The sequence below is a fragment of the Hippopotamus amphibius genome, chromosome 1, assembly GCF_030028045.1.
Source record: "Hippopotamus amphibius kiboko isolate mHipAmp2 chromosome 1, mHipAmp2.hap2, whole genome shotgun sequence".
Classification (NCBI taxonomy): domain Eukaryota; kingdom Metazoa; phylum Chordata; class Mammalia; order Artiodactyla; family Hippopotamidae; genus Hippopotamus; species Hippopotamus amphibius.
In genome coordinates, this window is record NC_080186.1 from 38,256,187 (window position 1) to 38,399,686 (window position 143,500).

Consider the following 143,500-nt stretch of genomic DNA (forward strand, 5'->3'; position numbering starts at 1 on the left):
GTTTCAGAGCAGAGATATAACATAATGAGAACACTGTCTCAGGAAGATCACATGGGCACCCATGAAAAGGATGCAAAAGGAACCACACTACCAGATTACTATGGGATCTTCGTAAGTATGTGCTGGAATCCAACAGCTACTGTTCACAGAGCTTCTCACTGCCTGGGTTCAGCTTCATGCAATCTGAGTTTAAGAGATGCTCCCTTGCCAGGCCCTTTAACTGTCAAAATCTGCTAGCATAACAGGCCTCCCAGACAAAGTCAAGAACCCAATTAACCCTATGGATCACAGAAAGGGAAGAGCTGATGTAGGAGAAGTTGGGGAGGGAGCACCAAAGTCTCCAGCTGGCCCAAGCTCCACATAAAAAACCAACCCTGGACTTCCTCTTTACATTATGCTGGGCACATGGGCACTGGTCAATAAGCACTGATCCAACCTGTAAGGTCAGTGCCACCTATAAATCCCACTGAGGCTTCAAGACCTAGGTCACCTTAACTCTTCCCCCAAAGCCTCTCTAAAGCACCCCAGTCCAAAACGACCTAATTCCTAGAAATCACACCCATTTCATACACCAAATATTCAGCACCCAATTCATGACAGTTGCCGTACTAGGTGACTCATGTAATCTCATTCAACCTTCACAATGACCCTCCAATGCTCTTTTAATACAGGAGAAACTAAAACTCTGAGAGGGGAAATGACTTGCCCGAGGACACACAGCTAGGAAGTGGCAGAGGTGAGATCTGAACCCCGGACTGCCTGACCCAAATTCAAGCACTTCCAACACTTCGATCCTGTCACCAGCGCTGGCCTCTGATCTGCTACTGACCATCTGACAGGTAGCCTGGAAACTCCCTAAGGAGGGAGACTGTACTTGACAGTATTCTCTCTTCTCACAGTACAGCGACCCACATACGTCAGGAGCTTTTAAATGAAAACAGTTAACTTTAAAATAATGGAGTACACAGATATGATAAATTCCTCACATGAAAAACCATTCATGACGCTGGACTGCCTGAGCCTTGAGCCCAGCCATATAGCTTGATAGGGACTGAGTCTCAAACTAGCTCCAGGCTGAGCTCGGACCCCGGACACCTGCCACAACCCAAGTCCCGACCCTAGGCACAGGCTGAACCCGGACCGGAGACACACGCCGCTCCCAGACCTCGTCCCAGAAGGGACCCTGCCAGGTCCCAGACGGAGCCCTAAGGAGAGTCCTAAAGAAGCGTCCCCTTCGGCTGTCCCCCGCGCAGCAGAATCTGGTCGTGACCTCGGGACGTTCTGAAAGCCCCGACTGTTCCGTCCCGGGCACAGGATTCATTCACAGACCGCCCCCTCCCCCGACCCATTTCACTGGCAGGGAAACCTCGCTGTCTGCGTTTTACCTCCGCTGACTCCCGGCGGGGCCCGTTGCGCGTACCCCAACAGCAGGTCACTCCGCCGAGAACGCGGAAGAGGCGGTACTAGCCCGGAGGGGCTGGCCCGACTTAAGAGAGGTGTGGGGGGCGGAGCTGCGCCTGCGCCCTGGTCGCTAAGCGCGACGAGAAGGTGGGGCCGAGCTAAGTAAACTGCGCAGGCGTGACGGGAGAGGGGCGGGGCGGTTGCTGGGGTAGGGGGCGGGGCTTAGCTCCTCTGTCAATGTGTTTTCGGAGTGGAGGTCCGGAAGCCTGGGAAGCGACAAGAGGGAGGCCAGGCAGCAGCAGGTATAATTATATTTACCGAGCGCTTCTGCATGCCGGGAAGGAATTTGTAAAATGTCTTTTACGTATGGGGAAATGCTGCCAGTCTTTTTAAAAATGAAAATGAATTCTGTAAAATTTCTTAAAAGCTTTGGGTACCTGTAATTTCACCATGAGAGTTTCTCCTTGAGTAAAACATTACCCCCAGTAGTTTCAAATAAAATACTTTAAAAGTTCATTTCTTGCAGAAAATCACCTGAAAATAAATTAATATTTCAGCCAGCCCCTGTCCCTCCCCCAGGCTGCAAGTGTGACGGAGGAGTGAGAGTGCTGAGTTGGGGTTGTCAGGTCCTAACTGCATGTGTTTCCTCCGCTGTGAAATGAAAGTAAGCATCCCTTCCCTGCCTGTCTCAGGATTGCTGTGAGGGTCTGGCAAGCAATGCTTCCTTCCCATCATCCACCCAACAAACGTTTGTTCCCTTTCCCCTTCTGGGCTCAGTCTTCTCATCTGTATGATGGAAGGAGGTCTGGAGGTCTGGAACATTGGGGGACATTCAAGGCTTTGCTAGATTTCCCAGTCTGGGTGACAGCTGGAGGGAGGCAGGTCCTCCCAAGCTTCTGTATTAAGTCACTTCCAGATTCTCTCAGTTCAGCCTGAAGTCCCCTGTATAAGTTGACCTCTTCTACCATCTCCTTCCAGGCCCATCCAAGCTTCAAGTCCTCAGAGGTCATGCTGGCCTGTTCCCATCTCTGTTTCCTGAATGTCTCAATAGCCAGGTGATCTTGAGTCACCCAGTCCTATGTTCCAATCCAGATTCTCAAAATTGCTATGTCCCCGACGTGGCAACCAAGTTCAGTTAATAGCAGAGATGAGGGCTCTGGGGGGATGAGAGGAGGAAGGCCTTAAGGAAGGGCTCCCCAAATCAGATGGAGCTCCAGCCATGCCTGTGGCTGCCTTCACCACCACATACTCCACACAGGTCCCGGTGGTGGGGCCGTGGGAGTGGCAGCAGGAAACCTCCAAGAGGCTGCAGTGTTCACGGGCGCCAAGGGTAGCGGGACAGCCTTTACTCAGCAGGTGGATGCTTTGCTCCAAGGTGGGGAAAATGGCTCGCCGCCTCATTCCCTGCCCCAAATATTTTTATGGATCTTGAGCCAACAGGAAAACAAAGCCTTCTGCAGACTGGCTGCCCAACCAAACTCTCCCTCTCCCTTCAATACATTGCCTTTCCCAGGTCCTCTCCTGCCAGATTTGCCCTATGGGGGGCTCTTTTGTCTGTGTAGCTGAGACCCCAGCTCTCTATTTTATCTTCTCCTTTCTCTGTCTAGTCTTCTCCAAGCATCCCTCTCTCAATTTCTCCAAGTAGTTTTGTGAGGGCTTCCTGATATAGTCAGACATTCTCCAGTAAGGTGCAGGCCTTGGCCACCCAGTTCTGAGGTAAATCTATTCTCATGTGGTGTATTCCAGAACAACTATGATCCCAGAGCCTGAAGTTTCTAAGAGTCTAAGCTGTCCAGTAATTGAGGAAGTAGTGAGTGACCTGTCATAGGAGGTGTGCAAGCAGAGCCACCTTTTAGAAGGTGGCCTCCTCTGGTAAGCCCGAAGAAGGGGCTGCAGAGTGGAGGGCCTTACAGATCCTACAGCAATGAAAGGAGGGATACTGGGCACCAGGAAGGGAGCCTGGCAACTAGCCAAAGACAGACGATTCAACAAGCTATTATAGGTCAAGCATCTAGAGCTGTACCTAACACGTAGTATTAGTTATTATTGTTATTATTGTGAATGACCCACAGCTTGTGAGTAATGAAGGAGCTTAGAGATCAGTAAGTCCCCCACTCCCACACCTGATCATGAAGTAGACAGGGGAAACTGAGGTCCAGAGGAGAAAGGAACATACCAGAGTACCTTGGGGGCGGGGCTGGGACTGGAACCCAGGTCTCTGCCTCCCAGGAGAGCCACTGCACAAAGCCAGGCTGTCTTCTTCTCAGGTAGAAGGAAGAGCTCTAGGTGGGCCTTGCTGACTCTTAAGAACCAAGCTGTTTTTCAGCTCTTGTCTGGGCAGTTGAGGGTAGGGGGCAGTGGAATGACAGCAGGACCTGAGCTAAGCGCCTCAGGTGTCTCCTGGGGAATAAGCTCAGGAGTCGGCCCCATGCCTTCCCCCCCACTCTTGGAACTCTAGCCAGCACCCAACAAACAGCCTTCTCTTGAGAAGGGTTTCCTCTGCTGTGATTAGGGTTAGGACTGTATTTCTGCCCTGTCCCTTAACCCATGATCTCCAATAAACCATCCAGATTAAGGGTGTGGGGTAAGACTAGCCAGTGCCAGGTGACCTGAGCTGAAACAAGGAGAGACTCTCCCAAGAGACTGCATTCCCTGAAGGTAAGGGCCAGCCCTCCCCACTCTGGGGTTTCCAGCCTAGCCCAGGAATTCTGGCTTCAGAATTCTCAGAGCCCTGGGAAAACCTTGGTGTCTCCACCCTGGAGAGCTGGGCCAGACATGACCACACCAGCCAGCCCTCCACACGGCCCAGGATCTCAGGACAAAAAGTCCTCCCTGCCCCATTCTGGCCCAATTCCTTCCACAGGCTGCCCAGGAGCCATGTGGCACCCAGACCACAGCTTCCCACCAGGACCTTTAGTTTGCCTCCTTTATTTTACCAAAAATAACAACAATAAAATTTCCCTGTTTCACAAAAAATAGAATCCCCCCCCGCCCCCATCCCACCTCCCCTCTGTAATCAGCACTGGCCATAGCCTAGACTCCATCATCCAATGCACAGTCCTCCTTGGCAGAATCTTTGACACCGCCCCCCCCCCCCCCCACCACCACCCCCGCCCTTCACATCAGAGCTTCTGGCAAAGCTGCTGGGCCAGTGCTTCCCTCGGGAACTTCTCTGGAGGCAGCTGTCCCAGGTCCAGCTGGCTGGCCCCAGGAGCACCATCTGCTTCCCCAGAGATCTGGCAGCTGCGGGGCCATGAAGAGGGGCATGCTTTTGGAGGCTTGGCTCAGCAGACAACCCCAGCAGACCACAGGGTGCTGGGGCACTCTGGCATCAGGCTAGAAATCCAGGAACAGTTGTATCTGGGAGAGTGGCTGTCAAACCCTCCTTTGGAGTGCATCTCATCTTCCTGTGTAGCAATCCACAGGCCTGGGGTGGGAGTCAGAATCCCTGCTTTCTACTCCAGCTTTACAAAAGCTTTGCTGGGAGGCCTTGGACAGTTTCTCCCGCCTATCCTCTGGCTTCAGTTTCCTCCTATGTAGGTGGATGATTCTGTGAGTGAGACTGGATGATCCTCAGATTCCTTCTAGCTCTCCACCCTGGCCCAGAGCCCGGAGTCCCCAGGAGAGGAGGGCCTGGTCCCTACCTCAGTTTCCCCACCTGTGAGTCTGGGTGCAGGGCTGGACATGGAGGTGCTGAGTAATAAGTACTGAATGAACATGCCAGTTTCTCTGTGGATAGCTATGCTCTGAGATCCAACCAGCTGGAATGTCTCAGGGATTGCTGGGGAGAGGCAGGTATTTACAGGCTGGGGGCTCTCATCCAAGCCTGGAAGAGTCCATTCACAGCTATGTGGTCCTCAATGTCCCAGATGGGAGCTAAGGCTCCGGAGTTTCCCAATTCAAGTTCCCTAGCTCTGTGGGTTTGAGGATTATCTTGTGCTGGGCTTCAGATCCTCACAACCACATCTGGAGATTTGGGAAGCTAGACTGGAGTGTATGATTCCTGGCTTAAGGACTGGGGACCTTTGTGGACATGAGGAGTCACCCCCGACACCCAGGAGGCTGTCTATAATCAGGCCTTCCTGAAGGCAGAGGAATGTGGGAAATGACAGCTCGTGGGCATCTCTAGCTGAATAAATAAGAACCTGTGTCTATGATGCACCAGGATTTTAGGTACTCAGGGCAGGGCTCTCCTTCCTACCTCTGCCCAGCTCCTCAGAACTCATGCTGATGGAAGATGGTAGCCTGGAAGGTTCAAACATGGAGCTACACCTACAACCACAGTTTGTGCACTTACACACATGGTCAGACACACCAAATGGGGAGACTGACTTGTCATCACTCCTAAGTGGTCATGGTCTGATGGCCCTAATCCATCCTCCCTCCCTCCCTCCCTCCCTCCCTCCCTCCCTCCCTCCCTTCCTTCCTTCCTTCCTTCCTTCCTTCCTTCCTTCCTTCCTTCCTTCCTTCCTTCCATCCATCCATCAGTTTACCTAACATTTATGGAGGGCCTACTGTGTGCCAGGAAGGGTCTAAGGCAGCTAGCTCTCACAGACACACTCCAGTCAAAATCACACACATACACACAGATGCATGCATATCATAGTGTCCACTCACACACAGGCTGCTCACGCTCTTGCTTCTTTCTTGCCGTCACCTCAGTCACATCCACATTCCCCAAACAGGCTTGGTAACCACCGTGGAAGGGTCAAGTGTCAGAGCAGAAACCCTCTAGACTTCATGCTGGGGGTTTAGCTCCTCCTTTCCTCCTGTCTGCTCATCTTTAAGCTCTTCCCTACTCCACTCACAAGCAGTCAGGGGGACATCTGGGCAGACTCCTAGGAACCAGAAGTCCAGGGGCTTTGGGTGTGTGGAGGGGCCCTAGGGCCTTCCGGTTCCCCTGCCACCAGACTTCTGAGGGTCCCCTCCCTGGCCACTCTGTGTTCAGATGGTCCATCTGACAGGCAACAAGGTCCAGCTCTGGGGTCAGTGACAGATCCGCTCTGTCATTTCCCTCTGCAGAGACACAAGGTGGGGAGGGGTCAGTCGGAGCTTAACCTGCCAGGCAGCCCCTTCCCAAACAACAGGGCCCAACTACTCTTCTGCTTGAGCCTGGCCCCTTCCTTCCACCCCGCCCCCCCAATTCCAGGTTGCAGATCTGTGTTTGTAAACTGATACTTGAATGGATTCACCATTAAGGTACAAAATCCATTGTTAAATGAATTGTGGGCCCCTAACATATCCACTTGGGTATTGGATTTTCTTAAAGCAGGTAGCCTTTGGGTCTGAAAACTCAGAGGCTAGCCCTGGTTGGGGAAGGCAGTGGGGGCTTGGCCTCACCAGTGGCTCCAGCTCCCGCTGGTCCACCAGGCTGAACTCGCGGATGAAGTAGTAGAAGTGCTTGTAGCAGGTGTTGACGTGCGCCTCGGCCCCCATGCTGAGGATGCTGTCGAAGTGGTGGATGTAGACGTGCACAAAGACGCGGAAGAGGCGGGTCAGGATCTTGGTGCAGACCTGCTGGAAGTTCTTGGGGAAGGGAACTCCTAGGGGGCGGGATGGGCAGATATGGGGCATCAGCAACCAGATATGGGCCCAACCTGCCCTCCCCCACACAGGTGGCCTTTGCCCAGGATGGCCTCTTCCCTAGCACGCTTCCCTGTGGGAAACGGAGATTGAGATTTGCTTTCTCCCATACTTCCCTTTTTAATAAAGCACCGTGCCTCTCCTCTGCTGAAATATAAATCATCTTCTGATTTTCCCATCATCCTGAACAGGACTCTGCAACCTTGTTGGGTTACTGACCAACCCTCCTTAGACTGTGATGGAAGTTATGTCAAAACTCTGCCCAGAAACATGTACATCTGTAGGTGCTAGCACACGACACCCTTGGATGCAATTCCAAGGGGAGTTCATCAACATCTTGGGTCCATTTTTAAAAACATGGGCCTTCAGGATTGAGTCCTAACTCAGCATGGCGCCTGCTCAAGGCCTTTCACGATTTGATGCTGACTTGCCTCTCCAGCCCCACTTGACTTCTTCCCCTCTGCAACATTCACACAGCAGGCCCCAGACCCCAATCCTGAGAATTACTAAATCTTCAAGAACGGGTTCATATATCTCTCAGTCCTTCAAATAGTCAATAACACAAGAAACTTCCATCTGTGCGCCAGGCCCTGTGCTGGGTCCTCTGCACCTTTAGCCTGGCACCATGATGGGTATGGCGGCTGTGCTACGAGGGTGAGTCAAAAATTATCCGCACTCCACTTACATTAAAACTTCTGTTGGCCACATTGTCTTATCAGCTCTTTCCGTCCAAGGCTGCTGTCTCCCCAGTCACTGCTGTGCAGGTGTGAATGTGTTACATCGTTCATTTGTAACTGCGGTGTGAGAAAAAATGGATGCCCCACTTGTGATTTGCATGAAAGAAAAGTAGTGTGCAGTGATTCGTTTTTTGTGCTCCGAGGGTGTGCACGTCTGCACATTTCTGCCCACACTGTCAACACTCTGCAAAAACTTCATTTTGAGGTGTTAAAACATCCTCCCTATAGTCTTCATCTTGTTCTATCAAAATTTCACCTGTTTGGCCCCCTGAAAGCAGCAGCCCTATGAGGGCGAAGATTCACTTCTGATGAAGAAGTGAAGACAGTGGTGCACTCGTGGCTCGCAGATCAGCCTAAAACATTTTTTAATGAGGGAACATGAAAGCTTGTTGACAGGTGGATAAAGTGTATTGAAAAGCAAGGAGCGGGGCTTCCTAGGTGGCACAGTGGTTGAGAATCTGCCTGTCAATGCAGGGGACATGGGTTCGATCCCTGCTCCAGGAAGATCCCACATGCCGGGGAGCAACTAAGCCCATGCGCCACAGTTATTGAGCCTGCGCTTTAGAGCCTGTGAGCCACAACTATTGAGCCCATGTGCTGCAACTACTGAAGCCCACATGCCTAGAGCCCGTGCTCTGCAACAAGAGAAGCCATGGCAATGAGGAGCCCGCGCACCACAAGGAAGAGTAGCCCCCACTCACCGCAACTAAAAAGAAAGCCTGCGCACAGCAAAAAAGACTGAACACAGCCAATAAAATAAATAAATAAATTTATAAAAAAAAAAAGAAAAGAAAAGCAAGGGGGCTTCCCTGGTAGTGCAGTGGTTAAGAATCTACCTGCCAATGCAGCGGACATGGGTTCGAGCCCTGGTCCCGGAAGATCCCACATGCTGCAGAAAACTAAGCGCGTGCGCCACAACTACTGAGCCTGCACTCTAGAGCCTGCGAGCCACAACTACTGAACCTATGTGCTGCAACTACTGAAGCCTGTGCGCCTAGAGCACGTGCTCTGCAACAAGAGAAGCCACCGCAATAAGAACCCCGAGCACTGAAATGAAGAGTAGCCCCCACTCTCTGCAACTACAGAAAGCCCGCGTGCAGCAATGAAGATCCAGTGCAGCCAATAAATATAAATAAATAAATAAATAAAATTTAAAAAGCAAAGAGATTATGTCGAAAAATGATGTATTTGTCTTTTCTAAAAGTTAATTAAAATAAATTCTACAGCCAGCGTGTGGATAATTTTTGACTCACCCTCGTAGATATGATAAAACAGAGGCGCATAAATGTGGAACCAGTTGCCCAAGACCACGTAACTTATTAATTAGTACAGACTGGAGGCAGGATTCAAGCCCTCTTTGTACCGCACTGCAGCACCCTCAGAGATAAATGCCACAGACCCTACCAGAGAGAAGGTTCAGGACCTGTGAGAAAGGCACAGTTTCTGCACAGTCCCCCATGCTCACAGTGGAGATCTTGGTGGCTACACCCTCTTCTCCGCTGTGGCACAGCCATCCCAGGATTAAGGCACAGGCGCCTGGGATCTCACAGGCCTAGGGGTGAAGGCTAGAAGGGAACGAGAGCTCAGACGCCGGCCCCCACTGACTCACCCCACTCCATGGGGCCCTTCCCCTTTCTCACTGCTCTCGGCTGGGGCTGAGCCCTGGCTCCCTGTGAGCCCTTCCCGGCCCAGCCCAGGTTCCTCAGACTTGTTCTGCCCATCTAGACTTGGGGCCCTGGGTCCCAGGAGACCTGAGCTGGTTCTGAGTCCCTCCTGATTCAGCGCACTGTACCTCTCTCAGCCTGTTTCCTCCCGTGTGAAATGAAGATCCCCATGTTGGGCATGACAGTGCAGGACACTGGGGAGGGGCGTGGGCACTGATATGTGACTCAAGGCCCTCAGTATTCAGACTTCTCACCTCTGGGCCTGACCACCCTGCCCCACCCATCTCTGATTCCCATTGCCTTAACGCAGATGAACAGGAGGCCAGGTGGGGCGGGGCTGCTGTGATGAACACAGGGTCATACCTGCTCAGCTCCTGAGCCAACACCATCTCCTGCTGCCCTTGGGTGGGGAAGCAGGGCCAGGATGACATCACTCATCTCCCCTTCCCACCCTCACCTGCCCAGGCTGCCCAGCTGAGAGAAGAAAAGGCCCCATGGGTTGGGCCTGACAAGGGAACATTCTGCCCTCAGAGCCCACGGAGGTAGAGATACTGTCTGGCCCCCAATCCCCACACCCTTCCCTTTCCTGGGGCCAGGAGTCAGGGGGGAATCCGAGGCGGCTGCAAGTCAGATCAGCCCAAGCAGGGAGACCTGCTAGGAGCTCCTTGAGGCACCTGTTTTGGAAGCTTTTGAGAATCACAGCCGTCTTGCCAGGGTGGTCCCCAACTCAAGCTTCAGCCAAAAAGAGGCCCCGAACTGGGAGTCAGGCAGCCCTAGCTCAAGATGCCTGATCTTGAGCAGACACTTGATCTCTCTGAGCCTCCTTTCGTCTTCTACAGCATGGCTGTATCAAACTAAATGCCCCACCGGCACAACGGGCTCCGCGGGCTCCCTCCCTCCCTGGGCAGGCCTGCCCTGCCTGCCAGGCGGCACTCACCCACGCGCGTGGGAAAGACATCCTCGTCGTTGATGAGGCCCTCAATCCAGTCCATGAGCAGCGCCATGTAGCGCGGCGCCGAGAGCTTGGCCGGCCGCCGGTACTGGCGCTCGTCCTGCCAGCGGTACTCGTAGCGGGGCCCGCCGGCCATGACCGGACAGCTGGTCTCGCTGCAGCGCTCGGCCATGGTGCCGTAGATGAGGTTGATGCGGTTGAAGAAGTCCACCACGTGCACGGCGATCCAGTCGTCGATGTTCTCGCCCGGCGGCAGCCTCACCACGCTGCGCAGGTCCAGGCCCGACTTGAGCGACGCCTGCGCCTTCTTGTACAGCTCAAAGCGCTGTGTGCCGGGCTCGAAGCGCTTCCGCGGCCTGAACGTCTTGTCCTTGGCGAACACCTGCTTCAGGCACAGCGCCATGGTCAGGCTGAGTCGAGGGCCGGGGTCCAGGGGCAGGACCTGCGGATGCCCTGCCAGGGCCAAGGGCGTGGGGGAGCACGGTGGTCAGGTCCTTACCAAATGGGCTTGACTTCCCAGCACATCATTTCCCTCTCACCTCTGGGCTTTGGCCTGGAATTCTTTGCCTGGAATCTAAATCCTCCTCATCCCCTCAGTCCAGCATCCCGCCCTGTTTCTAGCTACCCGAGCTACCCCTGCCAAGCGGCCACAGCCCTCCCAGCTTGTTTTGTTTCCTCCCCCTCCTTGGGCTCCAACAGGTGCTCCTCAGACCTGCTGTAAACCATGAGACAGCTGGCAGAGGCCCCTGCGGCAGGCAGGGGCCTGGACGAGATGACCTTGTCCCATGGGCTAGCTGGCGCAGCGTGGGAGAGCCTGCCTGCACTGTGCTGGGGGCAGGGGAGAGCCCCCACCCTCGGCTTCCTCCGGGATATCCCGTAGTCCATCCGGCCACCGGGGATTCCCAGGGAGCAGGAGGGACTTTTCTACCAAAAATGTCCTTTCCTTTTATTGCCCTGAAAGGAAAGAGCTCTCATATGGCCAGCTGGGTGGCCTCTGAGTGTGGCTGCAGGCACTGGAGGAAGGGGGTTGCGGGTGGGTGCGTGACAGGTTTAGGAGGGCACCACTTCCTCCAACAGCGGCTGGAGATTCTTCCTCCCAAGCCAGCCTCCTCTAGCCTGAAACCCAAACCAGAACAAGCCACGGGCCCCTCCCACTGCACCTGACATTCAGTAGACATTCCTAGAGCACCTACTATGTGCCTGGCACTGGGAGGTAGGAAAATGCAGTCAAACCGCCCAGCTGGGCCCATCCAGAATTCAGAAGAATTTGGTTTGCCTCTTAGAATTGAAGGATCTCAGACTCAGAATAGACTTTGGGGACAGCGATAAGAGCCCCAGGCTTTGAGGCAGGAGACTTGAGTTCTAGTCTCATCCACCACTGCTGGGTGACCCCTGCAGCAGGCATGGATTTGGACCATGCAACTTCCTGAGTCACTCACAGGCCAAGTTCCTGGGACCTAGGGTAGTTACCTCATCCCCCTGTGAGTGTGTGAGCTCTTGGGAAACTCAGAGCCAGGCATCCACTGGCATTTAGCCACATAAGCACTGACCCCAGACTGAGCACTAAGGCTGAGTGTAGGCTAAGCACTGAGCTTTGGCTCCAGGCTGAACTCTGACCTGGCCCTGACCCTGGTTAATTTGAGTCCTGGACTCTAACCCTAGACTGAGGCTTGAATACTGCCACAAAGCCTGGCTTTGACCTCAGAGCTGACACTGGAGTATTTTCCTTTCTCACATCTCTAGTAATACTGGGACAGGTTTGGGGAAGGGAAGGTGGGAACAAGGTGACAATTGGGTGTAACCAAAGGCACATGTGGGTTGTCACATCAGACAAGTCAAGCTAGTGGAAAAGTCTGAAACAGGGATTCTTCTTTGTACACACAACACACAGGCCAAGAGGGGGAAGTCAAGTAAAATGAGGAGTTTGGAGAGTAGGGGTGGGTCTCCCAGCAGGATCCTGTCCTCTTGAAAAAACCTCAAAGATGTGACAGGTCATCCATCTCCTACCTCTCAACTTCTCACCCAAAGAAATCCCCAGTGTGGGATCTGAGCTTCCGGATCCAAGAGGAGATTTCCACACATAACTTGCCACCTGCATTCTAAACTCTGCTTGGGGCAGGAGCTTCCAAAATCACGCTGCAATTAGGTTGGGTCCCTAGGCTCTCACTTTTGCACAGCCTCCTCAGTGACAGCTACCAGCAGACCCTCACCCTGACGTTCAACACCTCACCCTAGCTTTCCTGCCTCACTTCCCTACAGCAACAACCCCGGGCTTCTTCCTGATCCCTGAACACACTCCCAACTGCTGCTTCTGTGTGTTTTCTTACACTGGTCCCTTGGCTTGACTCACACTGTCCCGTTGAATGCTACCTCCTCCCACAGCCCCCTCTACTGAACCCAGATCTCTTTGTCCTTGGGTGGAGGCTACTCTTTGGCCATTTGGTCCCCCACCAGCCCCACACCCCAGACTAGGTCAGGGCCTGGCACATAGTGGATGCTCAGGCATTAAGGAAAGCTCAAGATCAAGAATCACAGGGTTGAGGGACTTCCTAGGTGGCACAGTGGTTAAGAATCCGCCTGCCAATTCAGGGGACACGGCTTTGATCCCTGGCCTGGGAAGATCCCACATGCCACAGAGCAACTAAGCCTGTGTTCCACAACTACTGAGCCTGCGCTCTAGAGCCTGTGAGCCACAAATATTGAGCCTGTGTGCCGCAATCACTGAGGCCCGCACGCCTAGAGCTCGTGCTCGGCAACAAGAGAAGCCACTGCAATGAGGAGCCAGCGCACCACAATGAAGAGGAGCCCTCGCTCCCCACAACTAGGGAAAAACCGTGTACAGCAAGGAAGACCCAACACAGCCAATAAATAAATAAAGTAAAAAAAAAAAAAGAATCATAGGGTTAAACTAGCCCTGAGAAATCAACTGGCCCAGCCCACTTCTTGTATGGATAGGGAAACTGAGGCCCAGTAAGGGGACTTGAGGAGCCTGTGTTCACACAGCAAGATACAGGCAGGGGATCTCCAATGGCAGAACTGGACACTGGGAAAGGTGTGGCATGACAACTAGTAAAGGGCCATTTTCCTGAGCTGGCTGGTCACTGGTCTGGTGGAGATAAGGGGAAAGGAGGGGAGTGGGGGGAAAGGAGGGGAGTGGAGGGAAAGGGGAAGCATCTTCCCACCCACTAAACCAACCTAACTCCTGTTCCCCCAGCACACCGAAGACCCCCCACACCCCACCCCACAGCAATTTGGGAGTCTGACCAGTGAGCTAGAGTCCCTCCTTCCTGCTGCAGAAGTTCAAGGCCTGGGTTCTTTCCCCAGGAAAATGAACGTTTGGGGTGGGGGAACGGATAGATGCCCTTGTACCCACGTCACTTGTATGTCTTCGCTTCCCACTCCCATCCATTTACTGAGTTTTTGCCTCTCCCAGAATCTCTGGCCCCTCCCTGAACTCCCGAGCCCTGGCCATTCCCCCTCTTGGCCCCAGTTTCCTAACTCTGGATGTCTTTTCACTCCTCAAGTGGCCACTGATGGCTCGCTCCCTGGTTGAGGATCTGGGTTCTCCAAATGAAGACCACAGAGGGGACCTGCCTGCTTCTGACACTCAGCCCCCTGTCAGGGCCACACCTGCTACCCCCCCAGGGCTGACCCAGGATCTTGGCCCCAGTCTGAAACCAGAATCCAGCCTAGAGTAGGGCGATGTGCGTGTGCGTGTGTTGGGGATGAGGGCGGGAGGGAGGACTGCGGGCAGAGATACAAGAGAAAAGTAGAGGCAAGAACTCCCCGCTCTTCCCCGCGGCGCTTGCCCACCCACGACCACTCCTCGGCCTCTCCCAGGACCCCCGACGCCCCTCTCTCCCCAGCCCCAGCTGCCAGGACAGACCGGTCGTAGGACCCAGAGGAGCAGGCCTGAAATTTCCGCCTCCGAAGACACGCCCTCTCCAACCTACGCGCCCCCACCCCAACCCTGACTTTCCAGCTCCGAGCCCGGGACCCCGGAGCGAGGGCTCTGGCCAGCCTGCTCCGGGCGCAGGTGGCCTCGCGACGGTGCCACGCGGGGACGGCCGAAGAAATGAAAGTGGAAGCGAGGCTGGGCCGTGTGCGCGGCGGGGCGCTGGGGGCGCTCACTCACGGGCTCCGCTGGGTGGGCTCGCGCGACTCCTTTCTGGCCGCGGGGTCACATCCCCAGCGCGTGGTTCCCTCCTTCTGCCGTCCCCGGCCGTGCCGGTCCTCTCGCCTGTCTGCCTGCCGGCCCGCCTGCCCGGCCGAGCCCGCGATCGCCCTCCCGCCCCCAGGCGACGCCAACTCCGCCCTGACCCTCCCTGCCCCGCAACGCTGCGGCCAAGGGGCGGGGAAGGGGCGGGGAGAGGGGACCCCCCTCCCAATACCCCCGCCTTTCCGGAAAGTCCTTAGCGCTCCCCCAGCTTCCCCGGGGCAAAGGACTAACTAAGAGTTGGCCCTCTCAGGAGCGCCTAGGAGGCAGGCTCAGCTTCCTTGACTGTAAAATGGGGACGATCCCAGCTTCTGTCTGGAGCTGGATAATGGTGGTTTCCTTGACTTCCTAGAATCTCCTGTGCCTCACTTGTCCCTGAACTCAATAAGAGAGCAGATCTGCCCTCTGCACTCCCATACCCTCTGCTCCTGGCACAGTGCCTGGCACACAGCAGGCATTTAATACCCGTTTGCTGATTGAATGAATGAACCCCTTGGGAACCACGAGCTGAGTCCCTCATCCCAGCACTGAAAGGACTGGCCCCCAAGAGTGCTCAAATCAGGGACTTTCACCTCCCCTGCCAGGGCTCAGGCTGGGCAGATTCTCCTCACTCCTGGGCAGAAGTCACCCCATTTCCCCCTACCACATTTTTGTTCCAGCTGTTCCAACTTTGAAATATCTTCTTTCCTTCCTTTCTTCCAACCAAATCCAAACCCTTCAAGACCTGATTTGCTTTCCCTACTTTTCTACTGTGATTCTTTCCCTGAGAGCAGACAGATATCCTGCAGCAGCACAAAATGCACACTGTGGGCCCCAGGCCCAGGGACCAGTTGGCTGGCTCTGCCCTGGGATGGGAGGGAAGGTCTGAGGCCTTCTAGGATGGGAGGGCCAAGGCAGACAGATGGGCTGCAGAAGTCACCCTGGAGGGGTGCAGGAGGTGAGTAGGTGGGGATAGGTGAGAGCTGGAGGCAGGAGGTGGGCATTTACAGGGCACAGAAGCCCCACTGGGCTCCCCTTGTGTCTGGATCTTTTGCTTGCTGGGTGGCATGAGAACACATTGGATCCTTAGAAATCTTAGCTCACAGAACTGAAGATTCATTCTTTTGTTGAATTCATATTTTTGCCCCAGTCTAAAACTCTCTTAACTCAACCTCAGATCCTCTATAAGCCAACATTTGCATTCTCTAGCGTATGCAGAAGGAATTCAGACCTAGTCCTTCATTTGTTTGATGTGCTAATTAATACCTTTAGTTGAGCAGGACTCTGTGTGTTGAAAGCAGGGGATCAGGTGACAGAGCTGGCCCAGTTGCTGACCTTAGGTGCTGACAGGTCAGCTGGGGGGACAACACATAGAGATAACGCAGGGTCAGAGCTCAGTCATCCAGATGTGAAACATGGTTATGGACTGACAGCCAGCACTTGGTAAGAGCGGGGTTATCGGTGGGAAGCATATGGAATACCCAAAGTGGGTGCTTTGAGGAGAATTTAAAGAAGGCAGTATTTAGCAGTATAGTCAGGGTGTAGGGAAACTACAGGGTTAGCGTATCACCAAAGGACTAGCAGCCTTTTGCTGTCTACCCTAGGCTGGAGGGAGGGGTAAAAGTGGGAGCCATGAGGATGGCACTACTGACCAGAGCTATGGCCTGAGCTCCAGGGGCATAGCCAGCCCACAGCAATCATATCTCAAAGGACTGGGAGTAAAAAGGGGCCTCACTTCCCCCCATCTGGTTTCTGGCAAGGTTTCCCCATTGGCCAAATCCTACTGTAAGCCAAGGACAAGGGAACCAGTTGATGCAGCCCCTAGAGGTCGGCCTCCTGGGCCTAGAGCTGGGAGGAGGAGGGTGAGGAGTGCATCTGGAGGGGGAACGGAGGATACTCGGCACGTGGGGCCAGGGACTTTGACTTCACAAAGGAAGTAGAAACTGCTTGTGCTTTCCTTATCACTCAGTTTGAAATATTTCATAATTTCATTGTCATTTCCTCTTTAACCCATGGATGATTTAGAAGTGTGTTTTTTAGTTTCTCAACCTATGGGGGGTTTATACTTTTCTTGTTGACTTCTAATTATATTTCATTGTGGTCAGAGATCATGGTCTGTAAGATTCTTTGGAATGTGATGTGACTCCCACTGTGGCTTTGTACATGGTCATTTGCTGTGCCTCTGAGCTGGGTTTTATAAGATAGGCAGGAGTTTGCTTGGTGAAGAGTGAAAAGCACAGAATCTTACGTTGTGGAAAATTTAGATGATCCATTTTGAAGAAACTTCAGAAGTTCCCAGCTTATTCACAGAGCCCCCGGGTGTCTGCCTCAATACAAGCTGGCAGGTTGGCATGTGGGATGGGAGGCAGAGTGGAAGGGTTGGGAGAAGCCAGAGTACCCCCTTCCTGTGGCAGTCAGTCTGGGCTAGAGCGACCGTGTTCTTCCGGGAGGCTCTGTTGGGGCTGAGAAGACCCAGACCTTGGAGAACAAGGACCTGGCTTTACCACGCACTAGCTGTGTATCCATGGGTTACTCCTGCCCTCTCTGATAATAACACCACAGCACTGCATACCTGTGCAGGACAGGCACTGTTCCCTGGCACTGTGTCCTGAGTATAAGTGCTCACAGACGGCCATCTCTGAAGTTTGGCAGGAGTCATCAAGGACCTAGTTGAAGATGTACCCTCTTCCACTGTGCAGCCAGGCTGCTCAATGGGAGAGCCAAGTGGCAGTGGAGTGGTGTCCAGACCTGGGCTCCTGCCCTGCTGTGTGTCTCTGGGAAAAGCCTCTGCCACTCTCTGGGCCTCAGCTTTCCCCATCTGTACCACAGAAGCATTTTCCAGCCATACCATTCCAAGTGCCTTATCAAGACCAGCTTCCTGCTTCTGCCTCTGTGGGCCTGCACCCAGTGACTCCGCTGATACAGAGTGACCCCTCCCTGGGAACTCCCCAGCCCTTCCTATGCCAGGAAAGGCCTCCCAATCCCAGACTCCCCCCAGAATGAGCAAAAGTACCCCCAGATCACCCCACCAGGCATCTGGCTGCTCCTGTAGCCTGATGGGGCCCACCTTCTCCTCGCTCGCCCAAGAAAAGCTTTCTATTTCAGTTTGTGCCCCTCCCTGCCCAGATGGCAGGTTCTCCCGTCCTGGGTCTTCCATCTTGGCACATTGAGGAAAAAGCAAAGGATACGCTCATGGCAGTAAGAGGAATTAAGGTTGGACATCCTTTAGCTCGAAGAAGACAAGTTTTGTAAAGCAATTATGCTTCAATAAAAATCTAAAGAAAAAAAAAAGACAAGTTTCAAGGGAATGTGACAGGGGAAGACAAGGTTGAGAAGCATGTACATCAACATTCTGTGGGACCTCTCTGAGCCTATTTCCCCTTCTGTAGTATAGAAACAACAACAACTGGGACTTCCCCGGTGGTCCAGTGGTTAAGACTCGTGCTTCCACTGCAGGGGGCGTGGGTTCAATCTCTGGTTGGGGAACTAAGTAAGATCCTGCGTGCTGTGTGGCATGGCGAAAGAAAGAAAGAAAGAAAGAAAGAGAGAGAGAGAGGGAGAGGGAGGGAGGGAGGGAGGGAGGGAGGAAGGAAGGAAGGAAGGAAGGAAGGAAGGAAGAAAGAAAAAGAAAAAGAAAGAAAGAAAGAAAGAAAGAAAGAAAGAAAGAAAGAAAGAAAGAAAGAAAGAAAGAAAGAAAGAAACAATAATGGTAGTAATAAGCCTCCTCCCACCCTGCCCTCATGGAAGATCTGGAGGATCAGATGTGCTAGTCTTAGTAAACAGCGAAAGGCTGCAGCCAGTCTTTCTAAGGGTGCTGCCTTCAAGCGCACTTCAGCCTTTTGTGTAGAAGAGGGATTGCATTTGTTTCTGTGGTCTTGGAGGGCAGGGGCCAGAGACCAGGATAATACTAGGAGAGACCTGGCACACCTGAGATGTCCAACCATGCAGCCTGGGTGGCTACACTCACTTCTCTGGAGGGAAGTGTGCAAGCGAAAATGGCCCAGCCCCCCTGTGACACTGTGACACAGGCTTCAGAGGGTTTTAGCCCTTTGAAGAGCAGGAGGGCCCTCTTGACCTTGAGAAACTTGCCCCGTGAGCCAAGGTCCTCCTCCCTCTAGGCTTCCCATCTGCCTCCTGAATTGGAGGCAAGGAGACCTCCAGAAGCTGTGGTGGAGTCCTGGGGTGCATAAGGGCCTTAGGACAATTTCACAGCCCCCCAACCTGATCCCAACATGGCCCTGCTAGGCACTGCTCCCTCCCCGAGGTGCACGCCCTCCAATCACTTGGGTTAGTTCTCAGCTGAGAAGTGTCCCAGGAGTGGAGGTGATAGTTGGGTGGGGGGAAGTTCACCAATGTCCCAGGCTCAGCCTTCCATAGAACCCACTGCAAAGCCTGCACAGGAAGTTCTGTCCAAGCCTAACCCCTCCTCTGCCAAAGTGGCGCCTCACAGTCAGCCTCTGAGGCTGCCTGCCTGGAGCACCACCCCAATTCAAACCCCTTCTCCTACAGGCAAGCCTCCTCAGACTGCCCCAGTTCCCACGGCATTTTCTTCCTTCCTCCGCAGCATCCTTTCTCCAACTGTATTCAGTAACACCTGCCTCAGGGTTGCCAGCAGGGATGGGGGTTCCTTACAGAGAACCATATGATTCTGACTAGGCCTGGAAATCTAACTATCAGTTACAGGAAAGACTGGAAGCAGAGGAACAAGTGAAATGACACTACGGGGATGAAATCAGCAAAATCCAGAATGAAGAAAATTCTGTAGGACAGATTCCCAATAAATAAATAGCAAGAAAACAAAAGAGATGGGGGGACACCTATTAGTTAAAAGTGACAATATGGAATATTACTCAGCAATAGAAACAAATCAACTATTGATACCTATAACAACTTGGATGGTTTCAAGGGCATTATGCTGAGTGAACAAATTCAGTCTTAAAAGGTAACATACTACATGATTTCATTTATATAAATTCTCAAAATAACAAAATGATACTGATGGAGAGCAGATCAGTGGTTGCCAGAAGTTAGAGTTGGGGAGGTGCATGTGACTATAAAGACATAGCACATAAATCATAGTGGAAAAGATTTTGAGAAAGAATACATATATATATGTATGAATCATTTTGCTGTATAGTAGAAATTAACACGTAAATCAACTATACTTCAATAAAATAAATTTTTTTGAAAAAGATATAGCACAAAGGACTTTGTGGGTGATAGTTCTGTATCCTGACTGTGGTTCCACAAACCTATGCATGTGATAAAATCTCGTAGACTTATATACAAAAGGAAAAAAATGAAAAACAAGTACATATAAAAACTGGTAAAATCCAAATAAAGTCTGTAGTTTTAATAGTATTGTCCTGATGCCAGTTTCCTGGTTTTGATAATTCTACTATGGTTATGTAAGGTGTTATCATTGGGGGAAGCTGGGTAAAGGGTACACATGAATTTTGTATCATTTTTGCAATTTTTATGTGTCTAAAATTATTTAAAAAATAAAACTTTAAAAAAACTGATTTAAAAGACACATCTAGTTGCAAGGTATGGATCTTATTTGGATCCTGATTTGAACAAGTCAACTGTAAAAAGAAAAGTTATAGGACTAATGGATACACACTACTGTATGTAAAATAGATAAACAGCAAGGACCTACTGCATAGCACAGGATAATATAGTCAATATCTTCTAATAACCTCTAATGGAAAAGAAGCTGAAAAAATACATATATATGTATTTATATATATATTTTATATTATATATATATCAATCACTTTGCTGTACACCAGAAACTAGCACAACATGGCAAGTCAGTTATACTTAAATTCTTTTTAAAAAACCACCAAGTAATTAGGAATTCTATTAATAAAATTTATTATTAATAGATCTAGGGTGAAAATCAAATTATCATCTCCACATGTGTTGGAAAAACATTTGACAAAATCAACACTCTTGATTTGTTTTTAATTAAAAAATTTTTTAAGCACAACCAGTTTACTCTTTTATATTTTATTTTATTTTTAAATTAATTTTATGGCTGCGTTGAGTCTTTGTTGCTGCATGCAGGCTTTCTCTAGTTGCGGTGAGCAGGGGCTACTCTTCCTTGTGGTGCATGGGCGTCTCATTGCGGTGGCTTCTTTTGTTGCAGAGCATAGGTTCTAGGCTCGCAGGCTTCAGCAGTTGTGGCATGTGGGCTCAGTAGCTCCGTGGCATGTGGGATCTTCCCGGACCAGGGCTCGAACCCATGTTCCCTGCATTGGTAGGTGGATTCTTAATCACTGTGCCACCAGGGAAGTCCCCACTCTTGATTTTTAAAAGTAACTCTATAAGATAGAAATCAAGGGCATTTTTCCTAATGTAGTAAAATATATCTTTTTCAGATCCAGATGGGGTAGTTATGGTACTAATATTTATTTTTTTAAAAACTGCTAATTGTGACACAGTAATTCAAGAATCATTTCTACTAAAGTCACAAACAAGACGAGGATGCCCATGTCATCACTATTATTTAACATTATATTGGAAATAATAGCCAATGCAATTAGGTAATAGAAAGACATTAGAAGTTTAAAAATGGAAAAGGAAGAAGGAAAATGTCTATTATTTGCAGATAATATGGTTGTCTCCCTAGAAAACCCAAGAAGTCAACTAAAAGCTTACTATAAACAATAAGAGAACTCAGTAACATAGCAGAGTACAAAAATATACATAAATTAATAGCTTTCATATATTCAAACTACAGCTAACTAGAAAATATAATGGAAAAAAAGTCCCACTTACAATGGCAACAAAAAAATGACAAAAATAACTAATAATGAGTCTAACAAGAGATGCAAACCTATATGAAAAACTTTAACACTGATGGATACAAAATATGATGAGCAAAAGGAAAGATACACATTCTCAGGTAGAAACACTTGTCATTATTAAAGATGTTGATTTTTCCCTAAATTAATGAATAAATTTAATCTGATTTCAATAAAAATTCCTATAACGTTAAAAAAAAAGTTATGAGACAATTGGGGAAATTTGAATATGACTGTATTTTTGGTAATATTAAGGAATTACTGTTATTTACTTTAGGAACTTTTTTTTACAGTACTGTACTTGTCTTTTACAAATATAAACAGAAGTATGTATGGATGAAACAGTATGATGCTCAGGATTTGGAGGGAAAGTGGGTGGGGTTATAAATGAAACCAGATTGTCAAGTGTTGAAATTTTTAGATGTTGGATCATAGGGACTTGGGTTCATGATATTATTGGCTCAGTGTCTGAACATTTCAACAATAAAATGTTTAAAAAAGGAACCACACTAAGGGCAGATTTCTGGGCCTCTTCTCGTAGAGATTTTGTTTCAGTGTCTCTGGGGTGAGCCCATGAATCTGCCATTTAGCAAGCTCCCCAGTGGTGTTTATATAGCAGACTAAGGTTTGAGAACCTTTGCTATGGACTGAATGCGTATGTCCCCCCAAATTCACAAATTGAAACTTAACCCCCAATATGATGGTATTTGGAGATGAAGCTTTTGGGAGGTGATGATGCCATGAGGGTAGAGCCCTCATGAATGTGATAGTGCCCATATAAAAGAGACCCCAGGGAATTCCCTTCCCCCTTCCACCATGTGAGGACACAGTGAGATGACAGCTATTTACAAACCAGGAAGCAGGTCCCCACCACTGAATCTGTGGATGCCTTCATCTTGGACTTCCCAGCCTCCAGAACTATGAAAATTAAATTTCTATTGTTTATAAGCCACCCAGTCTATGGTATTCTGTTATAGGGGCCTGATGGACTAAGACAACTTATTCCTGTTCCCCATACTACTTGTGGGGTGGGGTAAAAATGGGGGACTTCCAAGAGGGCTAGGGTGATATCTTCTAGTAATAATAGTGGTAAATTAGCATAGTTTTAACATCTTACAGAGACAGCATGATGGAGTGGAAACAGTATATCTATTTCATTCATTCATTCATTTATTTCATGAGTATTTACTGAGGGCTCATTGGATGGCAGACACTGTACTGCAGGCAGGTGCAGATCTTGCCCTTGCTTTATGGGTGATGACAAAGCCTCAGTCTTCTGAGGAGCTCCCACTAGGCCCAGGGTCCCACTTCATAGCTCATAAGACTGAGGCTACAGAAGATGCTTAGCAAGCAGCAGGTCAGAGAGGGGGTGGCTCTTAAAGGGAAAGGGTCTTTAGCTGTCACTCAGTCTAATCTCAACAGAGGTCATGAGAAAACTGAGGCTCAGGGAGCAAAAGGGATCAGCCCATAGATAAATACTGATGATAGACATTCACTGAACCTTCTCTACACCTGTACTGGAGATGCATTTCCTCTTTTTTTCCTCTCATCAACCTTCGGAAGGAGGGAGATTTGTCTTTCTGTAGCTGTTAAATTGTCCTTCCCTCCGGAGGGAGGGATGGAGGGGCATGAAAGAGAGAAAGACAATCCCCTTAAGGGCGAAGAATGCATTGGATATGTTCGGATGACATCTCAAATTCTGCCCTGAAGTTCTGTCTGGGAGAACCTCTAGGTGCCATTGTGGCTTCATTTCCTGGAAGTGGGAATATTGCGTCCCCTCACATCCAGGAAGCAGCAATTCAGGCAGGGGCAGGAACTACTTCTTGGTGGAGACCCACACTGCACTCCGTGTGGAGTCTGGATTCCACAGCAAGTACAGCCTGTGACTTCCTGAAGTTGTTATCCAGCTGGTCACGGGCTGCATCTGGGCCTTTTTCAAGAAGCATCTGTTGGAGCACAGCATTGCCCTAGGCTAAGGGAAATAAAGGTGTGTCCCCTTCTCTTCCAGGAAGTCTTTCTGCCTTACGCCAGCTGCCTGGAACCAACCCTCCTCAGGGGGGAGTCCTTGGCACAGAAAGTTCTTAGTGCTTTGCAGATACGCTCCTTGGTTAAGCCCGTGAGATTTTTGTCTTCCCTTTGGGTTGTAAACCTTGAAAATTAGGTTCTTATTTATTTTACCTTCTTCCATGGAACCCTTTAGCAACAACTGACTGTTGTAAGGAATTTTCTGGTTTACAAAGTGCTTTCATCACTCCAGACGTTTTTGAGTCCTGCAACAACCCTAAGAGGTGAGTATTGGCAGCAAAAGGTGAAATGACTTGGCCAAGGGGCACAGCCTGAAAGTGGCAGAGTTGGGACTCAAACCCAGGCCTCCCAACTCCATTCATGGTCCAGCCCCTTGCCCAACACTGCCTGAGTGCTTAGCAGATATAGTCACATGACCCACCCAGTAATTTAGGGAAAGGAGAACAAATTTGAAAGGGGGTAGACACTTTTCTAAAAGTGTTCTTCTGGGAAAGTAGCTGAACGTGGACATTTGTGACTGCATCTGTGTTAATGCAATTAACAGCATTAAGATCATCAGCCATCCTCAGTAGCCTTGACATCACCTTAGATTTCTTGCTTACTCTTTGATACCCTTGTAAAATCTGCTGGGCAGGTCATACTCCACACAGATAGCACCCGAGAAAGAACGTCATTTAGTGTGAGCCGAGGGTAGAAAAGGAGAAGGAGGTAGGAAGGAGACCAAGTACAGAGAGAGGGGGCTCAGGAAACAGAAGGCTACCAGAGGGTCACTTGGTTTCTAGGGTGGAAGGGCGCCTTCCTCTGGGAATAAGGCACATGGTAGATCACCTCTGAGATACCCAGAGCTTCCTTGACCTTGACAGCAATTCCCTCTCCATTGGGGCACCCAGAGGACACAGTGAAGGCTGCTGTCTCTGAGACAAACTGAGAAGGGTTAGGAAGTTCCAGCCAAACAATCCCAGCTCCAGTGGGGAGTGAGTCTCTCAGCTGAGTTTTGTAGCTGAGTTTCCATCCATTCTCCATCACTGCTGCCTGCCCAGCTCTCCATACATCATCCCCCTCTGCTCCCTCACCACAGGCGAGAGCAAACGCACACACGATGGATGGAGAACTTCAGCCTACACAGGCAAGACACGGTTCTCTGTGCAGCTGCAGGGGCCAGGCACGATAATCCAGTGCAACAGAGAATCCAGCACCGGGCTCCAGGGAATTCTCAGCTCTCACAGTCAAATGAGGAAGCCATCTGGACTTCAAGACTCGGAAGAGCTCTGTTTTCCTCTGTTGTCCCTCAAGGTCCTCACCCAAGACATGCTAGGAACAGCTAGCCTCTTCCCAGAAATTGTCCCTAGAAGCTGACAATAATCAAATCTTTATTTTTCAGATATTTTCCAGTTGTGTCGCCTGGGACAAAAGTGTGGAGGAAATTTGTGACAAAGGGATGGAAGGAATGTTGCTACCAATACCCTGTGTGATGTGGGGGAAGTCATTTCACCCAGTTTGGGGCCTTTTTTCCTCAGCTATAAAATAACTAATTTATTGCAGGGGTCCCAAACCAGGCTGAGCCTCAGAATTACCTGGAGATTAAAAAAAAAAAAAAAAAAAAAGTTTTCTAGGCCCCACCCAGACCAAAATAATCCATATTTCAGTGGTGGGGCTTGAGAATCAACATCTTTGACAAGTTCTTCAGGTGTTTCTGATGCTCAGCCAGGTGGGTAAATTACAGGCTTTGTTCTCTTTAAACTGTAAACTGTTATATGTAGTGAGTTGACAAGGAATTAAATAAGTAGCGGTCTATAATCAGGAGTAACTTGGTTTGATAAGCTATCCACAAATAATCTGGCAGGCCCTGCACCTTGGCCTGGAGCTTCAAGTGCCACCTGGGTCCTGACCCAGACGTCAGCTCCCGGGCTTTGAGTTCTGCCTTCACGCCTCCCTTCCTTTGCCCAGGTGTGGGCACTGGGTCCAGCCAGCTGGTGCTTAAGGAGGGAGAAAGAGTGGTCATTCCAATGTATGTTCTGGTCTGGGCTTAACCTAGCCTTCTCCTCCTTGCTCCCACTGGCCAGCTTGTGAATCCAGCCTTGAGATTCCCCAGTTCCTAATGTCATGCTCTCTGGCATGATTACTATTGCTCAAGCCCCTTTAAATTCTTGGAAGAGAATTTCTGAAAATGGCAATACAGTGCAGGAAAAAAGAGCACAATAGAAACTTGTGTTCTAGAAGTAGAAGATCTATGTTCCAGAGGCAGAAGTTCCCCCCTTGTCTATATAAGAGACATGTGACTTGAAAAGGTAAAGTACTTAATCTAACAGCTACTACTCTGCATTTTTATTATGTGTGAAGTATACTGTTAAGTACTCTGCATATATCATTTAATCCTTTTCTTAACTTTTGAGATAGGACCATTATTTTTTAATTTACAGGTGAGACTTCAAAGGCAGAGCTGAGATTCTAATTTAGTCCTTACTCTTAATATCTATGATGCTGTCTCCCTAGTGTCCTCATTCGTAAGATGGGAGTAATTTTATCCTCATTGTATTGTTGAAAAAGATCAAATGGAAGAAACTTAGGTAGTAGAAGCAAATATCTCAGAGTCTGTTGGGAATCATGCCCCAGTGAGACTCAGGAAAACACTTCCCTGCTTCCCCTCCGCCCCTGCAAAATCAGTCAAATATATGGTCTGTCAGCTACTTCCCACTTGACCAGAGGCAAGGCCAAAAAGGGAGAATAAATGTAAGCTGAAGAAATAAGAATGTGAGGTGGGGATTCATGACAAATCATGAATGTTGGAACAATAACAACAAGGGACTTCCCTGGTGGCACAGTGGTTAAGAATCTGCCTGACAGTGCAGGGGGCATGAGTTCGATCCCTGGTCCAGGAAGATCCCACATGCCGCAGAGCAACTAAGCCTATGCGCCACAACTACTGAGCCTGCGAGCCACAGTTACCAAAGCACGCGTGCCTAGAGCCCATGCTCTGCAACAAGAGAAGCCACCGCAATGAGAAGCCTGTACACCGCAATGATGAGTAGCCCCTGCTCAGCACAACTAGAGAAAGCCTGCGTGTAGCAGCAAAGACCCAATGTAGCCAATAAATGAATAAATTAATTAAAAAAACCCCCAAAGCTTAAAAAAAAATAACAACAACAAAAGTGATCTGGGGATCACAGTGGACCAAAAGTCAAACATGACCCGATAGTGATGTTTCAAACCAAGGCAAGGATTGTGTGTGTGTGTGTGTGTGTGTGTGTGTGGTAAGTGAAACGCTTGATGGGACATCACTTACCTCTGATTACTGCCATGGCAGATGTAGAAGAGCACCAAGGAAAAGCAAGTATCACATCTGTAGGGAGGGACACGGGTTCTGGGCAACAGGCAAGATTCAAGTCAAGATGTGATGGGAATGCTGGGTTGAAATCAGACAGATAAAATGAAATAGGGATATGTGTAAAGATTCAAAAGTCAAGAGTTACAGGTAGGAAAAGCCATGTTTGACAGCAGATTGTGGGAAGACAGCTGAGGGTGGGAGTGGGGACAAGGGTGAGGGAGAGGCAAAGTGGAGGAGTCAGTAAGGTGACCTTAGGGCTTCCCTGGTGGTCCAGTGATTAAGATTCTGTGCTTCCACTGCAGGGGGCGTGGGTTCAATCCCTGGTTGGGGAAGTTTCACATGCCACACAGTGTGGCTAATAATAATAATAATAATAATAATAATAATTATTATTATTATTATTATTAAAGGTGACCTTAGTGGCAATGTGGAAAGGTGACTGCCGAGTGGGCCAGGCCTACTCCTAAAGGACTTTCATCCTACATACACTCTGGTTACCCCACAAGGCTATCTTTGGCTTAACTCCAGGCCCCAACTGTGAGGCAGACACTTGTGAGTTTGTCCAGAAGCAGGGGCTGGGGGTTTGGGTCATACAAGGAACAACAGAAGGTTGTCTCATCTGCTGAAAAGACTCCAAGGCAATCTGAGAGCTATCTTCACACACCACAAGAGATGCTGTGGGGTAGAAGAGCCAACAGACTTTTCTGGGAGGTTCCAGCTATGGTGGGCAGAGCAAAGCCCAGGGAGGTGGGGGAGAGGTGGTTAGATTTTCAGCACGGTGGGGACAAACTTGCAGAACCCAGGTCAGCTACCAGGGTAGAGAGCTCCCAGTCCCTGGAAGTTTTCAAACAGTTGGTTAATGGCTTGGAGATGCTGTAGGCAGGGCTGTTGTGGAGGGTGGGAGGTTAAACTAGACCAGGGTTTTTTTTTTTAATCTTTCCTGGAAACGGTTTCTTTAAACTACAGCTTATGGGAAGCCCAGTAAATAAAACCTTGCTTCTCTCTGGTTGAGTTGGGGATAAGAAAGAGGCTCCCAGGGTCCCTACCTCTAGGAACTGTTGGGATTTCTTGAAGCACAGGTGAAAACTAGTGACTGGACAGTGTCTTAGATCTTTTTAATGCTAAGATTTGGTAAGCTGAGACAGAAGCTTGAACTTGCCAGGTTGGTAAAAATAATTGTCTTGCTCCCCAAGTTTGTTCACTGTCTCAGTTCTTTCTGCTTACAAACCCAGGACCAGCTGACTCCTCTGATGGCCCCCGACTTTGTTTTCACATGCAGCCTCTGCCATGAGAGCAAGAGAAATGGCGACTGCCTGGGGCTAGGACATAATCACAATGTGTTTGCCAGGGCTGGGTCTCATTGTGCAAGGGATGTTTGTGGACACAGGTGGTCTGAGTTGAGCAGTCATCCAAGAGAAATTTATTCAACAGTCACTGCTATCTTTTCTCTCTGTGCTGGGATTCATGCTGGACACTGGGAATACAACATCCAGTAAGGTATAATCTACGGGAGAGATAGCCTTGGAAAGGCAGAGCACAAAATGCTGGGGGAGCACAGAGGAGCACACAACCAGGTGGGGACAGCATGGAGGGGGTAAGTGCCAGAGAAGGCTCTGGTAGACATGCTTCAGTGGAGCTTTGAAAGACAAATAAGAATTAACTTGACAAAGGGGAATGGGCATTCGAAGCTGGCAAAGTCTATGCTAAGATCAGTGCAGAGGGAAGAAGAGCACAGTGTATTCAGCGAACTGCCAGTCATCCAAATTGACTGGAGCTAAGGGAGTGGGGGGCGCCTAGCAAGAGCTGAGCCTGGAGAAGTCACCAGAGACCAATTCTGAAAACTCTTGTGAGCTGATCCGAAGGGACTTTGCTCTGAAAGCTCTGGGCAGCTTGAGAGGATTCGTAAGTGGTACGAACTGATTTTTCTTGTAGCTCTTCCAGTTTCTGAGGTCCAGAGAGCTCAGAAGTATCCCTGTGAATGTGAGGGATGAGCCTGCTCAGTGGATGTTACAAATGATACCATTAAGTCTGAAGCGTGGCCTTCTATTCCTGGCTCGGTTCCTGACGCAGCGACCTTCAAGTCATCTCTTGCCTCTTCGTGCACCAAGTCTCTCCTTTAGTAGAACAGGGATAAAAATGCTGCCACCAACCTGCCACATTAAGAGAACCACTAAGACCAAAATGTTCCATGCGGTATGAAACAGAGAGCACAGAAGTCCTCCCTTAGGTAGAACATGATGTCTCTTGAAAGTTTAGATGAATCAGAAATGTACGAGTGCATTTTGTTCTTAAGTTGTTGGTAGGAAAACTGGTACACCTGTTTCTCAGGGCAAGGGCTGGTTCAAGAGACCCCCATGACTTCTTAAGGCCTGAGCTGGCTGTTGGAGCTGGGGTTAGGGGTGATTGGGAGGCTGCCCTCCTTTCTGAGCTGGAGGTGGGGGAAAGCAGGGGATGCAAGGAGAGCAGCAGCACATCCCACCAACCAGCAGGTTCCTGCCAACCTCACTGGGTTGTTGGAAGGACTGAGACAATACAAATAAAGGGCCCAGCAACGTGCCTGGCACATGGTAAGCCCCCAATAACAGATGTTAGTGGTATTGTTAACGTGTATATATTTTGAGACCAACTCTGAACTCACAGTGCCTCCTGTCTCTTGGATGGAAGATACATTCTTTGAGACTTTAACATTGTCTACCTTTTATTCCCTATTAAGCCATAGGTGCTTCAGGGCAGGTACCATGGTCTAGCAAGATCTGCATTCCCTACAGCACCCAGTAGTGTTCTCTAATCCTCCTTGCTCCTCTTCTGAGATGGCACTGCTCAGTTTGCTCTGTACTGTAATTAGTATTCATGTCAGTGTCTTGCCTCACTGAGTTCCTCAATGGCTGGACTGAACCTTTAAATTTGTGCCCAGAAAGAAGCAAGGCCTGCTTCAAGGCCTCAGCACTTGCTGATCTCTCTACTTGGTACTTTTCCCAGCCAAAGCATCAGCTGTCGCCTCAGCAGAGATGGTGTTCCTGCCCATTAAGTTATTGCCTTCACTCCACATTCTATACCATTTAAAATTTTCAAAGCGCTACGAGTATTTGAAATAACCTTATTGGTTTATTCATTTATCTTCTCCACGAATAGAAGCTCCATGAGAACAGGGGCCTTATTTGTCCCCTTCACTGCTGTATTCCCTAGCTTCCTATAATTGTGCTTGGCATATAATAGGTACTCCATAAATATTAATGAATGTGAATCAATTCTAAATCAAATGACTGGGGGAGTGGGCATCTGTACCTCTTCTCCAAGACAGAACAACAGGTCAGTACTTCAGAGACTGCAAAAAGCAGAGCGTGTGGCTCCTGCTTCCCAGCTGCTGGGGAAGAAAGAAGCAGCCGTATGAACATCATCAGAACAGGACGCGGCAAACTCTGGCCAGGCACTAGGTGTGAGGCACAGAATCAGAGGCGAGAGACACAGGCGGGGGCTGGGACACAGCCTGAGTGCAGGGGTCATCCTACTCACCCCACCGTGTCAGCACCTAGCTCAGAGGTTGGAGAGGACGTGCTCTGTGAGCGACTGCTGAATTGCACTGAGCAGACAGCCCACCAAAGAAGTGCAGGAGATTAGCTGAGATACAGAGAATTTGTGTTTAACTTGCTATCTTTCTACTCAGTAAGTTTTCGACCTATGTGTGTCAAGAGAGTTAAATTCAAACTATTTAAATATAAGCATATACAGAGCAAGATAACATTTTGGCTAAAATTCATGTCATTTATTTATTCAACAAAACCCTCAGTATCTTCTATGTTCCAGACCCTGTCCCTGGTGCTGGGAATGGAGATAAACCCTGGCCCTCAAGGGGCTCACAGTCTAGGGGTAAGATACATGCCGAGGGGACCACTAGAGGAGGCAAAGAGCAGAGGAACCTGACTTTACGGTTAATGTCCGCAGGAAAGACAGACCTGGCTCATGGGTATTTTTTGTGAATAGATAAGGCAGTGGTTCTCAAAGTGTGGCGAGCTAATTATCTACATCATAATCATCTGGACCACCTATTACAATGTAGATTCCTAGCACTTCAGCAGGTTGGGGTTTGGGACCTGGGAGTGGGCACTCTAAAGTGCTCTCGGTAATTCCACTGCAACTTAAAGTTTGAGAACCTGTGAGATAAGATTTGCTCTTAAAATTAGAATGAAACTCCATGATTGGCGATGACCTAGAAGGGTGGGATAGGGAGGGTGGAAGGGAGGCTCAAGAGGGAAGTGGTATATGTATAAATACAGCTGATTCACTTTCTTGTACAGCAGAAACTGACACAACAGTGTGTAGTAATTATACTCCAATAAAGAGCTGGGGAAAAAGAAAACTGGAATGAAGAATGACCTGAACATCTGAAATGCTCATTTGATGTTGGCCTTTAGTGAGAGGCAGGGCAAGTAGAGAAGAGGGAGGGAGTTGAGATTTATTAAGCTCTATACGGTCTCTATATAAGTTAATTTAATTCTCACAATAATCCTATGAGGTAGATATTATTCTCATTTTACAGATAAAGAGAGAGTTTAAATAATTTGTTCAACATTTAGAGCTAATGAATCCCAACAGTGAACCCAGATTCACTTAACTCTAAAGCCTGTCCACTTTCTATAATACCATGCTGTACCAGGGGACTGATTAATGTAACAATTTTCTTTTAGCTCTTTGCCAGATCTTGCTAGGTAAATATAAAGAACAGCTAGATGGTACTCTGATCATGTCCAGTGTAACTGGACATGGATACATCCTTCTCTCGTGACTGGGGATTTAGGGCAAAGCTGGGAGGAACAATAAACTGAGCAGCCAGTTCTGAGTTCTTTCCCCATCATTTTCTCACCCTCTGGTGGAGGTGTTATGAAAGGTACTATGGCTAAAGCCTGGGTCCATTTGGAGGGAAAAGGAACCATATCCATGAAAGTAACTCCACCTGATAGCAAAGATTCCTGGGACTCAAAACATCCAGACTCCAGTGCCTCAAAAAAATTAACTGTCAGGAATACAAGCCTGAATTTGCATTAGGAAACAGCTCAACTTTTAGAGAAATTGTGAAAGACCAGCAACTTTTCCAGGTTAAACAAATACTATCTGTCTCTTTCTACACACAGACTCAGAAATACAACAAAATAAACACAGCTCAGAAAATAATGGGAAGTCTAATCCAATTTAAAGGACTTGGGGACAAGCCCAAACTGTAAAAAGTCTCCTGTCATAAAGAAAACACCCACACAAACTGCAAATCCAGGTAACATTCCCACTCACCATGTTCAGTGTCATTTGCCAGACCATAGGAGCAGGAGCAGCAAAGTGGAGCATGTTAGATGAAGAAAAGGAAAGGCATTATAATAAAGGTGGCTGACATCAATACTTTGGTGGGGGCGGAGAGGTACCGCTCTGGGACCTCGAGTTCAGAAGGCTGGTGTGTAACTGCCACCCTCTTCTACCACTGAGCTTGGAGCCACACTAGTGGCTCTACAAACCAAACCCGAGTTTCCAACGCTGGAGAGCTTTTTTCTTATTTCTGGCACTTCAAGCAACTGCTGAGTCCAAAGATGAGTTTCGATGAAATCAGCCCACAGTACTGACACTATGGATAGCACACAGCTTAGATTTCACTATTTAGTGTAACAAAGATTATAAGCCAGACATTATTTTATTGCTGCAATTCCTCCACACCCAATATGGGTACATTAGCTTCCGCCTACCTTTTCTAAAATACTGGCATAGTTTAGAGTTGTTTAAAAAAAAAAAGCAAATCTGGATTGATCCTCTCTTTACAAAAGTGTTGACTTATTTATACTGCACTGATTCAGCCCCTCCAAACACACAGCTTCCAACAGGCGGAGTTAGAGAAGCAGGTGCCACAAACTATGGTTTAAAAGTAATGCAGGCGGCAGGCACTGTACCCGTGTGTTTAAACCTGAAATCTATTGATACTTCAAACCAGCTACACTAAAGGCAACTCTGGGGACATTCACATGGAGTCTTAATCCTGATGGCAATATCTGGTTATTCTAGAGTCTAACAGGATACCTGGGTTACGCCTTTGGCCAGCCAAGTGGGAAGAGTATATAAAGTCCACATCTAACTGCAGCAGGTCTTCAAGCTTATAATTCTGTCACAGTTTATAAAGATGAGGAACTAATCATTTGGGAGCTGTGCAGTCAAAATGACCAGAAAACAAATATACTATTACAGTGTGTAAAATCAAGTCAACCATCTTGTGGATCCTTGGGTGTCTCTGGTTATGACCTCAAACGCTTAAAAAGGAAACCTCAAGTACACTGCGAGATAATTACCAGAATGTATGGGTACTTTTGCTCCTGAATATTAAGTAACAGGGCTCACCTCCATGTTACTTCTTGAAATAAGCATACAGGGCAACTCCTTAGAGACTGCTCATTATAGATGCTGAGCTCCCAAGAGTTCAAGGGTGGGTAGGCTCAGGGCTATCCAGGGATGAGCAGACTCTGTAAGCCAGCCTTACAGCTCTAAGTCTTATTCTGGTTCTGAGAACATTTCAGTTCTGCTCCAAGTCCACTTTGCTCCAATTCAGCGATGACAGACATATATTTGAACTCATTTGGTCTGAAGTTAAAGGTCTCCACTAACCCGTAGGTCTCTTTTCGATCAGTGGCATAGAAGAGCTGAACTTGGTTGGCAATGCACTGTGCCTCAGCAACATTCTGAAAGGTAAAAAGAACAGTGAGGTCCTTTCCAGCACAGGACCACAAAGCTCTGTGTCTGAGTCTTCTGGCAGGTGGAGGCCCTCCCCCAGGAGTCACTGTTTCCAGAAAGTTTCCTTGGCTCTCTGACATCCCAAGTCTTGGTGAGGTACTCCTTTTCTGTGTATTCAAATTACCCTACATGTCCCTCTAACATAGTATGTATCATACTATATTGTATGTCTTTTTTTCCCCTTTTGTCTGTCTTCCCTTGTGTGAATTTCTCAAAGTATATGCTTGTTTTACATCCCTACACATAGTGAAATCTGGTGAATGTCTGCTAATAAATTAATATATATGTTAAAAAGTTCCCTCCATTCAGTTCCTTAGTAACTGTTAAGTATATCTCAAGGGGGAAAAAAGAGCAGTAGTCACCCAGCTCCAAGAACCAGTTTGTGAGTTACTACTAAGTTCTTGACTAACCAGACATACTATTGAATAAAACCTGTTCCTCATACCACCTCAGTCAAAAAAACAGTGCCAAAGCCAGCTGTAGTTTTACAACTTGTCCATAAAGTCTATGACACTTCTTTTTTTTTTTTTTAATAAATTTATTTATTTATTTAATTGGATGTGTTGGGTCTTTTTTTGCTGTATGCAGGCTTTCTTTTTTCAGTTGCGGTGAGTGGGGGCTACTCTTCATTGTGATGCATGGGCTCCTCATTGCCATGGCTTCTCTTGTTGCGGAGCATGGGCTCTAGGCACATGGGCTTCAGTAGTTGCAACACATGAGCTCAATAGTTGTGGCTCACGGGCTCTAAAGCACAGGCTCAATAGTTGTGGTGCCCGGGCTTAGTTGCTCTGCGGCATATGGGATCTTCCTGAAGCAGGGATCGAAGCCGTGTCCCCTGCATTGGCAGGAGGATTCTCAACCACTGTGCCACTTAGGAAGCCCGACACTCCTTTTTTTATTTTTGGTTGCACTGCATGGCTTGTGGGATCTTAGTTCCCTGACCAGGGATTGAACCTGGGCCCTCAGCAGTGAAAGCGCAGAGTCCTAACCACTAGACTGCCAGGGAATTCCCTATGACACTCTTTCTTCCCTGTGATGGAGCCTTGTTTCTCTTTCCTTGAGTGTTGGCTATACTTAGTGACTTGCTGCTAACAAATGGACTAAAGTGGAATGATCAAAATGACTTCTGCTATTCAGTCACGGAAGACACTGTAGTTTCTGTCTTGCTGTCTCTCTTGAATCACTTGCTTTGGGGAAAGTCAGCTGCCATATCATGAGGACGTTCAGGTAGCCTACAGAGAAGCCAATGTGGCAAGGAAATGAGGCCTCCTGCCAATAGCCATGCAAGTAGGGTCAGAGGTGGATCCTCAAGCCCAATCAACCTGCAAATGACTACAGCCCTTGCCAACATCTTGACAGCAACTTCACGAGAGACTCTAAGGCAGAACCACCCAGCTATGCTGCTCCTGAACTCCGGACACACAGAAACTGTGAGGTAATGAATATTTGTTGTTTTAAGCCACTTAGTTCTGGAGTAATAATTTGCTATGCAGTCATTTCTAATAATCCACCTGCGAAACCCCAGGGAAGAGAAAGGGCCACATTTGCTAAAGCTCAGTAGCAGGGAAATGGAGACCAGACCCTCTACGTAACAGAAGTGGGGTCAGACACAGGCTACACTCTTGAAACCTTACAAAAGAATCACCTCAAAAACTCTTACTTTTGCTTCCTCTACATTCTCGAGTGCTAGCTGATCAGAGGCACTTATTCACGATTACAATGTTCACACAGCCAAAACCCTACCCCAAACGATAATGGAAAATTCCTACTGAAACTGTAAAACTGTGCTATGTCTAGCTACAGAGTGATGACAATAGGTTTATAAATACCACGGGCCGCTTCTCCTCCATTCCCTCTCATGGGCCTTGCAGGTCATTTTTCACAAGCAGGCACTGATCTCTGAGACTGGATCTTCAATCAAAAGCCATTTTCCAAAATGCTGGCTATTTCAAATTAATAGAATTTTAGAGCTGAAAGGGGCCTTAGAGATCACCTAGTCCTCATTTAATGTACCAGGAAACCAAAGCAGATGAGGGTCAGGGATGGACCCAAGGTCATATGGCTAGCAAGCGTCAGAGCAAGCACCAGACCTCTGGACTCCCAGGTGGGTGCGCCCTCCACTTCACCCTGATACTACTTCTGGTGGGGCAAATAATTAAGAGCGATCAAGGTCGATGACGCTGCTTCATCGTTTTTACCTTTCTTATACTCAAACATGCCTTAAGAACAAACCATTTCCAAAGCAAGTGCGTAATCTGAGGCAGATACCACCACTCTCTTGAGGCCCTGAACCGTAGGGCCTGTGATATTCAACTTTTATTTGAGGCTTAGGATGGTGGAGGTAAGGGTAATTTCAGTTGTGTTCACTGTAGAACAGTGCTGTTCAAACTACAGAGCCCTAGGGCCTCTGTGGAGGTGCCTCAGGTCCCTTCATCTCTCTTTCAGCTGCTATATCGTGGGGTTTTACATAATAAGATTTTGTGTGACTAAAGGGCTCTGAGCACTCTGACCACTCGTTTGAAGACCACCTGAATGGTGGGTAGAGAGTTAAGATATGGAGATATATGCAAATATCTCTCATGGAGGATTACGGAAAGCTCCCCTGCACCCCAACCCCCGCCCACTTATTCACCCCCTGCCTTTTATTCTCGTAACTTTCAACATGAAACAGCAGTCTCTTCCCTTTCCAAGACCCAAGAAGATAAACATATTAATTCCCTATGTTGCTCAACAAGGAGGTTTATTAACAAACCTGATTCTTCCCTCTCTTTCAATCTTAAGAGCTACAATCAAATTACCAAGTCTTGCCCATTTTATTCCCTATATATTTCTGGGGTCATTCTCCTTCATCCCTACTACCACTGCTCTAGTTTAGGTCTTTACTACCTCTTGCCTAGACTACTGCAACTCCATTTTAAATGATCACATTGACCACACTAGAACTAAGAAATATTTAGGAAGCAAATACTTAAGGTTAATGGTCTTAAAATCCAACTCCTTATGGGTCAACCCCCATTCAAAACCCTTTAATCATCTTTTTGTGCCCTCAGGATAAAGCCAATCCTCTAAACACAACCCACCAAATCTTCTTTTTTAATATACCAGTGATAGCAAACTGTAATACCCCAAGTCATTTTATGCCTGCTAGCATTTATGTATTCTATTCCCACTGTCTCGGAATAGAATTCTACGAGAGTGAGTCAAAAATTATCTACACTCTGACTGTAGAATTATAGAAGTTTTAATATAACTGGAGTGCGGATAATTTATGACTCACCCTCGTATTCTATTCCCCTGCCCTCCCTCCCTCCTTTTACCCTGCTAAACTCCCACTAGCCTTTGAGTTTCAGCTCAGGTGTCATCTCTAGGAAGGCTTCTTCCTCCTTCTGGGCCAGGAACACTCCCCCTGCCCCATCCCCCAATGCTGTGCACGTCTCTATCCTAGCACTTACCACATTCCAGTGAAACCATGTGTTGATACACATGTGGAACCAAATAAGGGTTTTTAATGCTATACTAAATTTTCATCATTAAAGTTAATCAGTTCAGAAGAAACCTCTAGTTTCCATGTACTTGTATCCATTTGCTTTACTGTATTTGAAAACACTACGCCTAAAGTGGAAACTCATGTAAAAGTATGCAGGGGATCATATATTTATATTACATGTCTAGGTTTCCCATTTCTGAATCATGTATCTCTACACTATATCCTAACATGTCTAATTCTGTACTACATTAGAAACTCATAGTCAAGTTGATTTATACAAGGCAAATGTATGTTGTCTGGTATGCTGTCAAATATTATAAGGCCAGGAAGCAAATTTTAATAATTATGGAAACTGTGTAGCAGTTTGAGACCACTATAGTGAGGTGATATAAATGCTAAAGCAGAAAGGGTCTCCTCTGACCACTAGAGTCCACTTCTGATATGGTTAGATGTTACGTTTTGCTGCAGATCAGAAAATACAGTACAGTCTCTATGTCACTCACTCCTGTGGTCAAATACTAAACCTTATCATTATTGATAACTATATGCCCTCCAAATCTCAATTTGAAACACCCATACTTCGTCTACTATTTCCTATCTTTAACACTCACTCCCAAAAAAGTAGGACTTGAAGTCCTTACTGTCTCTAACCTTTCTCATGTTTCCACTTTCATCTTTATCCAACTTGCACTCTGCTGTCAATAATTACAGGCATTCCTTTGCATCCACCTTTAACTTTCTGGTCGCCATCTCACTTCATTACATCACTTGGCTAAAACCACAACCCTAGTTAAATCCAACTCTCAGTCCTCCCTCTCTGTGCTTGTACCCGCACAGCCATTCTCTCTTCCATTTTCCTAGATCTCACGTCAGCAAACACTTTCTGGAAAGGGAGACACTGTTACTATTTTAGGCTATACGGCCCTCTAGTCTGTTGCAGCTACTCGACTCTCTGTTGTAGAGGTAAAGCAGCCATAGAAAACATGTAAATGATAAGCATGGCTGTGTTCCAATAAAATTTTATTTACAGACACTGAAATTTGAATTTCATATACTTTTCACAGGCCATGAAATATTGTTCTTTTTTAGTTTTTTGTTTGTTTCCTCAACTATGTAAAGATGTAGAACACATTCTCAACTCATAGGCATGTCCTAGACAACAATTTCACACTTTCTCTTTTCCACTCAAATGTCCAACACCTATTCTTCCATTCTCACTCTCAGCTGATGATCTTTCTTTTCACTAAGCAATCTGGAGAGAACTTCTTACAAGCTACCACCACCTCTATTCATTTAACTGTATTTGTGTCCTTATATCCTGGCTTCTCTCCTGTTATTGCATTTCTGGCAAAGATCAAACCCTCATTTCCAAGACTTACCCCACTCAAAAACACCACTTCAACAACTCTCCCCCTCTTTCTCATGCATTATCAGTACTTCCCTCTCTACTGGATCTTTCCATCGGCAAATACATATAATGTTATTTCTCTCATTTAAAACAAAACCAAAAAAACACTCTCATCTCTACTTCTTATACCCTATTCTCTTCCTTCTCAGAAACATCCCTTGAAAGACGTGTTTATGCTTACTCTAATTTCTCTTCCCATTCTTTCTTAAATGTACTCCGATCATGCTTTTGTCCCCACTCCTTTGAAACTGCCCTTATGAAGGTCCCCAATGATTTCCATGTTGTGAAAGCGAGTAAATTCTCAGCCCTCATCTCATCTGCCCTACTGGCAAGTGAGATTTGGCTAGTTGAGCACCCCTATTCCTCGAAACATTTTATCTTAGCTTCCAAGGGGATTCTACCCTCTTAGTTTTCCTCCCACCTCACGACTCTTCCTTTTTAACCTTCTTTTTGCTGATGTGCCCTCATCACTCAGGACTCAGTTCTTAGACCTCTTCTCTTTTCTACCTTCATTAACTTCCTTGGTGATTTCATTCAGTCTTCATGGCTTTAAATAACAACCTGTATGCTGACAATTCTCATTTTTATCTCTCCAGCTTGGATCTCTCCCCTGAACTCCAAGCTCATATATCTAACTGCCTACTACCTGGATATCTAATAGGCATCTCAGATTTAATGTGTCCAAAATTGAGCTCCTGATCTTTCTCCCAAACCTGTTCTGCCTGCAATCTTGTCTGTCTCAGTTAATGGCAGCTCCATTCTTCTGGATAGGATTTTGGGTGACTTCTATTTGAGTGTGATGGGTAGAAGAAAGAACGGGAAAAATGGGACTCAACAGTAATAATACAGCAATAATAGAAAGGGAAGCATAGTCTCAATTATGTCCTAGACTTAGGGCTTACTGCTACTATGAGATACTAGCCGAATACCGTCACTTTTCCCTTCCTTGTATGCAGCTGGTTAGATGACAGAGGAAAAATAAGTGAGTGTTGTAATAAAGAACTTCAGGAGGAAGAGGCACGAAAGTGCCCACTATCTTGAGGACATCCTGAACTTAATCCCTGCCAGATAAATGAGACAGAAATGAGCAAGGACTAGACAAACAGGCTGAACAGTAATCATGAAACTGCTCCTGGCCCTGGATATGTAGAGAACAAACACAACAGACATCATTACCTATGGGCATATGGTCAATACTCTATCTCAGGAAATGGGAAAAGGAGGAAAGAAATTCACTATGTATGATGAATGCTGTACATGTGAACAGTGTGGAGGAAGATAAAAGATTAAGAACTATTTTAGACTTTGAACTCTTCCCTACACTTAAGAAGCCACTTACTTGTCCATAGTCTCTTGCCTGAAACCCCTAGTGCCAGATGTGTCTTGGAGTCAGAATTACTGGATTTTAGAAAGGTAACAAGCGCAGATACTATATAATTGCATTACATAACTCCCATAATCAAATGCATTAATATTTCCCTAGTAAAATGTATAAATATTCCATACCGAGTAGGATTAATAAGGACTAAAAGTGGCCTCACATCAGTTAAAGTGAAGATTTAGCTATCACGTAAGTTCAAATCAGATAAGGTTTTGTGACCAAAGGAGTTATGAAAAAACTTTGCTGTCAGAGCTTTTGGACTTCCAAATTGTGGATAAATGAATGAGAATCTGTACTAACTTCAATTTGGAAGAGATTGAGCAAGACAAAATTGTACAGAAACAAGTACATGTAGGTCTCTGGAATTTTACCTCTCGTGAGCTTTGGCAGAAGAATACCTTCAAGGCAACCAGGTAAATCCAAAAAAGGTAAAAGTTGATTCTTACCAGAAATGTGGAATCCATTTCTGCTGTCATCAGCACTATGCCCTTTTCTTCCTTAAGTTCAGGATAGTGATATAAAATCAGCTGGCTGGCTGCAGCTTCCCCTCGGGTCTGTAAGGAGGAACACTTATCAAGGCTCAATAAGGTACCACAACAAAACTGCAATTTCACGGCAATAGAGGGTCTGGAGGAAATTCTGGCTCTTAATAGACCCTTGGGTGGCTAGTGAGTCGGAGGACTGGTATGTGGGGGTGGTCAGGTCTGCCACGGCACAGCAAAACTGATAGTTTGTACAGTTATTTGTGTCTTCAATTGAAAAAGGTTTGGCTTTTTTCCCAGAAAATGTTTACAGTAGGCAGTGAATCCTTCATCACGGCCATATATTTAAAAACAAAACGGCACAAGCAGCTACCAAATCAAGTTCTAAAGAAAGCAATATGCCTGTGTAATTGCCACTTTTATGGACTAGTGCATTTCACAGTTGAAATCTACTCCCCTTGGCTGGCTCTGAAGACTGAGCTCTTTTAAGCTGTAGCAAACAGCTGGAGAGTTTGCACATGGGCCTGATTTGTAATGCGCAGTTTTAAAATACAATCTGAGCAGGAGGAAGGGGGGAAAGAAGAATGGGAACATCATAATTTCATGAAGAATGGACAGGGCAGTGGTTACTAGAGTTCAGTCCAGACTAGGAAGAGAGGCGGGGTTCAAAGCCTAAGCCCTCATACAGTGTAGGAGGGAACAATTATACATGCCAAAGAGCTCTGGGTTTCATCTTTTAAAAAAATTTTTTTTTTATTTGGCTGCACCAGGTCTTAGTTGTGACAAGCGGGATCTAGTTCCCTGACCAGGGATCGAACCCCGGCCCCCTGCATTGGGAGCACTGAGTCTTAACCACTGGACCACCAGGGAAGCCCCTCCATCTTTAAAATGTCAGCACAAGTCCTTTTAATTATCAATACCTAATTATTGCTAGGGTACTCTCAGTTCTCCCAAACATACTTCAAATACACTATCATTTTGATCATAATTATGTTTCTGGATCTTTTTCCTGTACCTGTATGAGCTTCACGAGGGCAGTTCTAGCACAGTTTCCAACACAATAGCTTGGTGGTTACGTTTACAGACTTTGGAGTCAATAACCTGCAGTCAAGCAAACTCAGCTCTACCACATACTAGTAGTGTGAACTAACTTCTGTGAGCCCACTATTTTTTTTTTTTTCTTTTCTTTCTACTTTTTAAAAAAACAATCATGGGGCTTCCTAGGTGGCGCAGTGGTTAAGAATCTGCCTGCTAGTACAGGGGACACGGGTTCGACCCCTGCTCCAGGAAGACCCCACATGCCGCGGAGCAACTAAACCCGGGCGCCACAACTATTGAGCCTGCGCTTTAGAGCCCGTGAGCCACAACTATTGAGCCCATGTGCTGCAACTACTGAAGCCCACGCGCCTAGAGCCTATGCTCCGCAACAAGAGAAGCCATGGCAATGAGGAGCCCGCGCACCACAACGAAGAGTAGCCCCCACTCACCACAACTAAAAGAAAGCCTGCACACAGCAAAAAAGACCAAACATAGCCAATAAAACAAACAAACAACAACAAAAACAAACATGATACAATTTTTGGATACAATCATAAGCAAATTCTCATTCTGCTTTGTGCTCCCTTTACCCCAACTTCAAAGCCATCATAATACATTCTTGCTTTTGCCAGATTTGGCCTCCAAATATAGAATGTCAATCCTAGTGATGATCTTTTTTTTCTTATTAGTCACCTATTTTATACATATTAATGTATATATGTCAATCCCAACCTCCCAATTCAACCCCCCCCATCCCTCTCTTCCCCCCCTTGGTGTCCAAATGTTTGTTAGTGATGATCTCATTTAAATTACTTTCATTTTAAAAGCATCAAATGCTCTGGATCAAACTTTTTAACCTAATATTTGGAAATAAAACAAAGAAAAAGGAAGGAAGGAGGGGAGCAAACAAAACAACACCTATGAAAAGAAAACTATGCATCTAGCACCTTAGAAAGTGCCAACTTGGTTAATAAAACACATGTAAGACACAGAGCCTACCTTAAGGTTATAAAGGTAACCATCACAACTCACCCATGTTTGTTAAGTGAGGTACATGCAGTAATGTCACAGATGTACGGGGAAGAGAGAGGAGAGAGCCAGAAATAGCCAGGGAATGTGTTTTGGAGTCTTTCTAATTTCTGGGTATTGAGTGGGGCCTAAAAAGCTAGCCCAACAAAGTATGACAATTCATCAATGCTACAGCAAATCCTCCTGGCAGCTAGTACATATTCTGTGTCCTCAAGCCTCAGCAAAAGCTCATAGTCCCACAAAGGGGTAGGCTTCTTTCATCTAGGGGATGAGCACAGGCCACCTACCTGAATGTTTATAAGTGCAGTGAAGTGGAGTTCAGTACCTGTCCACTGGCCGACAAAAAACTCATAACCTTCCCTTCTCGGTAGTGCACACAGAAACTGGGAAACGAATACACAAGGAGATAGGTGAACAAATAAAATTGTTTGCTCTATGTCCAACCACCTGTGCCACTCACTCCCGTTCTTCAATGTTTGGTTTTTAACACTTTTTTTAAATTATGAAATTCATATGTGATAATATAACAAATACACACTTCCCAACCCACCTAAGAAAGAAAGCATTAGAGATCCACTTGAAGCTCTCTCTGTAAATGCATTCTAATTCCATTCCAGAGTAACAGCTAACCTGCATTTGGTGTCTGTCATTCTCTGTTAGGTTTTTATACTTTCAATGTATAGGTATACCTCCACAAACAAGAAATAGTACTGTTTGCATGTTTAAAAACTTAAATCTTACTAAACTATATGTATACTTTTGCAACTTGCTTTTTTCACTTCACATCATACTTCTGAGATTTACTCATGTTGATAAATATAACTTTAACTCATTACTTTCGCTGTTACATGGAATTCGACTACAGACATTCACCACAATTTTATCTACCATTCTTTTGATGGACTTTTGGGTCTTTTTCCATTTCTAAACTTTCTAATGCTGCTGAACTAATTTTTGTTACAATTATTGTAATTACTTCATATTCTGCTATCTGAGGCTGATACTGAAGCATGGCTCTAAACACCATGAAATAATTAGTTTTACGTTCAAGATGAGTTGGGGACGAGTGGTGAAGAGAATGGTGCCAGAACAAAACAAAGGATAATCAGGCCAATACACACTAGTCAAGGAATTGTTTCTTTACTGCCAACCACTAAGGCTCTGTTTTACTATTATTAGGTGAGATAACCTCACTGCCTACCTAACTGGAAAAATTTTTTTAAAAGCTTTATTGAGGTATACTTGAAATGTAAGTTGCATATGTTTAAAGTATACAATTATAATAGTTTTAACATATGCATACTGTGAAACCATTACCACAATCAACATAATGAACATATCCATCATTCTAAAAACCCCTTTGTAGTTCATACCTCCCTCTCTCCAACTGTTCCTAAGCAACCACTGACTTGGTTTCTGTCACCACTGGTCAGTCTTCATTTTCTAGGATTTTGTATAAATGGAACCACAGAATCTATACTTCTTCTTGGTTTGGCTTCTTTCACTCAGCATTAATTGTTTTGTGATCAATCCATGTTGGTGCATATATCAATAGTTCATTCCTTCTTATTGCTGAATCTTACTCCATCATATATATATAGTATATCATGTATACGTACACACATACACAATTTCTTTATTCTTTCACCTGTGATAGATTTGGATATCTTCAGCACTTGGTTATTATAAATAAACCTGCTATGAACACTTGTGTACAAGTCATTGAATGGACATATGCTTTCAGTTCCCTTGGGAAAATATCTAGGAGTAGAATGGCTGGGTCATACGCTTAACTTTTAAAGAAGCTGCTAGACTGTTTTCTAAAGTGGCTGTACCATTTTACATTATTACCAGCAATATATTAGAGTTCCAGCTGTCCCATATCCTCAACAGCACTTGGTATGGTCAATCTTTTCAATTTTAGTCATCTTAGTGGTATCTCACTGTGGTGTTAATTGGCATTTCCATTATGACTAATGATGCTGAACATCTTATAACTTCCATTCCACTTCATTGGTGAATTGTCTGAATCTTTCACTCATTTTAAATTGGGTTGCTTGTCCTCTATTAAGTTGTAAGAGTTTTCAGTATATTCTGTATACAAGTCACTTGTCAATATATGTTTGCAAGTATTTTCTCCCAGTCAGGGGCTTACCTTTCCATTTTCATAACAGTGTCTTTTGAAAAGTTGAAATTTTAATTTTTTTAAAAATTGTGGTAAAACAGATGTTAACAGTTACCATTTTAACCATTTTAAATGCACACACAATTCAGTGGCGTTAAGCACATTCACACTGTTGTGAAACCATCACCACCATCCATCTCCAGAACTTCTTTCATCTTTCCAAACTGGAACTCCATACCCATTAAACAATAATTCCCCACCCTGCCTGCCGCTCATCCCCAGGCAACCACTGTCCTTTCTGTCTATAAATCTATTTTAGGTACCTCATATAAGTAGAATCATACAGTGTTTGTCCTTTTGTGACTGGTAATTATTTCACTTAGCATAATGTCTTTAAGGTTCATGAATATTGTAGACTGTGTCAGAATTTCCTTCCTTTATAAGGCTGAATAATGTTCTATTGCATGTATATATCACATTTTATTTATCCATTCATCTATCAATAGACACTTGTGCTGCTTCTACCCTTTGGCTACTGTGATTAATACTGTTATGAACATGGGTATACAAAGAGAAAATTTTTATTTTTATAAAATCTCATTTATTGGTTTTTTCTTTTATAGTTTGTGCTTTTTGTGATATATCGATACTTAAGAAATCTTTGCCAAGCCCAGGTCACTAAGATTCAATCTAAGATTTTTTTTTCTAGGTCTTGAGTTAATTTTTGGATACTGTGTGAGGTAAGAGTAGAGGTTCATTTTGTGTGTGTGTGTGTGTGTGTGTGTGTACGGATACTCAAATTGTTTTGCACAATTTGTTGGACACGTGTTGAAAAGATTATTCTTTCTCCATTTAATTCCCTTGGCACCTCTGCTGAAAAACAACTGACCATGCATATATTGGTTTATTTCTGAATTCTCTGTTCTGTTCCATTGATCTATTTGTCTGTCTTTATGCTATTACCGCACTGTCTTCATTATTGTAGCTTTATGAAATCGTAGTCTTGAAATCAGGTAATATAAGTTCTCTGTTTTTTCTCAAAACTGTTGTGTTATTTTAGGTCCTTTGGATACGCAAATTAAGTTTTTAAAATCAGCTTGTTAATTTCTTAAAAAAAAAAGCCCATTAGCTTTTTGATTAGGATTATATTTTATCTAGAGATAAGTTTGGAGAGAAATGACAACAATATTGAGTCATCCAACACAATATATCTCTCCATTTACCTAGATGTATTTTATTTTCTCTCAGCAATGTTTAGAAGCATTTTTTGAGCATCTTAGAAATTAGTACAGACACCAACTCAGCTGATTCCCTTTCTCTTAGGTCTTCTGGCAGCTCAATACTCCAGTAACAATTTCACAATTTCTTTTAGGTATATATAATCAAAACAGCATGGCCAAAAATGGAAAAGAAACTGCCAATAAAAAAGAAACTTAAAGGAAGTTGAAAAGATTAAGGTCGCAAGTGCTGCTTCCAGCAATCACTTACATTAATAGATTAAGATCCACATCAGAAAGGGCTGAGAGGTTTCAGAAAGCTAAACAGCCACAGACTTATTGAGCCAAACCCACATGATTTCCTAAGGCTAAAAAATCTCACTTATCCGTACAATCAACACGTGAGCATCTTTGTTAAGTAACTATAACATGCGCGACAGTATGGAGCATGAAGACATTGGTTAGCAAACATCCTTGTCTGGCAGCGCTGATAAGCGATCCTCATGTGGTCACTGGACACTTACTGTTGGACAAGACTGAGCCCGGTTCCAGATCAAATCAAACTTCTCTTTCTGTAGGTTAGAAAAGAATAAAATTCAGAAACAAGAAAACATAAAAGGCCACAATCACACTTAAATTCACCAAGACTGAACTCTAGAACTAAAATACAACTGAAACAATCTCAAGTTCCATCATTTACAAATCCCTCTTATAACAAAGAGGAAAAACCAGTTGTATGCTTTCCTATTCAATATCAGAATTATGTGTGAAGAGTGGATACTCCAAATGCTCTAAACTCTTCAGGGGACTCTGCCAAGTGTCAGAGACAACAGGTCACTAAATTTATCTGAGGGAGAGCTAAGAAGGCCTGTTCAGAGAGATCTAAAATATCATGAAAAGTGCAGATCCTTTGGCTGCTGAACTCATGAAAGGAAAGAGTATATATGTAAGAGGAAGAATAAGGAAAAAAAAAAGATAGCAATACTCTCAAAACAACCAAAAGGCGGGCCTTTATTTTCCCATCTGTAAGTTTTCCTCCTTAAACTTACACTTGTAGGCTCAGTATTTATCTGTGTGCTTGATATAAACTTAATCTAAAGCTACATCCTCTTCAGAGAAGAACAGTTAAAGAACTAGCTGATAACCCAGTGCATTAAATGCTTTCGTCTGGTAGAAGGCAGCAGGACATTAAACCAGAAGTCATCAGCAGCAGTCTTTCTCAGTCACAGATCTTAATGGTTAAGCAGTGGCCCGTGACTATCTCTAAGACAGTAGTTTTGAGGAGGGAAAAAACCTCAAGAAAATGCCAGTTGCTAAAGGGAAATGCCAGAAAAAGACTAGAAGGAAGCTCCAAGTCAGCTCAAGTACAGGTCACTTATAGACAGGAAGGGAAGAAAGCTATGCTAGAGGCCCAGTCCTAAATTCCAACAGCTTTGTTGGAAAACACCAAAAAGAAATAAAAGACACTTGGAAATTGCTCAGCAGCATAAACTCACACCATGCTCCCTTGTCAGAGACTTGACTCAAAGAGACATTTCTAAACCAGAGAGAGGAAAAACAAGAGCCATAAATATACCATATGGAGCTCCCAATCTTTGGTGCTCAGGGCATAATAAAAACCCTCAGAGCTATAAATGTAAGCTCTCAAGAGGCAATAAACATAGGAAAAGTAAAAGCAACTGCCTGCTAAGGTTAGAGCCCTGACCTTCATGCTGTAACACTTTCATTTTCCCCTCCAAACTACTTACAGGAATAACTGCGTAGACTGTATCTTTTGCTGCAAAATACTGCTGCCAAATCTGTACACAAAAGAGAGAGTGTCTGTGACATGTCGGTAATCTTTTCAACCTGTACCAAGAAGTGGTGACAGTTTTCATTGCTCAGAGTAATACGCTATTTGATAACAGGGAGGAAGACCCAATGTAATACTTTTATTACCAGTACATGATTACAAAAAAGATTTAATACATCTACTCTTCTAGATGATTAAACTGTAACTCTTAATAACAAATTCCTGTCAGAGAAACGGATTCTGTGACCTTGTTAATCATTTCTCCCAAGATGTGCCTTGTGTATAACAGACAAGCTGTTTTTTGCATATCTTCTCTCTTCTCTTCCAAAACCCACACTGTCCGGCCAACTGTAGGCCTTCTCAGAGAGCCAGGATCAGTCATTCAGAACCCAGGGTCTGAAGTAAGGCAGATCTGGATGCAAATCCCAGCTCCTATCATTTGCTGGCTATGCTACTTTGGGCAAACTACAGAAAATCACTAAATTATATCAATATAATCATCAATAAAATAGCAATAATATTAACCTCATAGGACTATTGTGAAGACTATTTGAAATAATGTTTGTGCTTAGTACAACAGAATTATAATGCAAACCAAAGCCAAGGTGCTCTGAGGGCAACAAAGAGGCACTTAATCCAAGTTAGGGAACAAGTGCCAGAGAAGGGACACTTGAGCTGTATCCGGAAGAATGATCAGGAGTTAGCCAGGTGAACGGGTTGGGAAGATAAACAGGTAGGAGAGAAGATAAGAGACACATTCTAAGCAGAGAATGACAAGCAGTAGCAAAGGCACAGAAGTTGGGGAAGGCATCACAGCCAAGGTGACACCTGAGTGAGCTGGTGTTGAAGAATGGTCACCCTTCTTTAGAGCCGCTCTGCTTTGTCAACATTCCCATGAAAATGAGGGGGGAGGGGGGAGGCAACTGAAGATGCTAATCAAAGTGTGACCTCACCAACACACAGCACAGAAGGACTATTACCTCCTAGGACCTGGGAAAATCACTCTATCAATGAAGCCTAAGGTTGTTTTGCCTTTTTTTTTTTTTTTGCATGTCAAAACACTGTCTTCTCGTTTTAAGGACAGCATATCCTGCTTATTTTTATTTATTCCATATTAGTAGATAGTTTATGAATCAACACTGAATTTAGGAGACTGACAGACGTTTGTTGACCTAACAGTTGACCCTGGTTACTCAGTTCATTATTTATATTAATGAACACAAATCTGTATCTAAAAATATAGGTCTAAATAATATTTGTCATATGATGATCAGGCCCGTTGGGCCTGGCTTCTCTCTCCCCTAAAGGACATGCTTGGTGTCCACTTTCTACTGGCACTTCTTCCCAAAGGCAGTTTGAGGTCTCTTGGAGATTCTGCATTAAACCTCTATTAACAGAAGTTAGAACTCTGTGCTATTCTCTTTTTGTTTTTGTGTCTGTTTTTCCACCAGGCTGAAACTCCCTGAGAGTAGGGGATTCTCTCATTTATTTTTATGCCTGGCACAGAGGCTGACATTTACTAAAGCACCCAAGGACACCCACAGCAACTGGCACAACTTCCCATAAGGGAATATGATGCAGAGTCAAACAGACAAGGGTTTGAGTCCTAGCTCTACCACTAAGTTACTTAATCTTTTTAAGTTACAGCTTCCTTAGTTGTAAATTGGGAATAACAGCACCTACTGTATAAGGGAGTTATGAGAATACAATGAAATAGTGCATATAAAGCACTAAGTACTGTACCTAACACATAGTATACTGCTTTTATTATTATTTTGATTCTCTCAATATACCTAAAATATAATTCATGGAAGTATAAGGAACGCCAATAAATAGCTTATTATATTCTAATTAGAGAGAAAAAAAATCAGACGTGAAAATGTAAATAGCAATGCAAATCAAGGTATATGGAATGACCAAACAAGCAGAATAGATCACAAGTGCTTTGAAGGAAGGTGTCCAAGAAGCCTCCTGCAGAAGGTCCTAAAAAAATGGAGGGCTCTGAATGTCAAACAAAGGAATATGGGAAGCCACTGAATATTTGAGAGCAGGTTACTAACATAATATTTATTTTTATTCATTTATTTAAAGACACAAATATAATACTTATTCTGTGCCAGGCACTGTCCCAAGTACTTTATAAATATTAACCCGTTTAATTCCCCAAATAACTCCATGAGGTAAGTACTATTATTATGTCCACTTTACAGATAGGGAATCTGAGGCCCAGAAAGGTTAACTAACTTCTCAAAGTCATTCCACTAGTAAGTGGCAGGGCTAGGACTTAAAACTGGCAGCTTGGTTCTAGAGTCTGTGTTCTTAACCAACACACTCTGTGAAGCAGAACTTCAAGAGGACTGAACTGATGAGGATACGATGGGGGGATGGGAGGGTGGGAGAAGTTAAGAGCAGAGAAATCTATTTAGAAAGGTAGTACAGTCATCCAGGCACAGAGTAGTGATGATTTTAAATAAGATGTGGACAACAGGAATGAAAAAGAAAGGGGAAACGTGAGTTGATTAGATATACAGGAGTGAGACCAAGTTTTCTTATGCACTATTTTTCATGTAATTCATCACTTTTGCTTTCAATGATTGCCTTTCATTTTGGCTAGAAAGAGGTGTCAGGAAATGTATGCTGCTTTCTACTTTCAGATTTGGTTCACAGAGCACACATTTTCATAAAGTATGCCAATTCATTTTCATTCATTACCTGTTTTATTTCTTCTGCAGTTTTCTCTTTCACCATCTCAATGTTAAAGATTGAACTGAGAGTCTGAAAGCGAAAATAAACAGCCATTATCACCCACAATTAAAAAAATAAAACAGCTTAACTCTATCTGAAAGCCTTGTGAGAAGCAACATGTTAGGACAGTAAAGCAGATCTTCAATAAGTGGAGAATGAGTATAAGAACACCCACATGCTCAGAGAAGGGAGTCCCTAGGGCCAGGCAGATTTCACAGTTCTATTTTCAGGGAATATCTACGAGTACTTTCCAAATGTTTCACACTCACTAATGAGTACTGCAGCACTTTGCAGCTCGTAAGAGGAGAAAGTTTGGTTGTTACCTTTAATTTAACTGCTATTCTACCAGAAGTAGCTCCTTATTTGCAAGTTAAATGACAGAGTAAACACGTTTTTATTTGATTTTTAAAAACTCCTTCCTGGGTCTTCCCTGGTGGTCCAGTAGTTAAGACTCTATGCTGCCACTGCAGGGGGCATGGGTTCAATCCCTGCTTGGGGAACTAAGATTCCTCATGCCCTGTGGCATGGCCAAAACCAAAAAACAACAACAACAAAACCAAACTACTTCCTATAGAAAGTAGGAAGTAGTATACTACATTTCCTTTAGCACCCCAAGGACCCACATATCAAGGTCATAACAAAATCATAACAAAGTCATAACAAAAACTCATAGAAATATTTCTCATCTCCACAGTTAGAAAAATCACAAAATCACTGAGCCACAGGAAATATATTCAAACTTGCAGCCTCTCGTTACAGATGTTCCATATGACTTCACACTTGGATATTTAATTAGAAACCTACCTTGTCCTTAGTGAATCCTCTGCTCATAGGCTGTTTCCCCAATGTGTCTGTCTGAAATACACAATGGGACAAGATATTAATCTATACTTTACTCTTAAGAAAAAGACCATCCTCCCTAGGAGAGGTGCCCAGTACCTCAGTTAGTAACGCTGCACCTCAGACCTCACTTCTCTCCACTCTATATAGTAACTGTACACACTGTTCTAAGAATTACTGTTTGTGAGACAACTTTTCTTCGACTGATTCTGAAATACAGAGATGAGAAAGGAGTTCTCTGTTAGAAAACACCATCTCCTGGTACTGAGAGTCCATTCTATCCTTGCCACCATGGATGAGGGACTCCTTCCCCGAACGAGCCTGCTTGGGCTTCCTGTGCTCTGCTTCCCAGGGAGCCACAGAGGAGGTAAGAAATGGAATGATGTATTTTCCAAGCTGCTTCTTATCTGTGACAGCACTTCTGAAGGCAGGCATCCTCAGCAGCCTCTTGAGTCTTTTCCAGTACTCCATCTTAGTATTCTCTCCCTCAAATTAGACTCCCCCCAAGAAAGGCCAAGAACAACTGAAAGTGATTATTTTCTCTCCTAGCCCACTCTCACATAAAGGCCATGGCCAGGAAATCCTATTTTGAGTTGTTTCTGACAGTAGGGATGGGTTGTTCTGAGTCTTCCATTCAATTTCTCAGCTCACGACTCTGCCTCTCAGTGAAGAGCACAATCCACACCTGGGATTCTGAAGCTGAAACACACTTCCTGCATTAAACCCTGTTTTTTGTTACTCTATGCTTTAATGAATCCAAACCTTTCATAAATGATGTCGGTAGAACCAGTACCCACAAATTAGACAAAAGAAAAACCTACTGATACACCCAACATGCTAGAGAAAAACCTACTGGATACACCCTATGTGTCCAAAGTCTCAAGAGCAATTAATGAAACATTTAAAGCATCTCTACTACAGATGCTTTGGAAACCTATGGGGACTTTTTTTGTTATCACAATAACTGACTGGATGGTTACGTTTGCATTTATGGGAGAGGCAGCGGTGCCAAATGAACTGCAATTATGCAGATGAGTTCTACATAATGAAGAATTTTCCCTCATCCCATACAACTTTTCAGTTCCAGCCAGATGGACAGACCGACCTTTCTCCCTTCCTTCCTCCCTCCCTCCCTCATCCCACACAACTTTTCAATTTTATCCAGACCTACCTATTTTCCCTCCCTCCCTTCCTTTCTTTCTTTCTCCTTTTTTACACAGTTTTATTCAATACTGAATTTTCCAGAAATGCAACTACTATGTAATTTAAGAGAAGACTGTACATTGTGGAATCTCATGAAGGTCACTGATAACACCGCTTATGGTTTGGGAGTTTTTATAATTACCAACATAACATCCCGTACCAGTTACCATTTACTGCTTATATATTCATGGTGATGTCACATAGAGATGAAAGCACCTGATGACTGTATTAGGTAGGTCTCACGGCACAGTTGTATCTAAGAATTTATGTACTAAAATCTGTATTTTATTTAAAAAATACTTTCCTTTATTACAGTTAAGGCATTATATTTATTTCCCCCCCCCCCCCCCCCCCAAAATTATGTGTGTAGCTGGGTTATACAGCCTACATTTCATTTCAGGGTAGAAAAGAGAGAATTAAATACATTTTATTATAAAAAGGGGATGCTGGGTGTCACGTGGTAGGGAACCAATGACTCAAAGCAAAGGCTTCAGAAATGGAGCCATTAGCCATTAGCCTTCCTCCAGCTAGATAAGAAAGACAGCAAGTGAGTATTTACCTAAGAGTTGCCATAATTTAAATTAAATCTTTACTTATTCTGTTCTTATCATCATAAAGCTGAATATCTAAGTCTTGTTTCAAAAAGGGGCAAAAAGCTTTCTCAAATAATATTGAAAGTTTATAACACAGCAACATTTCCCATAGCTATTGATTTGTACTCTTGACACTATAAATGTTTGTTATAGGAAATTACATTTGATAAAATATTTGTAGTAGAGAGTTATTTGTTCATATAAAGTTGTAAACTACATTTGTCACAGGAGGTTGAATTTGCTCAACCTTGTAATGATTAACCCATTAACTATTTTATTTACTCAACCAGTTACTAAAAGATTGAGTGGATTCTCTTAAAATTTAGGATACCCAAGGTAAAAAAAGTTATTTTCCAAGTAAAATAAACACCTCTCCTTTTACAGTGTAGAACCCCAATTTTCCACTGTAACTACCTTATTTCAGGCCCACAACTGGATATATTCTCAGCCCACACCCGGATATATTCTCCCTGGCTTTGGCTCTCCTACTCCAATTTGTTCTGTGCACCACCTTAGATTAGTATTTTTCAAATCATAGGTTGTGAAATCAATTTAATGGACTGTGACCAAAGTTTTTTAAAAGATGAAAGTAATAACAAGAGTGCATTGCATGTATTAGGTTGGCCCAAAAGTTCGTTCAGGTTTTTCTACAAGATGTTACAGAAAAACCCGAACAAACTTTTGGGCCAACCCAATAGTGAAAGTAAGCACTGTTTTATAAAAATTTTGTTTCAGTTTTAATTATATACATATATGTGTGATGAATTGCAATGTAAAGTATATTTCTTAAAATCTAGAAACAATAAATGTTGGAGAGGGTGTGGAGAAAAGGGAACTCCTCTGCACTGTTGGTGGGAATGTAAGTTGATACAGCCACTATGGAAAACAGTTTGGAGGGTCCTTAAAAAACTAAAAATAGAACTACCACATGATTCAGTAATCCCACTACTGGGCATATACCCAGAGAAAACCATAATCCAAAAAGAAACATGTAATGTAATGTTCATTGCAGCACTATTTACAATAGCCAGGACATGGAAACAACCTAAACGCCCATCAACAGATGAATGGATAAAGAAGATGTGGCATATATATATACAGTGGAATATTACTCAGCCATAAAAAGGAATGAAATGGAGCTATATGTAATGAGGTGGATAGACCCAGAGTCTGTCATACAGAGTGAAGTAAGCCAGAAAGAGAAAAACAAATACTGTATGCTAACTCATATATACGGAATCTAAAAAAAAAAAAAAAAAATGGTACTGATGAACCCAGTGACAAGACAAGAATAAGGATGCAGATGCAGAGAATGGACTGGAGGACACGGGGTTGGGGGGCGGGGGGCAAAGGGGAAGCTGGGACGAAGTGAGAGAGTAGCTTAAACATATATATACTACCAACTGTAAAATAGATAGCCAGTGGTAAGTTGCTATATAACAAAGGGAGATCAACTTGATGATGGGTGATGCCTTGGAGGGCCGGGACAGGGTGGGTGGGGGGGAGTTGTGGGAGGGAGGAGATATGGGGATATATGTATAAATACAGCTGATTCACTTTGGTGTACCTATAAGTTGGTACAAGAGTGTAAAGCAATTATATTCCAATAAAGAGCTTGAAAAAAAAAAAATATATATATATTTCTTACCGAGGGTCATGGGCAAAAAGTTTGAGAAGCACAGCATTAGAGTAACCTTCCTATACAAATGTCCCTCAGTATCAGTCGGGATTGGTTCCAGGACCCCTGAAGACACCAGAATCTGCAGGTGCTCAAGTCCCTTGTATAAAATGGTGTAATATTTGCATATAACCTATGCACATCTTCCCATACACTTTAGATCATCTCTAGACTACTTATAATACCTAATACAATGTAAATTCTATGTAAGTAGTTGTAAACACAATAAATGCTATGTAAATAGCTGCCAGCAAGTGGCAAACTCAAGTTTTGCTTTTTGGAACTTTCTAGAGTCTTTTTTTCCCCTCCAAATATTTTCTATCCACTGTTGGCTGAATCCACAGATGTGAAATCTGTGGATGCAGAACCTGCAGATAGGGAGGGCTGACTGTACACAGCTTTTAAAATGCTTTTCCCCAGCTCTGATTCTTGTTTAAGGATAATAAGAGCTAATATGTATTAAGTACTTTTTCCTCCCTGATCCCTACAGCCCAGTGTCATGTGTGCCTTGCCTTGACCACTCGACTATACCCACTGGGAGCAGAGATTACCCTTTCGTCCCCTTTTACCTCCACCATGACTACAGTACCTTGCCAGAAAGAGCAGAATACCATTTACAGGTGGAGCTGACCCCCTCAATAAGCCCACTCCCAGGATAAAGGTCAGGGATGGGGGTGCAGAGCACTGGTGAGACAACAACACCCAAAGGGTTTGTCTTACCTTCTGTTCCACACATTTGATAAAGTCACCTTGCTTGGAGTGCCCAACTGGCTGCTTCCGAAATTCACTGCACTTCTCCAGTCGGGACTCAAAAGCAGCTGGGTCAGACCTGATCAAAGGTAAACCAAAGGTTAAACCACCTGGACCTTTCTGGATTTTGAAATAACAAAAGCACCATGTTCCATTTCCATAGAGAGAGGACAAAGACATTCACAGGCTGAAAGATTTGTCTTAATTTAGTTAGGCCTGAGCACAGGTCTACAAATCAAGAAAGTGGAAAAAGAAATCCACTTATTCAACTATTATTAATCCTCAAGGGATTAATAATAGTTAATTATATTATTAATTAACTGTTGATGGAACATCAGAACTTGCCCTTTATGTCAAAATGGGGCTGGTCTTCAGGCTTGAAGTCCAGGTTGGGGCTGCCATCTGTTAAGAATTCTTCAGCCTGTGTAGTTGACAACATTTGGCTGTGTACACTTTGGTGAAGACGTCATCTATGGGCTCCAGCTCCCAGGCCATGAGACCTATAGTGTCATGGGTGACGTGCGCAGGATCCAAAGACATCCTGGTCACCCCTCTGGTGGAGTCCTTCTTGATCAAGGGACTGTAGGGCGCTCCTCCTCCATACAACTCCTTTCTGGAGGTGACATCGCACACCATTCCCTTCACTGCCATGTACCTGAGCAGATCTTCCTCCCTTCCAGAGAGGGCCAGCTCCTCCCTGATGAAGAGTTGCACCAGGGGCCCCACCTGGTAGGGTGTGGCACCTGCCTGGCCAGGGCTGCAAGTACCAAGGCTAGGTCAGTGGTGCCAATGAGCAGAGAGGGTGAGGGGTGGCCTAGGCAGCAGAGCGCTGTGTACTCCCACCCTGGATATCTTTTATTATTAAAACATTCCAAGTCTAAGTCTACCTCTCTGTATCTTTCACCCCACCCAGGAACAAAAGAAGATGTCTAATTCTTTTCCTGAATATCTGAAAATTGTTCTTATGTCACCTCCTAAGTTTCTCTTCCCTAGGTTAAATTTCTTCCGTTTTTTCAACCCCTCTTCATACAGGTGATTTGTAAATCATTTCTTACTATGGACCTGCTCTCTGGGCATGCTCCTTAGTGTACGCTCTCAATACAGTGGGCCTAAAGCGCGATGAAATCCTCCCAGCTCACCAGTGCACAGTGTAACGCAAAAACCCAGGTACTGGACTGCCGTGGGGTCAGCAGGGCACACAGCCTTGTCCTGCTGTTGGCTCACACTGAACTTGTGGCTGGTGCTCCAAGAGCCCAGGTTTTAGTGAGTATGCTCCAGCACTAACCAATCAGAATTATAATTCCTTTTAAAATATCTCACGATAGTCTACCTATTTGGTCCTGCGCCTCACAGCAAGGCTCTGTCCTGCCTCTCTCGTTAAGCTGGCCCAGGTTCTATGGACCCTTTTCGGCCTTGCTTTCATTTCATACCTCCCATTTCCTCTACGTCATGTTCTTTTCCTTTTAGTAGCCACACAGTTTTCCCTCCCATCTCACTCAACTTCTTCTAGGTCTTATCCCTTCCTCTCTCCCTTTCACTCATTAAACAAACTTGATTTGTTGTCTCTCACCTAGTGGTTAACTTGCTGGGCTCTAGAGATACAGAAATAAATAAGTCCCTATTCAAGGAGCTCACTATCTAGTAGGACAGAAAGACATGTAAATAAGTACATTACAGTGCTACAGGTATTATGATGAAAATTTGCTCAGATATTCCCAAGTGGTTGAGGTGGTTTCATGCCTCTGTACCTTTGTTTATACTGTTGCTCCCCTTACCTGGAACACCTGCCCTCAACGTCAGTCCTTTATTCCTTTGTGCTAGGCCACAGAGCTCAAAGGAAGTTTTCCTATTAGAGAAAGCTAGGGAGACTCGGCAGGTACTAGAGCATGAGGGCCTTGCATGGGACACTAAGGATATGGACATTATCCAGAGGTCTGGGGTACCCTGGAAAGCCACTCTTCAAGAGACAGCCGTATGTGTAAATATTGACAGGAATAATCTAGTGGGGAAGGAAAGTAAAACCAGTCATTCATTTGTTCCTGAACAGGAATGAACGGGAGCTGTGAAGTATTCAGAGGAGACCACTCTTCTGAGATGTTTGTCTGTGAAAGGGATCAGTGAGAAAAGCCTGAAGGGGAATGTAGGTCAAAAAAAGGTTTTATAAGATGACAAATAGTTGAGTATATCTGAATGCTGTTTAAGGAGAGCAAAAATATTCATTTATTCTGTCATTCTTTCAAAGAATGATGACTATAGTGGCAGTGACATGGACTGGGGTAGATGGGTCCAAGACTGGAAGTGGGGAAGACTAGTTAGAGGATGACTGCAATACTCTAGGTGAAGATGGTAGAGTAAATTAAGGCTGTGGAAGTACAGATGAGACAGAACTCAAATAAGTTACATTATAGGTCTTACATTTCCTTTCATAAGACAACTGCCTGCCCACCCTGCCATATTCTCTCCCAAGTCCCTTCAATTTTCACTTTACATCTCCTTCAGCTCTTCCCAGTTGAACTCTTCGGACCCTCCACGGCCCCCTTATACCCACCTCAACTTCCTCTAATCTCCAGGTCCTTCTCCCTGGAAGGTGAAGGGTACTGTTAGGAACCCAGGATTCCAAGTCAGACAAATCCCAACCAGCTGTGTGACCGTTGGCAGGCCTCTTACTCTCTCTGATCCTCAGTTTCCTCATCTTAATGAAAGGGTTCAACTGAGAGCCAACTGTGACACTATTAATCTTTGATGCCCTTGCTCCCATGCAATCTCCTTTCCTTACCGTCAGGGTCCTCAGCTAGAAGCCTGGGAACCCAAGATCTAGGACAAGCCTCAGGTGAGTCAATATGTGACCCTGAGCAAATCAAGCTCCTTCTCTGGAAGGCTCCATTTTCCCATTTCGATAATGAGGTCAGGACTCTCGGAGCTGCCTGCCTGTTAAGGGCTGTTGTAAGAGTCGACCTCAGCGTTTTGAGAACCAAAGCACAGAGACAGACAACTGGGGCTTCGCAGAGATTCCCGGCTCTCACATTAGCTGTGTGATCTTAGGCAAGTGACCTAGCCTCTCTGAGCCTAGATAACCATCTGCAGAGTGGGGACAGTGACAGTGGTGCTCTGACAGGGCTGCTGGAAGGGCTGCGAGCGCCAGATACAGAGACACCAGAAGCGCGGGCCGCGCGTCGCCCCCGTCCCCGCCCGCCGCCGGCCGGGCCCGCACCTGCGCAGCTGCTGGATCTTGTCGCGGTAGCGGTCGTAGAAGGGGTTGGCCTCGAGCTCGTTCCCGACCCCGCTGCCGTCGGCGACCCCCGCGGGCCGGCCCGAGCCGCGGCGCACCGGGAACACGCGCAGCTGCGCGGGTGACACGAGCCCCAGGCCCAGCGCGCGGCTGCGCACCGCGCACAGTCCGCGATAGAGGCCAGCCACCTGCAGGACGGCCGCGCCCGCGCCCCCCGCCGCCCCCACCACGGCAGCCATGGCCAAGCCCGCCTCCTCCTCCCCCGCAGGCGCGTCGGCCTCGGCCCTAGGCCCGCGCGCCCGCTCCATCGCCCTCCGGGGCCGCCGCGCGCGCCCTCCAGCAGCTAGGTTCCGCGCGCTCAAAGTTCCGGGCTCCGGGGAAGGGGGCGGAGGGAGGCAGGGGGCTCGCCGCTCCTGCCCGGCCCCCGCCCCGCCCCGCCCCGCCCCCGGCCCCCGCCCCGCCCCGCCCCGCGCGCTCTGCAGCTCTAGCGCCCCAGCTCGACTACTCGCCGAGTCTGCGACCAGCAGCTTTTGCGCGCCAAGCCTCCTCTTGAAAGCAGTTCGGGCCTGCTCGTCCTCACCGAGCTTGCCCCTTTTTAAACTGTTTAGGCACACGCTGGAGTAGTCGTCCTTCAGCATCGAAGGCCCTTTCATCAGCTGTAATCACAGCAGCAGCTTCTCTTTACTGAGCATTTCTATGAGCAGGACACTACCTGCTTCACACGGTGTGAGGCAGGTTTTATCCCCATTTTACAGACGAGGAAAGTGAAGCTGAGAATCATTAAGAGACTTGTCCAAGACTTGTCCAAGGGCTGAATTCTTTTCAAGATACCAGCTGCCTCCGAAGCCTTGTCTTCCTCTGCTTTGCGACACCAACCTTGAACTCCAGCCAAAGTGAACTACTCATCTCTCAAAGAGATACCTGGATTTGTCCTTGACAAGTCCTTATGCCTGGAATGCTCACTCTCCACCCAATGCCACCGTCTTCTTCACCCCCAGAACCAGGTGTGAGTGAACTCCTGGGGTCAGGGATGGTGACATCAACACCTGTGTCTTACCTGCTTCCAGCACAGGGCCAGGGCTGGAGCAGGCCCCCTGTGATGACAACTGGTCAGTCTGCCCTCATGAAAGTCCTCCTGTGTGGTCCTTACCTGATAGAAACCCCTCTTGAATGATGGACCTCTCAGGGGCAGGGACAGTGCCTTCAACTTTGCTCAGTCCAACCAACACCTTTGGAGTTGGGCCCTAGGCCCTGGCCTGGGCTGAGAGTAGTGTGGTGAGCCCTGAGATTAGCAAGTCCTTTAAGTGTGCCAGCCTGTACTGCCTTAGCATCCTTGTGCTGGCTGCTCCCTTTGCACGTGGCTGTCTCCTCATCATTTAGGGCTCAGTTCACAAGTCAGCACTTCGAAGGAACTTTTCTTGATGCACCCCCATTGCTTTATATTCTTTATCCCACTACCTTATTTTATTTTCTTCAGAGCAGTTAAGACTGCCTGAAATTCTTAGGTATTTATTTCCTTGTTTACATTAAGTCATGGAGCTTACATTCTAGTGGGGTGAGACAATAAGTAAACATACATACATACATACATACATACATAATGTTAGGTGATAATACATGTTATGCAAAAAACAAAGCAGGCTAAGAGAAACAGAGATAAGCGGACACTTGAGCAGAAGCCTGAAGGAAATGAGGTGTGGTCTGTGTGGATATCTGGGGGAAGAGCCTTCCAGATGGAACAGCAAGTGCAAAGGCCTTGATGCAGGAGCATGCTTGCCCTTCTTGTGGAACAGCAAGGAGGTTATTGTGCGAAGGAAGCATGGGGAGAGGGAGTTCATTCGCTCAGGGCTTTGTAGGCTTTGGTTAAATCTGAGTGAGATGGGGAGTCACTGTGTGTTCTGAGTAGAGAAGTGCAACTTTTAAAAAGGCTCATTCTGGACTTCCTAGGTGGCACAGTGGTTAAGAATCCACCTGCCAATGCAGAGGACACGGGTTCCATCCCTGCTCCAGGAAGATCCCACATGATGTGGAGTGTGGGCCAAAAAAGAAAAAGGTTCATTCCAACTGCTGGTGGACTACAGGGCGTGCAGGCTCTCCCAAGGGTGACCAATTTGTCCTAGTTTACCTGGGATTTTCGTGATTTTAGCATCAAAAGTCCTGTGTCCTGGAAACTCCCTCAGTTCCAAGCAAATGGGGATGGTTAATTGTTAAAGGGAGACCAGGTTAGAGAGGGCAGCACTTGTAGTAAGGTGATCGTGATGGATAAGTGGTCAGGTTCTGGGCATGTTTTGAAAGCAAAGCCTAAAGATTTTGCTACTGGAGTGAACGTGGGTGTGAGAGAATGAGGGGCGCTAAGGGTGACTGTCAGGTTTGGGCCCTGAACAACTGGAGGTAGGGAGTTGCCATTTACAGAGAGGAGGAAGGCTGGAGTAGGTTTTGGAGGATGGAGCATCAGGAGTTTGGTTTTGGACGTGGTAATTTGAGATAACTTAATAGTCTGTCGAGGAGGGATATCAGCCAGGCTCTTGGGTGTATGAGTCTAAAATCCTGAGGATGGTCTGGGCTGGTGTTGAAAGTTGACAGTGCAGATATGCTATTTAAGCCATGAGTCTGGGTGAGATCACTGAGGGAATGAATGTGGATAGAGGGCTGAGGACTGAGCCCTAGGGCACCTGACATTTAGAGATCAGGGAAAAGAGGAGAAACTAGCAAAGGAGATTGAAAAGCAGGAGCCAATGAGGAGAGCCCAGAGTAAGTGAAACCTGGAGAGAAATCTGTGTTCATTATTGCCCTGAGTCCCATGCTAGGGGCTTAAAGAGGGAAGTAATTAGATAGTGCTAAGAAGCTGAGCTAGGCCTAGTGCTGCAGCCTACAGGGAGGCTGACGTGGGCTTAGTTAGGGGAGGCCTTTCTAACTGAGCTGGCCATACATGGATCAAGCTGCCTCAGGAGGTATGAGTAAGGCCCTAACCCAAACAATTCCCCGGCAATTCGTGCTGAGGAGGGGAGATCTGCCTCTAGAGCTCAAGCAGGTGCTGGGAGTTGGACTAGACAACTCTTAAAGTGCCTTCAGACTGGAGATGGTGTGATTCTGGGAAGCCGACTGAAACAGCTGTGTGTCACAGAGCAGGGAGTGCTGAGCTGAGCCTGAAGCATAAGCAGGGGTTCGGTGCAGGGGGGTGGGGGTGGGGAGGGGCACTCCCAGATGGAGGAGAAGTGTGAGCAACGCTCCAGAGATGTGCAGAAGCAGGGTCTGTGACGGGGTCTGGCCTGGTCGGAAGGGAGAGGTGTGTGAAGGATGGGAGGAAGGTGAGGCTGGAAAGAGATGTAGAGCCGGCTGGTGGGGAGCTCCCACAGGGCCTGATGCCCCGGAAGCACTTGCCAACACTTGTTGAAGGAAGATAATGAAACAAAAGAGACCTCATAAGAACCAAGGAAGGTGGTGTTGACCATGTAGTTCCCTTGAGTGGGTTGTCTCCTGACGACTTGGTCATAGAAGACTTGAGGTCATAGGAGACCCACTGCTCTAGGTGCTCCCGGCCCCAGTCCCCATTTGGGACAAGTCTCCATCAACTGTTCCTTAAAGCCTAGGGACATGATAAGCCCCCGAGGGACCTAGGGCCCTTTCCTGGGGGCTGCTCTGTGGGTCAGGGGTAGAGGGCCGACAATTCAGAGGGTGGGTCAGTCCCTGGTAGCAGCAGTAGAGATTCACTGTGACTAGGGAACATCACTGGTAGAGTCCCTTCCTTCCATTAGGCTTCACGAACGCTGCCCCTGGATGCTCAGTGTTCAGAACTCAGTGACCCGCCTTTAGGGAACAATGGGGTCTGGACATTCTGGGGACTCCTATTGGCTAGACAGATGGGTAGGTTAGCTCCTTCTCCCCAGAGCCGTCAGCTGGGTACCAAGGTTTGACCTTATGGATTCCCAAAGGGAGGACCTCAGCCTCCCTGGTGGTAAATGTGCTCCCTCCCCAAATCCCTGACCCTTGCTTTGTGCCCTTAGGCTTGGGGACACACAGGGAAGAACTTTTACATGCATGGGGGTGATGGCTGCCTACGTGCTAGAGTGCTGAGTTTAGGACAGGGTTTCCTCTAGGAAACTAAGGATTTCTTGATGGCAAAGACCATGTCTCTCTGCCCACCTAGAGGGGGTACCACAAATATTCCAGGACCATCACAGCTGAATGGTTAGGGGTGTGGTGGAATGGGATGGGACATTGTGTCCCGTCTATGGGTAAACTTTTACTTTCTTGATGGGCTTTGCCTTCAGTGAGGCTTCTTATTCTGATGGATTGGATGGGGCCAGGATTGGGAACCAGAGGCTTGAGTAAGCCTGGGCAGGTCATGCCCCTCTAGACCTAGCTTTCCTTATCTGTGAAGGGCTAGAGGTGGCCTCTTAAATCCTGGAAATCCTGCTTTGACTGAATAAAAGAATGGCAAGGCAAATCAGTGAGGGGAAAAGGAAGGGGTGGAGAGCGTGGTTAAGTGGAGGGAATGATTGGTGAAGGGGCTAAGGAGAGGAATGAGAAACAGCTGAGACCCCAAGCTACTGCTATCAGCCAGCTTGCTTTTTTTTCTTATTGCCTTCCTTAGTGTGGGTGTCACTGTACTTTGGATTCCTGGGGCTGTGTTCTGTGGTAACAGGCGGCTGCATTCTCTTTCTGCACTGGAGGAAGAACCTGCGGCGGGAAAAGCGTGCCCAGGAGTGGGTGGAGGTGATGCGAGCAGCCACGTTCACCTACAGCCCGCTGTTGTACTGGATGAACAAGCGACGGCACTATGGCATGAACACCGCCATCAACACTAGCCCTCCCCCTGCTGCCACCAAGACTGAGACGGACACCCAGAATTCAGACCACCCGTGGGAGTTGGACATCCCTGAGAGCAGGAGCTATGCTGCTCAAGACAGCAGCCCCAAGGTGCAGGCCCCCAGCCCCCTGCAACCTGCAGCGCAGCTGGTCCCACAGCAGCCCCCACCTTCCCCAGTGCTGCAGCCCCAGGCCAGCTCCCCACTCCCGCTTCTCATCTTTCAGGAGGTGCCCTTTGCCCTCTCCCTGTGTAATCTACCCCCGATGCTAAACCACTCGGTCTCCTACCCTTTGGCCATCTGTCCTGAAAGGAATGTCCACTTCCATTCCCTCCCCACACTGGCCCATGGGGACCACTGCTTAAATGCCAAGCCCTTTGCTTCAGAATTGTAGCCTCCTCTCATTGAGAATGGGAACTGAAGGTATCAGGGTCTGATCAGGAAATGGAGCTGACCTAAGGGAGCTGGTATTGACACAGAGGCCAAGGCCTATCTAGATGTCACATAATGAAAGATTTAAAAAAGTCCAAGGCTCCCTTGTGTCTCATTTGCTGTTAGGAGGGCAATGTCTAATGGGAGCATTTTGCAAACCAAGCTGAAGGTCAGAGTCTCACCAATACCAATGGGAACTGAGGGTTGGCTGTGGAGATATACGCTGGACCAGTACTTGTGATGCGCTCAACATCCTTCTATCCAGTATTTAAGAACAAAATCGTGTGCCAGACCCCAGGCTAGGTACCCAAAGGCACTGCCATTCTGTGGGACATTAAGCACAGTTGCGACAAGAGTGATAGCCACTGAGGATGCATGAGTGCTGGTGATTTGTAGTGGCCAAAACAAGTCAGTATGAAACCCATGAGCCACATCGCACTGCTGCTTGAACTGCATTCTTTGTTAACATCTAAGATGTATTGTGTTATGTGGTTGTGTCTACAGTATTTCTAATACAAGGACGCTGCCAAACAGATAATTTTTGTATTTTCTAGAAACAATTCTAAAAGGAGAGACAAAGATACTACTGGCTATTTGGTCCCAGTTCGAAGATAAGAAAACCCAGCTCTGCTCCAGGATATAAAATTTTCCCTGTCACTTTGGAAATGAGAAAATCATCTTACCATATTTTTAAATGAGCTAAGCTTTATATCTAAGTCTTTCCTGAAAGGCCACCCAGATTGTGTATGTGTGTATAATCCTAGAATCTAGCAATCATGTAGAGCTAATTAAAAATTTTTTTTCTGTGTGTGAAAAAAGCCCCAGCTCCCTCCTTATATGACCCTTATCTTGCAACGGATTTCAAGCCTCTTTCCTTTTTTTTTCCTGACATTGTGATTATTTCTTGTAAACATGCTCTTAATATTGAATCTCAAAAAACAGGCCTAAGTGGAACTTCTCTGGTTGATACAGAGGCAGGGGCTCACTCTTCCCTCACCCTGCCCCCTCCCACCCTGCAGATGCCAAATCAGTCTTGTTTCTTCAGGCAGATTCTTCAACATTACTTTCTGTCCACCATCTGAGGTTTTGCATTCAAAAGGAAGAAAGAGTCCATAAAAATAGTGATCAAAGAAGATTTTTTTCTTAGTAATTGGGGGCTGGGGGAGGTGGAGGGGTAAGCCTTTCATCACAGACACAGTGAGAGAAAAAAGACATGTTTTATTTAAATTAAAATGATTTTATTACTGATATGAAATTAGCAAAGTCCAAATCACGTGATGGAAATCTTGAATTCGCTCCCTAAATAGAACCAAAATTGCTTAAACATTATCAAAATAGCTCTGCTAAAGCAAAGTAGATTTACATTTCTTAATATGAGAAAACAACAAGGTAGGTTAGGTTCGTATAACAAACAATACACGCTCTATGAAGTCTCAGGAATACCCAAATGAGTTCTGGTTTGGATATGAAAGAGGGGACCACATCTAACTGGTGTTGGTAAGCAAATCAATGAGGTGTGTAGCAAACAAAAGCTGTCACTAAAAACAACGCAACAGCAGGTCATTATGAGTATGAGCCCATCGCAGTCAAAATCTTCAACTGTGACCATCAAGACCAGCGTGGGGGGCGGTGGTGGGGGGCTGGGAGATGGGGTTACGTCCAGCAACATAAAGTGAGGGGGAACGCCAAAGGAAGGGAAAGCAGCAGGCGAAGGGTGTCCACTCTCCAGCTGTGCTGTATCAGACACAATCCTAAGCGCCAGGCCCTTCTCTGCCTTTAAGACGACACTACATGGGCTTCCTAGGTGGCGCAGTGGTTAAGAATCCGCCTGACATTGCAGAGGTCACAGGTTCGATCCCAGCTCCAGGAAGATCCCACATGCCACGGAGCAACTAAGCCCGTGTGCCAAAATAAAAAAAAAAAAAAAAAAAAAGACGACACTACAGTCATGCCTAAACCAGGTTCTCTCTTCTTGTGGTTCTTCTCTTCCTATAATATATTGCCTCTCTGATTTATGGGGAAGGCTCTCTAGGTAAACATTATACCAGATTGAAGGTGAAAGAAAAACAGGACCAAGGAGCCATGCTTTGGGTAACTTAGGAAAGCAGCAGTAGAAGCTGCCAGAGTGAAAAAGTAAAAGCATTTGAAATGAAAATCAAAGCCAAACTCACTGCTACTACCCAGCCTTCCTCTCAGGGCTGAGGTACGGCAGGTGAGGCTTGATTACAGATCAACACAAGTCATAGGCTGGATAAGTTAAGACAACGTTCAGATAAAAATCTCTAATACTGAACGATATAGGCTTATGGGAATTCTTTTTTTAAGCCAATGAATATGCTTGACTTAGAACAAAGGAGCTCAAGATGCCCTAGTTCTGCCTGGGAGATTTGGCACTTTCCCAGGTGGTGTGACAAGGGTTTTCACAGGTCTGAGAGTAGCAGGAACACCTCTGCCAAATTTGGTAGGGGAGAAGATGGGACTACCCACCTGGTTCAGGGATGACAGCAGGCAGACAAGCTTGAGGTGGGAAGAACACAGGATAAACTAAAAAACACAGCTGATGCAAAAGAAAAGTACATACAAAGAGTTAAGGTGTCCTCAAAGTATTTGCCTATGAATAAGAATTTGAAACTAAAAAGGACAAGCTACATTACCCTCAAGTATATTTCATATAAATCAGTTCTCAAAAAAATACCTTCCAGGTACAGACATACTATTTATGGTACAGTATATACAAATATAGCAGTATAATTCAATTTATTGCTAGAATTTTATTTGGTTGTTACAAAATCTGCAAGGGTATATATATTAAAAAGGGGCGGGGCATGAAAGGCAGCCAGAAGAGTAAGTTATCTTCGAGTTACCTAAAGTGCCAGGCTAATTTTATACTATATTTAAACCTTTCCAAGAAAGTAGCACAGATAGGCAAAGGAATTGTTTGAGAGAGAGAGAGAGAGAAGCATGAGCCATAATGAGGTAAGCAGACACATTCGTGGGAAAAGAATTCCCGCTTTAAACAAATTTTAATATTTCTAGAAAAAAACCAAGGTTACCCAACACCAAGCTGAACATCATATAAAGAAAAAAGAAACCAGCCCTTAAATATTTAAGGGTACTTGACTGCATCCATGGCTAACAGGGCAACTTGGACAAAATTAAAATGGAAACAAGCTCTACTAAAGAAGTCTGAAAGCTCCTCTATTTTCTCCCTGACTTGGCCTACAGCACAGTTAAGTTTTGCAGAGTTTTCCTTTTGTGTTGCCCAAAGATTGCTTCTAAGATTAACATAGGTGAGGAATAATTCCTTCCGGTCCGGGAACCTTTAGTACCAGGACTACATAAGTATTTAAAGGGAGAAGTATCGCACTTGCTTGCATTAGATTTATTGCCAACAGGTGAAGCCCCCTGCTCTAGGCCTGCCTGCTGTGTCTGGCATCCCCTGGACAGAAAGCCTCTAGCTATTTCTGAGCTGTAATTGTAAAGAAACCTAATATGAGTTCAGGTGTTTCATTTCACAACTTTTTTGGCCTTAGCCCACAGAGGAACACATTAGGTTCTTGGTTAGCCCCCAGGTAAAATCTCAAGAAGTTTCCTGGATCAAAGCTAGAGGCAGAGCTTTCCTCTATAGTTCCTGAGCAGCCAGGCTGAGGCAGGGGCCGAGGGACTGCAGCCTTGCCATTCAGAATGGAGACAGTATCAGAGGTGAAAGTCAGCTAGAGGTTAAAGGTAGACTTGAGTGGGTAGGTGGGGGAAGATAACCTAGTTCACTTAGGGGGGTTTAGCTCCCACTGGCTAACTTTTTATCTCATAAACCCTGAAACAGGATTAAAAGAGAGAAAATCCCCATCAAGACTTCTCTGGTTCACAGGTTGGGATTAGCTGAAAGGACAGAACAAAGAGCCAGAATCTTACTTTCCTGAGCCTGGAGGCAGCACTGTCCCCACAGTGTCCACTCCCTAAATCTATTCCCCCAGCACCAGGCCAAACCCCATGGCAGCACCTAAAGAAGATATCTTAAGGAGATGGGGACATAGCTTCAAGCTGCTATCAGATTAGCAGTTTTTAATAAGAAGTCATTTGTTCACGTCCTGTTTCAAACCATTCTTCCTACTTCTCACAAAATACGCGCACTCTTTCATTTTAAATATTTACAAATAGAAAAGGTCTATTTGTTAAAGGAAAGACATTTTCTGAGTCTGTATAAAGTGCAGCTAATTTAAGGCAAATTTATGTGAAATATAAAAGGTGGCTTATTCTCTCTATGTACACATTTTCCAGTTTTAAAAGATAAGGTCTCCCCTCCTCAAAAAAAGGAAAGAGAAAAAAAGAGGGCTTGACTTTTTTTCTGGCAATTTTAAAATTAAGATCTTACTGGTTTCAGGAAATCATAGATTTCTGAATATCATATAAGTAAAATGGTCTTCTTTTTTAAAAAAATAACTTTTATATAGCTTTTTCAAACAAGTTAAAAGGTGGCAATGTGTCTGCTACTGTAGTTTGGAGGACTGGAGGGTTGACGGTAAAAGGGTTGTCTTTGTTAGCTGAGTAGATATTAGGTAGTCCAGGGCATACATCCATTTCTAAAATAAGCCTGATGAGGCTAGACACCTAAAGCTACTCTTAGCTCCAAGAATGAGTATCTTCCATCTCCATCAGAATCAAACTCTCTCAAATGCTCTGGTTCTGGCACAGCAGAATCTAAGGAGTCCCAGATTTCCTGGTAGGTCAGCTTCCCATCCACATCCTGGCCAGTTTTATGGAATAAATCCTGAAGATCTGTTAAAAAAAATGACAAAAAATATGTATATGCCTATATGCACAGCTAAATTTAGTTAACAGTTTAAAAAGTAGTCTCAACTGAATTTAAAGCACTAAAAGAAAAGCTACTTTGCAGACTTTGTTCTCAGAAGGTAAAATTTAAGATCTCACTAAATCTGAAAGACTAATTCTTGATCCTTTAAGAATGAGAGGAATACTGTAGGGCACTATCCTCTCAAAATAGGAGCAGTGACAAATAATCATAGGAGAAGTGAATGGATTGGCTTTCACTCTGTTCAGGGCCTTTCTTTTAGATTTTCCAGATTTTATTCTTATGTTGACGAGGTGGAAAGGACTGCCGAAGTCTAAAAAGCTAACTGATAGGAGCTCTGCTATCCTATAAAACAGACTACATACAGCACACTGTCAGTTTAATAGTGATTATATAACCCAGCAATTCCATTCCCAGGGTATATACTCAAGAGAAATGAAAACATGTGTGTACCCAAAAAGCTGTACACACGTTCATAGCTTCATTGTTCCTAATAGCCACAAAATGTAAACAACCCAAATGTCCATCAACCAATGAAAGGATAAACACAACGTAGTATATCCATAGGATGGAATATTATTCAGTCATAAAAAGGAATGAAATATTGCTGCATGCCACAACACACATAAACCTTGAAAACATTATGGTAAGTGAAAGGAGCATGTTGAAAGAAAGAAGTATACATAAGACCACATATTATATGATTCCACTTATATGAAATGCCCAGAATAGGCAAATCCAAAGAAACCGTGGTTGAGAGATTAGTGGTTTCGAGGGCTGGGGGTAGGGGGATAACAAGGTGTGACTGTTCTCTCTCAGAGACTGACCCCACCCCCCCACCCAAGAGAGGGCCCTACTATGAATACCTAGGGAGGCCGACTGTTTACATAACTTTTTTTTTTAAAAGATTAATTTTATTATTTATTAATTTTTGGCTGTGCTGGGTCTTCACTGCTGCACACAGGCTTTCTCTAGTTGTGGAGAGCAGGGGCCACTCTTTGTTGCAGCACGCGGGCTTCTCATTGCAGTGGCTTCTCTAGTTGGGGAACACGGGCTCTAGGCATGCAGCCTTCAGTAGTTGTGGAGCACGGGATTAGCCGCTCTGCGGCATGTGGGGTCTTCCCAGCCCAGGGATTGAACCCGTGTCCCCTGCATTGGCAGGTGGATTCTTAACCACTGTGCCACCAGGGAAGCCCCTACATAATGTTTAAAAAGGGCTTGAATGTGTCCCCACTGAATGACTTAGTAGATTCAGTCTCTAACACCAGAGGACAGTACTGTCAAGCAACTTTGTAGACAAGCTTTTGCGTAAGTCCCTACTTTCAGTCCTAAGAGAGCTCCAGCAAAGCAGCTATATAAAGTCTCAAAAGCTCTCTGAAAAGCCAGAAAAGCAGTGAGACACTTGTTCCCAATGCCTGCCACCAAGTGGCTAGCTGGAAAATGTTTGTGTGTGTGTACACGGGGCACGAGTTTCTAGAACGTGCTATGCACTCTCTAGCAGTATTCAAATAAAAATCTGATTGCTGCGTCAGGTCATTTCAAAAATGTAGTCATTTGAAAGTGTGTAAGGCCTATGTTAGGAATTAAAGTATAAATGTCAGGACGGCTATTTCTTAAACTGCTCTAACAGTCTTTTCTCCTTTTATTCTCACATATTCTTGATGTAATAATGAAGAGTAGGAGGAGGCAACTTGTGTTGCCAATAAACACAACTTAACACTGTCTTGTCTCTCCAGAAAATAGAGACAAACAAACAAAAAAGGGGGACAGGGAAAAAAGGACTTGCATTTAAATGACCATATAAATTTAAGGCTTCTATGCTGTAGGCATTAATTGTAGCCTGTAGACAATTCATTCACTGAACAAATATTCACATGTACCAGGCACTAGGCCAGGGGCTGGGAGTGAAGTTAAATATTATAGCTCCCCAGAAAATTACAACAGAGTGACCTGTGCAAACATAAGACATTATGAATGCATATGCAGGAGGAGCCTAATTCAGGCCTGGGAGGTAAGAAAATGTTTCCTGGTGGAAAGGTATCTAAACTGAGGTGCAGAGCCAGGCAGAGGTAGGATGACAGGAATAGGTGATTTTCCAGGCAGTTAGCAAGTGCAAAATCAGGAGACCAAACACCACAAAGAGGGATGGAACACATGGCTGGAAGCGAGGCAAGCACATTTCTCTGTGAATCATATCCTTCCTATTAACATTCATCTTGCTGATTTTCAGCCAAAGGACCCCTCATTTTTGGAGGGCTCTGACAAATAGGGTCAACTTTTACTTTATTTTGCTAATCTCACAGTATTGTGCTTGCTTGTCTGTCTTCTCCACTAGACTGTTATATCCATGAGGAAAGTGGGCCTGATTCTGATTCTGTATTCTTACTGCTTACACTGGGTCTAACTAGGCACTCATTGAATGAATGAAGACTCTAACACATGTTCATAGAGAGATAACATAGTGCAGTGTGGTTAAGAGTGCAAACTTTGGTGTCTAACTGCCTTGCTGTGAATTTTGCCTCAACCAATTATTTGCTGTGTGGACTTAGGCAGTTTTCCTATCAGTAAAATGGGTATCATACATGAATACTGATGGTCCCAGGACTGTTATCAGGATTATATGATACAATGCATATCAAGCATCTGGCCCACAGGAAGTGCTCAATCAATGCTAGATATTCTTTATCTTACAAGTTAAAAAAATCAGACACTTATAACTTTGAGCATTTCCTCTATCACTCCATAATATAAAAATTTACCTTCAGTGCTAGAAATTCCTGGCAGGGAGACAGGTCTTAGCTGGGCAGCTTTCTCAATCTGGCCTCCAAGGGATCGCGGGAATTTTGGCAATGCTGATGGCTTTGATGTGGAACTCTGAACTTGCTCTGTAACAAACAATATACGGTTTTAGTATTACTGATCTGACACCAAATTAAACTAGTATTGAAGGTCACCTTTTAGGGCAATTTCATATTTACTTAATTGAAGAGAAACAGCCAAGAATTAAGTAGCATAGTGACTACATGAAGGTAAAGAGATGGACTGAGATGTTTTGTGGATAAGTGAAGATCAATCAGCAGTGGTCCCACCAGATGCTCTTGTAGTACAGGTTAGCATTACACATGTTTAGGGTTGAGAGTTCAAGCTGCAAGTGAGAAAAGCACTGGGTATTTGACATCCTAGGAGCTGTGCTATGAGGAGCCCGATCTGGGGGTATGTGTCACAGACCAGCTGGTGCTGAAAGAGTGCTACATACGATTATGTAGCACAGTGTTAGGGCAAGGCCTCCCACTGTACTTTGTCTCCCACTTAAAAGAGAATAAGAGAAGTTGTATTGCTTTTCCCCAAAATGAAAAATACTTGTGGGGGATAGGGGTCAAAACCAACATAATCTAGTGCCTTGGTTACATCCTCATAGAGCAGCACCAGCAGAGGTTAATGCCTCTGCTAATACTGATTAGGTTACGGCCCTGCCTAAAGCCAAAGGCCCTTCCAACCCAATGATGCCATTGTTATTTGTTAATGGTTTTTCAGAAGGACTAATATTTATTTTTAAGTAAATTTTATGCACTTACAGAAATGAAGACTCCCGTAAACAACATTTAGGGCTGGTTTAATACACGCTATGACAGTAATGTTTTTGCCTATAATTGGATGCAGACAGCATGGAGAAGTCTATTTCCAGCTAAACATTACCCATTCTTTCCTTAATAGACTGGAGTACAAATCATGTGCAAAATGGGCTTTTTCTAAATGAAAGCAAAGTGCAGCAGCTTCATCTCGGTGCGCTCGGGCATCACTCACTCAGTGCCATCAGTCCTGCTGGAACACCTTTCTCCACTCTCTGTGTGGGAGGCGAGCTGCCCAAGCCTGCGTGAAATATTCAGAAGCCGACCCTGAATAGCTCACCTTCATCAGCAGTCTCTGGAGGCCTGCTGCTCTCAGGTTTGTTTGTGAGAGCACTGATCAGCTGCAGTTTCTCTCTGAGCTTGGATACCTGAGAATCTGAACTATCTTCTTTCTGTCCAAAACAAAGATCACAGAAGGTTTAAGGTGGACGGAAGACCGCATCTGATTCTTCACAATATTCTCAAAGACTATTTAGCCTGTAGTGCTTGACCCCAAGTAGGCTCCCTCTGAAGGCAATGAAGGAGTCAAGCAACAATTACTAGAGATATCTTCAGTCCTCAGGGTTGATGAGGGCCTGGCTGGATTTGAGCCTAGACCATTAAGGGAACATTATGTTACAGATGATCTGATTCGCTGTGTGCATCTGGTGACGGGGAAGGCATGCATGTGTCAGCAGTAAAGGAAACGTAGGCTTGCTCAGGTGCTGTTGTGACACCCATTTCCTAAATGGGTAGGATATCGTTTTCGAGGTACTATTTCATACTAACTAAATAGTTTTCCTGAATAGTTTACTTCACCTTGTGACTAGATTGTTTTAGGCAGAGCTTTATGTCTTATCATCTTAAAAAAAAAAAAAAAAAGCAAGCAAACCTCAAGTATTTCCCTGATCTTCCTTCTCTCCTGCCATGGCAATGATTCAACTGGTGGCAGGAACTGTTAGGAACATAAAGGAGATATGATTTCTAATTCGAGGCCTTACTTGATTCTGTAAAAAATTTTTTTCCTCCTATCCTGCCTTATTCCCAGGTGATACAGTAGCATCTAAAAAATACAATTAATTATAAAAAGAGAGAAGTCTGGTTTCTGTGAGATCAGTCTCTAATTGCATAGGCTAGTGTGAAAAGTCCTGAACCTATGTTTAGTTAGAATATCGACCATTACACATTTCTTTTACTCTGTATATTTACTTATTTCTTTCCTATCCTTATTCTACCCTAATAGTTACTATATAGTAGATCACTCTTGTTTATTTAGGGAGCTAAAATATGGATGTATATAGCTAGAACTAGGTACTAAATGCTTGAATAATTTATGGCAAAGAGAAATTACATTTCTTTTGGATTCTTAGATGAGGTAGGACAAAGGGACTAAGATATTGGGGTAATGTTAAAAACACAAAGTGTCACAAAGTAAAGCCAAAAAATTCAGGCAAAAATGTGTCCTAGCTCTATTTTATTCTGGTATTTACTGTCAAAATCTGAACTGGTGCTGAAATCACTACCATTTTCCAATAGTAACCACCTGTTACTTTTTTGTGCTCAAATATTTTTGCCTGGATCTTAAATTTTTCTTGTCATTCTCTAGGTAATGTTAAAAACAATTTGTTTTGGGGGGGGGTAGCAGCAGTTAGAAAACTCAACAAAAGCGTAGCTTATAAAGCACTAAAATCTTAATATATGTGATTTTTATCTAGACAAAACAAAACTGTTACGAACAAGTATAGATGTAAAGCGTTACATTGAAATCTGCCTGACATACAGTTCATTTCCAAGTTCATTTCCTATGAAGCTTACATCCTTGAGCTTATCGAATGCAATGTGCATCTGAAATGATATTTCAGTCACTCGGTCACAATCTTTCTGGCTTTTCCTTTATTTTAGCCCAGATCTTATAATATTAAACAGTACTCTAATCACAGAGAATGCTGAAAACAAACTTTCTTTCTGGGATATCAAAGCACATCACAGATTGCTTGTCTTATCCTGACAATATGTCTGGGAAGAACAAAAACAGGGCAGGTGCAAGGTGAAGGGAACAGGCTGAAGCTTAAAGGGACTATGTATATATTGAGACTGCAATCTTTTTTTTTCCCCTTCCACCCCTGCCCTCCAAGAGTCTGTAATCTTAAAAATAAGAAATAATTTTTAGTTTAGACACCATTTTTAGATTATCCATGCCTCTGTTCCCCATCATTAGTACCGATAACTTACTGTGTTAGCTTAAAAGTCACTTCCTTAGGGAAGCCTTCCTGTTCTCTGTTAACGCTCTGTCATACCCTATACTTTTCTTTTGCAGCACTTATCATACTCCTGATTATCTGCTCGATTATGTGTTAATGATCTTCTGACTGATGGACTTTGAGCTCCACCAGAATAGGTGTCACGTGTTTATCCTGCACACTGTGGTCACACCAGCTCCTGCCTGATAAAATATTTGCTTATTTACCAATATATTAATTAACTAATTACTTTGTCTTGAAGTTTCAGCAAAAAAAGACCAAAGTGCTCCTTTTGAGAAAGAAGCAGATGTGCATGCATTTATTCTTACTTCAGAGAAAGCTACTATTATTTACCTTTATGCTCTGGGATTTTACTGACTCTATTCTGTTGGTCACTTGATGTAAAGACTCTCTCTTCAGAGTGGCAGCTCTATCATTCATCTTAAAGGGTAAAAGGAATAAAACAAGAGAAGATTAAAGGAAATCATTAAAACTTAAACAACATCTAGCACTTTTTAAAACAAACTGGACAAACTTGTTTAAAGGGTCTCGATGTATAACTGATTCACTTTGCTGTACACCTGAAACTAAGACAACATTGTAAATCAACTATACTCCAATAAAAATTAAAAAATAAATAAAAAAAATAAAGGGTCTCAGAACACTTTCAACAGAAAACCAGCAGGAGAATGAGAGGAGTGAGGGAGAAAGCCCTCAGAGAAAAAGCTGAAACTAGTCCTTCTAGTTTCTGCAGAAACTTTAAAGTATAAAAGGCGAGAGAACTTTACCCCAAACTGTGCTGGATATGATGCCGTTGGAAGACACAGTAGAACAGATGGTACTATTCACAATTTCCTCTTTTGGAGAAAAACCGAGTGGGGGGTGGAGGGAAGGGACAGTATGGGGAGTTTTGGGGCTGGTGGGTTTTCACAGTAAGCCTTGAAAATCAACCTTCAAGGCCTAATACTCATCAAATCATCCAAAATTCCTAGCCTCTACTGTACTTAGTTAAGCCAAGTTCAAAAGGGCTTTTAAAAATAAGGCTCCTTTAATCTCTACAGCTTTGTAGTAAATTACACACCTCTGTAAAGGAGGAGGAGGAACAGGTCCTCTTACTCTACTCTCAAAGCCAAGGCCAGGCAACTTGCCAAGGCTCCACTGCAGCAGAGCCAGTTCAAAGGCTGCTTCCTATGTGCTGGAGCTTGACTTTACTTGTGGGCTTGCTTCCAGCTTTGGCAGTTACTTGATTTACAGTACAATTTCCTGTATTTGGTTCCCATTTCTATATGCCTATGTCTTTGCTGTATGAAATCTTTAAGGGTGGGGCTTGCAGCTATTAAAAAATAACATTCATGGATTCCAGAACAATGTATATGTGAAAGGTGATTAAAAAAACCACCGCATTTTATCTGCAATAACATGAAAACCAGTAAAGCTTATGGTCTCTCAGCATCAGTGACTTAGTATTAGTACATCACTCAGGTTCCTCTTATGTAAAATGAGAGGATGGACTCAATGATCTCTTAAGGGGAGGAGCTGGTCTGACCTGATGTGTCAAATAGCTTTCCACACATTATCTGCAAGGGGATCCTCCTCATATGCAGATGAAATAGGACAAGTCTAAAAGCCTAGTTTGGGCTTAAAGAAACGACAAAAGATTCTCTAGTTACTGTCACTGCTCCCACCCCTAATAACTTAAAAAAGAAAAGATCCAGAAGACCTCCCTTGGAAATATGTGCCAGAGCTTCCCTACCATATGAGTCACCGGGAACATAAAAGGAAGCTTGTCATCTCTGCCAACAACTTGTGGTGAGGCTTGGCAAGCAACTGAACCTCTCTACATCTCCCTTCCGAATCAGGACTACACCGTCTGTGCCATTCACATCACAGAGCTAGCGTAAGGATTAAAGGAGACAAGGATTAAGCGCAACACAAATGTGAAGCCTCTCAAGTATGCCAGAAGTCGGTGTCTGAAAAGGTTGTGGAATGTCATCCATGTACAGACAAAACACACTGCAACACAGAACATGCCATAAAAGGTGTGAAGCGGCTTACCATGCTGAAAGACAGGTTCGCTCGCTTTTCTACCTTGCTCATAGCAACCAGATCTCTTTCTATCAAGCTGACTCTCTGGGTAAGATTACTGACTGTTTCATTCATCCCCTCGAGTTTAAGATCATTCTGTCTCTGCTACCCCACTAGGACACTGTTTACCTCCTCTAAAAAGTTGTGGAGGTACAGGATATCCTGGAGTGAAAATAAATCAAGTTGTGGAATCCAGCTAAAGACATACTAGACAAGCAGGCCAGCAGCACTGAACAACCATTATTATGTCAAGCTACTGAAATAAACTCCTTTTCCTGCTCTAGACCATTGATTGTCTGTCTCTGTTTTGTCCCTCCACTCCGAATTGCTCCCAGTTTACTCCCTCTGGGATTGTCTGACCTCAGTTAGACAGGAGAGGGAAAGAGGGAAGAGACTACCAACATGATTCACTCTCTGGTCCCAGAAAGCTGAGAGCTTGGGAATTGATTTCCCAATGTTTACCTCACCTGCTGGCGAGAAAACTTGCTGGGTTATTAACTGAAATGCTCATTAACCTAATTTGTCAGAACAAAACTACCGTAGGAACAATACCAATTACTGAATTGGCTCATGTAGCAAAACCATAACAGGTAGTGCATTATTTAGTATAAGATTCAATTATTTTTATTGACATTCTCCAGGACTGATTGCTATTTAAAAAGGAATGATGACTATAGGCTTTAAAAGGCATTAAACTCAGGACAGGAATTCGTCTTAGTGAAGACTTCTTTTATTCTCTTTAATGTGATTCTAAACTCAATATCCTTTTCCCTCCCCTGGTCTTTAGCCTTTAGAAAATCTTGATTTTCAAGAATATGCTTTCTAATGTTCTTAGTATTTACTATGACTCAAAATAGCCATCACTTTGAATCACTCGCTATCCACCCATCTTTAACTTGCCCAGATCGCTATTTTTCAAAAACAGTTTCAGATAATCTGGTCACTCTATGACTTTCAGGATATGAAAAGGAATTTACTCCACTGATCGACATGCAGGGAAAAAAAGCAGAGTGCCAAAGAAGACACAGGCAGCATGCTGGATCCCGGACTGAGCCACACACACCGCTTCTCTGCTCAGCTCTCAGGCAGGCAAATGTGTGCACGAGATGCCTGCTGAGGGACAACACTGAACCTACACTACTCAGGCCGCCTCCAGAGTTCACTGTGGTCACAGAGAGTTACGCCAGAGACAAAAGTACCTGTTTCAAATTCTCACTGTGGGTTTTACTGTCAAGTTCAGATGTAGCTGAAGGTGATGGAATGACCTGGTTGCTTCCACTGGTCTCCTCTAAGGCGTGCTGATTCTGTTAACAGGAATGAACGTTGGTATACGCAATAAGGAATAATTAAGTCTACTTATCCATCAGGGATGGACCTGGAACATCCCAGCTTCTCACGGGGGCATCCACAGATTAATCAACAATCATTTCCCAGGAGCCTTAGTGTGACCAGTCAGTCCTGTGCTAGACCTGAGGACACCAGGTACTTCTGGAGATGCCCAGCCTAAAGCCTGGGCTGGACCAGAAGCACCTGGACTATGTCAGGGAACTGAGGTCCTCTATTTCTCAGTCTCTGAATGGAATGAGCTCCCTAGAAACCATGCCTCCTCTCCCCATTACCTGTACTCCCAGAGAAACTACAGAACCACTGAATGTCCCAGGACCAACTCAGTCTGAATCTGGTTAGTGTCATCATTTCCCCAGGAGTAAAGAGATCTGCATGTTCAAAGAACAGCCAGTCAAGGAACCACTGGCTTTGGGCATTGAGCACAGTAACCAACCAATCATGCACGTTATTAGTTTTTCAGTTTGTACAGCACATGCCAAGAGTTATGTTTGAGGGTTACCCTTCCTTTCTCATCCCCTTCCCACTGCTCAAGTCTCTCTTTGCAGAGACTGAACTATAACAAGTTTATGTACATACACTTTTCCATCTAATGGAAAAGCTCTGTATAGCTGATTCAGTAGGAGGATTACCACTGGCAACCATGGAAGTTTAAAAGATGCAGCTTTAAGGATAATAGAATGCAACTGGTCAAAATACTTTTCCTTGAAATCTGAAATCCTAGATATTTGTCAACTGCTTTTATAGGAAACAAATGGTAACAATAAAGAAACAAGGAGGAGAGGAGGAGGAAAAAAAAAGAAAAGCCCCATGGGTCTAAAAGTATGAATTTTTGAGTTAGTAAAAAGTATTTTAGAAAATAACTACTTCGAGAAAATGCTTAAGATATTAAAATAATAATAATAATAATAATAATAATAATAATAATAATAATAACAATAATAAAACTGTTGAGGGGTCTTTAATATTACAGATCACAGTTATTCAGTGGCAGAATTGGAATTAGAATCTAGGGTGTATGGGTACCTAGATTAAGGCTTTTTCCTCTGGGTCAGCCCCACTAAATAAAAGTGAGGAGTACTTGATCTGAAGAAATGAAAAACCCCCCTTCCTAGAGCTCTAATATAGCTCAGGTCTCCTTGGTACAAACTGCCCAGTTTAAACTAGAAACTCGAAAGCTTGAAAGGAGCATGTAGGGCAGATCTAGAAATTGGTAGAGAAGTTAGGGAATTTTTGCATGCCTTGAACTGTCCTAATTTCACATATGTATCACTCATCTCTCCAGCAGGACAGCGAGGGCTGTGTCATCCTTTTTCACCCTTCATAAATCTTTCATGGAGCAGAGTATCCATTTGGAGATTAATTAAGGCCTCTGAATGATTGCAGACAGCTTACATCTGCATGGCATTAAGAGATGTTTGAAAACAATTCCTGAGCACTGTAGGGGTTTGCTTCTGTCTCAGTTATCTGTTGCTGTATAACAAATCATCTTCAGGGACTTCCCTGGCGGTCTGGTGGTTAAGACTTTGCCTTCCAATGCAGGCAGTGCAGGTTCAATCCCTGCTGGGGGAGCTAGGATCCCACATGCCTCAGGGCCAAATAACCAAGGCATAAAACAGAAGCAACACTGTAACAAATTTAATAAAGACTTTAAAAATGGTCCACACCCAAAAAAACCTTAAAATCATCCCCAAACTTCGTAGCTTAAAACAAGTTTATTATTTCTCATAATTCTGTGGGCTGACTGGGTTCAGTGGGGGTGGAGTGGCGTCCTGTTCCATATGGCATAGGATTGAGGTCACAGATGTGGCTGTATTCGACTGGGAGACTGGCTGAAGCTAGAACACCCAAGATGGGCTTTCATCCCCTGGAGCTCCTCTTTGCTTGGCCTCTAATCATTCCACAGTCTAAGAGCGCTGCCCAAACTCCTGATCCACAGAACAGTGAGAATATTAATAAACTGTTGTTTTAAGCCACTAAGTTTTAGGGCGATTTGTTATGTAGCAATAAATACGACACTTCCCCACTCCCCTTTCCTTCCTTTCCATTTTCCTTCCTACCCATTCCACTCTAAGGATGGTGTCTTAGTGCTGTATCTCCTCTACCATGTTTGCAAAAGACTCAGCTTTTAATCCTATCTACCTCAATTTACATATAGTAGAAAAATCAATCAACACTCCTTATCGTATGTTTTAAAAAGATGCCTAGTGAGGTCTGTTTAGGTAAGTGGAAAGTTGGTATCACACGATTACACAGCAAAGGGTACGCAGGAATATGCTGACTTTCTATAGCATTTGTAGATTTCCATACCATATTACTCTGCAGTAACTCCATGGTTTTCTTGTGTTCGTCCACAGTCTTCTGTATTGCCTCCACAGCAAGATGGACGCTGTTTAAAGTGTTGCCAATGGAAGCTACGCTCTGAACAGAAACGTGTAGTAGGGTCAGTGTTTTTTCCGTTTAAAAATTTTTTAATAGCTTTACTAAGATGTAATTGATAAACAATAAACTGCACATATTTAAAATGTATAACTTGATAAGTTCTCACACACACACACACAGATACACGTGAAACCATTACCACAATCAAGATAATAAACATCCCTCACCCCCAAGTTTCCTCATGCCCCTTTGTAATTCTTCCCTCCCTGTTCCCAGGCAACCACTGATCCACTTTCTATCACCATATATATGTATCACTATCTGTCTATCTATACCTATATACATCAGTTTACATGCCCTAGAATCTTATGTAAGTAGAGTGAGCATGCACTTTTTTTCCTTTTCCTATGGCTTCCTTCATGTAGCATATTTATTCTGAGATTTATGCATGTTGTAGCTACTCAGCAGGTTGTTGAGCAGCATTCCATGGTATGGATACATCACAGTTTATCTCCTGACCTGTTGACTGATGGGCATTTAGGTTGTTTTCAACATTTGACTATTACAAAGAAAGCTGCTAGGAATATTCACATACAAGCCTTCATGTGGGCATACACTTTCATCTCCCTTCACCATATGCTTGCTGATCATCACAATACCTAGGAGGTGAATGGCTGATCACAAGGTACACGTGTGCTTAACTTTTTTCCTCCATCTCCTTATCAATACTGGTATCCTCAATCTGTTCAATGTTAGCCACTCTAGTGGCAGTGTAGTGGTATGTCGTGATTTTACATTAAACACTGACCTAATGGTGGATTATTTCAAGTATCTTCAAACTATGAATTCCATGTAGCTTATATTGACACAGGTAACCAGAAACTACATGTATACATATATACACACGCAATTTTCATAGAGGAAAGCCAGATCTTTCCTTCAAAAAAAGACAAAAAAATAAAAACTAGTTTATGAATCTGGGATCCGTAGATAAAGTTCTCCCACAAACTGCCTCTATCAGGCCCTGCAGGCAGATGGCCAGAGCTAACACTGTAGACTGCCAGTCTCAGGAGCAAATGATGACTTCTGAGTAAAAACGGGTGGAACCATTTTTGGCTTTGGGAAACCCAGCACTGCAGGGATGAAGGGAAAACTCCATTTGGCAGCATGTGTTCTTCTGCTTTAGAATCCCAACAGTAACTACTGAGTGGAATTAGATGCGGGTAGTAGCTTACTTGCTTTCATTAGGTCTGAGGAGCCCAGGTGGACTGGGGACTTAGGAATATAATTCAGAAACCATTTTTTAAAAAAGGCTTGTCCTGGGATTTGCTAGATGGCACAGTGGTTGAGAATCCGCCTGCCAATGCAGGGGACATGGGTTTGACCCCTGCTCTAGGAAGATCCCACATGCCGTGGAGCAACTAAGCCTGTGTGCTACAACTATTGAGCCTTTGCTCTAGAGCCCGTGAGACACAACTATTGAGCCCATGTGCCACAACTACTGAAGCCCACATGCCTACAGCCTGTGCTCCACAACAAGAGAAGCCACCGCAATGAGGAGCCCGCACACCACAATGGAGAGTAGCCCCTGCTCGCCACAACTAGAGAAAGCCTGTGAGCAGCAATGAAGACCCTATGCAGCCAATACATAAATAAATAAATTAAAAAAAATAAAAAAGCCTTGTCCTAAGGGAACATCCAAAACCAAAAGAGTGTTACTACTTTGGTAGGTTTTGATCTTTCATTAAGATATACTGACAATTTTATAGTGTTCCATTAGTATTTTTAACGAAGGGTGTTTTTATTATACTAATAGCCAAGAATCCAAGAGAAAAAGAAATGACATTTTCAACATTAAAAAAAAAATTACATGAGATACATTGAAGTTAGATTTTCTGAGATGACCTACCACTTCAAAACTGAGCCACTTGTAATAAAAGTAGTGCCTGACATTATAAACGCACAGATTTGCAAAGAGACAACACACTGGCTGGAAGTCTCTAAGCTGGGATGTTATCCATGCAAGCTCTGTTGTTACAGAAGCTACGAGCATTCAAAGACATCCACTGTTAGAGAATCCTCCCTGGCTGGATGTATGAGCCCATCAGGATGCAGAAAGATAGTAAGCTCTTGTTTAAGATTTTTTTTTAAGGAAGCAGCTGACAGAGCCATGTGAACTCTAGAGCAAAACCCTGAAACTAGTATTCTCGCCAACTGCAAAGTGCCTGGCACAAACTGGAAGAAGCCCCACAAATATTTACTGAACTAATGAATGCAAGAAGAAACCAATTTCCTTTTTGAATGCAAGACTGCCAGAGCTGCTTCTGTATTAAAGGCTACAGAGGCCTACCTTTTTCCCACTTGGCCCTTGGGAATGATGGCAAAAAGAGTCTGGCCTCATCAAGGTTGTCCCTACTTTTTTTTTTTAAATTGTAAGCAGATGACCATATTGGACAAACAGCAGACTATAGAGACTGAGCACACACAGATGGTGTGGCTATAAAATAACAAGTTTTGTTTCTGGCTTAGGAATTTCTCACTCCTTCATGGAAACAATTTATATGTTTATAGAGCCTGGTATACAATCAAATCAAACTCAGCACACACTGACTTTTAAAAGTCAAAGATCCTAGGGACTTCCCTGGTGGCGTAGTGTTTAAGAATCTGCCTGCCAATGCAGGGGACTTGGGCTCCATCCCGTGTCCGGGAAGATCCCACATGCCGTGGAGCAACTAAGCCCATGCACCACAACTAGCGAGACTGTGAGCCACAACTACTGAAGCCCATGCGCTTAGAGCCCGTGCTCCACAACCAGCGAAGCCACAGCACTGAGAAGCCCTCGCACTGCAACGAAGAGTAGCCCCCACTTGCCACAACTAGATAAACCCACGTGCAGCAACGAAGACCCAATGCAGCCAAATAAATAAATACATAAATAAGAAAAAAAATTAAAAAAATTAAAAAACAAAAGCTGAAGATTCTAGATTTGATACCCAATTGTTTGGGGTTCCCTGCTCCAGGACCCCTTCTTCTACTTCCTGCTGCTGGGCCTCCTGTTCCTTGTGTGCCCATTAGGCACCCTCTTTTCCTTCCATTCCCTACCCACTCTGCCCACCCAGTTCTACAGATCCCTACATATTCTTCATCTGGTTGGTTACTGCCTCCTAGTCTAGGCCTGAACCCTAGGGATCAAGCAAACAAAAATTCTGAAGTACTGTTTGCCTAGGCCCTAGAGTCCAGGGTATATACCTAAGAGGATTTGCTTAGAGGGTGCACCCCTATACTTTTATAAAATAATATACATTGTTTTCCAAAATGCTTTTTACCAATTTATACTCCCAGCAGGAGTGTTTGAAGTTTCCTTTGCTCCACATCCTTGCCAACACTTATTATATCCTGAATTTTTATTTTGCACTTCCCCAAATTATCTTTTTTTAAAAAACAAAACCAATGAAAACAAACAAAAAAACCCCTCTCTTTCTCGATCATGGAAAATAATAGCAATTTAGAGCAACTCTCATGTACAACTGCTCTGCTTTCATAAAGACACTGTGGATGATGAACTGAAAAGGCAAGAAATGAAAAGCAAACCCACACATGTTAACACAGGAGTCCCAGCAAAGCAATCCTGGGACTCAGAAAGCCAAATAAAAAGGTGTGAACCCACAGAAACCATAGCTAAAGTCACCTGCTGCAAACTAAAGGCCTAACTAACCAGACCAAAACAGAGATGTCTTGAACTCTCTTACTGTCCTCTTGGAGTAGCTGATTTCAAATGCCAGCCTTTAAAAGAAAATTTGTAAGAAGCTAGAATTATAGTAGGTTAACTTCAGTGCCCATACACAGCACTTACCTTCTGAAGTCCCTCTACAGTGGCAGGCAGGCTAATTAAGTCTGCAGCTGACTTGACATTGGCTTTGAGGTGGTTTACTGCAGAAGTCAGCAGAGAAATCTGAAAGGAAATGAGTAGTAAACAATGAAAACAGAATTTGTAGAACGAATCCTCCCTTCATACACGCTATAGTTGATGATGATGTCAAGGCACCTTTGGATATCATGCGATTCTGCGATCTAGACGTTCTGCCTGGTCAGCTCACAGGAGTAGAGGAACTCTGCAGAGTACCTTGGACAGACCTGAGATGTGGGAGGTGGCAGTAATACCCCTTCCCTCCCTGACCAATTTAAATACCAGTGCCAAAGAGGGAAAGGGAGGCATTATTCTTTTTTGGGGGTGTGTGTTGGGTTTTGTTGCTGTACGTGGGCTTTTCTCTAGTTGTGGTGAGTGGGGGCTACTCTTCTTAGTGTGGTGGCTTCTCTTGTTGCGAAGCATGGGCTCTAGGCATGCAGGCTTTAGTAGTTGCAGCACTTGGGCTCAGTAGTTGTTGCACTTGGGCCCTAGATCATGTGGGCTTCAGTAGTTGCAGTGCATGGGCTCAGTAGCTGTGGCTTGTGGGCTCAGTAGTTGTGGCTTGCAGGCTCTAGAGTGCAGGCTCAGTTGTTGTGTTGCATGGGCTTAGTTGCTCCGTGACATATGGTATCTTCCCGGCCCAGGGACTGAACCCATGTTCCCTGCATTGGCAGGTGGATTCTTAACCACTGTGCCACCAGGGAAGTCCCCAGGCATTATTCTTTACCTCACTCCTGGCAGCTACAAGATCCAAAAATCTCAAATTACCCAAATGATGCAGTGATTGCAACACAATCCTTCAACAACTGGACAGGAAGAAAGCAAGTGATCAAGGACCTCTGAAGGATTTCACTTTGGTAAAAAATACCACCTCACTTATTTACTGAACTTTTGTTCCTGCCCAAGTGGGAACATATATTATAAAGTAAAAGCCCATCATCACAAAATACAGTCGACAGGAACTGAACCCTGACAACTTGAATGGCACTTTCAACTACTTGGGGATTTAGTTTTGGTTTAACAATGTGATTAATATTTCAAACTCAATAGCTCAACCAAAGCACTACTTTGTACCCTGAAGGGGCTCAATAAATACCCAATGACTTGCTGGCTGACTGATATACTGAATGTATTAAAATAGGAATTGAATCAAAGTAAAATGCATCTTCCCTTCTGTCATTTAGGGGTAAAATTCTAAATAGCTGGACTTCTCTCTTGAATGAGGACTGGGGAACCCGTGTAATACTCAGTTTCAGGCTGTAGAGATCATATGCTAACAACCTTGCAATGTGGCTCGAAACTTAGTTCCACACTGCTTTCCTGTCCCGAATTCTAGGATGAGGACACAGATCTACCAATAGCAATTATATTCAGAGTGGCCTCAGAGAGTAACCACGAAAGTTTCTGGGCACTTGTGACATGCCTAACCCTGTAGCAGGCATCAGATGGATACAAGACAAAGTAAACTTGACCCCTTATTCTTTTCTTCAACAAATGTCTGGTACCTTCTCTGTGCGCAGCACTGTGAAGAAAGTGGCAAACAAGACCATGAGGTTTTGCTTTCATGGAGCTTACATTCCAGTAGAAGGTGACAGAAGAACAAACAAGAAAAGTATTAGATAGTAGTAAGTACTACGTACAGTATTTATTTAAAGAGAGCTCTTGGAGTGAGAGCAGGGTTTTCTGACAAGGGAGAGCAGTGAGGAGCCCTGGAACTCTCCTCCCTCTTTCCTTTTAGGAGGGATATATTCAGGGGTGTCAGACCACTTTCCTTTGATTCATCCACTCACTCATTCATTCCTGCAACAAATATCTATTAAGCCCTATGTGATCCCAGTGGTGAACAACACAGATGTCAGTGATCTTTGGTGTTTACATTTTAGTGCAAAGAGACAGACAATTTCATATAAGAAAAATATTAGTTAGTGGGATGCATTAGAGGAAAATTAAAATAAGGTGACTTGATGAGTGATTGAGTAGCTACTTTAGATTGGACTGTCAGAGACGGTCCCTATTAGAAGATGAAATTTAAATTGAGATCTAAATAATAAGAAATTAACCAGACAGAGATCAAAAGAAGTACATTTCAGGGCAGAGGGAGTTGCTTGGGCAAAGGTCCCAGTGTGGCGAAGAGCCTGGCATATTTGAAGGACAGAAAGAAAGCCTGGGGGCAGGAGCAAAATGGGTGAGAATAGGAGACGGAAGCGGGAGGGGGAAAGAGTGGAGGAGGGAGAGGGAGGGAGGGAGGGAGAGGGAGGGGTAGAAGCAGACAGGTAACTTTAAAGAAACAAGCACTAAATGTGATACTGAATAGTCTGAGAAAAGAATATTAGTGCAGGCTAAAAGGGACAGGCTTCACTGAAGTAGGACTCAAGTCATACTCTGATAGAGAAGTGAGAGTTTTATATATAGAAATAAATCAGCTATCCTTTCTAGGGTAGAAGGGTGAGTGTGGCATCAGGGAATAGGTAGGGAGCAATAGCAAGAACAGGCCCAGGAATACTTTTCCTTCATAGCAGTTCTCAGAGTGACAATGATTTATTTATGTGTGATTTTAAATTAAGATTTCTCTCCTTCACTAGACTATAAACTCCATGTCATCAACAGACCATGTCTGTTTTATTTTCTATAATACGCCTGGCACAAAGACAGGCATTCAATAAGTATCTACCAAACGAATGAATGGCTAAGAATGAACACTCTATGTCTGGGATGGACACTGAGAAGGCCAGTCCAAGCAGAGTAGGGAGTAGAGGCTAGGAAGTAGGAGATAAGGCTGCATACGTGTGAAATCATTTCCTCATTGGTAGTATGGTATAACAACAATCATCTCATAGGGACGTGTGATGGTTTTAAAATATGTCCACAAACTCTTTGATAGCCCTCCCTTCAAGAGGTGGACACTAATTCCCTTTCCCTTGAGTGTGGCCTGCACTTAGTGACTCACTTTTGGTCCACAGAATAAAGTGCAAGTAACAATGGGCAACTTTGGAAACCAGGTCATAAAAAGCACCATGTCTTCCTTTCTGCTCTCCCTTGGATCACTCATTCTGGACAAGCCAGCTGCCATGTTGTGAGAACACTCAAGCAGCCCCACGGAGAAGCCATGGTGGGGCAGACTGAGACCTCCTGCCAACAGCCATGTGAGTGAGGATGCTTCAGTCCCAGTCAAGCCTTCATACGATGCAGCCTCGGCCTTATACCTTAGCTGCAACCTTAGAGGGATCCTAGCCAGAGCAACTCAACTAAGCTGCTTCCACATTTCTGACCCAGAAAAACTGTGAGATAATAAATGTTGTTTTAAGTCATTAAGTTTTGGGACAACTGTAATACAGCAACAGATGACTAATACGGGCTATGAGGATTAAATGAGATAAACAACTAGAGCTCTCAGCACAGTACCTGATACAAACAAAATAACAAATAAGTGTTAGCTCTTTAATAATGAAATTTTTAAAATAAGCGCTTAAACATGCAATTCTCCATAAGTGCTGCAAAATATTCAGAGTAATCTTCAACATTCCAACTCTATTCATTTAAAAATAAAATGGGTGAGAAAACTCCGCCCCAGAGAGATACTCTCAGCAAACTATAAACCTCTTAAGAGCAGCAAATGCATCAAGGAAGTTTTAACACATGCCTTTAAAAAGATATGAATAATTCTGAGGTTTGAAAAGCACATAAGGAAATAGGCATTCTCATGCATTGTTAGTGGAAATGTAAATTGGAGAAGACTTGTTAGATGGTTATCTACGAGTTATCTGTCACAATTTGAAACGTTTATACCCTTTAATTCAGTAATTTTATTTCTAGAAATCTGTCCTAAAGGCTACTTGCTTAATCAAAAAGAATAAAATACCTAGGAATAAATCTAACACTAATTCCCTTTCCCTTGAGTGTGGCCTGCATTTAGTGACTCACTTTTGGTCCACAGAATAAAGTGCAAGTGACAACGGGCAACTTTGGAAACCAGGTCATAAAAAAGCACTGTGTCTTCCTTTTTGCCCTCTCTTGGATCACTCATTCTGGACAAGCCAGCTGCCATGTTGCGAGAACACTCAAGAGCCCCATGGAGAAGCCATGGTGGGGCAGACTGAGACCTCCTGCCAACAGCCACGTGAGTGAGGAAGTAAAAGACCTGTACTCAGAAAACTATAAGACACTGATGAAAGAAACTGAAGATGACACAAACGATGGGAAGATATATCGTGCTCACAGATTGGAAAAATTATTGTTAAAATGCCCTTACTGCCCAAGGTAATCTACAGATTCAACACAATCCATATCAAAATACCAACGGCATTTTTCACAGAACTAGAACAAATAATTCTAAAATTTGTATGGAAACACAAAAGACCCCAGGTAGCCAAAATAATCTTGAGAAAGAACAAAACTACAGGTATCATGCTCTCTGATTTCAAACCATACTATAAAGCTACAGTAATCAAAATACTACAGGACTGGCACAAAAACAGATGCATAGATCAATGGAACAGAACAGAGAGCCCAGAAATGAACCCACACTTACCTGGGCAATTAATCTACAACAAATAAAGCAAGACTATACAATGGGGAAAAGGCAGACTCTTTGATAAATGGTGTTGGGAAAACTGGACAGCTACATGTGAAAGAATCGAACTGGACTACTCTCTCACACCATGCACAAAAATAAATTCAAAATGATCTCAAATGTAAAGACCTGAAACCATAAAACTTCTACGAGGAAACACAGGCAGTAAGCTCTTTGACATTGGTCTTATTAATATTAATATATATTTTTTGAATATGTCTCCTTAGGCAAGAAAAACAAAAGCAAAAATAAACAAATGGGACTTCATCAAACTAAAGTGCTTTCATACTGTGAAGGAAACTGTCACCCAAATGAAAAGGGATCTTACTGAATGGGAAAAGATATTTGCAAACTATATATCTGACAAGGGGTTAACACCCCAAATACACAAAGGGCCCATACAACTCAACAACTGAAAAACAAACAACCCAATTAAAAAATGAGCAGAGGATCTGAATAGACTTACAGGCACATGAAAAGATGTTCAGCATCACTAATCATCAGGGAAATGCAAAGGAAAACAGCAATGAGATACTGTCTCACACCTGTCAGAATGTTATCAAAAAGATAACAAATAACAAGTATTGGCAAGGGTGTGGAGAAAAGGGAACCCTCCTGCACTGTTGATGGGAATGTAAATTGGTGCAGCCACTATGGTAAACAGTATGGAGATTCCTCAAAAAACAAAACAAAACAAAACAAAACAAAACCAGAACTACCATATGATCCAGCAGTTCCATTCCTGGGTATTTATCCAAAGAAAATGAAAACACTAATTAGATAAGATAGATATATGCAAGTCTATCTTCATTATAGCATGATTTACAATAGAAAAGATATGGAAGCAACCTAAGTGCCCATCAATAGATGAATGGATAAAGAAGTTGTGGTGTGTATGATACACACACACACACACACATATATATACAATGGAATATTACTCAGTCATAAAAAAGAATAAAATCTTGCCATTTATGACAACACCGATGGACCCAAAAGATATGCTATGTGAAATAAGTTGGACAGAGAAAGACAAATACTGCATGATATCACTTATATGTGGAATCTAAGAAACAATTGAACAAACATAACAAAACAGAAATAGTTACAGATACAGAGAACAAAGAGGTATTTGCCAGAGAGGAGGAGGCATGGGGAGAACTAAGTGAGGGAGACTAAGAGGGACAAACTTCCAGCTGCAAAAGAAATGAGTCAGGGGCATGAAATGCACAGTGTGGGGAATACAGTCAATAACTATGTAATATCTTTATATGGGGATATAAGTCATGAGACTTATTGTGGTGATCATTTTGAAATGTATATAAATATCAAATCACTGTTGTATAACAGACACTAACAGTATTATAGCTCAATTATACTTCAAAAACAAACTCATAAAAAGAGACCAAATTTGCAGTTGGTTACCAGAAGCAGGGTCGGGGGGAGTTGTGAGGGGAGGGGAGTTGGAGGAAGGTAGTCAAAAGGTACAAACTTCTTGTTATAAGTAAGTACTAGGGATGTGATGTACAATGTGATAAACATAATTAACACTGCTGTACGTCATATATGAAAGTTGTTAAGACAGTAAATCCTGAGTTCTCATCACAAAGGAAAATATATATATTTTTCTACTTCTTTAATTTTGTATCTATATGAGATGATAGATGTTCAGGAAATGTACTGTGATAATCATTTCACGATGTATGTTAAGTCAAATCATTATGCTGTATACCTTAAACTTATACAGTGCTGTATGTCAATTATATCTCAATAAAAATGGAAGAAAATAAATTTAAAAAGATTACGCTCACAAGCATAAAGATGTACACTCAGGACTATTCACTGCTTTCTTATTTGTAATAGCAAAAGACTAGAAACAATCTAAATGTCTAACTCTAAGGATGTAGACATACTGAGTAAACAGAAAGCTGTAGAATATATACCTAATGACTCCATTTAGTCACACGTACACGTGTGCATGTGCACACGCTAACATATAAGCTAATTCACATTAAAAGCTATTATGATTCTGTAAATGCATACGAAGGGGACTGTAAGAATGTAGCCTAGACTACTGACAGCAAACAACTATGGGGACAGGGAATGTGTGTGAATGTGCGTGTATCTGTGTGTGATAGGGGCACATACAGAGATGGAGGTGAAGGAGAATTTTCGTAAGAGTTCTATGTGTATTTTATTATTAAATCTTATATAAGAATACCTTTACATATTACCCATGAAATTTTAAAGACAAAAGATGGGAAAGGAATATACACACAGGAAAAACACACCACAAAGCTCTGGAAGGGGTGTAACAGTTTTCCTTGGCTGGCCCTTTCCCCATGCCCTCCACTAGGCCTTCCAAGACTATCGTAACATGCTCAATCATGAAGTACTGGGAAGCGGTCTCCCCCATATGTGTTTTACTCAGTGCCCCAAATCACGTGCACAACTGGCTCTACACTAGCCTGATGGGCAAGGATATGATTATTCCAAATGCCCTATCAATTGTGTGGTTACCTTTCTCTCACCTGCAGGAACAACTCCTTCCACTGACAACTGGCCAGATCTTAAAGGGACAACAAGCTGTGTTCTAGGTCGAGGGATCCAGGTAGAAACTACTCTCCCAGGTACTGCACTATCCCAAGGCTGTGGCAGAGCCTGATGTTAGTCACAAGTATCCCAAGAATGGTAATGGTCTCACAAATGGCCAGTGTGGCTGGCTGACAGCTACCATTTCACCCAAAACCAGAGGAGCAGCTGAAAGCCAAGGCAATGTAAGGTGTCGTGCTGTTCCATTCTCCCCGCACCCCAAACGCTCTAGGCCTAGGGTATCAGCTGTCTCACAGAAACAGTATGCTCAGGAGAGCTGACCACTAATTCTCCAATTACCAAGCAACACTTAGGACTTCTAACTCAATTATAAGACCTGGACCACACAATGGTCACTAGGACTCAGCTACAGTCCCAGAAACTGCAAAGCTGGATTCCATTTTTCAGCATTCCTCTCCCGGGTGGAATAATGTCCAGATCTGTGGAAAATTATAGCAAAGCTACATGTGTAACTAGAATAGAGAGACAAGGGGCACTCTCCTGTTATTGATATCTGGGACTGCTTTGGTCTCTGACAGACACATTCTAGAATGTCAGATTGGATTCAAGCGTTATAGAACTTATCTCTAAAGTCACACATTGCAATTCAAAGAGTTTAAAAAGTTGAATTAAGTACAAACCATTAAGGAAAAATCCCCCACATTCCAGCCAAAAGATGAGTCATGACTTTCATGCATATTACATGACTTTTCATTAGTGAAATTAAAAATAGCTACTGTAGACCATTTGCTTATTAGACCATTTTATACTATAAAGTCTGAAATGCTGCTTTTTTGCTTTGGGGTTAAAATTAAGTGCTCTTTAAATAGTAAGTAAAAAAGTTACTAAAACAGACAATCATCAATGATGAATGATTATGAGCCCTGATAGGGACTTGACTTCACATCCTTTCAGCTTTATCTACTAAGCACCTACTGCGCCCATAGAGAATATAAAGATGGAAGGCAGAATAGAAAATTGGAAAGAAAACAGGCTCCTACAACTTGAATATTTTGTTAGCACTGCTACACAGCTGTTGACCTTGGGCAAACTGCTGTTGACCTTGGGCAAACTACTTAACCTCTTTGAGCCTTAGTTTTCTTATCTATAAAATGGAGATAGCACCTCCTACTTCTCAGAGCTATAGAAGCAAATAAGGAGATCTCATGCGTAATGCAAATAGGCGCCGGCATAAAGAAGGTATTTAGTGAGTGGCAGTTACCATCTTAAGTGCTATCACCATCATTACTGTGCTCAAAGCTCAGAACACAATATACAACCTTCTGGTATAATTAGATGCCTCAAAACGGTAAACTCCATGACTGGCTACTATAAAGAACCCATAATTTGCCCCAGAGAGATGCTAATTATCTCTCAGTGCTTCACGGTGGTTTACTTTCACTTGATGTACTCTCTGGCCAAACTGCTCATTTGCTCTGTGAATACAAGCAAGACCACAGTTTATCCTATTTTTCTTGTAAAAAAAGGAGTGAATAGCTGCTTTTCCCTTATTAGTGAGAGTCCAAGGCTAAATGATAACTAGTAAATACTAGCGGCTGCAACCCATCAATTATTTCATGTATATTTTTTAAAAATGAAAGAGAACTGAATAAAAAATAAAATATCATAAGGCAGTATAATATTAAGGGCAAGTGACTGTTTTCAGAAACTTTTATTTCAGTTACATACATGTATGTATGTGTTTACTGGGTAATGATGGAAAGTATTTCTTACTGTGGGTTCCAAGCAAGAGTTTGAAAGCCACTGCCCCAGGCCACTGATCTCTGGTTGCAAGAGCTGAACTGCCCCACTCCTGAACTATTGCTCAAAGGAGGGGGTAGCTTCAAAAATATTGGCAAGTACTTTATTCTAGCACAGTGCTCTCCGCCCCAGCTGACTCTGAACTTCCTGACTCCACTTTGAAGAACAGAATACCCTCTTAGCCACAAGAGGGATGACAAAGCTATTTTTAAGCACTCTGTGGGTGTACCATTTACTTGGCACTTGAGTTTTCTTTTCAATGCACGTCTTTCTTAACTAAGCCACAGAAACTGAGAACAGGGGCTATAGCCACCAAGTGGCAACTGCAGCACCTTATTCATATGAGATGCTCCATCAACATCCTCTGAAAATGCTCTTTTCCCCAGGCAGAGTCCCTCTTTTGGAACCAATGTGAGATCTGGCCAATTTAGGGACTGAAAATTTTGACTCTAGGCCTGCTTGCCTGGCCAAGGTATGTAACCAACTCTGCCATTTCTTCCAATGCTATTCTAGAATAATAATTATCATTAGCTGCTGCTAAGTTTTTAGTACAGCATATAGCACTACACCCCAAGGCTGTGTCTATAAGTTTGTAAACTCAAACAAGATAAGCTCTCATTATATAATAAGAGCAAGTCATCCAATTTTCTTGGGGGTTAGACAACACTGTTCTTAACTTTAATACCTACCCTGCTCCTTAGGAAAAGTTGATTCAAGAATTTCTAACTTCCTCTAAACTGCTCTACTTAGTAAAACTCTGTTCCTTTGCAGAAAGGGTTAACATTTTCAATATTTGGTAAATGCATAACTATTACCTATTTTACATGATTTTAATGTGTTGGAATCATAGTATGCAAAGCACCATTTCAAAGAGTAAAGCAATCTGAAGTGAGTGCCCTATACTTACAGATACATACTGAACAGACAAAATGAAATATTCATAGCTTACAAAGAAATAAAATCACACTTTTGCTACCTGCTTATTCATTTCTGTGATGTTTATCCAGACTTTGTTCAACCCCAGCTCCCCAGATTCAATCTTCTCAAGTTGTTTTTGTTTGTTGAGTAGTTCTTCGTTAAGTTTGGGAATTTCTTGGAATGAGCTTTTCTGATTAGATTCCACTGAAAGCAAAAATAAGAACAATAATAAAGAGCCATACACACTACACACAGCTAAGAGGGGGTACATTCGTTATATCTCATTTGGGGTTTTTCAGGAGCGATAAGACGAGTAAAGGCACTCTGATTATGTAAACAGAATGAAATGCAGTAAACAACATGATTACTAATTCACGTTCTTTCAACATAGAAAGCAACTCATCTAAAATTTAGTATAGTAATACTCAAAAGAACTTATTTGGCTCTTTTCCTGGTCTTTAAGATCAGGAAATGGAGATTTTTGCAGACACCCTTTAGATACAACATATAATGCCAATAGCAATATTTTATATTTACACATCTTTATAGTTTGCAATAAACTTTTATGTAATTACTCATCTTGTAATCGAGCCCCTACTATGTGCCCAGCCCTGTACTAGGCACTAGAGCATACAAAAGACCCTGAAGCTCTCAGTCTAGTGGGGAGCAAGGCGTCACCCTAGACTTACTATACAGTGTGACAGATGTTATGACAGAGGAATGCCTAAAATGCTTTCGTAGCACAAATACATCTCTATATATTATGGATGGGAAAATGAGGCTCAGAAGGAACAAGTGACTTGTCTATGTTTCATAGCTAGTAATAAGCAAGTCAGGATTCAACAATCAAACCTTCTGCTTCTCTGACCAACACTCTAGTATATTTCAGCTGTCACAGATGCTCAAATCCTAACACCCTCATTAGCACAAGACCATTTTTAAGTTCTGCACTAATGACCAAACTGCTACTCTGCCTGCATGACCAGAAATGGAGATGGCTGATTTATCAATACTGTCCTTCTCTTCCAAATTCTTTTCCCTTACTCCCTATCTCTTGAGTGATAGGGAGGAATGCTTGGGAGTAGAACATTCCTTAGAATAACTATGGAGGTCTTTTGGAGTACCTGGTTCTAGAAAAAAGAATACTGAGCTAATGAGTCTCGAGGCCAGCCAGCAATTTTGGCTTAAGGATCAAGTTACTCCTTGGCCTCAAAGAACAAATACCAAGCCTATCTGCTTTGCTTTTGGTCCCAGATATTTCAGTAATCCTGCCTCCTTTCCTCACAAATGTCTTGGAAGATAATGAAATAAAGGACAAGGGGCTCTGAATTTTTCGAAAAGGTATTTAAACCAGACAAGCAGGTGGTCTTATTTGCACTGTCCTCTTGAAAAACAAGAAATAAAAATAAACTTATTGAAATATATTTAGAGTAGAAGCATAATTCAAAGAAAGGTTATTTAAGTTTTACAAGATTAACCTCATTTAGCCAAGAGAATGGCTTTCACACACACAAAAAACTCTTGCCAAGTAGTCCACAGTGGTTCAGCCTAGGGAATGACGTGCCCCAGGCCCTACCCCATCGTCTCTCAGGAAGTCCTGCTTTAGACAGTTTAGGTGCTGGCATATCTACTGCAGCAAACCAAAGCCCACAGAGCAGCTGGACTGACAATTCCAAATCTGTTTCATTCAGCTGGCTGGCAAATGCAGTCAGGGTCCCAGGGGAAAGCTGCTCAGTGATAGAAAGCAGGTCTAACAGTCCAGGGTACAATTCCTAGCATCTCCTGAACAGAGTACTTCCAGGGACTGGTATTAACAAGTACTCAATAAATATTTGCTGCCTGATCGACTGTCAGGTCTATTACATGTATACACTTCAAATTGGCATTTCTAAACAAAGAAATTTCCTGAAAATGGAAAGCTCAGCTAAGGTGCAAATTACACTGGTGTCCTAAAAACACAGGCACAGAGCAGTCAGAGAAATAAATCCCTGGAAGGCAGAACTGAGCAATGTTTTGAAATGTATAAATAAATAATTTGCTATATATAACCAAAACAAGCTGTAGTACAAACGTAGAAGGCCCAGCTGGTTACAGAGAGCTGATGGCACAGGCACGAGTCGTCAGTGGGTATTTGCAGTTAAACACTGCTTCTCAGAACCTCATTTCCAAGTTATGATTACTACTTACCAAGAAAACAATGGCCTTAAAAACACCTTGTAATACTGCTAAGGACAACATTAAGGAGGGAAAACAACTAGAATACAAATCTCATTCTTTCTTATTCTGTACTCTGATCCCACCAATTGATAAAACATATAAGTCAGGAAGATCCTGGCAGAGAATGGTGGCCTACCCAATTCCATTGCCTGAATCAGAAGCTCAGAAGAAAACCAAAGTTAGTATTTCAATATATTTTTTTTCAAGCAACATCACTAGGGACATCATTAACATACTCACTAAGGATTAGCTGTCCCTAGGTCAGGCCTGGAACTTAACTAACTGCAGGCAGCAAAGAGACGCTGGGGTGGAGGAAAGCTAGGATGCTGTGATTCCTAGGGCTTAAGATAGGAAGGAAACAACTCGAATTCTAGTTCTGGGGTCAGATTTCTTTATGACCTTGAGAAAGCCTGGTGGTCAGTTTCCCGGTGTGTTACAGCTGCTAAAGTTAGGGTATTTCTGATCTACCTGAAACTGGTTCCTTAGCTTAGAAATTTTTTAAAAAATTTAATTTTATTATTTATAATAAAATTCAGGTTGTGATTGTAGCTATGCACTAATTGTTAGTTAAAACGAAGACTGAGTAAAGCATCTTCTGGGTATAACTTTTCCTTTTGTACTTTATCTTTGCTGTTGTTGTTTTAAAATTTTTATTAGCTGTAGAAAATTAACCCTTGAAACCTAGAACCAGAGATCTCAGTGTTGCTACAGGAAGATCTTTAGGCAAAAACAGGTTGAAGCTTCCACGCCAACACAGCTTTCAGAAAAAGTACTCTGGATGCACAAAATACAGCTTAACAATTTAGAATATAGAAAACTCTTCAACTTAAAGTTTCTTAAACTTTAAAACACTCATGAGACACATATTTGTTTGTGACTTGGCACATAGTAAGCACTCCATACAAGCGGGCTATTATTATCACTGCTCAGCCCTATGTTTCTATAGGTTTTTCTTAAGGAGGAAACTGTCTGACAGACACGCCCACATTCTTTCTCAAATGGCCCTGTGAGGAGGAAGGAAACAGCCTAGTGTTGCTATGGCCACTTTATAGTTGGGCAATATGAAGTGGCAACAGGTAGAGATTAACCAAGGTTCTAGAATCCTGGATCTTAGCCCTTCCCTCCTGCACTGTGAGCGCTGACCACAATGCCATTATTTCAGATACTGTTTGTCCTCATAAGCACTGTTTTTTGTTTGTAGATTTAAAAACGAATAACTGTTACTGCATTCAAGCTGACAGCTAACAAAGAGTTTAAAAATCCTGAAAGGAACATATAATTGCTTCATCAGTGGGCAAAAATCTTAATTCAGTGTGGTTCACTCTGCCCAAGAACCTGGAAGAGAGTCCAAAATTATACTCTGAAAAGGGTGACCACTTACTTGTTCTAAATTTTTCCTTGAGGGCATCCAGATCTTCCTTCAGAGCAACTTGCATCCACACCAAGCCAACGCAGGCCACAACACAGGCGGCAAGGATGACAAAAGCACAGAGGGGATAACAGATCTTGCAGCATCGTAAATAGTCTCCCCTGATCATAAGAACAAATCCAACCAGGAGTACAAAAGAGATTATGAATACAGTCTTATTCAAAATACCACATGTGTCGCCATGCAATTATCATCTCTAACGAATAGCCAGTTAATATACCATGGAACACAGGGTAACAGTTAAATCTGAACATCAGGTTGAAGATGTCTAAATAATATGACCTATAAAAAGTTCATCTCCTGGGGACAAAGGTTTCAAACATCACATGAAACAGAGGGAGTTCCTGTGAGCTACAGGAAGCACCTGTGGGCACTGCAGCTCACTGCCATCACCATCAATTCAGGTCTTTGGAAACTGGCTCAGGTTAGGGAAGTGGAAAGACCAGAGCGTCTCTGCCATTCCATCACTGTACTGTAATTCACTTATCTATTTCTCTCTCTCAAATACATACTCACTCAGAGGACCTTGTTTGAGTTTACTGAAACTTTATAAACTTTTGAACAAGTTTTACTGCAAGTGCAATGAAAAAAATTACAACGGCAGGTTTAAGTGGACACCTGGTACACTCCAGCTTATTGGCTCAAAAGAAAGAAAACATAGAAAGGGGTTAGATTTCACACCAAACTTCAACGAGCACTCAATGTCTAAACTAACCCAACAGGGTAACTATTCCAGTTGACTATTCCACTTCATCAGATCTTCACAGCCCAAATCCAGGATTGCCCAGAAGTGCCTCACCTAGCAAAGCTCATTTGAAACCAATCTCTTCCTTTAACATAAAAGGACATGGTCATTCTAAACAAACCTCAAAGGATTCAATCTCTTTTAGCACCCTAACCTTCTGCCTAGCTCTTGCTTCCATGTCTTCAGCAGCATACTCTTTTCTTTTAACGTGCTTCCTAAGAGAGTCCAAGGGCACCTTCAAGGATCCCTTCAGCCCTTTCCTACCATAACTCCCAATTCCCAATGCCTTTTTGCTCACTATTGGATTTGTCTAGTGGCTGCACCACCTAAAAGTGATTTGAGAAAAAGCTGCCTCTTCTTTTTGTCTCCCAGCCTCCATTTCTCTCAAGGATCATACTTTTTTTTACAGAATGTCCCTCACCATATTCCCCCATCACCAAGATTCAGATCCATCAACAGTGCAAAAACAAAGAAACAAACAAACACCCCAAGGGAAGTTCCCGGGTGGCCTAGTTGTTAGGATTTGGCGCTTTCACTTCGAAGGTCCGTGTTCCATCCCTGGTTGGGGGCACATCCCACATGCTGCCAAAATACAAACCAAAACAAAACCCCCAAAACAAAAAAACCCAATGACAACAACCCCCCCCCCAAAAAAAAACAACAAAAAAACTCCAAACAACTAAACAAAAAACCCTGCAGTCTTAAGGTCCCTGTCTCTCCTATACTTAACGAAAAGACCTAGTTCCCAAAATTTCTCTGTTCCTATGTCTCTACCCTTAGCTTCGTTGCTACTCGCACCTTGGTCTCTCTGGGCTCTTGGCACGCTCCCCAAGTCCACACTTCCACACTAGATTCAGAGCTCTTTGTACACTTAGATAGATCTCTACCTTACCCTTCATTCAGAATCTGAACTCATCTTCTCCCTAACATTCTTTCTCCCTCTGTGCCTTCCAAGGTCTACACACTTTTTTCTTTCTAACAACTCCCTTCTCCTTCCCTTTAATTTGCCCCCTTGGTAGTGCAAGGAGATGCCTTTTCCCCAACCCACCCCTCAGCACTGCGTTACTCACTTGACAAAGCGAGAGCGATTTCCATTTACACCAAATTCCTCCTCCTCTGAGCTGGACTCAGAGTCGGAGTCCGGAGGCTCGGTGCGAAGCAGGCGGTGGCCTGAGCCTTTCTTGGGCTTCTTTCTCCGGCTGTCCCCAGCCAAGCCGATCAATGCATTGAGCTCTTTGCGCTTTTTCATCTTCTTGTGTGGGGTAAGTGGAGCACCCACTCCTGAGCTGCCAGGTTCGTACCCGACGCCCAACTCTCTCGAGGCTTTGGAGCTGCCTTCCAGGGTGAGGAATCCTGGGCCAGAGCCCCTCCGGTCACTCCCACCCAGGGGTGGGACTGACCAGATCCGCTGGGGGCTTTAGATTGGAGCCCAGAGGAAACTGGAACTCAGGTGGGTGGGGGAAGTCACATAAAATGGCCAGGGAGCTGGTGATCCAAATGAAATAAAGCCCTAGGCATGGAGTGTCAGTTAGCTAAGAGGGTATTAAGGGGGGGTGGGGGCAACTTTGTCTCCCAAGGAGGATAAAAGTCAAGTCAAGAATGAGAGATTCTCAGCCCTGGCCGGTCGATAATACTTCTAAGAGTGCTCCAGGAACTGGGGAAGGACATACAGATCGGTGTTTTGGACTTCCGGGGCAGAATTTCCAATGGAGAGAAAAAAAGAAACTTGTTCTTGAATGGGAGGAGAGGGGGAGATGCTGAGTGAGACGGTGGGAAGGCGCTGGCCCTTCCCTAGCTGGCGGCAGGAGGGAGCTCCCAGCCGCTACAACCCCGACAGAGAAAAAGCCCGAGACTGAGATGGTCACCGGTCTCCGGCCTCCGTCCTGAGTTTGAGGAGAGTCAGAGGAAGACCCAGAGCCCGGCCTGGAGGGCTCGGCCTGAGAGGAGCCAGTCCTGCGCCTGGGGAGACCCCAGCCCTGCTGTTTGGGCCTGGGGGCGCTGCTCAGCCCACCCGAAGGGCTCCCGCCCAGAGTTTGAGGTGTTCCGGCACAGGCGACTATCGGCAACTTACACGCGCCGCCTCCACTCCAGCCGCGACTCCGGCCCCCGCTCCGGCTGCGGCCGCACCTGCTCCCGACTCGCTGGTGGCGGCGGCGGCGGCGGCCGCGGGCTCCAGACCGGGGCCATCTCTCCAGCCCCAGCTCACTTCCCCTTTGGCAGCGGCCGCCGGCGCCGCCTGCCAGTAACGCGCTCTCCCATTGGCCGCCGTCCGGTGACGTCACTAGAGGGGGCGGTGGGGAGGCGGGGCCTTAAAGGGCGCAGGCTCAAGCGAGGGCAGGCCCCACTTGCCAGTCGAGGAGGCCCCGCCCCCAGGAGGGCCTCTGGGGACCTGTCGCTCACTTGTTCCTGGGCGAGTTTTGTTTCCTGGGGAGCAGGGATGGGCCAGGCAAAGCTGCCAGCTGCTCGACCTACTTGGGAAGTACAGCAACCACCCAGGCCTGCAGTTGGGACTAACCCAGCCTAGAGGCTCCAACCCTCTGACTCTCATGCTGTTTATTAAAGGTTTAGGCGTGTTACAGGTTAATGACCCCGTTGAACACGTTCATTTATTCATTCCGTAAATATTTACTGAGAGATGACCACGCCTCAGGAGCAGTTCTACCGCTGAAGATACAGCAGTAATCAAGATAAGCACTGTCCCTGCCTTCCTGCATAGGGTTGCCCGATTTAACAAATAAAAACACAGGACACCCAGTAACGTTTGAATTTCAGGTAAACAATGAATATTTTTTTAGTGTAAGTATATCCCATGAAACGTCTGGGACATTGTCATACTTAAAAGTTAATTCTATTTTATCTGAAATTCACTTTTAACTGGATGTCCTGTGTTTTATCTGCCAACTCTATTCTTGCAGCTTATACTCGGGTGGAAAGAGAGCAATAACATATTAAATGTCAGGAGGTGATAAATATTATGGGGAAAACTGAAACATGATAAGGGGAAGGGGAGTGCCTCTGTGATAAGGGGACCTTTGGTTAGAGATTGGGAGGCAGTGAGGGAGTGAGTTGTGCAATGGCTGAGGAAGGAGTGACCTGGAAGACCTGGTGTGGCTGGACTTGAAGAGCAAGAGGAGAGTGGTAGGAAATGACGTCAGACAAGCATCAGTTGCAGATCTTGTAGGGCCTTATGGACCACTGTGAGGGCTTTGGGAAACCATTGGTGCTTTAAGCTCTCACTTGGATTTTTAAAAGATCACTCTAGAGACTTCCCTGGTTGTGCAGTGGTTAAGAATCCACCTGCCAATGCAGGGGTCACGGGTTAGATCCTTGGTCCAGGAAGATCCCACATGCCGGATAGCAACCAAGCCTGTGTGCCACAACTACTGAGCCCTTGTGTGGCAAATACTGAAGCCTGCGAGCCTAGAATCTGTGCTCCGCAATAAGAGAAGCCGCCACAATGAGGAGCCTGCGCACCACTATGAAGAGTAGCCCCCACTTGCTGCAACTAGAGAAAGCCCATGTGCAGCAATAAAGACCCAACACAGCCAATAAATAAATAAATAAATTTATAAAAAGAAAAAAAAAAGAAAAAAGGAAAAAAAAAGATCGCTCTAGCTACTGTGTGGAAAAGAGAATCAGGGACAAATAAAGATGATGGCAGTAGTGGAGATGGTGAGCATTCTGATTGCTTCTTGACCACAGAGCTAACAATATTTGCTGATGGTTTACAGAGAAGGTGTACAAAAAAAGAGGAGTAATAAATGACTCCTGGCTTTTAGGGTGGAACAGCTGGAAGAAGGAATTGCTGTTTACTGAGATGGGAAAGCGCAGATTTGGGGCAAACTTGAGAAGCCAATTCAATATCCAGATGGACTGTTTAGTATATCTATTTGGAGTTCTGGGCAGAGATTGGGGCCTGAAATATAAATTTGAGAGTTATCAGATATAGATGGTATTTAAAGAAAAGTGCTTTGAACTACTCGGAAAAAAAGTCACTTAAAGTAATTTTTATACCCACATTCTTACTGTGGCAATCACACTGTCTTTGCCTAGGAATATCCACCCAAAGTCTGGGCCTGTCTCGTATTTATCTTTATGTGTCTAGACCAGAGGTAGATAATCCGATATACATGTGATGCCTACATAAGTGGGCAGAGTTATATAGAGGTATGAGTGGGGTCTTGGAATCAAGAGATCTGGATGAAATCATGCTTCAAATATTTACTAGCTCTGTCAGCATGGAAACCATTTAAATTCTCTGAGCTTCAGTTTTCCTCTCTGCAAATGAGGATTAACATCTATTTCACAGGACAAATGAGAAGATGCTTGTTAAAGAGCTTTTGAAGCCCCCAAACATGGTGCAGTTATTTTGGTTTTTTGCCTCCTTTTGTTTCTAGAGCTGCACTGTCCAGTATAGTAGTCACTAGCCACATGTGGCAATTTAAATTTACATTTCACTTAATTAACTTAAATTAAAAGTTTAAATTAGGTCCCCAGTCTCACTGGCCACTGTGCTTCATAACCATATGTGGCTAGTGGCTATGGGCAGCACAGAACAGTACATTTCCATCATCATAGGAAGTTTTATTGGACAGTTCTGTACTAGCACCTCCCTGAAGGTCAGGAAAGGGTCTTGACTTCAAGAACCATTTCACAAACATACCCTGTGGTCATGAGAAGCCCCAGACAAAAGGGGTGACTGGCCCAGGACAGCGCTTCCCATGGCCCTCCTGTGTTGTATATGTTACATGTTCACCAAGGGAACCAGGGGCTGAGGAACCCAAGGGAGTGAGGTGGGGCCAAGGATGTATTACCCAGCTACAGCAACATCTGGTCAGACAGGCCCTGCCCTCTCATGCAGTGGATGGGTCATGGGTGGGAAGGCTGGCGGAGGGGAGTTCAGATCTAAGGGGATGCTTCTGCTGGATCTGTCATTCTGTCTCTCTGTCTGCCTGTTTGTCTATTGGTCTATAGATAACACACCCTCCGGTGTTGGGTAAACATCCCATGAGATGCTGAGTCATCCTTTGGAAACTGCCTGCCAGATGTTTCTCTTCTCTCAGGAGCTCTTGGTACCTCCTTAGCCCCATACCTGGGACCCTCAAGGCCAGAGATTAAGCCAACCCTCTCAGAGCGAGGGCTCCTGCACTGAGGAGCCCATGGTGCCCTCCTACACCAGAATTCCTAAAGGTTGTGACCCATCTTTTCATTTGGGGATGTTTATATTATGATCTTGTGTCTGAGGAGGTCTGTTACCCATTCAAAACTTGCCTGAAATGCAATGTGATCTTGGGTAAGTCACTTGCAGTTCTGGTACTCCAACTTCCCTGTCTGTAAAATGGGAATAAGAATATTCCCTGCCCAGCCTTCTGCTCAGTGCTTTTGGGGGGAGGGAGCAGCATGAAAGTGTTTATATGCTGTGAAGTGTCACGTAGTGTGGGTGATGCCTGGTGAATCCTCCTAGCAGCTCTGTGAGCAGGGTGAGCAAAGATGACTTCCTGTGCTCAAAATCCCATCCCGTGTGAATGGCAAAGCCACTTGAGATGCTGTGCTACCTCAAAAGACTCTACAAAGCACTTTCACTTGGGAAAACTGAGGCAGAGAGTGGGGGCAAACTTGCCCAGGGCCATGATCAGATATGGAATCCAGGACTTCTGATTCCTGGGCTGAAGCTCTTTAAGATCCCAGAATCCTCTCTTCTCTGGCATCTAAGTCCACATCTGAACTCTGCCACTTGGCAGCTGTGTGACCTTGGGCAAATGACTGAGCCTCTCTGAGCCTCCACTTTTGTGAAATGGTGGTAATAATAGTACCTAGGACCAGCCACGTAATTTGTGGGGCCCAATGCAAATAAAAATGCAAGTCCCCTTGTTCAAAAATGGAAAAAGCTTTTTTCCATTCTCCCATGATTTCTGGCTCAGCCAGTGTTGCTGTTTATTGCTCACTAGTTAGCGTGTTCCCTTGGGCATGGGGACATTCACAGGGGTGGGAGGCCCTTCGTCATGACTTAGCATGCACCCCCAACCCAGCCCTCCCTGTGCCTGCACCCAGGCACCTGCCTAGGATGAGGTGGGGCAGGGGCACAGGCAGCTGAGAACCCATTCCGTGGACGGCGAGAGGGAGGTGAGGAAGGCAGGACTATGTATGAGCGGAGCCTCCAAGTCCCCAGTGTACACTCCATTGTTTCATCAGACTTTACTTTCAAAACATGAATTCAAAAATAAAATGATTAAGAATTTCAAGATGGTGACCATGCAGCATTAAACCCAACTGTGGGGCACATTTCTGAGTTGGGGGTTCTGTGTAACTGCGCTGGTCGCATAACTGTGAAGCTGGCCCTGATAATACGTAACTCACAGAGCAGCTGTGAAGAAGTAATGTGCCTGACTCATAGTAAATGCTCCATAAAAGTACCTATTCCATTAATGTGATTATTAATTATTAAATGTGATTTATTACAGATTTATTAAGTTTGTTTTTGATGATGACCCATTTGTGGTAATACATCTTCATTTACCTAATAGAAAACGCTGCTTCCATCTGCTACAAGAACCCCTTTTGCCATCATTTTTCTTGGTGTTTTTCTCTGGTTAAAGCGGCGGGGGCAGGGGAGGAACAGAAATGAACATTTAAAAATGCTCAGGTATTACGCATTTTTGTGTTAGTCACCATGGCAATAAGCTAATCCTCACTAGGTAAGCATCTTATCCTTGCTATAACTGAGAAGAAAATGGGTGCTCAGAGATTGTAAGAGGCTTACCCAGGAACACACAGCATATCAGTGGCAGATACTGGGGCTTGAATCTGGATCTGAGCCTCTGAAGCCTGAGTTCTGTACCCAGTGCCCAGTGCCGTGCTGGCGGAGTCTGCTGCCTGGGCCTTTGTCTGCAGCTCATCTGGGAAGGACCACCAGCTGAGGCCTCTTACCTCTCCTGGGATGGCCTCATCTGCTTCCCCCAGCCCCTTCCTCATTCTTTTTGCTGCTGTGTCGGCAGCTGCATCCTGTACCCTGATGAGAGGCCTAAAGACAATGAGAAGGGGAAGAACTGGGTGGTAGGAAAGGGGCCAAGCTCCTAGCTAAACAATGGTTTTTCTCCCGCTGGGTCCCAGGCAGCAGGAAGCAGCGCTGGTTCCCAGCATTATTGTGGACAGGGATGAGGGCTGCCCCTGCTGGGATTCTTCTATTCCAGGCATAGTCTCCTCTGAGTTGTGGCAAGCTTTTGTCCCTTGGCTGTGTGGTAGCCTCAGTTTCCCCATCTACTGACTATGTCTTAGTACCCAGAATAGGGTCCGGTGCTGGAGGGGCCTCGGGGAAAGTTTGCTGAATTAAATTATTGGAAGAGCATGGGAGACTCTAAAGAGTTTCCAGGCATTGTCCTTCATATTGGTGACTCCATCCATCCATCCATCCATCCATCCAACAATCCTACACTAAGGAAGCCCCTACCTCGTGCGAAGTCCTGTGTGCGGCCCTGGAATACACCAGTAATATCCAGGCTCTGCCTTGCAAGAGTTCCCAGGAAGCAGGCAGTGGTACCCAGGGTTTATATTGGGGGAAAAAAAAGAAAGTCTGGCGTGACTGGGTTTATTTTAGGATGAGAACAATAATCCTGGGAGGAAAGAACGTGCATTATGGCCTCCAGACCACCTGCTCCGGCTTCTGCCCTCTTCCCTGGGGGCTTGAGCTGGAGAGTGGGTTGCAGCTAGACCAGAAGGGGCCCTGGACCAGTACAGTCTGGGTTTGAGTCTCAGCCTCTTCGCTCACTAAACTGTGTGATCTTAGGTGAGTTCCTTTTCCTCTCTGAGTCTGTTTTCTCATCTGTAAGTTAGAACTAACAATGCACACCTCCTGGCAGTGACTGTGGTAAGGATTAAACTTAAATGTGGGCACTAAAGGGCTTCAAGGGAATTGCTAAGTGTGTTGAGTGGACAGGGAGGCCAGGCAGCAGACCTCTGAGAAATCCTGTTTGGAGCAGGGAACTTAAACAGTGGAGGATGGGAGAGAAGGCGATGGGATCTTCCAATTCAGGAAGGTGTGTGTGTGTGCGCGCGTGCGCGCGTGTGCACGCGTGTGTGCCTGCTCCCTCCATCAGCGCTGGGTGTGGTTGAAGGAGTAAATGGCAGGAGATGCTGAATCAGCAAGGTATGGGGCGGGGGGGGGGGGGGGGGGGTGAGGGTGGGGGTTGGGGGGCAACCAGGAGAGGCTGCCTGGGCCCTCCTGAGTCCTTTACTGAAGGAATAGCAGTAGCTCTGTGTGTCTAAGTTAGCCTGAGACTACAGCCAGCTGCATCTGAGACCAGTCCCTGTTTACCTGAGAAGACTGGCACTAGAAGACAATAAAGACATATGTGACCTCATGCTGCCCTCTGCTGGTTTCCTGCACAACTGCACCTCCTAGATGGGGACAATTTCCATTCAACACAAATGACCTCTCCTGTGTCCAGCCCTGTGTAGGGAGTTGGGGACACACAGACAAGATCATACTCCTGCTGTGTAAGAACTTCTGGGGTGTGTGTGTGTGAGAGAGAGACAGAGACAGAGAGACAGAGGCATGAACAATAAAGATGTGATCAGCACCATGATACAAGATGCAGAAAGGGTAGGGATAGCATTAGGGAAAGATTTTAAAAGGTAAGCTTTCACCCATCCATCCAGCCATCATATATTTATTAAGCATTTAATGTATTCTCAGCCCTAATCTTTGTGCTGGAGCTATAACAGGGAGCAAAATACACAGAAATCCTTGCCTGCATGGAACCTACATTCTAATGAAAGGAAACAATTCATAAATAAGATGGTAAATATATATAGTGTTGGATGATGAGTACTAAGGAGAAAAATGAAGCAGGAAAGGAGGACAGAGAGTATTGTTGGAGTGATTACAAATTTTGAAGTGAAATTTGAATAAAAAGACCCAAGGGAGAGGAATTTTAGCTTCTGAACATGATTGAGTAAGTTGTACTGGACTTTCTGTCCTGCATAAATAACTAGAAAAACTGGCCAATATATGAAACAACTTTTCAGTTGTTTCATTGGACAACAGTTAGCACAGAACTATGATCCTTGAGAGAAGGAAAACAAGTAAGATGATTTTGATGTTCACCCTAGCTTTATGCCTGAGGTACTTTCTGGCAGAGCAGGGAGAGAAAACCCAAGTAGAGCACAGGAGTATTTTTGTGTTGAATAGAGGGATATTGGAGTTTGGAAAGGCTGACACATTAGAATTTGCAGGGTAAGAGTACCAGAGAGGAAGCAGCTATGCAGAAATGAGCTCAAGAAATCTGTATGGGTGTCTCACTTGAGTCTTTGCCTACTGCTAAGTTGTACATGCACAGGATGAAACTCCATGGGTGTGGGCAAATAAATACTGGGGAGTTATACTTTCCAGAATTCAGACGGCTGGGAGACACTCAAGTTCCAGCTGTATAGAGTGTAGGGAACTTGTTGAACCAGGGACATTCAGTAGAGACCTCAAAAGGGTTATAGTAGTAGGGCTAAAGTATCCTTAAAGACTACTCTAGAGCTACCTTAATAAAGCTTGAAGAAGAGATAGAACTGATCCACAAGTAACCTAATTGCCTGCCCAAACAAAACAAACTTCAATATTCTTTAAAGGAAGGAGACAAAATTCAGACTCTCAACAATGAAACATTTACAATGTCCAACATCCAATAAAATGATTAGACATGAAAAGAAGCAGGAAAATATGATCTATAACCAGAAGAAACATTAATTCATAGAAATAGATCCAGAAACGACAGAGATGATGGAATTAGCACACAGAATTAGCTCTAGAGCTCGCAAGCCACAACTACTGAAGCCTGTGTGCCCTAGGGCCTGTGTGCCACAACTACTGAAGCCCGAGTGCCTAGAGCCCATGCTCCACAACAAGAAAAGCCATGGCAATGAAAAGCCCGAGCACTGCAACGAAGAGTAGCCCCCACTTGTTGCAGCTAGAGAAAGCCCGCATGCAGCAACAAATACCCAACGTGGCCAAAAAAAAAAAAGAAAGAAAAAGAAAAAGAAAAAAAGAAAGAAAAAAGAAAAGAAAAAAAAGAAAGAAAAATAATTATATAAATGTTTACCTTAGTATAATAGGGAAGAAAAAGAGCAAATTAAGTTAAAAACAAATATAGTTGACCCTTGAACAACGTGGGGGTTAATCTGTGTATAACTTAGAGTTGCCCTCCGAACCTGTGGTTTCTCTGCATCCATAGATTCAGACAACCATGCACTGGGGAGATCTGTGGTATTTATTGTTGAAAAATATCCACTGTGGATTCATTCAGTTCATACTAATGTTGTTCAAGAGTCAGCTGCAGAAAGAAGGAAGTAATAAAGATATGAGTGGAAATCAACTAAGTAGAAAACAAACAATAGAAAAAAATTAAACAAAAACTTGGTTCTTTGAAAATGTCAATAAAGTTCATATATCTCTAGTCAGACTGATTAAGAGAAAAGAGAGAAGGTACAAATTACCAGTATCAGATATGGAAGAGGGAACATCACTACAAAGACTTTAGATGTGAAAAGGATCATAAGGTAATATTCTGAAAAACTTTGTGCCAATAAATTTGACAACTTAGATGAAACAGACAAATCCCTTGAAAAGTACAAACTGCCAAAGCTTACTAGAGAAAAATATTTCTGTATTGAGTAGCTCTATATCTATTAAAGAAATTAAATTTGTAATTAAAATCTCTCCCAACTTCCCCCAAAAAATAATAAAGGAGAAGAAAATACAGGACTAAATGGCTTCACTGGTAAATTTTATTAAACACTTGAGGAAGAAATAATACTAATTCAACACAAACATTAAAAAACATGGGAAGAGGGAAATTTCTCCAACTTGTTTTTTGAGATGAATATTATCCTGATATTAAAACCAAACACAGACATTACAAAGAAAATTACTAACTTTGTGAAAATAGGCACAAAAGCATTTAACAAATATTACCATACTGTAACCAGCTACAAATAAAAAACATATATTATGACTAAGTGGAGCTCATCATAGAAATGCAGGATTAGTTTCACATTTGAAAATCACCGTATTATAAAATAAAGGAGAAAAACATAATTTATCACAATACATACCAAAAAAGAGCATTGATAACATTCACTATCTATTTGTAAGAAAAGCTCTAAGAAAATTGAGTAGAATGTGATAAAGAGCATCTATGAAAATCCTACAGCTAATATTATACTTAATGCTGAAAGAGAATACTTTTAGATTAGGAAAAGACAAGGATGTCTGCTCTCACTATTTCTGTTCAACTTTGTACTGAGGTCCTAGTCACTGCCATAGCCAAAAAGAAAAAAAAAGGCACATAGTTAGATATGAAGAAGTAAACTGTCTTTATTTACAGATCAGATGATATGATGATATACTGTAAAAAAAAGTCCCAAGGAATCTACAAAAGAGTTATTAGAATGAATATATTAATTTAGCAAAGTCACAAGATTAAAGGTCAATGTACAAAAGTTAATTGTATTTGTATATACTAGAAATGAACAATTGGAAAATAAAAATTTAAAAGCACCATTTACAATGACTTAAAAACATGGAATACTTATGGATAAGTTTAGCAAATTATGTGTAAAATCGGTACACCAAAACTACAAAATATTGCTGAGAGACTAAAGTAAGACCTAAATAAGTGAAGACATGTACCATGTTCATGGATTGGAAGACAATATTGTTATGATGTCAATTATTCCTGAATTGGTCTACAGATTCAATGAAGCCTTAAGCAAAAGACCAGCAGGCTTTTGTGGTTTTTTTTTTTTTTGGATAAAAATTGACAAGCTGATCCTAAAATATATATAAAAATGCAAAAACCTATAATAGGAAAAAAATTTTTGAGAAAGAAGAACAAAGGTGGAAAATTTACAATATTTGATTCTAAGACTTGCCACAAGGTGGGAGCATGTTTGCATGTTTGAGGAACAGTGAGGATACTGGTATGGCTATAGCAGAATGATTGATGCAAAGAGATTATGGGTTTCATTCTAAGTGAGTTAGGGAGCTACTAGAGGATTTTGATAAGAGGGGTTATATGATCCCACCTAATGTTTTAATAGGATCGCTCTGGTTGCCATGTTCAGAATAGAATGAAAGGGGAAATGGCAGAAGCAGAAACTCAGTTTAGAGGCTACTGCAATAATACAGAGGTGATGATGATTTGGACCAAGTGGAAAGAAGTGGTTGGTTTATGGACACATTTTTGAAAGTAGAGCTGACTGAATTTCCTGATGAATTGGATATAGGATATGAGAGAAAGAAAGAGAGAAGTTAAGGCCTGGGCAACTGGGCGACAGAGCTGCTGATTACTGAGATGGGGAAGCTGGTAGGAGGATGAGACCAAGTGTTTTGTGTGGCTGAACCACACTGACTCCATCTTGTCAGCTTCATCCTAGGCCTGAAGTCATACCCCCTCCCCTTTCTGCATGACAGAGCTTTAACCTATTCACAAGGAATGCGCCCAAGCCAGATAAGTTCTCTGTCAACTTTTACCCTTGCCTCATATATGAAAACTAGAAGATTGCTTTTTGCTGTTGCAGATGGTTAATGGTCATGAGGTCCCTGGGGGAGAGGAGAAACGCCCAGTTCCCTTTGGCGCTGACTTTCTTCTCATTTGGTAGTCATAGTCAGATTCTATTTTTAGCTCTGGCCCCTTTAAATTCTCCTGTACCCCTTCTACAGTCTGGTGTGGAGCACAGTTACCAATGTCTCTGGATCATAGTCTGCCCAATCCCACTCTGTGTAAGTTACCCACAATAAACTTCATTATTGCACTTTAACAAAGTTTGCCTGCTGCATTTTTCAGTCTTAAAATTCTTTCTAAATTCAGAGGATATTATTCAAAATTCTCCCTCCCAACAATTTTGTTAGAAACATGGTGAATTTGAAATATCTACTGGATACCCAAGCGGGGCTATGAAGTAGGCAGATATATGAATTTGAAGTCTAGGGTAGAGGTCTAGGTTAGAGTTGTATTTAAAGCCATGGGATTGGATGAGATGACTAATGGGATGAGTGGAAATAGAAGAAAAGTTCCAAAGTCTGAGCCCAGTGGATCCTCTAATATTTAGCACTTGGGGGGATAGAAGGGTTTATCAGAGAAGTAGGAGGTAAAGCTCTGCTAGGAGCAAAGGTGTTAGGAAGAGAGGAGATTGATAATATTAGACATATGGGCAGGGCAAGTCATGAAGGGCCTTGAATGCCAGGATAGGGATATCACTGAAGGGTTTCTGAAAAGACAGAGTCATGATCAGATTCAAGACAGAAAGATTGCTCTGGTAGGTCTGTGGGGCTGAAATGGAGGTTAGGAATGGGTGAGAATGTAGGCAGGAAGACCAGGGAGGAGACAAAAGCAATCATGAGGTCATCCAATCAGGCTAGATCAGGACTGATGGTCTCCTGATGCGGGATTTCCCTGTCCTTGGGCTCCTGGAGCCCAGGAACTTGTCTGCTAAAGATTCCAGCTGGGTCTTTCTGACTTGACCTGGACCCTGAGAATAACCCACAGGAATAACCGTGGCCTCTGTCCATGGTGCTGATCTGTAAATTCTCTCTATCTCTTGAAGGCACATCTGTGCTCCCATCTCAGCTTTCAGGACTGGCACAGAATCAACCAGCCCAGGATCACCCTGCATATGGCCAGAGACTCAGAGACTTGGGATCTGATAAAAGATGTTTTTGGGTTGTGTGTCTGGCTCCACCCCTGTTCAGATCTCCCAGGTCATTGTTGCTCTGATAAAGTCTTGCTGGCCAGACAGACTGAGAAAGGCTTCATACCTAGGGAACGGAGGGCGCTGACCCAGTCATTTTCCTAGGTCCCACCCCATCCATATGGTTGAAGTGGTTGGACTTGCATAGTTCCTTAGTCTTATTTCTTACAGGCACAATTCCTTAGCCTATTTCCCATTCTGTTCAACAATTATCCTTAGCAACCTGTAGGCCCACGCTTTCTGGCCTTTTATCTTTGCATGTTAACTTTTTCTGAAAAGTCTTTATATGCCTCCTTCATTTGAATAAATCCTAGGTGCTCTTCAATGCTTAACTCAGGGGTACCTTATTCCAGAAAGACTTCCCTGATATCCAGGTTGCATAGGTATTTCTTTATTTTCCTCCTCTTCCTCTTCTTAATTGACACCAGTTGCACAAAATTGGCTTATCTATGATCTTGGCTCATGACACTGTCATCATTAATCCTTGCACAGACCTCTTTTCCTCCCTCCTTTCCTTCTTCCTTCTTTTCTCCCTTTCTCCCTCTTTCCTTTTTTGTTTTCTCTCTCTCTCTCTCTCTCTCTCTCTCTCTCTCTCTCTCTCTCTCTCACACACACACACACAGAGAAACTCAAAACCCAATCCAGCAAGTAATATCAACAATAATTACATTTAAGTGTCCATTCCCTTTTCCCATCATCATGTAAATGCCATCCTGAAATTCCTATTTGTCATTTCTTTGATTTTCAAAACACACACACATACACAATTTTTGTTTTAGTTTTAACTGTTTTTGAAATTTACAAAAAGAATACCATGCTGTATACAATCTTCTGAGACTTGCTTTTTTCTCTCAATATAAATATTACCAATATTCAACCAAATTGTAATATGGGCTATCGTGCATTCAATTTTGCTGCTGTATGTAAAATACTCTTTTTTTTGCAAATATATCACAATTTATTCACTGATTTTCCTGTCAATGGATAATAATGGAGTAGTTTCTATTATTTTGCTATTAGAAACATTACTGGGACTTCTCTGGTGGCACAGTGGTTAAGAATCCGCCTGCCAATGCAGGGGACATGGGTTCAATCCCCAGTCCGGGAAGATCCTACATGCCTTCAGAGCAACGAAACCTGTGTGCCACAACTACTGCATCTGAGCTCTAGAGCCCACGAGCCACAACTACTGAGCCTACACACCACAGCTACTGAAGCCCGTGCACCTAGAGCCTATGCTGTGCAAGAAGAGAAGCCATGTAATGAGAAGCTCACACACTACAACGAAGAGTAGCCCCCATGCACCACAACTAGAGAAGGCCTGTGGGCAGCAACAAAGACCCCACGCAGCCAAAATAAATAAATAAATAAGTAAATAAATAAGTAAATAAATCTTTAAAAAAGAAAAAGCAAACAGTACTGATAAAAATATTATAGTACATGTATCTTGGTGCATCTCTCGTCGTACACACTCACACTTACATACACACACGTACATATCTTGAAGTAGAACTTCTGGGTTGTAGAGTATCTAAAAATTCAAACTTATAAGATAATACTAAATTTTTTTTATCTAAGTGGTTGTGTAAATTTTTCCTCCCACCAACAGTATATAGTAGAATAATTGACCACCGTACTTTCTAACATTTGCTATTGTCAGACTTCATTTTTTATTTTTAACCATTTTTTAAAATTTTATTTATCTATTTATTATTTTTGGGGGGTACACCAAGTTCAATGTAACCATTTTTAATTGAATTATAGTTAATTTATAATGTTCTGTTAGTTTCAGGTGCACAGCAAAGTGATTCAGTTATATATATGTGTGTGTGTGTGTATATACACACATATATATGTACATTCTTTTTCAGATTCTTTTCCATTATAGGTTATTACAAAATACTGAATATAGTTACCTGTGCTATACTGTCAGACAATCTTTGTAAATTGAATGAGGTTATTGGGATTTCATTGTGGTCTTTGTTTTCATTTACCTGATTACTAATGAGGTTCAGCAAATGTTTATTAAAGGTTTGGTTTCCTTTTCTGTGAAATGCCTAATTGTGACTTCAGTTCATTTTTCTATTGTTTTTCCTTCTATGAATGATTTGAGGCATTTTATATATTCTGGATGTAAATCCTTTGTTGGTTATCTCTTACAATTGTATTTTTCCCAGGTTGTAAATTATTGCTCATCTTTCTTTAAAATGTCTTTTAATGGATAGAAGTAATTATTTTAATATAGTTCAAGTTATTCTTTTTCTTTTATGATTAGCTCTTTTTTTTTTGTAAATTGTTTAAGAATTTATTTCCCAGGCCAAAGTTATAAAGGTATTAACCTATATTTTGTACTAAATGCTTTAAAGTTCTATATTTTCCATTTTGGTCCTTAGTTCATCTTGAACGGATTTTTTGTGTATGGGGCAAAATATGGATCCAATTTCACATTTTTCATTTCTGTCACATTACATGATAGATCTGTTTGGGGATTGTCTATTCTAATCCATATTGGCCAATTTGTACCATCACACTGTCATAACTACCATGATATTCTGATAATTTGTAGGGCAAGTCTTTCCTCCCTTTTCTTCTTCAGAAATATCTAGGATATTCTTGGCCCTTTCCTCTTCCATATTAATTTACAATCAGTTTGTTAGATTTAATTTTCAAAAAGCTGTATGGAGATTTTGACTGAGGTTGCACTGAATCTAATATTAACAATATTAAATATTTCTATTTGGAGACATGGGATAGATATTGTCTCTATTTATTTAGATCTCTCATATCTTTCAGTAAGGTTTTCCCCTCAGCTTTTTTTTTTTAAATAAATAAATTTATTTATTTATTTTTTATTGGCTGCGTTTGGTCTTCTTTGCTGCACATGGGCTCTCTCTAGTTGTAGTGAGCAGGGGCTCCTCATTGTGGTGGCTTCTCCTGTTGCGGAGCACAGGCTCCAGGCGTGCAGGCTTCAGCAGTTGTGGCACATGGGCTCAATAGTTTTGGTTCTCGGGCTCTAGAGTGCAAGCTCAATAGTTGTGGCACACAGGCTTAGTTGCTCTGAGGCATGTGGAGTCTTCCTGGGGCAGGGACTGAACCCGTGTCCCCTGCATTGGCAGGTGGACTCCCAACCACTGTGGCACCAGGGAAGTCCTCCCCTCAGCTTTTAATTTTGAAACAGTAATCAGGACTATGTAGAACACCCACAAGAGTAGTAAATCAACACCCACATACCCTTGCAACATTTGCTTTAGCTCTCTATATTTATATAAGTATTAATATGTTCTTTTGTTCTGAAACATTTGAGAGTGTTACTCTCAAATTATGAAATTGTACTCCCCAGTATTTCTGCATATAACTCCCAAGTATATAGATATTCTTCTGTATGAGCACAGTGTAATGATCATATTCAGGAAATGTGACACTGATGCATTTTTATTTTTTAATATAAAATTCTTATAAAAATTCTTCAAGTGTTCCCTTAATGTCCTTCATAGCTGATTAAAAAAAATCAGGATCAAATCAAAGATCTCAGTCCATATTTAATTGCTTTGTCTTTTTTCTCCTTTAATCTAGAGCACTTTCCAGCCTGTCATTGATCTATGTGAATTTTTGTCTTTTATGACATTTTTTAAAATACAGGCTAGTTGTTTGGCAAAAATGTCCTTCAATTTAGATTCAAAATGGTTGTGCAAATATACACTCCCACCAGCAATTGTATAATTGTTTCCTCGAGATTAGATTAAAGTTAAACATTTTTGGCAGGAATGCTATATCACTGAGATGTCCATTTCAGTGTATCACATCTGAGGGTAAAATGTCATTTGTGTAATTATTGGTGATGTTAGATTTGGTCATTTGGTTGAGGAAGTATCTCTCAGTAATGTATTATAATTATTTACATATACATCTTACACAACTTTTAGTTACAATTATACCTAAGTACTTTATAATTTTGTTGCTATTATAGTTGGAATCTTTTTTTTTACTTTATTTTTATTTATTTATTTATTTTAATTTTTAATTTTTAATTTTTAATTTTTTTACAATAAATTGCATATATTTAGAGTGTACAATTTGGTATCCCAATCTCCCAATTCATCCCCCCCCAACCATCCCCACTTTCCCCACTTGGTGTCCATATGTTTGTTCTCTACATCTGTGTCTCTATTTCTGCCTTGCAAACCGGTTGATCTGTACCATTTTTCTATACTTCACAAATATGCGTTAATATACGATATTTGTTTTTCTCTTTCTGACTCACTTCACTTTGTATGACAGTCTCTGGGTCCATCCATGTCTCTAAAAATGTCCCAGTTTCATTGCTTTATACAGCTGAGTGATATTCCATTGTATGTATGTACCATATCTTCTTTATCCACTCACCTGGTGATGGACATTGAGGTTGCTTCCATATCCTGGCTATTGTAAATAGTGCTGCAATGAACATTGGAGTGCATGTGTCCTTTTGAATTATGGTGTTCTCTGGGTATATGCCCAGCAGTGGGCTTGCTGGGTCATATGGTAGTTTTATTTTCAGTTTTGCAAGGAACCTCCATACTGTTCTCCATAGTGGCTGTATCAATTTACATTCCCACCAGCAGTGCAAGAGCGTTCCCTTTTCTCCACATTCTCTCCAGCATTTACTGTTTGTAGATTTTCTGATGATGCCCATTCTAACCGGTGTGAGGTGATACCTCATTGTAGTTTTGATCTGCATTTCTCTCATAATTAGTGATGTTGAGCAGTTTTTCATGTGCCTCTTGGCCATCCGTATGTCTTCTTTGGAGAAATGCCTATTTAGGTCTTCTGCCCACTTTTTGATTGGGTTGTTTATTTTTTTTGATATTGAGCTGGATAAACTGTTTATATATTTTGGAGACGAATCCTTTGTCTGTTGATTCGTTTGCAAATATTTTCTCCCATTCTGAGGGTTGTCTTTTCCTCTTGCTTATAGTTTCCTTTGCTGTGCAGAAGCTTTTCAGTTTCATTAGGTCCCACTTATTTATTTTTGTTTTTATCTCCATTATTCTAGGGGGTGGATCAAAAAAGATCTTGCTGTTATTTACATCGAAGAGTGTTCTTCCTGTTTTCCTCCAAGAGTTTTATAGTGTTTGGCCTTACATTTAGGTCTTTAATCCATTTTGAGTTTCTTTTTGTGTATGGTGTTAGGAAGTGTTCTAATTTCATTCTTTTACATGTAGCTGTCCAGTTTTCCCAGCACCACTTATTGAAGAGGCTGTCTTTTTTCCATTGTATATCCTTGCCTCCTTTGTCATAGATTAGTTGACTGTAGTTTATCTCTGGGCTTTCTTTCCTGTTCCATTGATCTATATTTCTGTTTTTGTGTCAGTACCATACCGTCTCGATCACTGTAGCCTTGTAGTATAGCCTGAAGTTAGGAAGCCTGATTCCACCAACTCCATCTTTCTTTCTCAAGCTTGCTTTGGCTATTTGGGGTCTTTTGCATTTCCACACAAATTGTAAAATTTCTTATTCTAGTTCTGTGAAAAATGCCATTGGTAATTTGATCGGGATTGCATTGAATCTGTAAATTGCTTTTGGTAACATAGTCATTTTCACAATGTTGATTCTTCCAATCCAAGAACATGGTATGTCCCTCCATCTGTTTGTGTCATCTTTGATTTCTTTCATGAGTGTCTTATAGTTTTCTGAGTACAGGTCTTTTACTTTTACCTCCTTGGTTAGGTTTATTCCTAGGTATTTTATTCTTTTTGTTGCAATGGTGAATGGGATTGTTTCCTTAATTTCTCTTTCTGATCTTTCATTGTTAGTGTATAGAAATGCAAGAGATTTCTTTGTGTTAATTTTGTATCCTGCAACTTTACCAAATTCATTGATTAGCTCGAGTAGTTTTCTGGTGGCATCTTTAGGATTTTCTATGTATAGTATCATGTCAACTGTGAACAGTGACAGTTTGACTTCTTTTCCAATTTGGATTCCTTTTATTTCTTGTTCTTCTCTGATTGCTGTAGCAAGGACTTCCAAAACTATGTTGAATAGTAGTGGAGAGGGTGGACATCCTTGTCTTGTTCCTGATCTTAGAGGGAATGCTTTCAGTTTTTCACCATTGAGAATGATGTTGGCTGTGGGTTTGTTGTATATGGCCTTTATTATGTTGAGGTAGGTTCCCTCTATGCCCACCTTCTGGAGAGTTTTTATCATAAATGGGTGTTGAATTTTGTCAAAAGCTTTTTCTGCATCTATTGAGATGATCATGTGGTTTTTATCCTTCAATTTGTTAATATGGTATATCACATTGATTGATTTGTGTATATTGAAGAATCCTTGCATTCCAGGGATAAACCCCACTTGATCATGGTGTATGATCCTTTTAATGTGTTGTTGGATTCTGTTGGCTAGTATTTTGTTGTGGATTTTTGCATCTAAATTCATCAGTGATATTGGTGTGTAGTTTTCTTTTTTTGTAGTATCTTTTTCTGGTTTTGGTATGAGGGTGACGGTGGCTTCATAAAATGAGTTTGGGAATGTTCCTTCCTCTGCAATTCTTTGGAAGAGTTTGAGAAGGATGGGTGTTAGCTGTTTTCTAAATGTTTGATAAAATTCACCAGTGAATCCTTCTGGCCCTGGACTTTTGTTTGTTGGGAGATTTTTAATCACAGTTTCAATTTCATTACTTGTGATTGATCTGTTCATATTTTCTATGTCTTCCTGATTTAGTCTTGGAAGGGTATACCTTTCTAAGAATCTGTCCATTTCATCCAGGTTGTCCATTTTATTTGGCATATAGTTGCTTGTAGTAATCTCTTATGGTGCTTTTTATTTCTGCGGTGTCCATTGTAACTTCTCCTGTTTCATTTCTAATTTTATTGATTTGAGTCATCTCCCTCTTTTTCTTGTTGAGTCTTCCTAGAGTTTTATCAATTTTATTTATCTTCTCAAAGAAGCAGCTTTTAGTTTTATTGATTTTTGCTATTGTTTTCTTTGTTTCTATTTCATTTATTTCTGCTCTGATCTTTATGATTTCTCTCCGTCTACTAACTTTGGGTTTTGTTTGCTCTTCTTTCTCTAGTTTCTTTAGGTGTCAGGTTAGATTGTTTATTTGGGATTTTTCTTGTTTCTTCAGGTAAGATTGTATTGCTATAAACTTCCCTCTTAGAACTGCCTTTGCGGCATCCCATAGGTTTTGGATTGCTGTGTTTTCATTGTCATTTGTCTCTAGGTATTTTTTGATTTCCTCTTTGATTTCTTCAGTGATCTGTTGGTTATTTAGTAGCGTATTGTTTAGCCTCCATGTGTTTATGTTTTTTACAGTTTTTTTTCCTGTGATTGATTTCTAATCTCATAACATTGTGGTCAGAAAAGATGCTTGATACGATTTCAATTTTCTTGAATTTACCAAGGCTTGATTTATGACCCAAAATGTGATCTATCCTGGAGAATGTTCTATGTGCACTTGAGAAGAATGTGTAATCTGCCCTTTTTGGATGTAATGTCCTATAGATATCTATTAAATCAAGCTGATTTATTGTGTCATTTAAAGCTTGTGTTTCCTTATAAATTTTCTGTGTGGATGATCTGTCCGTTGGTGTAAGTGGGGTGTTAAAGTCCCCCACTATTATTGTGTTACTCTCGATTTCCTCTTTCATAGTTGTTAGCATTTGCCGTATGTATTGAGGTGCTCCTATATTGGGTGCATATATATTTATAATTGCTATCTCCTTTTCTTGGATTGATCCCTCAATCTTTATGTAGTGTCCTTTCTTGTCTCTTGTACCATTTTTTATTTTAAACTCTATTTTATCTGATATGAGTATTGCTACTCCAACTTTCGTTTGATTTTCATTTGCATGGAATATCTTTTTCCATCCCCTCACTTTCAGTCTGTATGTGTCCCTAGGTCTGAAGTGGGTCTCTTGTAGACAGCATATACATGAGTCTTGTTTTTGTATCCATTCAGCCAGTCTGTGTCTTTTGGTTGGTGCATTTAGTCCATTTACATTCAAGGTAATTATTGATATGTATATTCCTATTACCATTTTCTTACTTGTTTTTTTTTGGTTCTGTAGGTCCTTTTCTTCTCTTATGTTTCCCACTTAGAGAAGTTCCTTTAGCATTTGTTGTAGGGCTGGTTTGGTGGTGCTGAATTCTCTTAGCTGTTGCTTGTCTGTAAAGCTTTTGATTTCTCCCTCGAATCTGAATGAGATCCTTGCTGGGTAGAGTATTCTTGGTTGTAGGTTCTTCTCTTTCATCACTTTAAATATATTGTGCCACTTCCTTCTGGCTTGGAGAGTTTCTGCTGAGAAATCAGCTGTTAACCTTATGGGAGTTCCCTTGTATGTTATTTGTCATTTTTCCCTTGTTGCTTTCAATAACTTTTCTTTGTCTTTAATTTTTGTCAATTTGACTACTATATGTTATGGCATGTTTCTCCTTGGGTTTACCCTGCCTGGGGCTCTCTGTGCTTCCTGGACTTGGGTAGCTATTTCCTTTCCCATGTTAGGGAAGTTTTCAAATAGAATCTCTTCCAGTATTTTCTCAGGTCCTCTCTCTCTCTCTTCTCCTTCTGGGACCCCTATAATGCGAATGTTGGTGCATTTAATGATGTCCCAGAGGTCTCTTAGGCTGTCTTCAGTTCTTTTCATTCTTTTTTCTTTCTTCCTTTCCACATCAGTGATTATTACCCTTCTGTCTTCCAACTCACTTATTCGCCCTTCTGCCTCAGTTAATCTGCTATTGGTTCCTTCTAGTGTATTTTTCATCGCAGTTATTGTGTTGCATATCTCTTTTTTTTTGTTCTTTAATTCTTCTAGGTCTTTGGTAAACTTTTCTTGCAACTTTTTGATCTTTGCATCCAGTCTTTTTTCGAAGTCCTGGATCATCTTCACCATCATTATTCTGAATTCTTTTTCCAGAAGAGTGCCTATGTCCTCTTCATTTAGTTGTTTTTCTGGTGTTTTATCTTGTCCCTTCATCTGGTGTAAAGTCTTTTGCCTTTTCATTTTCTCTATCTTTCTGTGCTGTGATTTTTTTAGTTCCACAAGATGAAATACTGCTCATACTGCTTGATTCTGCTCTCTGCCCTTTTGTGGAGGAAGCTGTCTAGGAGGCTCCTGGGTGCTTCCTGATGGGAGAGACTGATGGTGGGTTGGGCTGGGTGGGCGGAGCTCAGTAAAACTTTAATCCGATTTGGTGGGTGGAGCTCAGTGACACTTTAATCTGCTTTTCTGCTGATGGGTGGGGCTGTGTTCCCACCCTCGTGGTCATTTGGCCTGAGGTGACCCAGCTCTGGAGCTTACAGCCTCTTTGGTGGGGCTAATGGTGGGCTCTGGGAGGGCTCATGCCAATGAGCACTTCTCAGAACCCCTGCCCCTGCCACCAGTGTCCCTGTCTCCTTGGTGAGCCACAGCTGCCCCCCACCTCTGCAGGCAACCCTCCAACACCAGCAGGTAGGTCTGGTTCAGTATCCTATGGGGTCACTGTTCCTTCCCCCTGGGTCCTGGTGAACACACTTTTTTGTGTGCCCTCCAAGAGTGGAGTCTCCATTTCCCCCAGTCCTGTGGAGGTCCTGCAAACAAATCCTGCTGTCTTTCAAAGTCTGATTCTCTGTGGATTCCTCCTCCCACTGCTGGACCCCCAGGTTAGGAAGCATGATGTGGGGCTCAGAACCCTTAGGACTTCTTCAGTATAACTGTTCTCTAGTTTGTGAGTCACCCACCCAGCATTTATGGGATTTGATTTTAATGTGATTGCACCCCTCCTACCATCTCATTGTGGCTCCTCCTTTGTCTCTGGATGTGGGGTGTTTTTTTTTTTTGGTGAGTTCCAGTGTCTTTCTGTTGATGATTGTTCAGCAGTCAGTTGTAATTCCAGTTCTTTGCAAGAGGGAGTGAGTGCACATCCTCCTACTCTGCCATCTTGATTCTCCTGTATCTGGAATCTTTTAAATATTATTTTCTATGGCAATTGTTGGTTACTGGTATATAGAAATGCAATGACCTTTGCATATTGCCTCTGTGTCCAATTGTCTTGCTCTCCTAATAATTCTAATAATTTGTAGATATTTTTGTTTTGTTTCATTTTATGTGGACAATCATACTATCTGCACTTAATGACAGCTTTATTTCTCCCTTTCCAGTCATTTATGTCTGAATATCTTTTTCACTTATTAGGGTTGAAGTTTCTCCTTTGTGCTCTCTTAGCCCCTGTGCTTCCCTTCCATACAAAAATTTTTCTCTTCTGAAGCTAAATTCTAAGGAAGGGCGAAATATATGTGCTTCCCTGCCAGTTTGTCCCTGTCTATTGTCTTAACTTCTTTCTGTCCCTGTGATTCTTTGTCAATATCCATGTCCTAAGAAATTTCTATAGGTTGTGGGAACCGGGATAAATTTCCCTTGTGGAAACCCACCTGTGGAGTCTAACAAGATTTGTGAAGTGGAGTCAAAACAAAGCTTTGAAGGTGAGGGCAACTTCCTCAGAAGATTGTCTAGGAATTCAAGTGAGAAGGTACTATAAAGTGTGCCAATGTCTTGAGAGCCTTGCCTGAATATGGGGTGGGTTTATACTCAGAGACAGCTGTGGCTTTGGCTGGTTGACTCTGTTGACCTCCCACACATTTCCCTATTCACTGCTTTGGGGGAGAGGGGATTGAGGTTGAGAAAGAAGGATTACGCTAAGAGATGCAGTGATCAGAGACTTGTAAATCATCCTGAGCTTTGCTTTATCCTTTGCCGTTTCAGGGCTGAACAACTGGGTGCTTGGGACAGGCTGACAAAACAGCAGGTCTTCCTTTAACTCCTCTAGTCATGCACAGTCCCCATCACACCCCATCAATACCTGCCTGAAGCATGGCTGCCTCACCTATGAGGTTGGAGCTCCTCAAGGGCAGGGCCAGCTTTTTACATCTTCCTGGGGTTCCCAGCACCCAGCACAGTGGGGAAGGGACATCAGAAAATGCTTGATCACAAACATTTGTGGGGTAGCTCAGATCATGTCTGTCCACAGACAATATCAGGCATAATCTCTTTCCCCAAAACTCATAACAATTCTGTGAAATGTGTGAAATGTAGGGATCATCACCATTTTCTTTCTTTTTTGGCTGCATTGGGTCTTTGTTGCTGTGTGTGGGCTTTCTCTAGTTGCAACGAGTTGGGGATACTCTTTGTTGCAGTATGCAGATTGTGGTGGTTTCTCTTGTTTCGGAGCATGGGCTCTAGGAGCACAGGCTTCAGTAGTTGCAGCATGTGTGTTCAGTAGTTGTGGCTTGTAGGCTCTAGAACACAGGCTCAGTAGTTGTGGTGCATGGGTTTAGTTGCTCCGTGGCATGTGGGATCTTCCCGGACCAGGGATTGAACCCATGTCCCCTGCATTGGCAAGTGGTTTCTTAACTACTGTGCCACCAGGGAAGTCCCCATCACCCATTTCATAGCCAAGGAAACAGAGGCACAGAGAGGTGAGTGATACAACCAATTTCACACTTCTGGTAAATGGCTGGTGGTCTATATGCTGCTTCACATCTGCTGCCTCTGGAGGGATCCATAACTGGAGGGAGGCTGCTGTCCTCCCACTGGGGAATCCTCAGTGTAGGGGGAGATAGGGAGTTCTGTCTGATTTTAGCATCCTGTGATTCTCTCCCCTTTTGGCCAGCAGAGGGAAGCACTGAAACACAGAACTTTCTAAAGTCCAGGACTGATTTGGATTCACTCTCCCTTTCTATGGTCAGATTCTTGGCAGAGTTCTATGCAAGTAATAATGACTGCCATTTACTGAACACCTACTATGTGCCACAATTATTATATTTATATTATTTCTAATCTTTAAAACAACTGCATGTAGAAGGGATGACTGTCTTCATTTTCTGGATGGGGAAACTGGCTCAGAAATTGGGTCACTTGCCTGCAGCCATGGAGTTGGTGAATGGTATACCTGCGATGTGAATTAGGTCTGCTGGTTCCAAAAGATTTGTGCGTCTCCCTTAGCAAGCTCAGGACAAATGTCTGTTGAACAAACTAGTTGAATCAAGTCAAGGCAGGGTCCTCCTCCCTTCCAGACACCTTACTCCTCCCAGCCATCCTGCTTCTTGAGGTCAACATCACACAGGGCTGAGTGCAGATCTCCAGCTTGAGATGGAAATCACCCTTCTCCCTGCTTTCTACCTCCTGATTCTGTCACTGCCCAAAGTCTCCCATAATGTCTTTTTCTTCTTTCTTTTTTTAAAAAATTATTTACTATCTGGCTCTTTTTTAAAAAATTTTCACTTATTTTATTTCTTTTTGGCTTGTTGGGTCTTTATTGCTGTGCACAGGCCTCTCACTGCGGTGGCTTCTCTTGCTGTGGAGCACAGGCTCTAGGTGCGTGGGCTTCAGTAGTTGTGGCACTTGACCTTAGTTTGCAAGCTCTAGAGCGCAGGCTCGGTAGTTGTGACATATGGGCTTAGTTGCTCTGCAGCATGTGGGATCTTCCTGGCCCAGGGATCGAACCATGTCCCCTGCATTGGCAGTTGGATTCTTAACCACTGCACCACCAAGGAAGTCCCTGTTCTTCCTTTCTGAAGCTGCCTCCAATACTTCTTTTCCGTCCAAAGCTGGGACAGGAAGCAGGAGCTTGGGCTAGATTCTGGGACACTGGATTTGACTGGATCGCTGACCTCTGACCTCTGGTCTTGCTGCTGCTAGTCTTACATCCAGGTGGTCCTCAATGGCCACTGCCCTAGCATGAGCCTCCACCCTCTCTTGTCAGCCCTCCTCACTGCTCTCTTACCCTCCAGGCCTTTCCACCTCCCCACAGTAATCCCCACATTGGCCAGAGTGGCTAGTGCCTCAGTTCCCTTCAAACCTTTCAGCCCTCCCCATGGCCTCTAGCGTAGAGCTCCAGTTTCTCAGCCTGGCCTGCAAGGCTTGGCGTAGTCTAGGTCTGGCCTGCCTCTCCAGCCTTGTCCCTCAGTCTGCCCCATTCTTGCACCCAGTGCCCTGGCATTGTCCAACAACCGGCTGGCTGTCCCCTGTCTCTGTGGCCTTGGCCATCCACACTACTTTCTCTGCTGGGGAATGCTTGCTTATCTTTCCAGACTCAGTTCTAGTGACCTCTCTTCCGGGAATGCTTCTATGACTTCTCTCCTCCTCAGCTGGAACAAATTTCTCCTTTACTCCCCTCCCTGTGTTTCCAGCAATGGCAAACCCTCGACTGTCCTAATTTGTTCCATCTTTTTCTCCCACTCCTCTGTGAGTTCCTCCACATCTGAGATAGCTCTGTGTCCCCAGCCCTCAGAAATGGGCCCAGTGCATAGTAGTAGCTTGATGGGTGTCTGTTGAATGCATGAACTTGGCCTCAGATTTCAGGTTTCACTGCTCATGCCCATGGCTTCAGGCTCCTGCTGTTCTGATCTCCTCTGAAGTTATGGCAAAAGTGTGCAAAGTGGTATGAAGAAAGAGCTGCCTTCAGTGTCCCAGCTGATTAGGCTCCCTCTTCCTCTGGACACCCTTCTGCAATGAGGAAGCGTTCCCACCACATCCTGCCGTGGCCAGAGGGAGACCATGCCTGGGAGTTCTGCCTTGGCATAAGCTTTGAGGCACATCCCGTCCTTCCTTCTCTCCCAACCACCTCTCTCTCCAAAAGTCTGCCAAGAGTCTGTAAAATGTCTGTGCAGCTCCTGGTATCCCCTGTTGCCTCCTGGCATTATTCACGCCCTGTTGTCATTTGTCAGGAGAGAAGGAGAGGGAGCAGGTGGGGTTGGAGATAGGAGAGAGTGGTGGTGAAGATGGTGAGTCATACTTGGTGTTCTAGGGCTTTCATTTTCTTGGGGAAGGGGCAAGGAGAAGTAACTCCTCCTCTTGGGCACTTTTTTGCAGGGAAGAGGATGAATGATATAGTATTAGGAGCCTCAGCATCTTCCCTGAGGGAAGGTCCTCAGAGGTACCTGGAGCCAAGGTACCTGCCTTTTAGCAGAAGCTGATTCACATTTTCTGCCCTTGTCTTGTCCTCTCCCACTCACAGACATATTTGCAGTACATATCATCTGATTTGCTTTACCATTAGACACTAACCCTGTTGTGGAGGGATTCACTTCTCCACCCATCTATGCTGATTTTAACTGTCTGGTTTAGTTCGTGAGTTTTGATCATTGGAAGAAACATCACCCACCTCTGGGTGTATCCAGCAGAGTCCTGGTCAGTCCCAAAGTCAATTTCAGATACTCATTCCTAAGTCTGCAAATTGCTGTACCCTCTCTTGTAGCAATGCTTGTAGTGGGCACCACAAAGTTACACATTTGCCGAACTTTAAGCAAACATGTATATATTATGGAAACGAGCCCTGAACGTTTCAGTTGCGCCGGGTCACTCATTCACCAACGCAGTTCAACGCCCAAGGCAGAGGGTAGTGAGCTTCCTGCTCACTGGGGGGTGTCAGACAGGCAAACTGGCAGCGCTTCTCTGGGTTCCCCAAAGACCTCTGGCCTCTGGGGTCACGTTGCCCTGTGCTATTCACACAGAATCATCTTGGATGCGTTTCCATACATGGTGGAAGGCCAGCGTGATGCTTGCAATCAGCATTTTCAGAGATTCTCACAGGCTTGTGTTTCTCCTGGTGATTTCTTAGTCTTTGTGGTGATCTTAAACTTGTCTACAGATTCTTCCTATCAAGAAGTGAAGTCTAATTCCCTTCACCTTGACTATGGCTGGCCTCAGTGATCTGCTTCTCATAAACAAAAAGAGGCAAGGGAATTTCCTGGCTGTCCACTGGTTAGGACGCCGCACTTCTACTGCAGGGGGCACAGGTTGGATTCCTGGTCAGGGAACTAAGATCCCCCACGCTGTGTGGCCAAACCCCCCCCCCCCCAAACAAACAAAGAAACAAACCAAACCAGAAAGAGATGAAGGTGATGCTGCTTGATTCCTGAAGCTAGATTATACGAGATGATAGAACTTCTCTCAGGCTCTCTTTCCAGATACTAGCTTTTAGAACCCAGGCGCCATGCTGTAGCTCACATGGAGAGACCATAGGCAAGTGTTCTGGCCAACAGCCTTAACTGAGGTCCCAGGTGACATGTGGGTGGTAAGTGAGTGAGGAAGCCTTTGAGAGGACTCCGGCCCCAGCCACTGTCTAACTGCCACCATGTTATGTCCTGGCAGCGCTATCCTCTTCCTTGCTGCTTGGGTCCACACACACCATTGCTCCTCCTCTTTCATCCTTGCAAAGCATCACTCATGCAAGGCCAGTGTGTGCAGTAGATGATACTGAAGATTTGGGGCCACAGAGGGAAGCTGCAGAAGAGACCGGGACAAATGAGAACTTGAATTTGAGTATTAGACTCCCTTTAGGGAAAATTCACAGGCACTCCATTCCACAGGGGATTTTTGCTGGTCCTGTCCAGCCTTGGCTTTCTGCCATCACCTCGGGCCTCTCTTTCTCCTTCCACCCTCAGTCCTCCTCCCCCTCTGTAGTTGCATTAATTCTTGTTTTCATAAGCAGAGCCATCCCATTGTTCCAGTCTTAGTCCATAAATGTAAGGCTGCAAGAAATGAAAGATGATTTCTCTACAGGTAAACTTATTTTCTTTTCCCAACACCCTTCCTACAGGCAGAAACATATGTCAGTCACTTCTGGGTCTCCTCACTGCTTCTGCCAGGCGTGTGTCAAGTTCCGGGCGTCACCGCAATACTGGTGAGGCGGGGGTGTGGCGTCTGTTCTCGGGGCTGTGTCCTGAGCGTGCACAGTTCTGCCTCAACCTTATTGTCCGTTAGCAAAGGTGGCCACTGTGTCCTCCCTTGTGTCCAACCACAAGGGCTCTCCAGGTCCAGCTCCCTCCTAGCCACCCCTGAACCCCACCTGGGCGCACAGAACACTCATCTGCTCCCATGCTGTGAGGCTGTTAAGACCCATCCGCCTAGAAGCACCATGCAGCCCCTTCCTTAGCACCTGCCCAGAGCCACCTGGGCTGTGCTGCTTTCCTGGGCTTGACTCTGGGAGGGCGTGTGTCCCTTTGTGCTCTCCGAATTCCCACATAGGTAAACACGAGGCCTTTCTCAGGGACTCACCAGCGTCTCATCTCTTCCTCACCCCTGGCTCTTTCTCGCTCCCTGCTGCCTCCATTCAGTTCGGTTCCAGTCCCAGCGGCGGGAGGGAGGTGCCCACTGTGCCTGTATTCCTTTACATCTCCTCTTTTTGTTACAGAGCTTCTGCTCCACATCCTTCAGGGTTTAGGCTTTTGAAATTTGAAAACCTGGGTTTTTGCAGTTCCAGGTCCTGGCGTTTGAATCCCTGAAGCAAGAATTTCACTCTGATGGCAAAGAATTGCAGGCCTAGCTGCCTGGGTGGGCACTGGGAAGGGGGTGGGGAGAGCAGCACATAGAGACAGCAGAACCCTGGGAAGCGAACATCTTACACAGTGTTTTAAAGTCTCTCTGTCCATTCAGCTCACATCTAACCTGTGGCCAGGGGTACTTCATCAAAATTGACCTTCAAACCAAAAGAACATTCTTTCCCTACGAACAGTTCTACCTTCTTCCTAAACCAATTGGCCCAGACAGCAGGTGACTTTTAAAAGTAACACTTTCCCCTTCACTATTATATAATTATAAAACTGTCACCAGAGCTATAGCGGAGGCCAGCTCTGGGGACCTTGAGACAGAGAGTAGTGAGAGATGAGTTGCAAGGGTGGGGCATGGGATACTTCCTGGAGGAAGTGACATTTCAATTGGGAGAGCATTCAAGGCAGAGGGAACAGGACTTTGCCCTTGCTGTTCCCTCCACCTGAAATACCCTTCCCATAGCCCTCTCTGTCTGCCTACCTCTTATGCATCCTTTAAATCTTGGCTCTGTAGCTGCCTCCCCAAATCATATCCAAGTCCCTTCCCAAAGGCGTTTCTGGTTTGTGTCTCCTCTACTTTCCCGAGTGGCCCCAGCCTAACTGCTTGGCTGGTAGCCTCAGCTTCTCGGCCTGGCTCTGCTTAGGCAGTGTTACTGAGTTGCTTCTTGGTGGCTTCCTTTGGCAGCAGGAGTAGGGAGGCGGGATGGGCAGTGTTTCCAGGCTCTGGACTCTGTTTCTGACCTCAGCTTCAGGGCCACATAGTATAAAGTAGGATTAGTAGGCTGATAATTAGGCAGCTACAAGTGACGGTGTGGCCCCAGAGATGGGAACCAGGCCTCATGCTGGGTTCTGTGAATCTTGCTCTGGTTTCATAGTCAGGAAACCTGTTTCCTAATGCAGCACCAGTACCGGTTTGCTGTGTGACCCTGGTGAGTCTGTTCCTTCTCCTGAGCCTCAGTTTGTGCATCTATAAAATGAAAGGGTCAGACTAGATGATCTGTCTCTGGGGTCTTCTTCTCAACAAATACTCTTGAGGATCATGTGTGGTCTGCTGGTGATGTGGGAATGAAGCAGACCCTACTCTTGCCCTCATGGGGTGTATGGTCAGTAGTGGGGCAGACCCAGACTCAGCTGGTTCTAACTCAGTGGCAAAGTGGAAAGGATGGGTTTTTCTTTACTTTTTTTTTTAAAGCTCTTTATTGAAATATAATTGCTTTACACTGTCGTACCAGTTTTTGCTGAACACCAAAGTGAATCAGCTGTATTTATACATATATCCCCATATCCCCTCCCTCCCATGACTCCCTTCTACCCTCCCTGCCCCCAGCCCTCTAGTCATCACCCATCATTGAGTTGATCTCCCTGTGTTATGCAGCAACTTCCCACGAGCTATCTATTTTACATTTGGTAGTGTATGTATGTCAATGCTGCTCTCTCTCTTCATCCCAGCTTCCCCTTTATGTCCCCCGCCCCCCATGTCCTCAAGTCCGTTCTCTACATCTGCATCTTTATTCTTGCCCTGTCACTGGATTCATCAGTACCATTTTTTTAGATTCCATATATATATGAGTTAGCATATGCTATTTGTTTTTCTCTTTCTGGCTTAGTTCGCTCTGTATGACAGTCTCTAGGTCCAAAGGATAGGTTTTGTAGTCAGACTGACCTGGGCAAGTCCTGGCTGAGTCATCTTGGGCAAATGTCTTTACCTCTCTGAGCCTCAGTGCCCCTTCAGTAAAATGAGGATAATTCCTGTGTATGGAGGCTGGGTGATGAGGGTTAAATGAAAAAAAAAATCAACATGTCTAAAGAACTTGGTGCTCCAGGCATTATTTCAGAGACTGCAGTTATGAAGAGGGGCCTGTGGAGGCTCTCAGGAGGGAGGGTTCTCGCTGCTTGAGGTGGAGATGGACTGGGGAAGGTCGCCAGGCTGGGCCCTAAGGATCAAGAACAGCCCCTGGGGAGGAGCCAGCCAAGCAGGTCCTCAGCGCCCACCCTCCCCGGTCGCAGCACGGTCCTCACAGGCTCTGCCCACCCTGCTCCAGGCAGGGCCTGTCCTGCCTCAGCTGTCCTCGGCTCGCTGGGCCCCAGCTCACGCTCTGCCTGTGCCCTTTCTCTGAGACGGTTCCCCAGCTTCTTGGGCTGGCCACCGTCTCCTACTCATCCTTCTTACTCAGGGCAGCCTCCTCTCTGCCCGAAACCTGTCTCTTCCAGCTCTGAGAGGGATTCTGTGTCCTTCTAAGTCCCCTCAGAACCTCACCTGTACCCCATCCCGTTCTCATGCTCCTTTGCCCCCTGGGTGTCATCCATCCTGCCCCACATTTCCTTTGTCTCCTGCCTGCTTGGGACCTGGATCCGTCTCTTAGTCCCCCCTCTGTCCTGCATTCTCAAATGTGTTCTCTTCCAGTGTCCTCCCTTCAGCATTAAAAAACTCAGGTTTCCCCATCTTAAAAGTGAAGCACCCTTTGGTGCTCTTCAGCATCCCCTCTTCACAGCCCTGCTCAGAAGCATTTATCGTCGACCCTTACTGTCTACATTCTTCCCCTCCCATTCACGCCTCCATCCACTGTGTTCTGATTTCTGGCCCAGAGTGGTTCCTCTGACATGGCTCTGGCCCTGGGCATCAGCACCCCCCAACCTTCCCTTCGCTGCTCCATCCACAGGACCTTTTCCTGAGCACTGCCCCTTTTCTAAACCCTGCTTGTCTCATACAGCAGGGCTGAGAGCCATCCAGCGTTGGCTGAGCACAGAAAAGGGAGCTCTTCCCAGGGCAGGGCTGGAGACATAAGTGCGTAATGCATTCTCTCGGAGGTTTTGGAAGCTATCCTAGGCCTGGGTATTCTTTAATTGCCTGAGCTGCTGCAGGGCAGGCTGGTTGTGTAATGGGTCTGGCATGGTAAGAGTTTTGTAACTGTGCATTCCTGTTCTCTTGTCCTTTTCCTATCTCCAGGCAGTGCTACAAGTTGAAGAGTTTTTGCCCCATTGGGTCTGATATGAAGCCTGTTATCTTATTGATGAGTCCTTACAGTTGGCTCAGCCTTGCCCTTTGGTTCAGGGGAAACCCAATGAAAGGCCTGGTAAACTGCATGGAGCACCTTCTTTCCATGCACGCTCAAATTAAATCTTGGCATCTAATCTTCACAAGAACTCTGGTTGGAATGAGTGGTATGTTTTGGGGGTGGAGTGGGGAACACCTAGAGCACTTCTTTTCTCCATTTTCATAACAAGTGCTTTGTTTTCACTTAAATTGTATTTCTGAGGGACACATTGGTGGGAGATTCTTGGAGATTATCAGGGCTTGGGGGTGGGCTGAGACACCCAAATTGCTTCTTGGGCATGGTCACAGGGCACCAGGCACTGGAAGTGTGCTCGGAGTGCATCTGTAGTACTTCCCCCACTCTCCCCTCTCTCAGCAGGGAGCAACGTTGCCCCCTCCCCCATGGAGTCATAGCATCTTTCTTCCATTTTATTTTGTGTTTTCTGTTTTCTATTTTCCATAAAAGGTATCTTTCCTCTCCTTTTTTATATTTCTTTTTCTCTCCTTTCTTGCTTTCTTTTGGATTGATCGAACATTTTCTCTCATTCCATTTTCCATATTATATTCTTAAATGGCTACCTAGAAGTATTAGCATGCATATGTATCAAGGTTTAAAGTTATAGTAAAATTAATACTTTAAGACATTTGAGGGCCTTTGAACACTAACTCTTACTTTCCCCTCCTCCTGCCTGTATATTATTCCCATCAGTCAATTTAGTTGTATTTTTTCTTTTTTCTTTTTTGCATCCCACAGATGTATTATTGTTGTTTATTTACATTCACCCATGTATTGTCAATTTCCCTACTCACTGTTGCAACTTAGACCTTCACTTCTGGGATCTGCTTTCCTTAGTTTTGAAGTATATTCTTTAGACTTTAGTGTATGTTGGTGACAAACTTTCAGCTTCTGTTTGTCAGAAAATGTCTTTGTTTCCTCCTCATTCTGGAAAGATAATTTCTTTGGGTATACAAATTGAGGCTGATAGTTATTTTCTCTTATACTTTGAAGACCTTCTACATCCTCTGGCTTCACTTTTTGGTGTTGATAAGGCAGCCCTTAGTCTACTTTCTTCCTTTGTTGGCGCTCATCTTCTGTCTCTGCTGTTCTGCAGACTCATTATGATGTGTCAAGATGCAAACGTCTCTTTCATCTGTCCTACTTAGAATTCATTAAATTCTTGATTCTAAGGATTGTTGTATTTCATCAGCTCTGAAAACCCCTACTTACCATTTTCTCAAATTCTCTCTCCTCCAGGCTCTCTCTTTTTATTTTGAACTCTGATCCAGTGTAAGTTAAAGATCAAGGGTAAGATCCTTTCACGTCTTTCTCCATGTTTATTAAGCAACATTAAGTGCCATTTTAATCTCTCTGTGCTTTATTACAGGAAATTTTCTCATACTTATCTTCTAGTTTATAATTCTTTCTTTGGCTTAGTTTAATCTGTTATTAAAGTTATCAATTCAGTTTTTAATTTGTGCATTTCTCATTTCTAGAAATTTTATTTGGTTCCTTTTCAAGTAGACTTTTGATATTCTTTATAGTTTATTGCCCTTTATATTTTTTATCTTTAAAAATTTTCTTTAGGCTTAAAGGATGATTATTTTATATACTGGGCCTGATAATTACAATATTTGAAGTGTTTGTGGGTCTCATTCTACTGCCTGTTGTTTCTTTTGGTTCTTGCTCATAATATCTTGTTTCCTTTAGCATTTCATGAATTTTGACGAGAGTGGTTCTTTTTTCTTGAGTTGTTTTCCTGTGGGAATTCTTTGAGGCCTATGTTGGACATGAGTTCCTCCTAAGAGGATTTGCATTTTGTTTTTTTCAGAAGCTGGGGTGGATGGGGAGTAGCTGGGGTGGATGGGGAGTGCTTACAAATCTGGAATATCTAAGCTAAATTCTTCACTCGAGGCTCTTCGGACCACCACCTAAGTAGAATTTCACCTGCAATCCCAAATTAGGTCCAGTTTGCAGTTACATCTTCTCCGAGGAGATTAAAAAGGATTCTTACCTAATGTTAAGGTTTGAGACAAACTATTCTCTTTGATTTCCCCTAGGGAGGAGAGTAATTTTTAGTAAACTCCAGGACAGATGATGCAGACTTCAGGTGTCTCAGAGCAGTGAATAGTAAGTACTTAAAAAATGTTTCTCTTTTTTTCCCTCAATATTTTATTATGAAAAATCCAACGTTTACAGAAAAATTGAAAGCCTAGTATAATGAACATACATACACTCTAGATTCAGTGATTACTACATCACTGCATTTGCTTTATCTCTGTGGTGACCTTGAGAATGCTCCTTGCAGACCAACTACAGAGACCATAGTACACCATAATGACCAAGCTGCTTACTCTGAAATACATTACCATGCTTGCTCTAAGGTCATATCCCATGGGCTGATCCTAGCCCACGACTGAGAGCATCAGGGATACCAAGGCAGGCCTGTTCCCAGGAGACATGGAACTCTTCTGATGACAGATTTTGGCTCAAGGACTCTTTGCCAAACTTTCCTTAGACTATATGGCAGCCCAGGACACTTCTCCCCAGCCTTGCTTCCTTCTCTTCTTCACTCAGGGTTAGACTTGCACCAGTCTGATGGCTCTCCCAGCCTTTTCAGGCTTCCTCTCCATTTTCCCATATAGGCATTCCTCCAAGTAAAATCCTTACACATTCAAACCTGTCTTGGTATCTACTTTTTGGAGGACCTAGACTAACTTTGTCTCAGACTCTCTCTTTCTCTCACTCTGTCTCTCTCACACACACACACTCTACATACATATATCATATGTATTGCATGTGTGATATATACATTATTATGTATTATATACACATACATATATATCACATAGACATATATATATATATATATATATATACATATATACGTATTTTTCCTGAACTATTTGAAGGTAAGTTACATTCAACATGATACTTCACTCCTAAATAGTTGGGCTTTCATCTAAAGTATGTATTTGAATGTTTCATAAATAAAAATTATAAATTTATCATATCCAAAGTTTCATTTTTTCCATTTCATGCCCATTGAGCAATTTCATATAGGATTGTGTAGTTCTGACTCAGTGGTCCAAGAAGGAGGGAACTGGGCAGTCCTGAGGAGGAAGTATCCCTGAGGTGGGTCCTGGAGGAGGAGTAAGATGTAAAGGGGAGTAAAAAGGGAAGGATGACACTGGGAATAGGGGCTCAGAGGCTGATGAGATAGGAGCAGAGAGAGAAGGCAGGCTCTGAGCAGATGGCTTAAACCACATCCTGGGAAACTTGTTTGGAGGGGATGTGGGGCTAAACTGTCAGGCAGAGGAGGCCGCGCTGGGTGAGGTGGTGATGGGGAGGCTTAGTTTTGTTTCTTTGGAGAAGATTTTGGTAGAGGCTTTATTCTGAGGAACATCAGTTCTGTGGCCCAACCTTGGGCAAGTCGCTGCTGCTCTAGTGTTCTGACAGGCATCTGTGGCTATGCTGGTTGCTCCCTGGTTACCTATGATGTTGAGAAGGAGTGGGAAAGACTGAGAGTGGTTCTTGCCGCCAATGGGGAAGCCAGGAGTGCAGCCAAGGACTCTGGTAGAGACAGGTGGCCTGAGGTGGGGCAGTTAGTCTTTCACCTGAACTGTTGCAAGAGAAGTTAGAAGTCAGAGTCTTCAGGTTATGTCCTGGAAGGTCAGGTTGGGATACTGAACCCAAATAATGGTCCATCAAAGAGGCACAGAAGCCAAAATGAGAGGGATGGGAGAATCAGGAAAGCAGGGGAGCAGGCCAGGGAAGAGTGGGCTCTAGAGCACAGTCCTGACTGTGAGCAGGGCACTGTTGGTGGGAATGTAAACTGGTACAGCCACTATGGAAAACAGTATGGAGGTTCCTTAAAAAACTAAAATTAGAACTACCATATGACCCAGCAATCCCACTACTGGGCATATACCCAGAGAAAACATAATCCAAAAAATACATGTACCACAATGCTCATTGCAGCATTATTTCCAATAGCCAGGACATGGAAGCAATCTAAATGTCCATCAACAGATGAATGGATAAAGAAGATGTGGCACATATATAAAACAGAATATTACTCAGCAATAAAAAGGAATGAAATTGAGTTATTTGTAATGAGGTGGATGGACCTAGGGTCTGTCATACATAGTGAAGTAAGTCAGAAAGAGAAGAACAAATATCATATGCTAACATATACATCCAATCTAAAAAAATGATACTGATGAACTCAGTGGTAGGAAGAATAAAGATGCAGAGGTAGAGAACAAACTTGAGGACATGGGGAGGTGGGGAAGGAGAAGCTGGAACAAAGTGAAAGAGTAGTATTGACATTTATATACTACCAAATGTAAAATAAACAGCTAGTGGGAAGCAACTGCCTAACGCAGGTAGATCAACTCGATCATTGCTGATGACCTAGAGGGGGATGAGGGGTAGGGATCCTCAGGAGGGAGGCTCAAGAGGGAGGGGATATGGGGGTACATGTATAAATACAGCTGATTCGCTTTGTTGTACAGCAGAAAATGGTACAACAGTGTAAAGCAATTATACTCCAACAAAGATCGAAAAAAAAAATAAGGAAGATGATAATGGGATGGAGCAGATTAGGCTCAAGAAGGCTAATAAAGCCTGAGAAGGATGAGGGGCTTTGAGGCCATGTTTGCATCAGGAAGAATTGGATGAGATATGTCCTGAGCACAGGATGGTAAGAGCAATGGCTTCGTAAAGCAGAGGGATAAAGGTAGAAGATCCTTCTTGACTTCCTTCCATCTTTGTCCAGAAGAAGGGCTTTAATTTGTAATAGGCAGAATTGACTTCATAAACAGACTAGTCCAGAATTCAGATGAGCCAGGAGGTTGTCCCAGGTCTCTGTTCTCTGCCTTTAATGAGCACATGGAAGACCAGCTCTATACATTGTCAATAAGGTAAAGCTAGGAGGGAGAATTAGTGTGATGATGGATCAAATGCAGCCTCAGAAAAGGCATGAGAAGCTAGAGAAAAGGGTTAAACCTACTAAGATGATATTTACTAGGGACAGGAGCATGAGAGAGACATAGTTTATCAACAACGCGCATGAACAAGATGGAGTCAGGTTTAGCTCAACATAAGCCAAGGCATAATTCAGACAGGGGCAGCATTTAAAGGAAGCTCTCAGCCCAGCACTGTGGTCACTGTCAGGTCTGAAAATCCTGTGATTGTCTCTCTTCTGTCTCCCACCTTCCCTACCCACCCAGTCATTCCCAGCAGGCCACACACACAGCAGTTTGCTGCCTGGTAAATCAAGCTATTTTGTCCCCTTCATCTCTTCCTTCACTTGCTTGAGGCCTGGAGGGGCTGGTTTGCCCTCTCATGAAGTTTCTGCCTGTAAGGGCTGTGCCTCCTTTGATTAGATGTGTCTTCCCCTATCAGTGTGATGGGGGCAAATCAGTGTGGGTATAAATGCCCTGCTGATGGCATATGTGTGTGTGTGTGACTGGAGATGGCAGGGGGTGACTAAAGGGGACCTCGACATCTCCTGGGTGCTCACCAGTTGCCTGAAAGGGAAGGGCATCAGGTCCATTAGGATATGGGACAAAATCAGGTCCCCAGGTTGGTGGCAGCGTCACAGAAGACTACCCGGTGATACAAAATGATTGATGAAAACTAGACTCTTCTAGTTTAGAGGAAGCAACTGTGGCTGCAATTCTCAAGTGTCCCTTTCAGCTCCTAGGGAGAAACAGGTCCTGAGACTCCAAGTCCCAGAATCTGAGTGAGCTTGAAGGCAAGTGACCTCTGGTGAGCACAGGAAATATCAGGAAATACACCCTTTCCATTGCTCTTCCTCTGTCTCTGTCTTCTCACTCTGCCTACACAGTCCATGGGATCTTTTCCATCTCCATGGCTTCAATTGCCACATTGTGCTTATGGACCCTAATGAGATCCTGGCTGTTTCTGACCAGCTTTCCTTCCCCCTTCTTCTGGTTTTCTATATGCATCACTCCTTCTCTGGTTGGGTATAATCTTGGTGAAACCATTCACCAAGATGCTTACCCTCCCCTGGTGAAGGGGTGAGCATGTGACTCCAATTGGGCAAATCCAAATTTTGAGATAATTCATCTTGGCAACAGTGTCCTGATGAGACTGACCGTTAGTTCTTGCTCTCTGAATTCCCAGGGCTCTCTTGATTCTTCTCATTTCTGAGCTGATGCAGCTCCCAAAGTTTTACTGCTGCTCCAGGCTCCCTCCTGTGTTAAAGCCTTGAGGAACGCACATCTCCCTGGCGAGCCCAGAGGTACCTCATACCCATTGGCCAGTTCTGATCATATCATCTCTCTCCCTTTCCTGCTTCCTTGCCCCTCCTCCACAAACTTACTTCTCCCTCAGCATTTCCACCTACCCAGATGCTCAGGTTAATGATCTGGGTAACATCCCTAATTCTTTCTCTTCACTCACCTTTTGCCTCTAATCAGTCATTAAAACCAATGGTTTCTTCTTTCTTAATATTTAGTATGAGCTCTCTCAAAGTCCTTTCTCTACCCTCAACTGTAAACCTGTGAACATCACACCCATCCTTAGCTGCTCCTTTCCCCAAGTTTCAGAGAGTAAGGGGTCCTTCCTCCTGTTTAAGGTCAACCCTTTACATGTGCCATAGACTCCATCCTTCCTACCTCTCCCAGACTCGTTTCATTGGTCATCCCCTCTTTCCTTTTTATCTTGTTTCTAGCCTATAAGCTTGCCCAAGTCCCTAAAACACCCTTACCTGACACCACATTGCTTCAAGAAACTATCCACATCTCTGCCCTTTCCTTCTCATTCGTACATCTTGAAAGAGTTTTCTGCACTCCCTGACTCCTCTTCTACACCAGCATCCTGTAATCATGCTTCCAGCCCCATTACTCCACTGATATGGTGCTTCCCAAGGTCACCAATGACTTTCTAAATTCCAAATGCCAAGGCTGCTTTTCATCCTTGTGGATTTCTTGGTGACTTTGGACTCAATTCTCTTCCTTATTTTCTCTTCCATCCAACTAGTATTTACTAAGTGAGGGGAGATAACAGTGTGAGAAGACAGTCATGGTTTCTCCCTTTGTGGAATTTAAATTGCACTCATGAGGCAGACATTGAACAGGTAAGTGAAAATATGCTGAGAGTCAAGGCCCTGTGGACATATATAGAACAGCTACACCCAGTTTTGTGCAGAGGCCCTGTGGACATATATAGAACAGCTACACCCAGTTTTGTGCAGACCTTCCTAGAAAGATTCCTGGGGGACGTGACGTTTAAGCTGAAAGATAATTAAGACTTAGGAGAGAGAGGGGAAAGAGGATTCCTGGCTAAGGGAAGAACATCTGTGAACGTCTGAAGACAAGATGGAACAGAGTGCCCTGGCAGACGTAGAAGGAGGTATGTGGCAGCTGCATGGGAAGGGGTTGTGGACAGACGATGAAGCTAGGTTGTGGAAACAGGAGCTGGATTGGCAGTTCCGTGAGGGCTGCATTCCAGACTTTATCCTTTAGCTTAAGGGCAATGGGAAACCGTAGAAGAGTTGTCTCTGAAGAACCCTGACTAATACAGGCTGCACCTCTGCCATCACATCAGGGCAACAAGATAGTGCTGGAGAAAAAGATAAAACCAAGGGTGGGACTTCCCTGGTGGTCCAGTGGTTAAGACTCTGTGCTTCCACTGCAAGGGCCATGGATTTGATCCCTGGTTGGTCCAGTTGTTAAGTGCTTCTACTGCATGGGGCACAGATTTGATCTCTGGTCAGGGAACTAAAATCCTGCATGGCACGTGGTACAGCCAAATAAACAAACAAAGCCAAGGGAGAGGTTAGCCATCATGGCCATCCCTGCCAGACTCTCTGCTGGGACTTAGCTGCCTATCAGCTTGTGGAGTCAGGCATGTGAACTCTTGCTGTTTCAGGCCTTGTCCTCACCAGCCCTCTGTCCTCGCCTCCCCATTGCTTCGTTGAAGCTAGAGGCTTGCTTTTCCCCTTTGGCCTCATGTTGCACCCTCTGGGCAGACTAGAAAATTAGAGAAGGTCCTGGAGTGCCGAGACCAGCTCCGCGACTCGGGGCGAATGATGGGTGCTGCAAGCTTAAAGAAAAACAGACACAGATTTAAGAGAAAGATGGGACGGGGTACTCTAGACCTCTAGGATCAAGAGCCTCGCTGATTCATCCCACGTTGAGCTCTCAGCATTCCAGAAGCAAGATAGCCTAAGGTTCTCACACTCCCAGTTTCGTCTCACAATCAAGGTTATCTTTGAAGTAAACAAAGGCCTCACATGACTGGGGGCAGTGATCTTTGTTTGCCTCCTGGATCCCGATCTGAGCTGGGCGTGGAAAGCAAAGCAGCCCTGGGGGCAGGAGACCTCTCTCAGAAGGAGTAAGGGTCTGTGCCCCACCCCTCTTGGCCCCTCTGCGACTGTGTCTGTCTTAGGTTGTTCCTCCCCTGAGGAATCTTACCCGTCTCTGACTAACCAGCCAGCCTCCAGGGCCAAACAGGGTGATATGAGGTGTGCAAGTGAGGAAGGGGCTGTGCCCCCAGAGAGGGTCAATTTTCTGTTTCCACGGTAGCCTATGCCCCCATGGCCTCCATGCCCAGCACCCTTAGTTCCTCCGCTGCTCAAGCAGGACATCCTGCACCCAGTTGCTCAACCCACATACTTTAATTACTTTTAGTAACATTTTCAAGGTTTCAGAAAGACTTCTGAATGTTTTCCCACACTGGAGTTTGTCCCTAGGACTCCTGCTCTCTGGGCCACAGAGCTCAGGATCCTCTGGCTACTCCTGGTTGCCACTGACTCCACCCAATGAGCTCTATCTGCTGACTCTGGATTTCATCCCTGACTAGCTCTCCTCCCTCTTCTGATTTACTTTGGGGCTTCCAGCTCTGCCGGAGACTTTCGGTCTCAGAGGTCGCACAAATCTAGAGATGGACTTTCTCCTCCCAGGTCTTTCAGTGACTTGCTGGCCAAGTCCGTCTCTTCTCTAGGACTTATCCCAGAAACTGCAAGACTTATCACTAAGGTTCTTAGCTCTGAACTCTGTAGTTCTGATGACAGGAAACTGATAAATTGACCAACAGCCGAAGAGCTGAGGGTAAGGATGGGGATGTTTTCTTGTGTTTTTCTGGAGACAAAGCAAATTTGAGGGAGGTATCTCAGATTCTAAAGAAATTTTAGGGGCTTCATGGCAGAGAGAACTGTCTTCATTCCTCAACGCTGTACCTGGTAACTCTAGGCAACAATCTCACCTCACTGCCAAATTGGAACCTTCCATGATGCTGGGTACTGTGGGATGCTGGGCATTTGCTGAGCTGGCAGTAGTGGGTTAGCTGGGAGCCAGGACTCTGACCTCTACTCCCAAGACCCTCTGGGTCATCTCAGTAAGAGAACACTTTCTTAGCCTGGGGCCCTGAAGCAGAGAATGGGATCTTCTAGCACTTTCCATTCAAAAAGCAAAATGGAAGTGGCACTACTTTCTTTATATTCCCTTTCAATATTCCAGTGAAATGGCTGGATTTCCCAGCTCCCCAATCTCTGAGAGTACCCTTTGCTCCTCCCTGGCGTTCTTGCTACTGTGACCATCTCAGGAAATCCCCAGCAGCTTGCTGGGGTCGGAAGACTACTTCTGGTTGTGTTTAGCTCAGACGGGTCCCCTTGCAGCCAGGAACACATAATTACCACCAAAGCTCAAGAGACCACCTCCTCATTGCACTGCCATGCTGCTGCTGACACCTGTCATGGCATCATGTCCCATCTGAGGCTGCTCCCCACACAACCGTGATCCCTGCCATGGAGTGAGTGCTCTCATTACCCCTACCAAGGTGATGTTTCAAATTTAACTTTTAAATTATGAGAAAAGATTTCACATACACTGAAAAGAAGAAAAATAACATAACAAAAATCTATAATCTAACTCCCAGATCTAAACGATGTGAATATTTTGCCATGTTTGTTTCAGATGCCTTTCTCCTTTAAAAATAATTAAATGCTAGATATAGCTAAAATCCTACCCTGATCATCCCTCTTCCTTCCCTCTCTCCACAAAGTCTAACCTGAAATAAGCATGTTTTTATACATATTTTATACTTTAAAAATGGTATGCGTGTAATACATAGTATTGCTTTTTGTGTGTTAAGATTTTACAGAAATGCTTACTTGCTTTTTCAACTTCCTCCCCCACCCGCAGCTTTGTTTTTGAGATTTATCCATACTGATATATGTAGACCCAGATTATTCATTTTAACTGCTACATGCTTTTCCATTGTATGGATTATTCAGTTTGTATATCTACTTTCTCACCAAGGGAAAGTTGGAATGTTTCTAGTTTTTTACCACTGTAAGCAGGGCTACAAGGGACATGCTTGCATGGTCTCCAGGTACAAGTGTGGAAATTGGGTACATGCCTAAAGAATTGCTGGGTGGTGAGGTTTGCACTTCTGCAACTTTGCCAAGCATTATCACATTGCTCTCAAACTTACACTCTTACTAGAAATATATGAGAGTTTCTGTTTCTCTACATCCTCACTGATACCTGGTATTAATATCAAACTTGAAAATTTTTGTTAATTTGTTGAATGTGAAATGGAATCTCATTGTAAGATTAAATGTTCAGTTCCCTGATTTCTAGTGAGGTTGAACATTTTCCCATGCTTTTGGCCATTGAGATTTCTTCTATGAATTACCTTTTCATATCTTTCATCAGTTATCCTTAGGATGTTTGTCTTTCACTTATTATTTATGGATCTTTATATATTTAGGAAACTCATTTGTTGCTAGTTATGTGCTTTGTAAATATGTGATTTGGTCTATGACCTGTCTTTTAATTTTGCTTATTATATCTTTTGTATGCACAAACTTCAAATTTTAATGTGGTCAAATTTATCAGTTTTTAATGTGGTCAAATTTGTCATTTATTAAGTCTTTATGGTTTGATATTCTTCTAAACATTTTAAAGTTTTCTTTTGAAGATTTAATGTTCAGGTCTTTGATCCATTTGGAATTTTTTGTTTATGATATAAGATACAAATCTAATTTTCCCATTTCCATGGGGACAGTCAATAGTCACAGCACCATCTATTGAGTGTTTTATTTACCCTTACTGATTTGTAATGCTACTTTTGTCAGATGTGATATTTTGATATTCTTAGATTTTCTGTTCCATTATATGAGTACATTAACAAATATTACTAGAGCTTTAAAATGTCTTGATATCTTATGGGGGTAAATTTACTCTTATTCTTTTTCAGAGTCCTCTGGCTATACTTAGCCCTTTATTCTTCTATAAAAATTTTAGGATCAGCTCATTAAGTGCTATGGAAATTCCTTTTGGGATTGTTTGGAATGGCATTACTTTAGGAATAAGTGCCATTTTGTAATATTAAGTCTTCCCATCCATGGATGTGGTATATTTCTCCATGTATTACCTCTCTACCTCAGTGGCTAGTGAGACAAATATTAGGTTTCCTTCTTTAATGAGCTCACAGGGTTTTGTGAGAATCAGTGGAGATTTTGCTCAGGAAAATCTTTCCAAAGTCTGTTGTTCTGGGCATATTTGTTGCAGCCTTGGCACATTATTAAGACCAACCAATTTTGGCCCTTATTTCCCTGAGATTAAAATTGATAGAAATGAGGGACAGGAAGGGAAGCTCCACATTCACAGGCCTGCAAAGAGTAGCTGAAAGGAAACTCAGAGGAGGGAATCACAGAGGAAATTGGCCATGGACTTGATCCCAAGCTTTTCCATGGAAACCTGGGTTCTCCTGTCTACCAGCCTGGTGTTTCTCTATCTACATGGGACTCAATCACATGGACATGTTAAGAAGCTGAGGATTCCTGGGCCAACACCTCTGCCTTATTTTGGAAATATTCTGGCCTACCATAAAGGTATTTGGGATTTAAACAATAAATGTTTAAAAAAGTTTGGGAAAATGTGGGAGCTCTATGATGGTTGATAGCCTGTATTGGCTATCACAGATCCAGACATAATCTAAAAATTAAAAAAAAATCATAGAAATGGGCCGTCCCTTTTGTTGACAAATTTCCTGTGCTTTTTGTTTTTCTCTCTTAATTTAATTCGATAAGCACTTATCTACCCAACTGTGTAGCAACTGGTGACCAAGCACTGCAGTATTACCAAGACTTTCTTGATTTTATCACTGAAAGTTC

At 43.9% G+C, this 143,500-nt stretch overlaps 4 protein-coding genes across 10 annotated transcripts; 1 reads left to right on the forward strand and 3 right to left on the reverse strand.

The window, feature by feature from the left end:
• Positions 1–6,278: 6,278 nt before the first annotated feature.
• MOB3C (MOB kinase activator 3C) lies at positions 6,279–14,598 on the reverse strand. Its single transcript, XM_057709816.1, has 4 exons — positions 14,473–14,598; positions 10,323–10,790; positions 6,742–6,944; positions 6,279–6,417 (listed from the first exon to the last, which is right to left on the reverse strand). The coding sequence occupies exons 2-4, from the start codon at positions 10,738–10,740 to the stop codon at positions 6,388–6,390; spliced, it is 651 nt and encodes a 216-aa protein (XP_057565799.1). The 5' UTR covers positions 10,741–10,790; positions 14,473–14,598; the 3' UTR covers positions 6,279–6,387.
• A 5,977-nt stretch (positions 14,599–20,575) lies between these two features.
• Positions 20,576–58,823, reverse strand: ATPAF1 (ATP synthase mitochondrial F1 complex assembly factor 1). 6 transcript variants are annotated; one of them, XM_057709847.1, is made up of 10 exons: positions 58,430–58,823; positions 55,189–55,297; positions 50,959–51,009; positions 50,122–50,184; positions 47,366–47,416; positions 46,142–46,189; positions 42,563–42,658; positions 40,173–40,280; positions 33,325–33,398; positions 20,576–20,786 (listed from the first exon to the last, which is right to left on the reverse strand). In XM_057709847.1, exons 1-10 carry the CDS (start codon positions 58,753–58,755, stop codon positions 20,657–20,659), a joined length of 1,056 nt encoding a protein of 351 aa, XP_057565830.1. In that variant the 5' UTR covers positions 58,756–58,823; the 3' UTR covers positions 20,576–20,656. The 6 variants fall into 6 exon arrangements, with proteins under 6 accessions (XP_057565830.1, XP_057565844.1, XP_057565860.1 ...); XM_057709868.1 differs by having other exon boundaries at positions 20,781–20,858; XM_057709861.1 differs by lacking the exon at positions 47,366–47,416.
• Positions 58,824–62,305: 3,482 nt separating this feature from the next.
• Positions 62,306–63,778, forward strand: TEX38 (testis expressed 38). Its single transcript, XM_057709896.1, has 2 exons — positions 62,306–62,402; positions 63,042–63,778. The coding sequence occupies exons 1-2, from the start codon at positions 62,366–62,368 to the stop codon at positions 63,647–63,649; spliced, it is 645 nt and encodes a 214-aa protein (XP_057565879.1). The 5' UTR covers positions 62,306–62,365; the 3' UTR covers positions 63,650–63,778.
• A 1,110-nt stretch (positions 63,779–64,888) lies between these two features.
• On the reverse strand, positions 64,889–100,514 carry EFCAB14 (EF-hand calcium binding domain 14). Of its 2 annotated transcripts, XM_057709827.1 has the most exons (11): positions 99,366–100,507; positions 97,503–97,651; positions 93,963–94,108; positions 84,010–84,108; positions 80,085–80,195; positions 77,630–77,734; positions 74,700–74,786; positions 72,998–73,060; positions 72,407–72,518; positions 71,257–71,382; positions 64,889–68,463 (listed from the first exon to the last, which is right to left on the reverse strand). In XM_057709827.1, the coding sequence occupies exons 1-11, from the start codon at positions 99,542–99,544 to the stop codon at positions 68,288–68,290; spliced, it is 1,353 nt and encodes a 450-aa protein (XP_057565810.1). In that variant the 5' UTR covers positions 99,545–100,507; the 3' UTR covers positions 64,889–68,287. The 2 variants fall into 2 exon arrangements, with proteins under 2 accessions (XP_057565810.1, XP_057565818.1); XM_057709835.1 differs by lacking the exon at positions 72,998–73,060 and having other exon boundaries at positions 99,366–100,514.
• Between the last annotated feature and the right edge of the window lie 42,986 nt (positions 100,515–143,500).

What these genes read in the sequence shown, in the direction of transcription:
- MOB3C (XM_057709816.1), bottom strand. Translation starts at nt 10,740, where the DNA reads ATGGCGCTGTGCCTGAAGCAGGTGTTCGCCAAGGACAAGACGTTCAGG. An exon ending in TGTCTTTCCCACGCGCGTGG is followed by an intron (nt 6,945 to 10,322) that starts GTGAGTGCCGCC and finishes CCCGCCCCCTAG; the next exon opens with GAGTTCCCTTCCCCAAGAAC. An exon ending in AGCGGGAGCTGGAGCCACTG is followed by an intron (nt 6,418 to 6,741) that starts GTGAGGCCAAGC and finishes GTGTCTCTGCAG; the next exon opens with AGGGAAATGACAGAGCGGAT.
- ATPAF1 (XM_057709847.1), bottom strand. Translation starts at nt 58,755, where the DNA reads ATGGAGCGGGCGCGCGGGCCTAGGGCCGAGGCCGACGCGCCTGCGGGG. An exon ending in TCAAATGTGTGGAACAGAAG is followed by an intron (nt 51,010 to 55,188) that starts GTAAGACAAACC and finishes TGTGTATTTCAG; the next exon opens with ACAGACACATTGGGGAAACA. An exon ending in GATCGAAAAGAGACCTACGG is followed by an intron (nt 20,787 to 33,324) that starts GTTAGTGGAGAC and finishes CTACCAATGCAG; the next exon opens with GGAACATGGGTTCGAGCCCT.
- TEX38 (XM_057709896.1), top strand. Translation starts at nt 62,366, where the DNA reads ATGGATTCCCAAAGGGAGGACCTCAGCCTCCCTGGTG. An exon ending in GGACCTCAGCCTCCCTGGTG is followed by an intron (nt 62,403 to 63,041) that starts GTAAATGTGCTC and finishes TGCCTTCCTTAG; the next exon opens with TGTGGGTGTCACTGTACTTT.
- EFCAB14 (XM_057709827.1), bottom strand. Translation starts at nt 99,544, where the DNA reads ATGAAAAAGCGCAAAGAGCTCAATGCATTGATCGGCTTGGCTGGGGAC. An exon ending in CAAGGAAAAATTTAGAACAA is followed by an intron (nt 94,109 to 97,502) that starts GTAAGTGGTCAC and finishes TTTTGCTTTCAG; the next exon opens with TGGAATCTAATCAGAAAAGC. An exon ending in AGTTACTGCAGAGTAATATG is followed by an intron (nt 77,735 to 80,084) that starts GTATGGAAATCT and finishes TCCTGTTAACAG; the next exon opens with AATCAGCACGCCTTAGAGGA.